General features: G+C 41.7%; 2 protein-coding genes and 1 long non-coding RNA gene across 8 annotated transcripts in view; 2 read left to right on the top strand and 1 right to left on the bottom strand.

The window, feature by feature from the left end:
• Window positions 1–3,897, top strand: part of LOC145878631 (uncharacterized) — an 8,936-nt gene extending 5,039 nt beyond the window's left edge. Inside the window, exon 2 of the long non-coding RNA XR_014392130.1 lies at window positions 3,805–3,897. This is a non-coding gene — a long non-coding RNA (uncharacterized LOC145878631). The remainder of the gene's footprint in view (window positions 1–3,804) is intronic.
• A 23,505-nt stretch (window positions 3,898–27,402) lies between these two features.
• Window positions 27,403–67,742, top strand: cntrob (centrobin, centrosomal BRCA2 interacting protein). Of its 4 annotated transcripts, none has more exons than XM_045716802.2 (21): window positions 27,403–27,850; window positions 28,479–28,746; window positions 28,901–29,090; window positions 29,182–29,269; window positions 41,680–41,746; window positions 41,874–42,003; window positions 42,295–42,411; window positions 45,514–45,630; window positions 45,865–45,963; window positions 46,035–46,238; window positions 46,545–46,712; window positions 46,851–46,957; window positions 49,517–49,621; window positions 49,714–49,855; window positions 50,110–50,284; window positions 50,761–50,961; window positions 57,649–57,845; window positions 63,260–63,314; window positions 65,706–65,816; window positions 65,902–66,001; window positions 67,525–67,742. In XM_045716802.2, the coding sequence occupies exons 2-21, from the start codon at window positions 28,481–28,483 to the stop codon at window positions 67,691–67,693; spliced, it is 2,808 nt and encodes a 935-aa protein (XP_045572758.2). In that variant the 5' UTR covers window positions 27,403–27,850; window positions 28,479–28,480; the 3' UTR covers window positions 67,694–67,742. The 4 variants fall into 4 exon arrangements, with proteins under 4 accessions (XP_045572758.2, XP_045572759.2, XP_045572757.2 ...); XM_045716801.2 differs by having other exon boundaries at window positions 27,405–27,850; window positions 42,298–42,411; window positions 57,646–57,845; XM_045716800.2 differs by having other exon boundaries at window positions 27,405–27,850; window positions 57,646–57,845.
• A 13,237-nt stretch (window positions 67,743–80,979) lies between these two features.
• Window positions 80,980–130,085, bottom strand: LOC106602801 (TBC1 domain family member 2A). 3 transcript variants are annotated; one of them, XR_006769590.2, is made up of 14 exons: window positions 129,945–130,085; window positions 129,259–129,584; window positions 126,176–126,342; window positions 125,582–125,712; window positions 125,095–125,306; window positions 124,484–124,852; window positions 123,988–124,098; window positions 122,021–122,190; window positions 121,264–121,785; window positions 115,693–115,813; window positions 107,977–108,162; window positions 106,355–106,476; window positions 85,052–85,193; window positions 84,492–84,630 (listed from the first exon to the last, which is right to left on the bottom strand). XR_006769590.2 is itself a non-coding variant. In XM_045716798.2 (13 exons), exons 2-13 carry the CDS (start codon window positions 129,568–129,570, stop codon window positions 84,435–84,437), a joined length of 2,619 nt encoding a protein of 872 aa, XP_045572754.1. In that variant the 5' UTR covers window positions 129,571–129,584; window positions 129,945–130,085; the 3' UTR covers window positions 80,980–84,434. The 3 variants fall into 3 exon arrangements, 2 of the variants coding, with proteins under 2 accessions (XP_045572754.1, XP_045572755.1); XM_045716798.2 differs by lacking the exon at window positions 85,052–85,193 and having other exon boundaries at window positions 80,980–84,630; XM_045716799.2 differs by lacking the exon at window positions 85,052–85,193 and having other exon boundaries at window positions 80,980–84,630; window positions 129,259–129,581.
• Between the last annotated feature and the right edge of the window lie 14,094 nt (window positions 130,086–144,179).

The following is a 144,179-nucleotide window of genomic DNA, read 5'->3' as shown; positions in this document are numbered from 1 at the left end:
AAAGAAAGATGGCCCCAGATGATACAGACGCTCACCTTCTCGTACAACTGTACCACACACGAAACGACAGGATTCGCACCGTTCTTCCTAATGTTCGGCCGAATTCCACGGCTGCCAGTGGACATCATGTTTGGAAGTACCCTGAAAAACGAAGACGTGTTGACTCATGACGAGTATGTTGACTCGTTCCAAAAGGACCTGCGAGAGGCTGTCAGGATCGCTCAGGCCAACACCACTGAAGCTCAGAAAAAGCAAGCCAGGCAGTATAACAAGAGAGTGAAGGGTACTGCCCTGGAGATTGGGGACCGAGTTCTCTTGGCAAACCGAAAGGAAAGAGGAAAAGGTAAACTTGCCGACTTGTGGGATTCAACGGTCTATGTGATCACATGGAAAGACCCGTCTGTGCACATCTACAGAGTCGAAGATCCTACTACCAAGAAGAGTAAAGTAGTTCATCGAAACTTCATACTGCCAGTGAACTTCCTGCCGGTGGGACAGACAGACGAGATGTCCACAGTAGCCTCTACTGCTTCAGAGGAGGACATAAACGCAGACAGCGGTGACGAAAGACCGGTATTCGATGTGGATGAGGATTCAGAGGATCGAAGGACTGCTGTCTGGATTCTCGAGGGCCAGAACCCTGAGGGGCCCACGGAAGCTGAAGGTCAAAAATCTTCGGGACCGGAAGATGGCGTGAACATGAGAGAAGCTGCTCCTCAATGCCCAGCGAAGGACATGATCTCAGGACAAGCAGCTAAATCAAGCACAGGAAGCTCCTCAATGATGCCTGGTGATGATTCAAGTGATCCTTCTGAAGATGACACAAGTAGAGAAGCAACGTCAGTGAGCAGTCTAGATGGCATCAGCAGTAGAAGTTCATCAGTCAGCGGCTCTGTATGCATAAGATCTACTAAGAAGAGAATGAGTAACCAGAGAGAGGTAGAGCGCAGAAACAGCCAGACATCTGAGCTCACTGATACAGTCCTGAGACCAAGTGAAGGCACTTTGAGAACTCGAACTGGAAGAGTTGTGAAGCCTGTCAGAAGACTTTTAGAGTCAATGAGTCAAGTGATTGCTGAGCCGGACAAAAGAGAGCATCTAGCCGCCCTGATTCAAGCCTTATCAACTTTTGTTGAAGTGACAGTACCCCAGTGACACAGAAGCCAGAAGATAGATTAAGGAAATGAGAAATACTTTATTAGGGGGTCATAGGTTGTATGTATATGGGCATATTTCTACCTGGCAAAGTCTCTTTGCTGTCCTTCTGGACGACTCTTGGTCAAGGTTACCCCTGTGGAGGAAGAAGTCTTACCTTATGTCTTGAAGTTTGCTGAAATCAAGAAGGGGTGAGTGTAGTAGAGTTAAAATGGTTATTCCAGCAAACTTCAAATTATTAGAATAGTACACAACGCAGAACAGAACAATCAGGTTGAGGGTCAGTGGCCAAAAGCCCGCGAACAGGAATGTTCCAAGTTCAGACAGAAGGGGGGAGTCAGATCGCCAGGAACTTTACTTTTGGTTTCTAATTTTAATTGTTGCGCTACTGGTGATGCCTGTTGATGTTAGGTAGGCAGCTACAGTAGCTGAATGATGTTAACCTCTATGGGACCGGCGGGACGAATTCGTCCCACCTACGTAACAGCCACTGCCAGCCTGTGGCGCGATTTTCAAAACCTTAAAAATCCTATTACTTCAATTTCTCAAACATATGACTATTTTACAGCCATTTAAAGATAAGACTCTCGTTAATCTAACCACACTGTCCGATTTCAAAAAGGCTTTACAACGAAAGCAAAACATTAGATTATGTCAGCAGAGTACCAAGCCAGAAATAATCAGACACCCATTTTTCAAGCCAGCATATAATGTCACCAAAACCCAGAAGACAGCTAAATGCAACACTCACCTTTGATGATCTTCATCAGATGACAACCCTAGGACATTATGTTATACAATACATGCATGTTTTGTTCAATCAAGTTCATATTTATATCAAAAACCAGCTTTTTACATTAGCATGTGACGTTCAGAACTAGCATACCCCCCGCAAACTTCCGGGGAATTCGCTAACATTTTACTAAATTACTCACGATAAACGTTCACAAAAAGCATAACAATTATTTTAAGAATTATAGATACAGACCTCCTCTATGCACTCGATATGTCCGATTTTAAAATAGCTTTTTGGTGAAAGCACATTTTGCAATATTCTAAGTACATAGCCCAGGCATCACGGGCTCGCTATTTAGACACCCGGCAAGTTTAGCACTCACCATAATCATATTTACTATTATAAAAATGTCATTACCTTTTGTTGTCTTCGTCAGAATACACACCCAGGACAGCTACTTCAATAACAAATGTTGGTTTGGTCCAAAATAATCCATCGTTATATCCGAATAGCGGCGTTTTGTTCGTGCGTTCCAGACACTATCCGAAATAGTAAAGAAGTGTCGCGCGCTTGGCGCAATTCCTGACAATAAAATTCAAAGTATTCCATTGCCGTACGTCGAACCATGTCAACCGCTGTTTAAAATCAATTTTTACGTCATTTTTCTCGTAGAAAAGCGATAATATTCCGACAGGGAATCTCCTTTTCGGCAAACAGAGGAAAAAATCCCAAAGGCGGGGGCGGTCGGGGTCACGCGCATAAGCTAGTGTCTCTTGATGGGCCACTTGAGAAAGGCGATAATGTGTTTCAGCCTGGGGCTGGAATGACGACATTCTGTTTTTTCCCGGGCTCTGAGAGCGTATGGAAGACGTGGGAAGTGTCACGTTAAAGCAGAGATCCTTAGTAAATGATAGAGATGGAAAACAAGTTCAACAAATGGTCAGACAGGCCACTTCCTGTAAAGGAATCTCTCAGGTTTTGACCTGCCATTTGAGTTCTGTTATACTCACAGACACCATTCAAACAGTTTTAGAAAATTTAGGGTGTTTTCTATCCATATGTAATAAGTATATGCATATTCTAGTTACTGAGTAGGAGTGGTAACCAGATTAAATCGGGTATGTTTTTTATCCAGCCGTGTCAATGCTGCCCCCTAGCCCTAACAGGTTAACATCTTCAGGTTTTGTTTCATTAAATGTATTTTATTTTATCTGGGTGCTTACATCACCTACTGACACCCTGGTACTACCCATAGATCCCGCTCTCCTCAGTCTGAGAAAACACTGAGAGAGAAAGGTACGGGTTGCAGATTACTCCTTTGTAGAAGTCCGTAACGTGAAATAAATAAACGTCCCAAGGTTAATGCTGTAGATATTGTTATAAGGGGATGTGAGACTATCGAAACACGTAACTTTCAGAGTTTTATTGTTGTTATTAATATAGTTACAGAGTGCTAAAAGTGTTGCTAGCTAGTATGACTTTCTTTCTGTGATGCAGACGGCTAGCTGAGCTGCCGACTAGTGATGGTGTTGCATTATGGGGGATGTAGTTTTGCCCTCTAAGGCGATTTTATGTTGTAACTTGTTTGTGTTGCAGTGGTTTTGTACATGAGTTGTTGTATTTTGCTACTATCAACACTGAAAGCACCTAGCAATGTATTGGGGATGTGAGACAGGATATGTGTTTTACCTTTCTTCATGCTCCTGTGTAGAACAACTTGTCAGGTGGTGCATTGGAGACTGATGTGTTCCTGTCCTGTCTTTTCATAATACTATTGCAGGTATGGTTCTATTGTCTAAGAATTAAGATTATACATTCTTTGTATTAAGGACTGGTTATTATTTTATACTATACATTATGGCTTTATGTATGAGTGTGATTGTGAGAGTCTGAGAAAACACTGAGAGAGAAAGAACAACTTGTCAGGTGGTGCATTGGAGACTGATGTGTTCCTGTCCTGTCTTTTCATAATACTATTGCAGATCGACATAAAAGCCTAAAAGACAGCCGTGGTGTCGCTCTTCATTTCTTGGTTCTCCTGTGGTGCATAAGAAACCCGCTACAATTGCAACTTGCTGAAAAGTGTCAACAATGTTCCTTTCATCGAGTTTAAACAGTACAGCAAAATGGTACTTACAGAGTGACTCAAACAAGATTTAGACCTTGTTTATGAAAAACTGTTTATTTCTGTATTTCATGATTGCAACTTGCTGAAAAGTGTCAGCAATGTTCCTTTCATCGAGTTTAAACAGTACAGCAAAATGGTACTTACAGAGTGACTCAAACATGATTTAGACCTTGTTGATGAAAAACTGTTTATTTCTGTATTATATGATTGCAACTTGCTGAAAAGTGTCAGCAATGTTCCTTTCATCGAGTTTAAACAGTACAGCAAAATGGTACTTACAGAGTGCATCAAACATAATTTAGACCTTGTTTATGAAAAACTGTTTATTTCCTTATTACATGATTGCAACTTGCTGAAAAGTGTCAACATTGTTCCAATCATCTGGATTAAGCAGTACAGCAAAAATTGTACTTACAGAGCGCATCAAACATGATTTAGACCTTGTTTATGAAAAACTGTTTATTTCTGTATTTCATGATTGCAACTTGCTGAAAAGTTTCAACAATGTTCCTTTCATCTGGATTAAGCAGTACAGCAAAAATGGTATTTACAGAGTGCATCAAACATGATTTAGACCTTGTTTATGAAAAACTGTTTATTTCTGTATTTCATGATTGCAACTTGCAGAAAAGTGTCAACATTGTTCCTTTCATCGAGTTTAAACAGTACAGCAAAATGGTACTTACAGAGTGACTCAAACAAGATTTAGACCTTGTTTATGAAAAACTGTTTATTTCTGTATTCCATGATTGCAACTTGCTGAAAAGTGTCAGAAATGTTCCTTTCATCGAGTTTAAACAGTACAGCAAAATGGTACTTACAGAGTGACTCAAACATGATTTAGACCTTGTTGATGAAAAACTGTTTATTACTGTATTATATGATTGCAACTTGCTGCAAAGTGTCAACAGTGTTCCAATCATCTGGATTAAGCAGTACAGCAAAAATGGTACTTACAGAGAGCATCAAACATTATCTGGACCTTGTTTATGAAAAACGGTTTATTTCTGTATTTCATGATTGCAACTTGCTGCAAAGTGTCAACAATGTTCCTTTCATCGAGTTTAAACAGTACAGCAAAATGGTACTTACAGAGTGACTCAAACATGATTTAGACCTTGTTTATGAAAAACGTTTTTTTCTGTATTACATGATTGCAACTTGCTGAAAAGTGTCAACAGTGTTCCAATCATCTGGATTAAGCAGCACAGTAAAAATGGTACTTACAGAGTGGATCAAACATTATTTAGACTTTGTTTATGAAAACTGTTTATTTCTTTATTACATGATTGCAACTTGCTGAAAAGTGTCAACAATGTTCCTTTCATCGAGTTTAAACAGTACAGCAAAATGGTACTTACAGAGTGACTCAAACATGATTTAGACCTTGTTTATGAAAAACAGTTTATTTCTGTATTACATGATTGCAACTTGCTGAAAAGTGTCAACAGTGTTCATATCATCTGGATTAAGCAGTACATCAAAAATTGTACTTACAGAGTGCATCAAACATGATTTAGACCTTGTTTATGAAAAACTGTTTATTTCTTTATTCCATGATTGCAACTTGCTGAAAAGTGTCAACAATGTTCCTTTCATCGAGTTTAAACAGTACAGCAAAATGGTACTTACAGAGTGACTCAAACATGATTTAGACCTTGTTTATGAAAAACAGTTTATTTCTGTATTACATGATTGCAACTTGCTGAAAAGTGTCAACAGTGTTCATATCATCTGGATTAAGCAGTACATCAAAAATTGTACTTACAGAGTGCATCAAACATGATTTAGACCTTGTTTATGAAAAACTGTTTATTTCTGTATTCCATGATTGCAACTTGCTGAAAAGTGTCAACAATGTTCCTTTCATCGAGTTTAAACATTACAGCAAATGGTACTAACAGAGTGCATCAAACATGATTTAGACCTTGTTTATGAAAAACTGTTTATTTCTTTATTCCATGATTGCAACTTGCTGAAAAGTGTCAACAATGTTCCTTTCATCGAGTTTAAACAGTACAGCAAAATGGTACTTACAGAGTGACTCAAACATGATTTAGACCTTGTTTATGAAAAACAGTTTATTTCTGTATTACATGATTGCAACTTGCTGAAAAGTGTCAACAGTGTTCATATCATCTGGATTAAGCAGTACATCAAAAATTGTACTTACAGAGTGCATCAAACATGATTTAGACCTTGTTTATGAAAAACTGTTTATTTCTGTATTCCATGATTGCAACTTGCTGAAAAGTGTCAACAATGTTCCTTTCATCGAGTTTAACCTCTTGGGGCTAGGTGGGACGCTAGCGTGCCACCTGTGGTGCACTCCATCAACAGCAGGTGCATTTCAAGAGCGGCAAATTTGAATCCAAATAAATGTCAAAATTCAAATTTTTCAAAAATACAACTATGTTACACCATTTGAAAGATAAACATCTCCTTAATCTAACCACGTTTTACGATTTCAAAAAGGTTTTACGGCGAAAGCATAAATTTAGAGTATGTTAGGACAGTACATTTACAAGAGTTGTGTGTAATGTTTTGTCAAGTCAAAGACAGGGTCACCAAAACCATAAAACCAGCTAAAATGATACACTAACCTTTTACAATCTCCATCAGATGACACTCCTAGGACATTATGTTAGACAATGCATGCATTTTTAGTTCTATCAAGTTCATATTTATATACAAAAACAGCGTTTTACTATGGCATTGATGTTGAGGAAATCGTTTCCCTCCAATAACCGGCAGTCAAGTCAGCGTCACAAATTAAATAATTAAAATTAGAAAACATTGGTAAAATATTATATTGTCATTTAAAGAATTATAGATTTACATCTTTTGAACGCAATCAACTTGCCAGATTTAAAAATAACCTTACTGGGAAATCACACTTTGCAATAATCTGAGCACTGTGCCCAGAAAAATACGCGTTGCGATACAGACTAGACGTCATGTTGGGGAGATCTAAAATCGAAAATACTATGTAAATAATCCATTACCTTTGATTCTCTTCATCAGATGTCACTTCCAGGTATCACAGGTCCATAACGAATGTAGTTTTGTTCAAAAAAGCTCATCATTTATGTCCAAAAATCTCCGTCTCGTTAGCACATGATGTAAGCCAGCCGGACTTCTCGTCATGAACGAGGGGAAAAAATATATTTCCGTTCGTTCAAACATGTCAAACGTTGTATAGCATAAATCATTAGGGCCTTTTTTAACCAGAACATGAATAATATTCAAGGTGGACGAATGCATAGCCTTTTATAACGTATTGGAACGAGGGTACCCAACATGAAGTAGCGCGCCAGGTGTCTAATGGGACATCACCGTTCCATGGCTCTTGTTCGGTCAGATCTCCCTCCAGAAGACTCAAAACACTTTGTAAAGGCTGGTGACATCTAGTGGAAGCAATAGGAAGTGCCAAAATATTCCTAAACCCCTGTGTTTTTCAATGGGAGAGGTTTAAAGTCAATACAACACATCAGGTATCCACTTCCTGTCAGAAAATGTCTCAGGGTTTTGCCTGCCAAATGAGTTCTGTTATACTCACAGACACCATTCAAACAGTTTTGGAAACTTTAGAGTGTTTTCTATCCATATATAATAAGTATATGCATATTCTAGTTACTGGGTAGGATTAGTAACCAGATTAAATCGGGTACATTTTTTTTATCCAGACGTGCAAATGCTGCCCCCTAGACCCAACAGGTTAAGCAGTACAGCAAAATGGTACTTACAGAGTGACTCAAACATGATTTAGACCTTGTTTATGAAAAACTGTTTATTTCTGTATTACATAATTGCAACTTGATGAAAAGTGTCAACAATGTTCCTTTCATCGAGTTTAAACATTACAGCAAATGGTACTAACAGAGTGCATCAAACATAATTTAGACCTTGTTTATGAAAAACTGTTTATTTCTTTATTACATGATTGCAACTTGCTGAAAAGTGTCAACATTGTTCCAATCATCTGGATTAAGCAGTACAGCAAAAATTGTACTTACAGAGCGCATCAAACATGATTTAGACCTTGTTTATAATTAACGGTTTATTTCTTTAATACATGATTGCAACTTGCTGCAAAGTGTCAACAGAGTTCCAATCATCTGGATTAAGCAGTACAGCAAAAATGGTACTTACAGAGTGCATCAAACATGATTTAGACCTTGTTAATGAAAAACTGTTTATTTCCTTATTACATGATTGCAACTTGCTGAAAAGTGTCAACATTGTTCCAATCATCTGGATTAAGCAGTACAGCAAAAATTGTACTTACAGAGCGCATCAAAGATGATTTAGACCTTGTTTATGAAAAACTGTTTATTTCTGTATTTCATGATTGCAACTTGCTGAAAAGTTTCAACAATGTTCCTTTCATCTGGATTAAGCAGTACAGCAAAAATGGTATTTACAGAGTGCATCAAACATTATCTAGACCTTGTTTATGAAAAACGGTTTATTTCTGTATTTCATGATTGCAACTTGCTGCAAAGTGTCAACAATGTTCCTTTCATCGAGTTTAAACAGTACAGCAAAATGGTACTTACAGAGTGACTCAAACATGATTTAGACCTTGTTTATGAAAAACGTTTTTTTCTGTATTACATGATTGCAACTTGCTGAAAAGTGTCAACAGTGTTCCAATCATCTGGATTAAGCAGCACAGTAAAAATGGTACTTACAGAGTGGATCAAACATTATTTAGACTTTGTTTATGAAAACTGTTTATTTCTTTATTACATGATTGCAACTTGCTGAAAAGTGTCAACAATGTTCCTTTCATCGAGTTTAAACAGTACAGCAAAATGGTACTTACAGAGTGACTCAAACATGATTTAGACCTTGTTTATGAAAAACAGTTTATTTCTGTATTACATGATTGCAACTTGCAGAAAAGTGTCAACAGTGTTCATATCATCTGGATTAAGCAGTACATCAAAAATTGTACTTACAGAGTGCATCAAACATGATTTAGACCTTGTTTATGAAAAACTGTTTATTTCTTTATTCCATGATTGCAACTTGCTGAAAAGTGTCAACAATGTTCCTTTCATCGAGTTTAAACAGTACAGCAAAATGGTACTTACAGAGTGACTCAAACATGATTTAGACCTTGTTTATGAAAAACAGTTTATTTCTGTATTACATGATTGCAACTTGCTGAAAAGTGTCAACAGTGTTCATATCATCTGGATTAAGCAGTACATCAAAAATTGTACTTACAGAGTGCATCAAACATGATTTAGACCTTGTTTATGAAAAACTGTTTATTTCTGTATTCCATGATTGCAACTTGCTGAAAAGTGTCAACAATGTTCCTTTCATCGAGTTTAAACAGTACAGCAAAATGGTACTTACAGAGTGACTCAAACATGATTTAGACCTTGTTTATGAAAAACTGTTTATTTCTGTATTACATAATTGCAACTTGATGAAAAGTGTCAACAATGTTCCTTTCATCGAGTTTAAACATTACAGCAAATGGTACTAACAGAGTGCATCAAACATGATTTAGACCTTGTTTATGAAAAACTGTTTATTTCTTTATTCCATGATTGCAACTTGCTGAAAAGTGTCAACAATGTTCCTTTCATCGAGTTTAAACAGTACAGCAAAATGGTACTTACAGAGTGACTCAAACATGATTTAGACCTTGTTTATGAAAAACAGTTTATTTCTGTATTACATGATTGCAACTTGCTGAAAAGTGTCAACAGTGTTCATATCATCTGGATTAAGCAGTACATCAAAAATTGTACTTACAGAGTGCATCAAACATGATTTAGACCTTGTTTATGAAAAACTGTTTATTTCTGTATTCCATGATTGCAACTTGCTGAAAAGTGTCAACAATGTTCCTTTCATCGAGTTTAAGCAGTACAGCAAAATGGTACTTACAGAGTGACTCAAACATGATTTAGACCTTGTTTATGAAAAACTGTTTATTTCTGTATTACATAATTGCAACTTGATGAAAAGTGTCAACAATGTTCCTTTCATCGAGTTTAAACATTACAGCAAATGGTACTAACAGAGTGCATCAAACATAATTTAGACCTTGTTTATGAAAAACTGTTTATTTCTTTATTACATGATTGCAACTTGCTGAAAAGTGTCAACATTGTTCCAATCATCTGGATTAAGCAGTACAGCAAAAATTGTACTTACAGAGCGCATCAAACATGATTTAGACCTTGTTTATAATTAACGGTTTATTTCTTTAATACATGATTGCAACTTGCTGCAAAGTGTCAACAGAGTTCCAATCATCTGGATTAAGCAGTACAGCAAAAATGGTACTTACAGAGTGCATCAAACATGATTTAGACCTTGTTAATGAAAAACTGTTTATTTCCTTATTACATGATTGCAACTTGCTGAAAAGTGTCAACATTGTTCCAATCATCTGGATTAAGCAGTACAGCAAAAATTGTACTTACAGAGCGCATCAAACATGATTTAGACCTTGTTTATGAAAAACTGTTTATTTCTGTATTTCATGATTGCAACTTGCTGAAAAGTTTCAACAATGTTCCTTTCATCTGGATTAAGCAGTACAGCAAAAATGGTATTTACAGAGTGCATCAAACATGATTTAGACCTTCTTTATGAAAAACTGTTTATTTCTGTATTTCATGATTGCAACTTGCAGAAAAGTGTCAACATTGTTCCTTTCATCGAGTTTAAACAGTACAGCAAAATGGTACTTACAGAGTGACTCAAACATGATTTAGACCTTGTTGATGAAAAACTGTTTATTTCTGTATTATATGATTGCAACTTGCTGAAAAGTGTTAGCAATGTTCCTTTCATCGAGTTTAAACAGTACAGCAAAATGATACTTACAGAGTGCATCAAACATAATTTAGACCTTGTTTATGAAAAACTGTTTATTTCCTTATTACATGATTGCAACTTGCTGAAAAGTGTCAACATTGTTCCAATCATCTGGATTAAGCAGTACAGCAAAAATTGTACTTACAGAGCGCATCAAACATGATTTAGACCTTGTTTATGAAAAACTGTTTATTTCTGAATTTCATGATTGCAACTTGCTAAAAAGTGTCAGCAATGTTCCTTTCATCGAGTTTAAACAGTACAGCAAAATGGTACTTACAGAGTGACTCAAACAAGATTTAGACCTTGTTTATGAAAAACTGTTTATTTCTGTATTTCATGATTGCAACTTGCTGAAAAGTGTCAGCAATGTTCCTTTCATCGAGTTTAAACAGTACAGCAAAATGGTACTTACAGAGTGACTCAAACATGATTTAGACCTTGTTGATGAAAAACTGTTTATTTCTGTATTATATGATTGCAACTTGCTGAAAAGTGTCAGCAATGTTCCTTTCATCGAGTTTAACCTGTTGGGTCTAGGGGGCAGCATTTGCACATCTGGATAAAAAAAATGTACCCGATTTAATCTGGTTACTAATCCTACCCAGTAACTAGAATATGCATATACTTATTATATATGGATAGAAAACACTCTAAAGTTTCCAAAACTGTTTGAATGGTGTCTGTGAGTATAACAGAACTCATTTGGCAGGCAAAACCCTGAGACATTTTCTGACAGGAAGTGGATACCTGATGTGTTGTATTGACTTTAAACCTATCCCATTGAAAAACACAGGGGTTTAGGAATATTTTGGCACTTCCTATTGCTTCCACTAGATGTCACCAGCCTTTACAAAGTGTTTTGAGTCTTCTGGAGGGAGATCTGACCGAACAAGAGCCATGGAACGGTGATGTCCCATTAGACACCTGGCGCGCTAGTTCATGTTGGGTACCCTCGTTCCAATACGTTATAAAAGAGTATGCATTCGTCCACCTTGAATATTATTCATGTTCTGGTTAAAAAAGGCCCTAATGATTTATGCTATACAACGTTTGACATGTTTGAACGAACGGAAATATATTTTTTCCCCTCGTTCATGACGAGAAGTCCGGCTGGCTTACATCATGTGCTAACGAGACGGAGATTTTTGGACATAAATGATGAGCTTTTTTGAACAAAACTACATTCGTTATGGACCTGTGATACCTGGAAGTGACATCTGATGAAGAGAATCAAAGGTAATGGATTATTTACATAGTATTTTCGATTTTAGATCTCCCCAACATGACGTCTAGTCTGTATCGCAACGCGTATTTTTCTGGGCGCAGTGCTCAGATTATTGCAAAGTGTGATTTCCCAGTAAGGTTATTTTTAAATCTGGCAAGTTGATTGCGTTCAAGAGATGTAAATCTATAATTCTTTAAATGACAATATAATATTTTAACAATGTTTTCTAATTTTAATTATTTAATTTCTGACGCTGACTTGACTGCCGGTTATTGGAGGGAAACGATTTCCTCAACATCAATGCCATAGTAAAACGCTGTTTTTGGATATAAAAATGAACTTGATAGAACTAAAAATGCATGCATTGTCTAACATAATGTCCTAGGAGTGTCATCTGATGGAGATTGTAAAAGGTTAGTGCATCATTTTAGCTGGTTTTATGGTTTTGGTGACCCTGTCTTTGACTTGACAAAACATTACACACAACTCTTGTAAATGTACTGTCCTAACATACTCTAAATTTATGCTTTCGCCGTAAAACCTTTTTGAAATCGTAAAACGTGGTTAGATTAAGGAGATGTTTATCTTTCAAATGGTGTAACATAGTTGTATTTTTGAAAAATTTGAATTTTGACATTTATTTGGATTCAAATTTGCCGCTCTTGAAATGCACCTGCTGTTGATGGAGTGCACCACGGGTGGCACGCTAGCGTCCCACCTAGCCCCTAGACACAGTACAGCAAAATGGTACTTACAGAGTGCATCAAACATAATTTAGACCTTGTTTATGAAAAACTGTTTATTTCCTTATTACATGATTGCAACTTGCTGAAAAGGGTCAACATTGTTCCAATCATCTGGATTAAGCAGTACAGCAAATATTGTACTTACAGAGCGCATCAAACATGATTTAGACCTTGTTTATGAAAAACTGTTTATTTCTGTATTTCATGATTGCAACTTGCTGAAAAGTTTCAACAATGTTCCTTTCATCTGGATTAAGCAGTACAGCAAAAATGGTATTTACAGAGTGCATCAAACATGATGTAGACCTTGTTTATGAAAAACTGTTTATTTCTGTATTTCATGATTGCAACTGGCAGAAAAGTGTCAACATTGTTCCTTTCATCGAGTTTAAACAGTACAGCAAAATGGTATTTACAGAGTGACTCAAACATGATTTAGACCTTGTTTATGAAAAATGTTTTTTTTCTGTATTACATGATTGCAACTTGCTGCAAAGTGTCAACAGTGTTCCAATCATCTGGATTAAGCAGTACAGCAAAAATGGTACTTACAGAGTGCATCAAACATGATTTAGACCTTGTTTATGAAAAACTGTTTATTTCTGTATTTCATGATTGCAACTTGCTGCAAAGTGTCAACAATGTTCCTTTCATCGAGTTTAAACAGTACAGCAAAATGGTACTTACAGAGTGACTCAAACATGATTTAGACCTTGTTTATAAAAAACGTTTTTTTCTGTATTACATGATTGCAACTTGCTGAAAAGTGTCAACAGTGTTCCAATCATCTGGATTAAGCAGCACAGCAAAAATGGTACTTACAGAGTGGATCAAACATTATTTAGACCTTGTTTATGAAAACTGTTTATTTCTTTATTACATGATTGCAACTTGCTGAAAAGTGTCAAAAATGTTCCTTTCATCGAGTTTAAACAGTACAGCAAAATGGTACTTACAGAGTGACTCAAACATGATTTAGACCTTGTTTATGAAAAACAGTTCATTTCTGTATTACATGATTGCAACTTGCTTAAAAGTGTCAACAGTGTTCATATCATCTGGATTAAGCAGTACATCAAAAATTGTACTTACAGAGTGCATCAAACATGATTTAGACCTTGTTTATGAAAAACTGTTTATTTCTGTATTCCATGATTGCAACTTGCTGAAAAGTGTCAACAATGTTCCTTTCATCGAGTTTAAACAGTACAGCAAAATGGTACTTACAGAGTGCATCAAACATGATATAGACCTTGTTTATGAAAAACTGTTTATTTCTGTATTCCATGATTGCAACTTGCTGAAAAGTGTCAACAATGTTCCAATCATCTGGATTAAGCAGTACAGCAAAAATGGTACTTACAGAGTGCATCAAATATAATTTAGACCTTGTTTATGAAAAACTGTTTATTTCTTTATTACATGATTGCAACTTGCTGAAAAGTGTCACCATTGTTCCAATCATCTGGATTAAGCAGTACAGCAAAAATTGTACTTACAGAGCGCATCAAACATGATTTAGACCTTGTTTATAAAAAACTGTTTATTTCTGTATTTCATGATTGCAACTTGCTGAAAAGTGTCAGCAATGTTCCTTTCATCGAGTTTAAACAGTAGAGCAAAATGGTACTTACAGTGACTCAAACAAGATTTAGACCTTGTTTATGAAAAACTGTTTATTTCTGTATTACATAATTGCAACTTGATGAAAAGTGTCAACAATGTTCCTTTCATCGAGTTTAAACAGTACAGCAAATGGTACTAACAGAGTGCATCAAACATGATTTAGACCTTGTTTATGAAAAACTGTTTATTTCTGTATTCCATGATTGCAACTTGCTGAAAAGTGTCAACAATGTTCCTTTCATCGAGTTTAAACAGTACAGCAAAATGGTACTTACAGAGTGCATCAAACATGATATAGACCTTGTTTATGAAAAACTGTTTATTTCTGTATTCCATGATTGCAACTTGCTGAAAAGTGTCAACAATGTTCCAATCATCTGGATTAAGCAGTACAGCAAAAATGGTACTTACAGAGTGCATCAAATATAATTTAGACCTTGTTTATGAAAAACTGTTTATTTCTTTATTACATGATTGCAACTTGCTGAAAAGTGTCACCATTGTTCCAATCATCTGGATTAAGCAGTACAGCAAAAATTGTACTTACAGAGCGCATCAAACATGATTTAGACCTTGTTTATAAAAAACTGTTTATTTCTGTATTTCATGATTGCAACTTGCTGAAAAGTGTCAGCAATGTTCCTTTCATCGAGTTTAAACAGTAGAGCAAAATGGTACTTACAGTGACTCAAACAAGATTTAGACCTTGTTTATGAAAAACTGTTTATTTCTGTATTACATAATTGCAACTTGATGAAAAGTGTCAACAATGTTCCTTTCATCGAGTTTAAACAGTACAGCAAATGGTACTAACAGAGTGCATCAAACATGATTTAGACCTTGTTTATGAAAAACTGTTTATTTCTGTATTCCATGATTGCAACTTGCTGAAAAGTGTCAACAATGTTCCTTTCATCGAGTTTAAACAGTACAGCAAAATGGTACTTACAGAGTGCATCAAACATGATATAGACCTTGTTTATGAAAAACTGTTTATTTCTGTATTCCATGATTGCAACTTGCTGAAAAGTGTCAACAATGTTCCAATCATCTGGATTAAGCAGTACAGCAAAAATGGTACTTACAGAGTGCATCAAATATAATTTAGACCTTGTTTATGAAAAACTGTTTATTTCTTTATTACATGATTGCAACTTGCTGAAAAGTGTCAACATTGTTCCAATCATCTGGATTAAGCAGTACAGCAAAAATTGTACTTACAGAGCGCATCAAACATGATTTAGACCTTGTTTATGAAAAACTGTTTATTTCTGTATTTCATGATTGCAACTTGCTGAAAAGTGTCAGCAATGTTCCTTTCATCGAGTTTAAACAGTAGAGCAAAATGGTACTTACAGTGACTCAAACAAGATTTAGACCTTGTTTATGAAAAACTGTTTATTTCTGTATTTCATGATTGCAACTTGCTGAAAAGTGTCAGCAATGTTCCTTTCATCGAGTTTAAACAGTACAGCAAAATGGTACTTACAGAGTGACTCAAACAAGATTTAGACCTTGTTTTTAAAAAACTGGTTATTTCTGTATTTCATGATTGCAACTTGCTGAAAAGTGTCAGCAATGTTCCTTTCATCGAGTTTAAACAGTACAGCAAAATGGTACTTACAGAGTGCATCAAACATAATTTAGACCTTGTTTATGAAAAACTGTTTATTTCCTTATTACATGATTGCAACTTGCTGAAAAGTGTCAACATTGTTCCAATCAACTGGATTAAGCAGTACAGCAAAAATTGTACTTACAGAGCGCATCAAACATGATTTAGACCTTGTTTATGAAAAACTGTTTATTTCTGTATTTCATGATTGCAACTTGCTGAAAAGTGTCAGCAATGTTCCTTTCATCTGGATTAAGCAGTACAGCAAAAAAGGTATTTACAGAGTGCATCAAACATGATGTAGACCTTGTTTATGAAAAACTGTTTATTTCTGTATTTCATGATTGCAACTTGCAGAAAAGTGTCAACATTGTTCCTTTCATCGAGTTTAAACAGAGCAAAATGGTATTTACAGAGTGACTCAAACATGATTTAGACCTTGTTTATGAAAAACATTTTTTTTCTGTATTACATGATTGCAACTTGCTGAAAAGTGTCAACAGTGTTCCAATCATCTGGATTAAGCAGCACAGCAAAAATGGTACTTACAGAGTGGATCAAACATTATTTAGACCTTGTTTATGAAAACTGTTTATTTCTTTATTACATGATTGCAACTTGTAGAAAAGTGTCAACAATGTTCCTTTCATCGAGTTTAAACAGTACAGCAAAATGGTACTTACAGAGTGACTCAAACATGATTTAGACCTTGTTTATGAAAAACTGTTTATTTCTGTATTACATAATTGCAACTTGATGAAAAGTGTCAACAATGTTCCTTTCATCGAGTTTAAACAGTACAGCAAATGGTACTAACAGAGTGCATCAAACATGATTTAGACCTTGTTTATGAAAAACTGTTTATTTCTGTATTCCATGATTGCAACTTGCTGAAAAGTGTCAACAATGTTCCTTTCATCGAGTTTAAACAGTACAGCAAAATGGTACTTACAGAGTGCATCAAACATGATATAGACCTTGTTTATGAAAAACTGTTTATTTCTGTATTCCATGATTGCAACTTGCTGAAAAGTGTCAACAATGTTCCAATCATCTGGATTAAGCAGTACAGCAAAAATGGTACTTACAGAGTGCATCAAATATAATTTAGACCTTGTTTATGAAAAACTGTTTATTTCTTTATTACATGATTGCAACTTGCTGAAAAGTGTCAACATTGTTCCAATCATCTGGATTAAGCAGTACAGCAAAAATTGTACTTACAGAGCGCATCAAAAATGATTTAGACCTTGTTTATGAAAAACTGTTTATTTCTGTATTTCATGATTGCAACTTGCTGAAAAGTGTCAGCAATGTTCCTTTCATCGAGTTTAAACAGTAGAGCAAAATGGTACTTACAGTGACTCAAACAAGATTTAGACCTTGTTTATGAAAAACTGTTTATTTCTGTATTTCATGATTGCAACTTGCTGAAAAGTGTCAGCAATGTTCCTTTCATCGAGTTTAAACAGTACAGCAAAATGATACTTACAGAGTGACTCAAACAAGATTTAGACCTTGTTTTTAAAAAACTGGTTATTTCTGTATTTCATGATTGCAACTTGCTGAAAAGTGTCAGCAATGTTCCTTTCATCGAGTTTAAACAGTACAGCAAAATGGTACTTACAGAGTGACTCAAACATGATTTAGACCTTGTTGATGAAAAACTGTTTATTTCTGTATTATATGATTGCAACTTGCTGAAAAGTGTCAGCAATGTTCCTTTCATCGAGTTTAAACAGTACAGCAAAATGGTACTTACAGAGTGCATCAAACATAATTTAGACCTTGTTTATGAAAAACTGTTTATTTCCTTATTACATGATTGCAACTTGCTGAAAAGTGTCAACATTGTTCCAATCAACTGGATTAAGCAGTACAGCAAAAATTGTACTTACAGAGCGCATCAAACATGATTTAGACCTTGTTTATGAAAAACTGTTTATTTCTGTATTTCATGATTGCAACTTGCTGAAAAGTGTCAGCAATGTTCCTTTCATCTGGATTAAGCAGTACAGCAAAAATGGTATTTACAGAGTGCATCAAACATGATGTAGACCTTGTTTATGAAAAACTGTTTATTTCTGTATTTCATGATTGCAACTTGCAGAAAAGTGTCAACATTGTTCCTTTCATCGAGTTTAAACAGAGCAAAATGGTATTTACAGAGTGACTCAAACATGATTTAGACCTTGTTTATGAAAAACATTTTTTTTCTGTATTACATGATTGCAACTTGCTGAAAAGTGTCAACAGTGTTCCAATCATCTGGATTAAGCAGCACAGCAAAAATGGTACTTACAGAGTGGATCAAACATTATTTAGACCTTGTTTATGAAAACTGTTTATTTCTTTATTACATGATTGCAACTTGTAGAAAAGTGTCAACAATGTTCCTTTCATCGAGTTTAAACAGTACAGCAAAATGGTACTTACAGAGTGACTCAAACATGATTTAGACCTTGTTTATGAAAAACGGTTTATTTCTGTATTACATGATTGCAATTTGCTGAAAAGTGTCAAAAGTGTTCCTATCATCTGGATTAAGCAGTACATCAAAAATTGTACATACTGAGTGCATCAAACATGATTTAGACCTTGTTTATGAAAAACTGTTTATTTCTGTATTCCATGATTGCAACTTGCTGAAAAGTGTCAACAATGTTCCTTTCATCGAGTTTAAACAGTACAGCAAAATGGTACTTACAGAGTGACTCAAACATGATTTAGACCTTGTTTATGAAAAACACTTTATTTCTGTATTACATGATTGCAACTTGCTGAAAAGTGTCAACAGTGTTCCTATCATCTGGATTAAGCAGTACATCAAAAATTGTACTTACAGAGTGCATCAAACATGATTTAGACCTTGTTTATGAAAAACTGTTTATTTCTGTATTCCATGATTGCAACTTGCTGAAAAGTGTCAACAATGTTCCTTTCATCGAGTTTAAACAGTACAGCAAAATTGTACTTACAGAGTGCATCAAACATGATATAGACCTTGTTTATGAAAAACTGTTTATTTCTGTATTCTATGATTGCAACTTGCTGAAAAGTGTCAACAATGTTCCAATCATCTGGATTAAGCAGTACAGCAAAAATGGTACTTACAGAGTGCATCAAATATAATTTAGACCTTGTTTATGAAAAACTGTTTATTTCTTTATTACATGATTGCAACTTGCTGAAAAGTGTCAACATTGTTCCAATCATCTGGATTAAGCAGTACAGCAAAAATTGTACTTACAGAGCGCATCAAACATGATTTAGACCTTGTTTATGAAAAACTGTTTATTTCTGTATTTCATGATTGCAACTTGCTGAAAAGTGTCAGCAATGTTCCTTTCATCGAGTTTAAACAGTACAGCAAAATGGTACTTACAAAGTGACTCAAACATGATTTAGACCTTGTTTATGAAAACTGTTTATTTCTGTATTACATAATTGCAACTTGATGAAAAGTGTCAACAATGTTCCTTTCATCGAGTTTAAACAGTACAGCAAATGGTACTAACAGAGTGCATCAAACATAATTTAGATCTTGTTTATGAAAAACTGTTTATTTCTGTATTTCATGATTGCAACTTGTTGAAAAGTGTCAACAGTGTTCCTATCATCTGGATTAAGCAGTACATCAAAAATGGTACTTACAGAGTGCATCAAACATGATTTAGACCTTGTTTATGAAAAAATGTTTATTTCTGTATTCCATGATTGCAACTTGCTGAAAAATGTCAACAATGTTCCAATCATCTGGATTAAGCAGTACAGCAAAAATGGTATTTACAGAGTGCATCAAACATGATGTAGACCTTGTTTATGAAAAACTGTTTATTTCTGTATTTCATGATTGCAACTTGCAGAAAAGTGTCAACATTGTTCCTTTCATCGAGTTTAAACAGTACAGCAAAATGGTATTTACAGAGTGACTCAAACATGATTTAGACCTTGTTTATGAAAAACGTTTTTTTTTCTGTATTACATGATTGCAACTTGCTGAAAAGTGTCAACAGTGTTCCAATCATCTGGATTAACCTCTATGGGCTAGGTGGGACGCTAGCGTGCCACCCGTGGTGCACTCCATCAACAGCAGGTGCATTTCAAGAGCGGCAAATTTGAATCCAAATAAATGTCAAAATTCAAATTTTTCAAACATACAACTATTTTACACCCTTTGAAAGATAAACATCTCCTTAATCTAACCACGTTTTACGATTTCAAAAAGGTTTTACGGCGAAAGCATAAATTTAGAGTATGTTAGGACAGTACATTTACAAGAGTTGTGTGTAATGTTTTGTCAAGTCAAAGACAGGGTCACCAAAACCATAAAACCAGCTAAAATGATGCACTAACCTTTTACAATCTCCATCAGATGACACTCCTAGGACATTATGTTAGACAATGCATGCATTTTTAGTTCTATCAAGTTCATATTTATATCCAAAAACAGCGTTTTACTATGGCATTGATGTTGAGGAAATCGTTTCCCTCCAATAACCGGCAGTCAAGTCAGCATCACAAATTAAATAATTAAAATTAGAAAACATTGGTAAAATATTATATTGTCATTTAAAGAATTATAGATTTACATCTCTTGAACGCAATCAACTTGCCAGATTTAAAAATAACCTTACTGGGAAATCACACTTTGCAATAATCTGAGCAGTGCGCCCAGAAAAATACTCGTTGCGATACAGACTAGACGTCATGTTGGGGAGATCTAAAATCGAAAATACTATGTAAATAATCCATTACCTTTGATTCTCTTCATCAGATGTCACTTCCAGGTATCACAGGTCCATAACGAATGTAGTTTTGTTCAAAAAAGCTCATCATTTATGTCCAAAAATCTCCGTCTTGTTAGCACATGATCTAAGCCAGCCGGACTTCTCGTCATGAACGAGGGGAAAAAATATATTTACGTTCGTTCAAACATGTCAAACGTTGTATAGCATAAATCATTAGGGCCTTTTTTAACCAGAACATGAATAATATTCAAGGTGGACGAATGCATACTCTTTTATAACGTATTGGAACGAGGGTACCCAACATGAACTCGCGCGCCAGGTGTCTAATGGGACATCATCGTTCCATGGCTCTTGTTCGGTCAGATCTCCCTCCAGAAGACTCAAAACACTTTGTAAAGGCTGGTGACATCTAGTGGAAGCAATAGGAAGTGCCAAAATATTCCTCAGCCCCTGTGTTTTTCAATGGGATAGGTTTAAAGGTAATACAACACATCAGGTATCCACTTCCTGTCAGAAAATGTCTCAGGGTTTTGCCTGCCAAATGAGTTCTGTTATACTCACAGACACCATTCAAACAGTTTTAGAAACTTTAGAGTGTTTTCTATCCATATATAATAAGTATATGCATATTCTAGTTACTGGGTAGGATTAGTAACCAGATTAAATCGGGTACATTTTTTTTATCCAGACGTGCAAATGCTGCCCCCTAGCCCTAACAGGTTAAGCAGCACAGCAAAAATGGTACTTACAGAGTGGATCAAACATTATTTAGACCTTGTTTATGAAAACTGTTTATTTCTGTATTTCATGATTGCAACTTGCTGAAAAGTGTCAACAATGTTCCTTTCATCGAGTTTAAACAGTACAGCAAAATGGTACTTACAAAGTGACTCAAACATGATTTAGACCTTGTTTATGAAAAACTGTTTATTTCTGTATTACATAATTGCAACTTGATGAAAAGTGTCAACAATGTTCCTTTCATCGAGTTTAAACAGTACAGCAAATGGTACTAACAGAGTGCATCAAACATAATTCAGATCTTGTTTATGAAAAACTGTTTATTTCTGTATTTCATGATTGCAACTTGTTGAAAAGTGTCAACAGTGTTCCTATCATCTGGATTAAGCAGTACATCAAAAATGGTACTTACAGAGTGCATCAAACATGATTTAGACCTTGTTTATGAAAAAATGTTTATTTCTGTATTCCATGATTGCAACTTGCTGAAAAATGTCAACAATGTTCCAATCATCTGGATTAAGCAGCACAGCAAAAATGGTACTTACAGAGCGCATCAAACATGATTTAGACCTTGTTTATAATTAACGGTTTATTTCTTTAATACATGATTGCAACTTGCTGCAAAGTGTCAACAGAGATCCAATCATCTGTATTAAGCTGTACAGCAAAAATGGTACTTACAGAGTGCATCAAACATGATTTAGACCTTGTTTATGAAAAACGGTTTATTTCTGTATTCCATGATTGCAACTTGCTGAAAATTGTCAACAATGTTCCAATCATCTGGATTAAGCAGTACAGCAAAAATATTACTTACAGAGTGCATCAATCATAATTTAGACCTTGTTTTTGAAAAACTGTTTATTTCTTTATTACATGATTGCAACTTGCTGCAAAGTGTCAACGGTTTTCCAATCATCTGGATTAAGCAGTACAGCAAGAATGGTACTTACAGAGTGCATCAAACATGATTTAGACCTTGTTTATGAAAAACGGTTTATTTCTGTATTCCATGATTGCAACTTGCTGAAAAGTGTCAACAATGTTCCTTTCATTGAGTTTAAACAGTACAGCAAAAATGGTACTTACAGAGTGCATCAAATATAATTTAGACCTTGTTTATGAAAAACTGTTTATTTCTTTATTACATGATTGCAACTTGCTGAAAAGTGTCAACATTGTTCCAATCATCTGGATTAAGCAGTACAGCAAAAATTGTACTTACAGAGCGCATCAAACATGATTTAGACCTTGTTTATGAAAAACTGTTTATTTCTGTATTTCATGATTGCAACTTGCTGAAAAGTGTCAGCAATGTTCCTTTCATCGAGTTTAAACAGTACAGCAAAATGGTACTTACAAAGTGACTCAAACATGATTTAGACCTTGTTTATGAAAACTGTTTATTTCTGTATTACATAATTGCAACTTGATGAAAAGTGTCAACAATGTTCCTTTCATCGAGTTTAAACAGTACAGCAAATGGTACTAACAGAGTGCATCAAACATAATTTAGATCTTGTTTATGAAAAACTGTTTATTTCTGTATTTCATGATTGCAACTTGTTGAAAAGTGTCAACAGTGTTCCTATCATCTGGATTAAGCAGTACATCAAAAATGGTACTTACAGAGTGCATCAAACATGATTTAGACCTTGTTTATGAAAAACGGTTTATTTCTGTATTCCATGATTGCAACTTGCTGAAAAGTGTCAACAATGTTCCTTTCATTGAGTTTAAACAGTACAGCAAAAATGGTACTTACAGAGTGCATCAAATATAATTTAGACCTTGTTTATGAAAAACTGTTTATTTCTTTATTACATGATTGCAACTTGCTGAAAAGTGTCAACATTGTTCCAATCATCTGGATTAAGCAGTACAGCAAAAATTGTACTTACAGAGCGCATCAAACATGATTTAGACCTTGTTTATGAAAAACTGTTTATTTCTGTATTTCATGATTGCAACTTGCTGAAAAGTGTCAGCAATGTTCCTTTCATCGAGTTTAAACAGTACAGCAAAATGGTACTTACAAAGTGACTCAAACATGATTTAGACCTTGTTTATGAAAACTGTTTATTTCTGTATTACATAATTGCAACTTGATGAAAAGTGTCAACAATGTTCCTTTCATCGAGTTTAAACAGTACAGCAAATGGTACTAACAGAGTGCATCAAACATGATTTAGACCTTGTTTATGAAAAAATGTTTATTTCTGTATTCCATGATTGCAACTTGCTGAAAAATGTCAACAATGTTCCAATCATCTGGATTAAGCAGTACAGCAAAAATGGTATTTACAGAGTGCATCAAACATAATGTAGACCTTGTTTATGAAAAACTGTTTATTTCTGTATTTCATGATTGCAACTTGCAGAAAAGTGTCAACATTGTTCCTTTCATCGAGTTTAAACAGTACAGCAAAATGGTATTTACAGAGTGACTCAAACATGATTTAGACCTTGTTTATGAAAAACGTTTTTTTTCTGTATTACATGATTGCAACTTGCTGAAAAGTGTCAACAGTGTTCCAATCATCTGGATTAACCACACATGGAATTTTAAAAGTTTTATTTTTTGAGTGGCTCTAGGAAACATTCCAAAAATAGACAATGAAATCCCCATTTTCCCAAAGAAAACACAAAACACTTTGTTAGCATTCATTATACTACACCAATTCAGAAACCCAAAAGTTAACTTCAAACAAAACCTAATAATAATGATAATTCCACTGTACTCCCTCAAATCATTAATCATTAGTTTTAATCTACATCAATGTATATGAATACTTAATTGAAAATGCTTAGATACAATTATCCTGGTTTCATTACTAGACCAATGTCCAACAAATATGTGATAGCCTTTTCTCCTTTGGATTGTTCCTGTTAACACACTAAATGAAAAAAAAATTATGTTGCAAATGTAGTACATTTCTCAGTGTAAGGAATCAGTGATATTTAATCCCAGCCATTCAAGAAAAATGTAGACGTGTTTTGCCATGTCTCCTTTAACATACATACTTTAGTTGACTTCCATCTGTCCCGGAAGAAAGAATCCTACTCAAACACAACAGATAATACAATGTTTAATGAAGTGAAATCAACATCCAAAATAAACAGTAAACAATAAACAAACCCATAACCCCTTTCCAGCAATCAAATCATTTCAACCTGTTGCATAAATGTAGTAAAAACACACATTTTGTTTAACAAACTTTCAAAAGTTGGTGCTGTCTCATCAGCCTAAGAATCAAAACAATTTTTTTCCCACTCATAATGTTTTCATTCCCGAAAGGTCAATACATTTGACATTTTAGTCATTTAGCAGACGCTCTTATCCAGAGCGACTTACAGTAGTGAATGCATACATTTCATTTCATACAATTTTTTTCTTCTTCGTACTTGGCCCCCCGTGGGAATCGAACCCACAACCCTGGCGTTGCAAACACCATGCTCTACCAACTGAGCTACGGGGAAGGCATACTGTTCAGCTCGTACATTAATGATCTTCCTTCTGTCTGTACAGGGTCTGAAGTTCCAATGTATGCAGATGATACAGTGATAAATGCATGCAAATAACAAACAACAAGCTACACAAGAACTCACTACTGTAATGGTTCAGATGACAAAGTTGCTCAGGGACTCATGTTTGTATCTCAATAAAAACAAAACACAGTCTGCATGTTCCTCACAAAGAAAACAACTGATGCCCCTGAGACAGATGTCTATGTATCAGGGGAAAAGCTCCAATGTGATATCTGATTTTAAGTTCCATGGCATCATACTTGATTCCAACCTCTCTTTTAAAAAGCAAATTAAAAATGTAATTCAAATAACCAAATTCAACCAAGCTAATTTCCAAAACATATGAAATTGTTTAACCATAGAGGTAAGAAAACTATACTTCAAATCTATGATACTCCCCCACTTAACATACTACTTTACTAGTATGGCCCAAGCTTGCTGTACAACATTAAAACCCATTCAGTCTATCTGCAAACAGGCTCTCAAAGTGCTTGATAGGAAGCCCAATAGCTATAAAAAGCATAAGCTCCTGAGTTGGAAAAATATCTTGTGCAATACATTGACGCCTATCTTGTATTCAAGATCCAGGCTCCAGACACACACACACACACACACACACACACACACACACACACACACACACACACACACACAACTGTGATTAATGTGCACTGTCCCTGTGAAAATAAAAATAAACTCAAACTGCAATCCACTTTAATGACCTGACATTGTTCCACGTAATGGAAACAGATTATAATGTTAGAATACATGAACTTCCTGCTCAAATTCACTGGTGTTACCTAAACAATAAACTAAGAAACAATAATCAGAATACATTATCACAAAATGTTTCCTTATTCACACCTGAATTCCTTACAGCCAAACAGCCCAACATAGCCCTGCGCACACAACTCTCCTATCCTTACCAGTACGCCAAAATATAACCCCTACTCAAACAACGTTCTGCCTTACCTCTATCGTAAGATTAAAACCAAACTTTACAACTTAATCAATTTTTATGCGATTTTTCTTGTAAAATAGCAATAATATTCCAACCGGGCGACGACGTATTCGTTCAAACACTGAAAGAAAAAAATGGAGCTGTCTCATGCACGAGTGCCTCAGTGTCATTGTTCCCAGAAAGACCACTCACCAAAACCCCTGCTGTTTTTCGCCCAGAGACTGCAGAGCTATCATTCAACTTTCTGGCGCCTTCCTAGAGCCAATGAAAGCCTTAGAAAATGTCACGTTACAGCAGAGATGCTGTATTTTTGTTAGAGATGCCCTAGAAGGACAAGAAATGGTCAGACATGGCACTTCCTGTATAGAATCTTCTCAGGTTTTGGCCTGCCATATGAGTTCTGTTATACTCACAGACACCATTCAAACAGTTTTAGAAACTTTAGAGTGTTTTCTATCAAAATCTACTAATTATATGCATATTCTAGTTTCTGGGCAGGAGTAGTAACCAGATTAAATCGGGTACGTTTTTTATCCGGCCGTGAAAATACTGCCCCCTATCCCAAACAGGTTAAATCTACCTAGGATAATTTGGCACTTAGGCGGTCCCTCTGGTCACGATTAAAACCTGCACTGTGTACTAACTAGTACACTGACAATCTAAAATGATAAATCCAAAGGGTATCATGTCACACAGATTTAATTTGGTCTTGATTGGGCCAATTCCAAAACGTTTCTTTGTTATTAGTTAATAACATAATATATATGAGCATAAATATGATACAGTAAGTTTGTAAAACTGATGGGCATCAAAATTATTTTAATTTTTCAAGTCCATTTCTGTTTGATACCTGGTATGTCAAATTGCAGTGTGTTTTTTGTCAATATAATTTTTTGTAAATAAACTGTGCAATTTATGTAACACACAAATGCTATCTTATCTGGATATCATAAGGTGAATGCACCATTTTGTAAGTCGCTCTGGATAAGAGCGTCTGCTAAATGACTTAAATGTAATGTAATGTAAATGTAAGTGAATTATCACTTCTACCTCTAATCAGCAATCATAAGATGTATTCATGCGATCTCCCCCTATCTGCATGCGGGGCTAATCACAACACGCCTTATTGTCATCAGAGTTGAACCAACCAATAAGAATGCTTGAACATTGAATACACCTTTCTTTTGAGGCAAGTGGAAACATAACCAACCCTGTTACATATGGACCCCTGAAGTAGCCTTGGACACCCCCTAGCCACCCCATGTATAAAACTCTAGTTCCGCCACTGTTAAGTAGTACTTTAAATCATTTTTACTTGAGTACTTTACACAGCTGTTTGTATGAAGGTTCCCCAACCTCCACAAATATTTTCCGGTTTTGGGATATACTTTCAACATGCACAGTAGGTGGCGGCATGCACATTCGAACGCCATTATTCCAGAGAAGAAGAAGGAAACTACTGGTGTGTGGACTTTAATACCAGACGTGTCGTATCTTAAACAAGCGAAGTGCCGCTAGTTAACACAGCCAAGCGCGGTTTTTTTAATGATTTTTTTTTTAAATCAGGCCCCGGGAGTTTTTATTTTTTTCCCCGTTAACTAACGTTAGTACTGTACCAAAGAGCATCTATATACGGACTAGATGTTGATAGCCTTCTGGTAACGTTAGCTAGAAGCTACCACTGAAGAATAGCTTGGTACTGTAGTTAGCTATCCACTACCTTTTCGCGCCCGGGAGTTTTCCGGTGGTAGCGGGAACGTACACAGCCACTCTCAACCGAAAGGTAGGGTGGGATTGTGTTCTTGTTAGCCTAACCAGAGTCATACTAAACTAATGACGCTTGTTAGCTAGCTGAGTTTGTTTTACCGTTATGCGTCACTATGATCTACAGTACGCTAGCTTGATTTGAAGATGTATAGCTAGTTAGCTATTTGCTAGCAATATCTCACTTGTTGGTCTCCCATATATTGCTAGCTGTCGTCATAACTTTATACAGCCATTTCTTAGGATTAGTCACTTTCCTGTTGCTGGACTAACGACATTGCCACAACAAACAAACGGCATCAAAATTGCCTATTTAACGTTAGTTGGCTAACATTACCTCAGTCTTATTTGCTCACTAAGTTGGCTAACGTTAATTATTTGGTTTATTTTGTTGCTATTTAACTTGCGAATTAAATAGGAACTTTTTTTAGAGCAATCAAATGTACTGCAACAGTTAACGTTAGTTAGTTTGCTAGCTAAGTAACGTTAGCTGACGAATGAGTTCACTGCGAAAGCTATTGTTTGTGAACATAAGCAACTAACATTAGTTAGCTATGAACCGTAACTAGCTCATGTGGTTGGTGATTGTACAGAATCTCTTTGACTGATTTAGTGTTTTCTACACTGACTGTGTTTACTCTGTTTAGGGATGGCATCAACCAGGTGTGAAGAACTACTAAGTGACAAAGAACCTTTGCCTATATCAGCCCCCACCTCTCCTCCCCCCATTTCCCTCCTCACTGCTTCCCTTTCTAAACTAGCCCCCCCCTCCCCCTCTCTGATCCGCTCCTGGCCTTCCTCGCACCGTTCCCCGTGGGATGAATCTTGTGAGGTCAAAGCTCGCCTCTACTCCTCGCTGCAACTCACCCGAGACCTCCATGCCAAAGGTCAACCATCACCAGGCCACACTCACAGGTAACCCTGGCCCTGTCCAGAAACAATCCCTATGCTCCCAGAAACAACCTCACCCCCCTCTTGCCCAGAAATAAGACTGGGTTTTCAAAATGCAAATAGACAGACTGGTTGACGGCCAGTGTCATGTTTCGCTCTTAACTATCTCTGTCTCCAGACAGGTGTCATTTCAGTTTTCTTCTCCTCGGCTGGGGGGGGAGGGAGGGGGTAAGGCTAGACCCCCCCTGAATCTCCACACCCCCTCCCCCGGGGGGAGACAGGAGGAGGAGGGAGAGGAAGATAGGGTGTTGGTAGAGGAGATGGGTGTTAATCTCCAGACCAGTGTGGACTACAGCAACAGACTCACTGTAACTAACCCCTTACATCCGACACATGTTTGTTGTATGTGTGCGACTGTGTGTGTGTGTGTGTGACTTCATGTTGGTATGTTGGTTGCAGAATGGCAGGAGACATATCCAGGACATGGAGAATGTCAGAGCTCACCTTCAAACCATGCTGAGAAGCACACCCAAATTGGAGACAGAGGGTGAGACCCTGGAGACTCTCCTTCTATCCCAAATCAACCCATAGCCCATAGCCTGTACCCCCATAGGCACAGATCGTAGAGGAATGGATGGATATCCACAATATGGCAAAAAAATCCGCCTGACTTGTCAGAGGGCAAGATGGAGGTGAAACTAGGGTTGGGCGATATGATGGCATTATCTATTGACGATGATTGACAGCCATCGTCTACGGTGACGACATGTGACAGACGATGGTTTAGCGTATTTGAACTTGACTAGTGCCGTGTAGTAAAAAAAGTATTGCAGGACAAGTGACATTCTAATTTGCCTATTCCTATTTGCTATAGCCCAGTGGTCACCAACCTTTTCAAGCCTAGGATCACATCCCAAGTCCAAATGTAAACGAAGATCTACCAAACAAGGCCACAATGTAGTTCCACTTTGACATTCTTTATTTTGTTATCTGTCAGTCACAAGCAAAGTATTCATTTATGTAAATAGAATAATCAGAAGTGCAACTATCATTGGTAAGTCATATTACATTTTTCAATATTTCCACAGGCCTATTACTCATTAACCATTCATATACAGTTGAAGTTATTTTTCAACCACTCCACAAATTTCTTGTTAAACTATAGTTTTGGCATGTCGGTTAGGACATCTACTTTGTGCATGACAATTGTTTACAAAAATATTATTTCACTTATAATTCACTGTATCAAAATTCCAGTGGGTGAGAAGTTTACGTACACTAAGTTGACTGTGCCTTTAACCTCTTACATCTAGATGTTCCGCTAGCGGAACACCTGCTCCAATATCCAATGATAGGCGTGGCGCGAATTACAAATTCCTCAAAAATGCAAAAACTTCAATTTTTCAAACATATGACTATTTCACAGCATTTTAAAGACAAGACTCTCCTTTATCTAACCACACTGTCCGATTTCAAAAAGGCTTTACAGCGAAAGCAAAACATTAGATTATGTCAGCAGAGCACCAAGCCAGAAATAATCAGACACCCATTTTTCAAGCTAGCATATAATGTCACAAAAACCCAGAAGACAGCTAAATGCAGCACTAACCTTTGATGATCTTCATCAGATGACACACCTAGGACATTATGTTATACAATACATGCATGTTTTGTTCAATCAAGTTCATATTTATATCAAAAAACAGCTTTTTACATTAGCATGTGACGTTCAGAACTAGCATACCCCCCCGCAAACTTCCGGGGAATTTGCTAACAATTTACAAAATTACTCACGATAAACGTTCACAAAAAGCATAACAATTTTTTAAAGAATTATAGATACAGAACTCCTCTATGCACTCTATGTCCGATTTTAAAATAGCTTTTTGGTGAAAGCACATTTTGCAATATTCTAAGTACATAGCCCAGGCATCACGGGCTAGCTATTTAGACACCCGGCAAGTTTAGCACTCACCAATATCAGATTTACTATTATAAAAGTTTGATTACCTTTTGTTGTCTTCGTCAGAATGCACTCCCAGGACTGCTACTTCAATGACAAATGTTGGTTTGGTCCAAAATAATCCATCGTTATATCCGAATAGCGGCGTTTTGTTCGTGCGTCCCAGACACTATCCGAAATGGTAAATCAGGGTCGTGCGCATGGCGCAATTCGTGACAAAAAAATTCTAAATATTCCATTACCGTACTTCGAAGCATGTCAACCGCTGTTTAAAATCAATTTTTATGCAATTTATCTCGTAGAAAAGCGATAATATTCCGACAGGGAATCTCCTTTTCTGCAAACAGAGGAAGAATCACAAAGACGGGGGCGGCCAGGGCACGCGCCTAAGCCCACAGTCCCTTGATCGGCCACTTGAGAAAGGCGATAATGTGTTTCAGCCTGGGGCTGGGATGACGACATTCATGTTTTTCCCGGGCTCTGAGCGCCCATGGAAGACGTAGGAAGTGTCACGTTAGAGCAGAGATCCTTTGTAAAAAATAGAGATGGCAAAGAAGTTCAAGAAATGGTCAGACAGGCCACTTCCTGTAAAGGAATCTCTCAGGTTTTGACCTGCCATTTGAGTTCTGTTATACTCACAGACACCATTCAAACAGTTTTAGAAACATTGGAGTGTTTTCTATCCAAAGCCAATAATTATATGCATATTCTAGTTACTGGGCAGGAGTAGTAACCAGATTAAATCGGGTACGTTTTTTATCCAGCCGTGAAAATACTGCCCCCTAGCCATAACAGGTTGGAAAATTCCAGAAAATGATGTGATGGCTTTAGAAGCTTCTAATTGACATCATTTGAGTCAATTGGAGGTGTACCTGTGGATGTATTTCAAGGCCTACCTTCAAACTCAGTGCCTCTTTTCTTGACATCATGGGAAAATCAAAAGAAATCAACCAAGACCTCAGAAAAAAAATTGTTGACCTCCACAAGTCTGGTTCATCATTGGGAGCAATTTACAAACACCTGAAGGTACCGCGTTCATCTGTGCAAACATTAGTACGCAAGTATAAACACCATGGGATCACGCAGCCGTCATACCGCTCAGGAAGGTGATGCGCTCTGTCTCCTAGAGATGAACGTACTTTGGTGCGAAAAGTGCAAATCAATCCCAGAACAACAGCAAAGGACCTTGTGAAGATGCTGGAGGAAATGGGTACAAAAGTTCTACACCTGCATTGCTTGCTGTTTGGGGTTTTAGGCTGGGTTTCTGTACAGCACTTTGAGATATCAGCTGATGTAAGAAGGGCTTTATAAATAAATTGGATTTGATGTATCCACAGTAAAACGAGTCCTATATCGACATAACCTGAAAGGCCGCTCAGCAAGGAAGAAGCCACTGCTCCAAATCCGCCATAAAAAAGCCAGACTATGGTTTGCAATTGCAAATGGGGACAAAGATCATACTTTTTGGAGAAATGTCCTCTGCTCTGATGAAACAAAAATAGAACTGTTTGGCCATAATGACCATCGTTATGTTTGGAGGAAAAAAGGTTATGCTTGCAAGCCGAAGAACACCATCACAACCGTGAAGCACGGGGGTGGCAGCATCATGTTGCGGGGGTGCTTTGCTGCAGGAGGGACTGGTTTACTTCACAAAATAGATGGCATCATGAGGCAGGAAAATTGTGGATATATTGGAAGCAACATCTCAAGACATCAGTCAGGAAGTTATAGCTTGGTCGCAAATGGGTCTTCCAAATGGACAATGACCCCAAGCATACTTCATAAGTTGTGGCAAAATGGCTTAAGGACAACAAAGTCAAGGTATTGGAGTGGCCATCACAAAGGCTTGACCTCAATCTTATAGAAAATTTGTGGGCAGAACTGAAAAAGCGTGTGTGAGTAAGGAGGCCTACAGGCCTGACTCAGTTACACCAGCTCTGTCAGGAGGAATGGGCCAAAATTCACCCAACTGATTGTGGGAAGCTTGTGGAAGGCTACCGGAAACGTTTGACCCAAGTTAAACAATTGAAAGGCAATGCTACCAAATACTTATTGAGTGTATTTAAACTTCTGACCCACTGGGAATGTGATGAAATAAATAAAATCTGAAATAAATCATTCTCTCTACTAATATTCTGACATTTCATATTCTTAAAATAAAGTGGTGATCCTAACTGACCTATGACAGGGAATTTTTACTAGGATTAATTGTATTTCCTCGTCCCTGGGCCTGCTGTTTCAACAGGTTCTTGGTGCTGTCTGTCTTCTGCTTTTCTCACACTCTTTACCTTTTTGTAGTGTGTGAGACTACACAATGTCTTGTGGGAACCTGCACAATGTTATTACAATACTGAATTTTTCACAATGTATCAAAATAAAGTATTTTCCCACACTACCTCAACCAGGTGCAAATTAGGGGAGGAACACAAAAAGTAAATAGCTTTGCATGTGTGACTCCTTACCACAATCAATCAGTATGGCAAAAATAATCTCTACTCAGAGGCCCTTAAAAATACTTTTTGCAGAGAGAGGAGTGTCTTCCACTTTGGAAGATTAACAATTTTCCAAATGTGAGGATCATGTGTCTGTCAATTCGTACTCTGACAGTGAGTTGGAAGAAGAGGATGAGATTGACCCTCAGCCAGTCCCATGACCAGCCCGTCAGCAACACGGACTCCATGGCCACATCACATGCAATAACTTTTTTACTTTCGCACAAGCTGGGACAGGAGCTCCTCAAGAGGAAGCTGAAGATTGTAGGAACAGTACAAAAAAACAAGCCAAACTGCCACCTCAGCTGTTGAATACACAGAACAGGTCTATCAATTCCTATAAATTTGTGTTCACGGCCGACGTGTCCCTAGTGTCCTACGTGCCAAAGAAAGGGAAAATGTGGTACTCATGAGTGCCCTGAATTAAAAAAAAAAAAAAAAAAAAAAAAGAATAATGGATTATAATGCCACAAAAGGAGGGGTGGACCATTTAGACAAGCTGGTGACTGGCTACAGCTGCGAACATTGGGTGAATAACAGCATGAACACCACACAAGGGGTAAGCTTATTAACCTGTCTGGGAACGTGGGACGCTTGCGTCCCACCCTAGTCAACAGCCAGTGGAACTGCGTCGCGCGAAATACAAAACCTCATAAATGCTATAACTTCAATTTCTCAAACATATGACTATTTTACACCATTTTATAGATGCACCTCTCCTGAATTGAACCACGTTGTCCGATTTTCAAAAAGGCTTTACAGCAAAAGCAAAACATTAGATTATGTTAGGAGAGTACCCTGCCAAAAAAAATCACACTGCCATTTTCAAAGCAACTAGCATGCATCACAAATACCCAAAACACAGCTAAATGCAGCACTAACCTTTGACAATCAGATGACACTCCTAGGACATCATGTTACACAATACATGCATTTTTTTGTTCGATAAAGTTGATATTTATATATAAAAACAGCATTTTACATCGGCGCGTGACGTTCCGAAAATATTTTCCCTCAAATGCTTCCGGTGAAACAGCGCTACAATTTACAAAATTACTATTTGAAAACATTGTTAAAATGTAATATTGTCATTCAAAGAATTATAGATTAACATCTCGTGAATGCAACCGCATTGCCAGATTTAAAAATAACTTTACTGGGAAATCACACTTTGCAATAAACGACGTGGTATGCTCAGAAAAATAGGCTAGACGATACATGTTAGGGCCATCTTGGAACCATCTAAAATCAAATATACTATTGTAAATATTCCCTTACCTTTGATTATCTTCATCAGAAGGCACTTCCAGGGTTCCCAGGTCCACAACAAATGTAGTTTTGTTCGAAAAACGTAATAATTTATGTCCCAATAGTTCCTTCTTGTTAGCGCGTTCCGAAGGCTACTCATAATGTACTGAAGCGCGCGGGACTTGTCGTCACGAATGTGCAAAAAATATATATTTACGTTCGTTCAAACGTGTCAAACATTGTATAACATAAATCTTTAGGGCCTTTTTCAACCAGAGCTTCAATAATATTCAAGGCGGACGATTGCATTGTCTTACTAAACGTTTCGGAACAAAAGGGTTCCCATGGGCGCCCGCGTAATAGTAGTAATGGCCCTCCCCCTGTGACCAACTTCCCAAGCCTCTCTTTGGGTCAGTTTCTACCATAGAAGACTCAAACCACTTTGTAAAGACTGTTGACATCTAGTGGAAGCCTTAGGAAGTGCTAAATGATTAATAAGTCCCTGTGTGTTTCCATGGCAAAGGCTTTGAAGTGATTCCACACATCAGATTTCCACTTCCTGTTAGGATTTGTCTCAGGGTTTTGACTGCCATATGAGTTCTGTTATACTCACAGACACCATTCAAACAGTTTTAGAAACTTTAGTGTTTTCTATCCAAAGCCAATAATTATATGCATATTCTAGTTACTGGGCAGGAGTAGTAACCAGATTAAAGTAGGCCTACCAGAGTTCTGTGACTTTGACAACCTTGGCTTATTAGTGCAAGCTAGTTTTCTAGTTGACTGTTAACCTCCCTCGGAGTCTGGATTGCGCTGCTGTGATCATTTGCCTGTATTCTTCCTCTGATCGCAGGCCTCCTGGTTCTCTGACCCACCTTTGGATTATTGCCTAGGGAATTTATCTATTTTGGATGTGCCTCGCCATACCTCCCTCTGGAATACTTATCGGGTTTCCCTCTGACTCTCCTGCGGCCCGGTGTAGCTCCTGCCGCTACCTGCTTTTTCTCTGGCTAGTTATAGGGCCTCTCCACTGAAGCGCTTCCCTACCTGGCTCCACTCTTCTACCTACCTGGCTCCACTCTTCTCCACCTGCTTTTTCTCTGGCTAGTTATAGGGCCTCCACTGAAGCGCTTCCCTACCCAGTCTCCACTCTTCTGCCATCGCATGGACTCCTGCCGTCAATCTCATTTAGGTTTCCGCTCTCTCTTTCTTTTGCTCTGCTGGCGAGGATTGTGTTTGACGTGTTTTTGACTGTGGGTTCTAGTGCTAGCTTGTTTAGAGTAGGCTAGTTGGGCTCTGGCTTGCTGATCTAAATCGCTGTCATGCACCTGCCCATGGGCTCCTCTGTTCCTCCTGTTTGCTCTCTGCCCTGGAATAGTATGGATTCCCACTCCCTGTTTTATTCCAACCAAATTTCTACTCCCCCCTGATTTTTGCCGCATGAATAATAACTATCGGCTCCGGCTCTCCTATGACGTCCTTATTCCTCCCACTCATCGGGCATCCTATGTAGACGCTGCTACCTGCATCGTGGCTCACGTCGACACTGGTGTCAACTATACTACTGGTAGCAACATTAACTCTCTCTCGTCTCACTCACGCCCTACTTCCAATCCATCTTGTACAGTAAACCATGACTACCTACGTCCCCTTCAACCTACTGTTCCATTATCCATAAACTCACCTCTGTCTCACAATACTAACTTTGCTCGCCTCAACACTCGATCAATGAACAAAGCCCCCTTGCTCCATGAACTAATATCTGACAACAAGCTAGACTTCCTCCTCCTAACTGAAACTTGGCAACAACCAAGTGATTTATTTTCTCTTAACCTGTTGGGGCTAGGGGGCAGTATTTGCACGGCCGGATAAAAAAACGTACCCGATTTAATCTGGTTACTACTCCTGCCCAGTAACTAGAATATGCATATAATTATTGGCTTTGGATAGAAAACACCCTAAAGTTTCTAAAACTGTTTGAATGGTGTCTGTGAGTATAACAGAACTCATTTGGCAGGCCAAAACCTGAGAAGATTCCTTACAGGAAGTGGCCTGTCTGACCATTTCTTGCCCTCCTTGATCATCTCTAACAAATACAGGGGATCTCTGGCATGACGTGACACTTCCTACGGCTCCCATGGGCTCTCAGAAGGCGGGAAAAAGCTGAACGATGTAATTCCATCCCCAGGCTGAAACACATTAGCGCGTTTGGCAAGTGCTCTATCAGAGGGCCATTAGACTGAGGATCGTGCATGAGGGGATTGCATACTTTTACTTTCACTCTCTTTGTAATAAAAAACAATTTCCCGGTCGGAATATTATCGCTTTTTTACGAGAAAAATGGCATAAAAATTGATTTTAAACAGCGGTTGACATGTTTCGAAGTACGGTAATGGAATATTTAGAATTTTTTTGGTCACGAAATGCGCCGTGCTCATAACCCTTATTTACCCTTTCGGATAGTGTCTTGAACGCACGAACAAAACGCCGCTATTTGGATATAACAATGGATTATTTGGGACCAAACCAACATTTGTTATTGAATTAGAAGTCCTGGGAGTGCATTCTGACGAAGAACAGCAAAGGTAATAAAATGTTTCTTATAGTAAATCTGACTTTGGTGAGTGCTAAACTTGGTGGGTGTCTAAATAGCTAGCCCTGTGATGCCGGGCTATCTACTTAGAATATTGCAAAATGTGCTTTCACCGAAAAGCTATTTTAAAATCGGACATATCGAGTGCATAGAGGAGTTCTGTATCTATAATTCTTAAAATAATTTATGTTTTTTGTGAACGTTTATCGTGAGTAATTTAGTAAATTCACCGGCAGTGTTCGGTCGGAATGCTAGTCACATGCTAGTCACATGCTAATGTAAAAAGCTGGTTTTTGATATAAATATGAACTTGATTGAACAAAACATGCATGTATTGTATAACATAATGTCCTAGGGTTGTCATCTGATGAAGATCATCAAAGGTTAGTGCTGCATTTAGCTGTGGTTTGGGTTTATGTGACATTATATGCTAGCTTGAAAAATGGGTGTCTGATTATTTCTGGCTGGGTACTCTGCTGACATAATCTAATGTTTTGCTTTCGTTGTAAAGCCTTTTTGAAATCGGACAGTGTGGTTAGATTAACGAGAGTCTTGTCTTTTAAAATGGTGTAAAATAGTCATATGTTTGAAAAATTGAAGTTTTTGCATTTTTGAGGTATTTGAATATCGCGCCACGGGATTACACTGGCTGTTGACTAGGTGGGACGCTTGCTCCTGCTGGTTATGGCTACTTGTGTCACCTCCACTCCACCAGCCGTGGTGGTGGCCTTGCAGTACTGTATACTGTAACTCCAAATCAAAATAACTAAACGCTGTCCCTACTGTCTCATTTGAATACATTGCTTACAAATCATCCAGCTCTATTACCACTATCCTTGTGTACCGTCTTCCTAAAGCTAATGAATCATTCTTGTCTGGACTACTCACCATTGCTGTCCCACTCTCCCCCTACTTGGAGATTGTGAATATTTACGTGGACTCATCAAACTCAAAACCTGCCTCTTTCATTGCTGTTCTGGACTTCAGTTTCAATACTGCCCAACATGTACATTTTCCCACTCACATCAAGGGACACACACCAGATCTCATCTGTTCTGTTGGCCTCAACTTAACTAATATTTTCCCCTCTCTGTTCCCACTATCTGACCACAAGATACTTAATTTCTCCCCTCATACTCACCCTACAACACTGACAAATGCCTTATCTCCTTCCATAACATCAAAGCTGTTGACCTCCTCCAACTCTGATGCCAATTGTGATTCCCTGCCCCTTGACCACACCCCAACACACCTGGTGAACTAGCTGCTCAATTCAAACAATGCTCTGTCTCCCTCAACTCTCTGGACCCAATCCAAACTAAACCCGTTTCCTTCTCCTCCCCCTGGTTTATCCCTGAGCTCCGCGCCCTGAAGCAAGCTGGCTGCCAACTGGAGCGCCTGAGCTGGAAGTCTGGGCTCACTGCCCACGCTGAGGCCTATTGTGGAGTAACTACAATGTTGTTAACCTCAGTTTTCTCCTATCACAGCCATTAAACTCTGTAACTGTTTTAAAGTCACCATTGGTCTCATGGCGAAATCCTTGAGCGGGATATTCAATGCTGCTTTTTTCATTTATTTTTACCCATCTACCAATAGGTGCCAAGGAGGCATTGGAAAACCTTGGGCTTTGTAGTTGAATCTGTGTTTAAAATGCACTGCTTGTCTGAGAGACCTTAAAGATAAATGGGGATTTCAGCTTTTTAATTTTTAATTAATTAGTATATTAAAAAAAAGAAAAACATTCTACTTTGGCCTACCCCATAATGTAAATGGCAAAATAATCTCAATCCATTTTAAACTCAGGCTGTAACACAAAAACATTTGGAAAAAGTAAAGGGAATACTTTCTGAAGGCACTGTAGTGGTTTTATGAGTTCCCACTTATTCAGGTGGTAAATTATGTAGCATATATGCAAAGCCTAGGCCAATATAAAAAACTAAATGCAGGCAAACGAATCTAAAGAGCCCAAAAATATATTATTCTGGATCCTATTTTGACATGTTGCAAATCAAAATATTGGTCATGCTTTCCCTGAAGATGTTAGATGAAATAGCTAACTACTTCCATGTCTTACTTGGCACTGGAAAAAGTCATTCTAGAGTCCTCACGCTTAGCTACTTGGCTTCAAAGTATAGCCATTGATACCAGATTCACTGAATGAGGGAATTCTTTTTTTACTTTTTGGTTGTAGGCCAATGTTCTAATGTTATAGCATAATACCTCCAAGAGTTACTGGTTGTGTAGACTTTTGTTCCAGCCCTACTCTTTTATACACCTGCTTCAACAAATAAACTGCACAACAGGAACTTGTTGAGCTGACTCAGGTGTGTTTGAGCAGTGCTGGATCAAAAGGCTGCTAGCTCTCCGGATTTAGAGTTGACCACGTTTTATACAGTAACAGTGCTGTATATTTGACTTTAAGGCATTTTTTTCATAGTGGTATCATTATGGTATTATCATTCTAAGCTGATATTGGTATCAAAGGAAACATTTTGACCACTTAGTTTATCTAGTGAATGATTAGCCCATTGGGAAACCCCATGCTTCAGCCATCTATAGTCTAGCCAGTATGCTACAACATCCGTTAGGCTACAGGAGAATGCTCATTGCTAAAATAGCACACCTGCCTGATATGAGCCATGTAGGCTGTAGCCTTTGGTGAAAGAGCCAACCCTAAAAATACAACTTTTTGCCAACATGGGCTCCTTTCTAGAAAGGAATATAGGCAGTTGTGTGGCGCATGCAGGCCTCAACATTTTTATTAAATTGCATTCTAAGTGGCATTAAAAAGGTGTTAAGTCTTAACCTCCCTGGGCAAGGTGGGACGTTTGCGTCCCACCTAGTCAACAGCCAGTGGAATCGTGTGGCGTGAAATACAAATACCTCATAAATGCTATAACTTCAATTTCTCAAACATATGACTATTTTACACCATTTTAAAGACAAGACTCTCGTTAATCTAACCACACTGTCCGATTTCAAAAAGGCTTTACAGCGAAAGCAAAACATTAGATTATGTCAGGAGGGTACCCTGCCAAAAATAATCACACAGCCATTTTCAAAGCATGCATATATGTCACAAAAACCAAAACCACAGCTAAATGCAGCACTAACCTTTGATCTTCATCAGATGACACTCCTAGGACATTATGTTATACAGTACATGCATGTTTTGTTCAATCAAGTTCATATTTATATCAAAAACCAGCTTTTTACATTAGCATGTGATGTTCAGAACTAGCATACCCACCGCAAACTTCCGGTGAATTTACTTAATTACTCACGATTAACGTTCACAAAATACATAACAATTATTTTAAGAATTATAGATACAGAACTCCTTTATGCAATCGCGGTGTCAGATTTTAAAATAGCTTTTCGGCAAAAGCACATTTTGCAATATTCTGTGTAGATAGCCCGGCCATCACGGCTAGCTAATTTGACACCCACCAAGTTTGGCCCTCACCAAACTCAGATTTACTATTAGAAAAATTGGATTACCTTTGCTGTTCTTCGTCAGAATGCACTCCCTGGACTTCTACTTCAACAACAAATGTTGTTTTGGTTCGAAATAATCCATAGTTATATTGAAATAGCTCCGTTTTGTTCGTGCGTTGAGGTCACTATCCGAGGTCACTTTCGAAATATTCCATTACCGTACTTCGAAGCATGTCAAACGCTGTTTAAAATAAATTTTTATGCGATTTTTCTCGTAAAATAGCGATAATATTCCAACCGGGCGACGTTGTATTCGTTCAAAGAGAGAAAGAAAAAAATGGATTCCTCTCGTGCACGCTCCAGTGTCAGTGTTCCCTGCCTGACCACTCACAAAAACTCCCTAGCCCCAACAGGTTAAATTCAATTTCATGGGACCTGCAGATATCCTGAACCTATTCTCCAACTATCATAAAAGCTTTAAGATAACTTTAACTTATCAATACTAGCTTATTTCCCAAATATTCTAACCTACGAAGGTGTTGTCCTAAAGTTGTGGCTTTCAAAAATAACAAGAATTAAAGTCCATAGACTAGGCTATTCTCAATCACAGCTTTATGAAAGATCAAACAAAGCTTTATGAAAGGTGGAACAAACAATGTTATTATCCAGTTCTGACTACTATAGACCGCTTCTATCCAGCCTGTAGCCTATAACCTAGCTCACTACGGTAAGACAGCCTGTTCCTCATCGGTCACTGCTGCATCATGTGTGCGCCACACACAAACCTTTTCTGCTCCTCCACAAGAAAGGAATATTAGAAAAGATTTGCCGTTGCCTTCATTTAGCCTCTGCTCAGGCTTTCAACAACATTATCTTTCGCCATGATTCGTCCAGTTGCATTTTATTTTGCGCTGTAGCACAACTGTAGTTTTAGCACACTTTTAGGGGGGTGATCGCATCGTATATAACAATGTTTTATGGGAACATATTCACGATAGGACAAAGGTTGACATCGCCCAACCCTAGGTGGAACCACCACCATATTGCTTACACCTATCCAATCCTCTTAGATCTGTGCCAAGGGGGTAGGGGCTGATTTTGTATTTGGGATTCAGGGAATGGATTACACACACTGAAGAAAAAGGAGACAGACAGACACGCCACTCTCACAAACACACACACACAAACTTTGCCAATATGGTATTCCCTGTATTGTCCTGCAGGAGGCAGCAGTGTTACAGAGAGTCCCAACCAGTCATTTAACAGTGACAGCACCTCACAGCTACTCGGGTAACACTACACATCTTCTCTATTTTAGTTTTTCAATACCTTTTTGTGTTCTATATAATAGCTATGTTGTCGGTACATATTTCACTAAATGTAAAACAAATTGCACTTTTCTTATTTTCTTCTCCAGTGGTGGGGTAGGAGGTTTAGAGGAGTTGTTCCCGCGGTATTCTTTTCATCTGCGTTCTGACGGTGTCTTCTCCTCCTCGGAAGCCACTGTCCTTAGGGAGAACCTAGACAGGGAGAGGACCAGCCGCAAGGTAAACACACACACACTGATCCTGATATATTCTTTGGCCTCAATACCTTCCAATTCCTGATGATCAGCCCTGCTTTAGCCTGCTCTAGCCTGGTCAGTGTCTAGCCCCTCTATGTGCCAGTATGAGGGGCAGATGTGTGTGTGAGGGGCAGGTGCTGCCTGGTGTGTAACTGTGCGTCTGTAGTAGGGTTGTCATGGTACCACTATCCCAATACTGGTATCGGGACAACCCTAGTCTGGAGCAGTGTGAGGGGCAGGGGCTGCAGGTTTGTGACGTTATGTGTGTCTCTAGCAGTGTGAGGGGCAGGTGCTGGTGTTGCAGAGTAAGGCTCTGGAGCTGCAGCAACGATTGGCTCTCGCTATATCAGCTGACCGGAAGAAGGACATCATGATCGAGCAGCTTGATAAGGTGTGGACACACCTTACACTCATACACACTCTTGCGCTCTCTCTGTTTATTTCTCTCTCTCTAGCTCTCTTTTTCCCACACACATGCAAATCTTTAGGATGGGTGTTATCTACAGTGCCAGTCAAAGGTTTGGACACACCTTCAACTGGAATGTTTTTCCAACAGTCTTGAAGGAGTTCCCACATATGCTGAGCACTTGTTGGCTGCTTTTCCTTCACTCTGCGGTCCAACTCATCCCAAATCATTTCAATTGGGTTGAGGTCGGGTGATTGTGAAGGCCAGGTCATCTGATGCAGCACTCCATCACTCCCCTTACACAGCCTGGAGGTGTGTTTTGGGTCATTGTCCTGTTGAAAAACAAATGATAGTCCCAGTAAGTGCACACCAGATGGGATGGTGTATCGCTGTGGTAGCCATGCTGGTTAAGTCTGCCTTGAATTCTAAATTGTATTTATTTATTTCACCTTTATTTAACCAGGTAGGCAAGTTGAGAACAAGTTCTCATTTACAATTGCGACCTGGCCAAGATAAAGCAAAGCAGTTTGACACATACAACAACACAGAGTTACACATGGAGCAAAACAAACATACAGTCAATAATATAGTAGAAAAATAAGTCTATATACAAAGTGAGCAAATGAGGTGAGATAAGGGAGGTAAAGGCAAAAAAGGTCATGGTGGCGAAGTAAATACAATATAGCAAGTAAAACACTGGAATAGTAGATTTGCAGTGGAAGAAAGTACAAAGTAGAAATAGAAATAATGGGGTGCAAAGGAGCAAAGTAAATAAATACAGTAGGGGAAGTGGTAGTTGTTTGGGCTAAATTATAGATGGGCTATGTACAGGTGCAGTAATCTCTGAGCTCCTCTGACAGCTGGTGCTTAAAGCTAGTGAGGGAGGTAAGTGTTTCCAGTTTTAGAGATTTTTGTAGTTTGTTCCAGTCATTGGCAGCAGAGAACTGGAAGAAGAGGCGGCCGAAGGAGGAATTGGCTTTGGGGGTGACCAAAGAGATACAGTGAGGGGGGGAAAAGTATTTGATCCCCTGCTGATTTTGTACGTTTGCCCACTGACAAAGAAATGATCAGTCTATAATTTTAATGGTAGGTTTATTTGAACAGGGAGAGACAGAATAACAACAACAAAAAATCCAGAAAAACACATATATAAATTGATTTGCATTTTAATGAGGGAAATAAGTATTTGACCCCCTCTCAATCAGAAAGATTTCTGGCTCCCAGGTGTCTTTTATACAGGTAACGAGCTGAGATTAGGAGCACACTCTTGAAGGGAGACCAAAGGACAGATTTTCACCTGTTTAATATCCATTGATTCTCGCAGTCTCCTCTGAACAGTCGATGTTGAGATGTGTCTGTTACTTGAACTCTGAAGCATTTATTTGGGCTGCAATCTGAGGTGCAGTTAACTCTAATGAACTTATCCTCTACTGCAGAGGTAAGTATGGGTCTTTCTTTCCTGTGGTGGTCTTCATGAGAACCAGTTTAATCCTAGCGCTTGATGGTTTTTGCATCTGCACTTGAATAAACTTTAAAGTTATTGACATTTTCCGTTTTGACTGACCTTCACGTCTTAAAGTAATGATGGACTGTCGTTTGTCTTTGCTTATTTGAGCTGTTCTTGCCATAATATGGACTTGGTCTTTTACCAAATAGGGCTATCTTCTATGTACCAACCCTCCCTTGTCACAACACAACTGATGGCTCAAACGCATTAAGGAAAGAAATTCCACAAATTAACTTTTGACATATTTTGATTTGTTTAACACTTTTCTGGTTGCTACATGATTCCATATGTGTTATTTAATAGTTTTTATGTTTTCTCTATTATTCTACAATGTACAAAGTAGTACAATTAAAGAAACCCTTGAATGAGAGACACAGGTACAAACACATGCTTACGCACACATTGTGATGTTGTATGGTGGTATTGAAAATGTTGTGTAGTGGATATGCGGTGGTGTAGGGTTTTATCTTTAGCTCATTCATTACAAACATACCGTCATTTCCGGACTATTGAGCGCACCTGAATATAAGCCGCACCCACTGAATTTAAATGTTTTATTTATTTTGAACATAAATAAGCCGCACATGTCTATAAGCCGCAGGTGCCTACCGGTACATTGAAACAAATTAACTTTACACAGGCTTTAACGAAACACGGCTTGTAACAAAAATAAATAGGCTTTAACGAAACACGGCTTGTAACAAAAATGAATAGGCTTTAACAAAACACGGCTTGTAACAAAAATAAATAGGCTTTAACGAAACACTGCTTGTAACAAAAAATAAAGCTCCCGTGCAGCAGCTCTATTTCCTTTTCCAACAGCCAGATCAATCGCCTTCAACTTGAAAGCTGCATCATATGCATTTCTCCATGTCTTTGCCATGATGTTGGTGACAAAATGACTACCGTAATCAGAATGATGGGAAGTTTGAGAGCGCTCGATTTAATCTAAACAGTAAACAAAAAAGTTGTTTGACCTTAACCCGTTCGGCAATTTCATTGGTCTAATGAAAGCTTCATGCTGCCAAAAAACTGAGCACGTTACAGAATGTGTTTTTTTGGAGAAAATCATTTTGAAAGCGGGAAAAATCCATATATTAGCCGCGTCATTGTTTAAGCCGCGAGGTTCAAAGCATGGGAAAAAAGTTGCGGCTTATAGTCCGGAAATTACGGTAGTTCACTGTTTTATATTTTGTTTTACACTGTGGAAATAATTGCATTTAAGAAGCATTGCTAACTGCTGATCTTTGTCTTTCTGCCGATGTTAGCATTTTGTAATATGACACTCAGACGTGATTATTGCCAATCCTGGGGAACCTGGGTGTTTTCATGTTTAAAACAGCTTGCACAAGAAATTAAATCAAGCAGCACTACCCTTTTTTTACTTTCTACATGACTTTGTTGATAGAGGAACATCACCATAGCCAAGGAGTTAGAGTATTGAATAAAAATGTTTATTTTTTATATAATGTGGGTGCTTTGGTGTGTTTGGACCCCAGGAAGAGCAGCTGCTGCCTTGGCAGAGGCCAAGGTGGAGCAGTCACCATATATTACTAATAACCTGTGTGTGTATCTATCAGACCCTGGCTAAGGTGGTTGAAGGCTGGAGGAAACATGAGCAGGAGAAGAGTGAGGGAGTGAAGAGACTACAGCAAGAGAAGGAGCTGGCGGAGAGACGACATACAAAGCAGCAAGAGGTAGCACAAACACAGTATTTATGTGCCAACAAAGATTTAACATGTTGCTGCCTTGCATCCATACCTCTGTTTGAATTTGACAGTGGTTACATTTCCACACCACCATCCCACATCTTTATACCAAACCAAGTGGCGGGACTGTCATTGGCTTTTGTTATCATCACATATACATAGGACTGTATATAGTGTGTGTGTGTGTGCGTGCGTGTGCGTGCGTGCATGTGTATTTTCCAGACCCTTGGTCAATTAGAGCAGTCTCTGGCTCAGGTTGCCGAGGCCTTGGAGCAAGAGCAGAAACACACTGAGGAACTACAGAGAACCAACAGACAGCTGGTGAGTAACACACACACAGTCACATTCTCTCGCACTATAATTTACACCTATCTGACTGTGTGTGTGTGTAGGAGCTGCGGCTGGTGGAGTTGGAAGGGTCTCTGTGTGATTGTAGGCGTGAGTATGAGCTCTTGTGTGTGGAGCGAGACAGGCTGCATCTACAGGCCCAGGAAGCCCAGGCTGCTCTGACCTGCCTCCAGGAGCAAACAGCCAATGAGAGAAGATTGCTGGAGGACCAGACAGTCCAGCTAGCCAATCAACTGCAAGAGGAGAGGGTGGGTTTGTCTCATGTCCAACATTTTGGAATGTCTGTTTAAATCACTCAACTGAAATTGTTACTAAGAAACATGTTTTCCGCAAACGGAAGCCTTGAAAGCAGCTCTGGTCTGTTATTTAGCAACTAACAGCAGTCTCTAACTAGTATTTCCATGTATGAAGCGTTTTTTTAATTGCGTATGAAGCGTACCTAATGGAATCAATGTCCTTTAAAAAACTCAAAGCATCTTGAATTGGAGTTAATTCCAAAATTCTAAATTGACCCCATCCTGTGTGTGTGTGCGCATGCATGCGTTTGTTTGTAGGAGTGCAAGCAGCGAGAGGAGCAGCATTTGTTGGAGGTAAGACAGGTGTTGGAGGAGGTGAGAGGAGAGTTGGCCAAAGTGAGGGGGAGACTGCTACAGCTGGAGGAGGAGAAACTGGAGGCTCGGAGAGAGGGGGACACAGAGCGCATGGACTGGGCTTTGGAACAGGTACACATCTATTTGTCTGTGTTTACAAGATCTTATGACTCTGGGGGTTTGTTAACAAAGTTGGGGGTTTGTTTACAAAATTGTGTGTGTGTGTGTGTGTGTGTGTGTGTGTGTGTGTGTGTGTGTGTGTGTGTGTAGGCCCGATTTGAAGCCCAGCGTTCTCAGTTGGAAGTTAAACTGAAACAGGAGACTGAGACACTGTCAGCTTTACAGCAGGAACACATTGCCCTGAAAGAACAGCACAGGTACACACAAACGCCACTAGGGGTGGTAAAGTCCTAGACCACAGTTATTTTACCCACAAGCAAGGCCCTCCCTCGTCCACCATTTGGCAAATCAGATCATGACTCTGTACTCCTGCTAACTGTTTACAAGCAGAAACTAAAACAGGAAGTACCCGTGACTTGCTCCATTGAGAAATGGTCACCAGAAACAGAGATTATGCTACAGGACTGCTTTGCTAACGCTGATTGGAATATGTTTTGAGACTGTGCCGATAACATTGATAAGCTAACCACCTCTGTTACAGGCTTTATTAGAAAATGCATCACGGTGAGGGTTCGCTGCTTCCCCAATCAAAAACCTTGGATTAACACCGATGTTGGTGCTAAACTAAAGGACGGGGCTACCACACACAGCTATCATAGACACCCCTAAAGCTACGGCCATGGACAGGAATAAGTACAAGAAGTCCTGCTATGACCTCTGCAGAGTCATCAAATGAGCAAGACAATATAGGAATAAAGTGGAATCATATTACACAGCCTCCGACGTCCGCCGCATGTGGCAGGCGGACGTCCTTTATGGATTAAAAAGGAAGACCCAACCGTGATCTGCCCAACGATGCCTCTTTACCAGACAAACTCAATGCATTTTATGCATGCTTTGACAACAACAACTTTGTGACGGGTGTGAGGGCCTTCCCCGACCAAGAGGATTGGGTGATCTCGCTCTCCGAGGCCGACATGAGAAAGGTCTTCAATCAGGGCAACATCTGCAATTCCGTGGAGGCGGGCGGTATTCCAGGGCGTGTTCTCAGAGCATCCGCAGGACAGTTGGCAGGCATATTCAGTCATTTTCAACCTCTCCTTGTCCCAGTCTGTGATCACCATCATGTAGCACTCACTTCTGTAATCATGAAGTGCTTTGAGAGGCTGGTTATGGCACACATTAACTCCACTTTCCCAGACACCCTAGACCCACTCCAATTTGCATAGCCTTCCCTGTAGCTCAGTTGGTAGAGCATGGTGTTTGCAACGCGTGGTGTTTGCAACGCCAGGGTTGTGGGTTCGATTCCCACGGGGGGCCAGCACAGAAAAAAAAATATAATAATAATAAAATGTATGAAATGAAATGTATGCATTCACTACTGTAAGTCGCTCTGGATAAGAGCGTCTGCTAAATGACTAAAATGTCAAATGTAAGTGATACCGCTCCAACAGATCCTCTACACACTGCCCTCACCCACCTAGATAAGTGGAATACCTATGTGAGAATGCTGTTCATTCTCACATTTGGCCCAGCGTCGTCCGGGTTTGGCCTGTGTAGGCCGTCATTGTAAATAAGCTCACCAAGCTTAGGACTCTGGGTCTGAACACCTCCCTCAGGAACTGGATCCTGGACTTCCTGACGGGCCGACCCGTGGTGGTGAGGGTAGGCTACATCACCTCTGCCATGCTGACCCTCAAAACAGAGTTCCCTCCTGTACTCCCACGTACGACTCCAACACCATCAACTTTGCTGACGACACGACGGTGGTAGCCCTAATCACCGTCAACAAGTCAGCCTACAGGGAGGAGGTCAGTGACCTGGCAGTGTGGTGCCAGAGCAACAACCTCTCCCTTAAGACCAAGGAGCTGATCGTGGACTACAGGAAACGAAGTACTCCACATCGACAGTGGAGCAGGTCGAGAACTTCAAGTTCCTCATTGTCCAAAGCACTAAAGAATTAAAACATGTCATGAAGAAGGCCCGGCAGCGCCTCTTCCCCCTCAGGAGGTTGAAAAAGTTTGGCTTGGGCCCTCATCCTCAAAACGTTCTACAGCTGTACCATTGAGAGCATCTTGACTGGCTGTATCACTGCTTGGTATGGCAACAGCACCGCCGTCGATCACATGGCGCTACAGAGGGTTGTGCGGACAGCCCAGTACATCACTGGGGCCTAGCTCCCTGCTATCCAAGACATCTATATCAGTCAGTGTGGAAGGAAGGCCCGGAAAATTGCTAAAGACTCTATCCACCCAAACCATAGACTACTCTCTCTGCTTCTGCATAGCAAGCGGCACCGGTGCAACATGTCTGACACCAACAGGCTCTTGAACAGCTTCTATCTAAGCAATAAGACTTATAAATAGCTATCAAAATAGCTACATGGACTATCTGAGTTAACTTTATTTTTGCACTGTCTGTGCACACTCACTCCATCTGTTCACTCACACATAATATGCACATACATGTATAGTGACTACGCACACCCACTCACATACAAGCTGCTGCTACTCTGTTGTCTTATATCCTGTTGCCTAGTCACCTTACCCCTATACATATCTACCTCCATCACTCCAGTATCCCTGCACATTGTAAATATGCTATTGGAACTGTCCCTTTATATAGTACGCTTATTTACTTACTTATTGTGTTCTTCATACTTCTTATTTCTCGTGTGTTTTATATAGTATCACATTGTTATTGATTGTTGGGTTTTGAGTTTGCAAGAAACGCATTTCACTGTACTTGTGCATGTGACATTGAAACTTGAAAACACATACACACACACTTCCACAGTGTTTGACGTGTGTTTTCAGGAATCAGCTGCTGGATCTGAGTGCTCGCCATGAGAGAGAACTTTCCTCCCAGTTACAGCAGCAACAGCAGCACACACTGACACTCACCCAGGACTACCAGACCAGGTAACACAGACACACACACACACGGAAAGTTTATCACATCAGGTTGGTTTTTGCATTTGTAGTGGTTTCTGCCCATTTTGTGTGTGTGTCAGGCTGGCCCACTCCAAGCAGCAGTCTGCTTTGTTGGAGGAGAGCAGGAGGAGGCTCGAAGGGCAGAGAGAGGAGCTTGTGAGCAGACTGCAGAGTTTACTACGCTCCCATTGGACAGAAGCACTGAGACTGCTCAGCACACAGGTACACATACTCACACTCAAACAGTGTTTCCACACAGATTATTTCTGTCACCTCCTGTTAAGAGAGATACTGACTTACACTTTTGCTTTCTGCCTCTGCTAATGTTGGTTCGGTGTAGCATGCCAAAAACTATGCTTATGGGACTCTTGAATTAGGCTTGTGGTGTAGTTGATTTGCTATCATCCGTTTTTTCAATGGTCAAGGCACAGCCTTCTGAGCCAGCCAGTAGAGGTACCTGTGTGTTTGTTTTGCAGGCAGAAGGGTCTTCTCTTCCTTCGCTGTGGTACGAGCCCAAAGACTGGATGAACCAACATCCACTACAGGAACCATCATCTAGTTCACACATTACAGTGCAGTACAGAGCTGCAGCTGACACGCACATGGTGCAGAGAGAGCAGGAGGGGGAGAAAGTTGCTCGCTTGGCACAAGGTAATCAATAGGAACATTTTAATGTTTTAAACCACTCTGCTTAAACTCACTGATTGGACCACTCAATCCTGAAAGTGCTAGCTTCTTAAACCTTCAAACGGTGCCAGAGATCAAGCACGGATTCTCTATTCCCAAGAATACGGTGTTGATGTCTGACTTGTGAGACTACATTCAAATCAAACATTGCATGCTGAGAAAAACACACATAAACAACACTTTCAAGGTAAATGGTGGCAAATCCACAAGCCCCCATTGCCATATTTTTTGTCAGTCACTTTTATTTAGCGATTTCAAAGCTCAATAATAATTTTGAAAATGTGCTCATGAAACATTAATATGGTTTGCACCGGCCCAAGAGTGTGTGTAATGGTTGCACTGTAGAGTCCTGCAGTGTCTCAGTTGAGAGAAGTGCTTTCTCTATTGTTATTGTTGTTATTATATTTTTGTTAGTATAATTATTATATTTGTTTCACCAGACGCTCAAGCAGTGGTCCTCCGACTCTCCAGAGAGAGAGGGGAATTAAGTGGAGAGGGTGAAGCAAGAGCGATAACAGAGGGAAGAGAGAGAAGATGGGAGAGAGGGGCAGGTAGAGAAGAGAGTGGAAACCTCAGCGTGCTGAACCACACTCTCTCCTTCAACCTTCTGGAGCCACAACTAGACACCACCAACATCACAGGTACCCACACACACACACGTCCAGCTAGAAACCACCAACATGACGGTAGGGCTGGGAATTGCCAGGGACCTCACGATACGATATTATCACGATACTTTGGTGCCGATACTGTGATTTTATTGCGATTTGTTGTTCCAATCATATTGCTCATCATATGTCTGCTGCTGAGGGACAAAAGAGAGCTATGAGAAAACAAGTTTTGATCAGTCATTGAAATAAAAGTGCTGAAAACAAATTGTCTCCCTATTTAAAAAGATGGAGAACAGGCTATGAAGGAAAAATACTGGAGTTTTGGTCCAAGTACAGCGAACTACCGCAAAAATAATATTGCGATTATAGTCCAAACAATACGATATATATCGTCAAAAATAGTATCCTTTTATTTTAACTGTCACATTTCCCCCCCCCCCAATCACAACATGATGGGTACACACGTGTTCGCAGGCACAAACACACACGTGCACGTTTTGTTCTTCTATCCTCGTGGGGACCTAAAATGAATTTATATTCAAAATCCTTTTTACCCTAACCTGTAACCCAAACCCTAAACCTCTTACCCCTAACCCTCATTGTAATCCTAACCCTAATTTTAACCCTAAACCTAACCACTGACTTTAAAATAGCATTTGTCCTCATGGGGATGTGGGAAATGTCCCCACGAGGGAGAATTTTCCATGCGGGAACCTTTGGGGATTTTTGGTCCCCACAAGGATAGAAGAACCAACCACACACACACACACACAGCCAGAAACCACCAACCTGACAAGAACTCAGGTGTGTGTGTTGTGTAGGTATCACAGGAGGTTGGTGGCACCTTAATTGGGAAGGACAGGGTCGTGGTAATAGCTGCAGCGGAATAGGTGGAATGGTATTCAACACATCAAACACATGATTTCTACGTGTTTGATGCCATTCCATTAGCTCCGTTCCAGCCATTATTATGAGCAGTCCTCCCCTCAGCAGCCTCCACTGGTAGGTATTACACTCACACATTCGGGTGTGTGTGACATGACTGTGCAGTAGCCTAATAGTCATCTCACCTCTAATCCGTTAATGTCAGAATTGGATTTATGCAGTCTCCCTGAATCCTTCTGCCACAAGGGGCCAAAAAATGTACAGTAATGCCAACACACTCTTACACACACTAATACACACTTAACACACTATCACAATTTTGTCTGCCCTCATCTATCTGCTACCAGAGCCAAATATACACTCACACTAACACACAATGACACACACTAACACAATTGTCTCTTCTGCAACCTAAGCTAAATATACGATAATGCTGCCCTGGGTGTGACCAGGGTGAAATCTAATTTTATTAGCCTCATGCGCCGAATACAACAGGTGTAGTAGACCTTACAGTGAAATGCTTACTTACGAGCCCCTAACCAGAAATGCTGTTTTAAAAAAATACAGATAAGAATAAGAAATAAAAGTTACAAGTAATTAAAGAGCAGTAGTAAAATAACAATAGCGAGACTATATACAGGGGGGTACCGGTACAGAGTCAATGTGCGGGGGCACCGGTGTCGAGGTAATTGAGGTAAAATGTACATGTAGGTAGAGTTATTAAAGTGACTATGCATAGATAACAGAGAGAAGCAGCAGCGTTCCAGAGGGGGGGAGGCAATGCAAATAGTCTGGGTAGCCTAGGTGTCCAGGAGTCTTATGGCTTGGGGGTAAAAGCTGTTTAGAAGCCTCTTGGACCTGGACTTGGCGCTCCGGTACCGCTTGCCATGCCGTAGCAGAGAGAACAGTCTAAGACTAGGGTGGCTGGAGTCTTTGACAATTTTTAGGGCCTTCCTCTGACACCACCTTGTGTAGAGGTCCTGGATGTCAGGAAACTTGTCCCCAGTGATGTACTGATTCATTAGCACTACCCTCTGTTAGTGCCTTGCGGTCGGAGGCCAAGCAGTTGCAGCCAGTCAGGATGCTGTCGATGGTGCAGCTATAGAACTTTTTGAGGATCTGAGGACCCATGCCAAATCTTTTCAGTCTCCTGAGGGTGAATAGGTTTTGTCGTGCCCTCTTCACGACTGTCTTGGTGTGCTTGGACCATGTTAGCCTGGCCGTGCAGTCATGAGTGAACAGGGAGTACAGGAGGGGACTGAGCACGCACCCCTGAGGGGCCCCTGTGTTGAGGATCTGCATGGCGGATTTGTTATTAGCTACCCTTACCACCTGGTGGTGTACCGTCAGGAAGTCCAGGATCCAGTTGCAGAGGGAAGTGTTTAGTCCCAGGGTCCTTAGCTTATTGATGAGCTTTGAGGGCACCATGGTGTTGAACACTGAGCTGTAGTCAATGAATAGCATTCTCACGTGGGTGTTCCTTTTGTCCAGGTTGGAAAGGGCAGTGTGGGATGCACTGATTGCATCATCTGTGGATCTGTTGGGGTGGTATGCAAATTGGAGTGGGTCTAGGGTTTCTGGGATAACGGTGTTGTTGTGAGACATGACCAGCCTTTTGAAGCACTTCATGGCTACAGATGTGAGTGTTACGGGTCGGTAGTCATTTAGGCAGGTTACCTTAGTGTTTTTGGGCACAGGCACTATGGTGGTCTGCTTAAAAGATGTTGATATTACAGACTTGGACAGGGAGAGGTTGAATTTGTCAGTGAAGACACTTGCCAGTTGGTCAGCGCATGCTCGCAGTACACGTCCTGATAATCCGTCTGGCCCTGCTGCCTTGTGAATGCTGACCTGTCTAAAGGTCTTACATCGGCTGCGGAGAGCGTGATCACACAGTCTTCCGGAACAGCTGATGCTCTCATGCATGTTTCAGTGTTATTTGCCTCGAAGCGAGCATAGAAGTAGTTTAGCTCGTCTGGTAGGTTTGTGTCACTGAGCAGCTCTCGGCTGTGCTTCCCTTTTGTAGTCTGTAATGGTTTGAAAGCCCTGCCACATCCGACGAGCGTCAGAACCGGTGTAGTACGATTCGATCTTAGTATTGTATTGACAGTTCGTCGGAGGGCATAGCGGGATTTCTTATAAGCTTCCGGGTTAGAGTCCCGCTCCTTGAAAGTGGCAGCTCTAGCCTTTAGCTCTGTGTGAATGTTGCCTGTAATCCATGGCTTCTGTTTGGGGTGTGTACGTACGGGCACAGTGGGGACGACGTCATCGATGCACTTATTGATGAAGCCAATGACTGATGTGGTGTACTCCTCAATGCCATCGAAGGAATCCCAGAACATATTGCAGGCTGAGTTCATCTCAGCCTATGCTACCCTCCAGTCCCTAGACTTCCTGGCGCTGACGGAAACATGGATTACCACAGATAACACTGCTACTCCTACTGCTCTCTCTTCGTCTGCCCACGTGTTCTCGCATACCCCTAGAGCATCGAGCCAGCGGGGTGGTGGCACTGGAATCCTCATCTCTCCCAAGTGGACATTCTCTCTTTCTCCTCTGACCCATCTGTCTATCTCCTCATTTGAATTCCATGCTGTCACAGTTACCAGCCCTTTCAAGCTTAACATCTATATCATTTATCGCCCTCCAGGTTCCCTTGGAGAGTTCATCAATGAGCTTGACGCCTTGATAAGTTCCTTTCCTGAGGATGGCTCACCTCTCACAGTTCTGGGTGACTTTAACCTCCCCACGTCTACCTTTGACTCATTCCTCTCTGCCTCCTTCTTTCCACTCCTCTCCTCTTTTGACCTCACCCTCTCACCTTCCCCCCCTACTCACAAGGCAGGCAATACGCTTGACCTCATCTTTACTAGATGCTGTTCTTCCACTAATCTCATTGCAACTCCCCTCCAAATCTCCGACCACTACCTTGTATCCTTTTCCCTCTTGCTCTCATCCAACACTTCTCACTCTGCCCCTACTCGGATGGTATTGCGCCGTCCCAACCTTCGCTCTCTCTCTCCCGCTACTCTCTCCTCTTCCATCCTATCATCTCTTCCCTCTGCTCAAACCTTCTCCAACCTATCTCCTGATTCTGCCTCCTCAACCCTCCTCTCCTCCCTTTCTGCATCCTTTGATTTTCTCTGTCCCCTATCCTCCAGGCCGGCTCGGTCCTCCCCTCCTGCTCCGTGGCTCGACGACTCACTACGAGCTCACAGAACAGGGCTCCGGGCAGCCGAGCGGAAATGGAGGAAAACTCGCCTCCCTGCGGACCTGGCATCCTTTCACTCCCTCCTCTCTACATTCTCCTCTTCTGTCTCTGCTGCTAAAGCCACTTTCTACCACTCTAAATTCCAAGCATCTGCCTCTAACCCTAGGAAGCTCTTTGCTACCTTCTCCTCCCTCCTGAATCCTCCTCCCCCTCCCCCCCCCCCCCCTCCTCCCTCTCTGCGGATGACTTCGTCAACCATTTTGAAAAGAAGGTTGACGATATCCGATCCTCGTTTGCTAAGTCAAACGACACCGCTGGTCCTGCTCACACTGCCCTACCCTGTGCTTTGACCTCTTTCTCCCCTCTCTCTCCAGATGAAATCTCGCGTCTTGTGACGGCCGGCCGCCCAACAACCTGCCCACTTGACCCTATCCCCTCCTCTCTTCTCCAGACCATTTCCGGAGACCTTCTCCCCTTCCTCACCTCGCTCATCAACTCATCCTTGACCGCTGGCTACGTCCCTTCCGTCTTCAAGAGAGCGAGAGTTGCACCCCTTCTGAAAAAACCTACACTCGATCCCTCCGATGTCAACAACTACAGACCAGTATCCCTTCTTTCTTTTCTCTCCAAAACTCTTGAACGTGCCGTCCTTGGCCAGCTCTCCTGCTATCTCTCTCAGAATGACCTTCTTGATCCTAATCAGTCAGGTTTCAAGACTGGGCATTCAACTGAGACTGCTCTTCTCTGTGTCACGGAGGCTCTCCGCACTGCTAAAGCTAACTCTCTCTCCTCTGCTCTCATCCTTCTAGACCTATCTGCTGCCTTTGATACTGTGAACCATCAGACCCTCCTCTCCACCCTCTCCGAGTTGGGCATCTCCGGCGCGGCCCACGCTTGGATTGCGTCCTACCTGACAGGTCGCTCCTACCAGGTGGCGTGGCGAGAATCTGTCTCCGCACCATGCGCTCTAACCAATGGTGTCCCCCAGGGCTCTGTTCTAGGCCCTCTCCTATTCTCGCTATACACCAAGTCACTTGGCTCTGTCATATCCTCACATGGTCTCTCCTATCATTGCTATGCAGACGACACACAATTAATCTTCTCCTTTCCCCCTTCTGATAACCAGGCGGCGAATCGCATCTCTGCATGTCTGTCAGACATATCAGTGTGGATGACGGATCACCAGCTCAAGCTGAACCTCGGCAAGACGGAGCTGCTCTTCCTCCCGGGGAAGGACTGCCCGTTCCATGATTTCGCCATCACGGTTGACAACTCCCTTGTGTCCTCCTCCCAGAGTGCTAAGAACCTTGGCGTGATCCTGGACAACACCCTGTCGTTCTCCACTGACATCAAGGCGGTGACCCGATCCTGTAGGTTCATGCTCTACAACATTCGCAGATTACGACCCTGCCTCACACAGGAAGCGGCGCAGGTCCTAATCCAGGCACTTGTCATCTCCCGTCTGGATTACTGCAACTCGCTGTTGGCTGGGCTCCCTGCCTGTGCCATTAAACCCCTACAACTCATCCAGAACGCCGCAGCCCGTCTGGTGTTCAACCTTCCCAAGTTCTCTCACGTCACCCCGCTCCTCCGCTCTCTCCACTGGCTTCCAGTTGAAGCTCGCATCCGCTACAAGACCATGGCGATTGCCTACGGAGCTGTGAAGGGAACGGCACCTCCATACCTTCAGGCTCTGATCAGGCCCTACACCCAAACAAGGGCACTGCGTTCATCCACCTCTGGCCTGCTGGCCCCCCTACCTCTGAGGAAGCACAGTTCCCGCTCAGCCCAGTCAAAATTGTTCGCTGCTCTGACACCCCAATGGTGGAACAAGCTCCCTCACGACGCCAGGACAGCGGAGTCAATCACCACCTTCCGGAGACACCTGAAACCCCACCTCTTTAAGGAATACCTAGGATAGGATAAAGTAATCCTTCTGACCCCCCCCCCCCCCCCAAAAGATTTAGATGCACTATTGTAAAGTGGTTGTTCCACTGGATATCATAAGGTGAATGCACCAATTTGTAAGTCGCTCTGGATAAGAGCGTCTGCTAAATGACTTAAATGTAATGTAATGTAAATGTTCAGCCACGTCGCTGTGAAGCATAAGGTATTACAGTTTTGAATGTCCCATTGGTAGTTTAATCTTCCGCTTAGGTCATCTATTTTTATTGTCCAAAGATTGCAAGTTTGCTAGCAGAATGGAAGGAAGTGGGGGTTTTTTCCGATCACATACGAATTCTCAGAAGGCAGCCCGCCCTCCAGCCCCTTTTTCTCTGCCTCATCTTCACGCAAATCACGGGGATCTGGCCTGTTCACGAGAAAGCAGTATATCGTTCGCGTCGGCCTCGTCAGACTCGTTAAAGGAAAAAAAGGATTCTGCCAGTCCGTGGTGAGTAATCAAAGTCCTGATCGCCAGAAGTTATTTTTGGTCATAAGAGAAGGTAGCAGCAACATTATGTACAAAATAAGTAAAAAAAAATAAATAAAGTTACAAACAACGCAAATAAACGAACAAAAAAACACAATCGTACACATCCTGGGTTAATCTCTCTACACAGCTAAATATACTCTATGCTTGTGTCTACATCGCCACTTTTCTGTGTGTGTTTGTGTAGCAGGACTTGAGGAGCTGTGTGACAGAGGGGGAGATCTGAGGGGATGTGTGGCGGAGGAAGAGGAGCATAAGGGAGAAAGACAGAGAGCTGAGAGTGGAGAGAGGCAACAGTGGACGGAGAGGGGTCCCAGCCTCACCTCTGGCCCCAGCCCTAGCTTTGACCCCGGAAGGAGGAGTGAACTACAGTACTATGTCTCCATGGTGAGTACCTCTCACTTGCTCTCTGTGACACACACACTCTGTCTATGTTCTCTTTACTTTCACTTACACACAGTTCTCTAAAACTATGAACTAGGTTTGAATATTTCCCAGTTATTTTACAAAAGTTCCATCCCGAGAATTAATCACTTTTCTCCCTGTATTTTCTGCCAAAACTGTAAGTGTATTTCGGAAGCATATGCAGTGCATTCGGAAAGTATTCAGACCCCTTGACTTTTTCCACATTTTGTTACGTTACAGCCTTATTTTAAAGTTGATAAATAGTTTTTTTCCCTCATCAATCTACCCATAATGACAAAGAAAAAACAGGTTTACATTTTTTTTGTGCAAATTTATACAAAGAAAGCCCAGGAAATATCACCTTTACGTAAGTATTTAGACACTTTACTCTGAAGCAGCTTTTGCAGCAATTACAAGCTTTGCACACCTGTATTTGGGGAGTTTCTCCCATTCTTCTCTGCAGATCCTCAAGTTCTGTCAGGTTGGATGGGGAGCGTTACTGCACAGCTATTTTCGGGTCTCTCCAGAGATGTTCGATCGGGTTCAAGTCCGGGCTCTGGCTGGGCCACTCAAGGACATTCGGAGACTTGTCCCGAAGCCACTCCTGCTTTGTCTTGGCTGTGTGCTTAGGGTCGTTGTCCTGTTAAAAGAGGAACCTTCGTCCCAGTCTGAGGTCCCGAGCGCTTTGAAGCTGGTTTTCATCAAGGATCTCTTTGTACTTTGCTCTGTTCATCTTTCCCTTGATCCTGACTAGTCTTCCAGTCCCTGCCACTGAAATCATCCCAGAGAATCTTATTTCTCATGGTTTGAAAGTCTTTAGGTGCCTTTTGGCAAACTCCAAGCGGGCTGGCATGTGCTTTTTACTGAGGAGTGGCTTCTGTCTGGCCACTCTACCATAAAGGCCTGATTGGTGGAGTGCTGCAGAGATTCCTTCTGGAAGGTTCTCCACAGATGAACTCTGGAGCTCTGTCAGAGTGACCATCGGGTTGTTTGTCACCTCCCTGTGCAAGGCCATTCTCCCCTGATTGCTCAGTTTGGCCAGGCAGCCAGCTCTAGGAAGAGTCTTGGTGGTTCCAAACTTCTTCCATTTAAGAATGATGGAGGCCACTGTGTTCTTGGGGACCTTTAATGCTGCAGAAATGTTTTGGTACCCTTCCCCAGATCTGTGACTCAACACAATCCTGTCTTGGAGCTCTATTCCTTTGACCTCCTGGCTTGGTTTTGGCTCTGAAATGCACTGTCAACTGTTACATAAAGTTTTACATATACTGATTTTACTGTAATTTTTACTGTGACATTTGCAAAAATTTCTAGACTTGTTTTCACTTTGTCAGTATGGGATGTTTATTTGTTATTTAACCTCTCTAGGGGAGGTGGGACGAAATCGTCCCACACTTTTCAACAACCAGTGACAAATCAGAGCGCCAAATTTAAAACCACAAAATGTCATAATTCAAAGTTCTCAAACATAGGACTATTTTACACCATTTTATAGATACACTTCTCCTGAATCGAACCACTTTTCCCGATTTTCCGAAAGGTTTTACAGCGAAAACAAAACATTAGATTATGTTAGGAGAGTACATAGACACAAAAAAACCACACAGCCATTTCCAAGCAACTAGCATGCATCACAAATACCCAAAACACAGCTAAATGCAGCACTAACCTTTGATCTTCATCAGATGACACTCCTAGGACATTATGTTATACAATACATGCATGTTTTGTTCAATCAAGTTCATATTTATATCAAAAACCAGCTTTTTACATTAGCATGTGATGTTCAGAACTAGCATACCCACCGCAAACTTCCGGTGAATTTACTAAATGACTCACGATAAACGTTCCCAAAAAACATAATTATTTTAAGAATTATAGATACAGAACTCCTTTATGCAATTGCGGTGTCAGATTTTAAAAGAGCTTTTTGGCAAAAGCACATTTTGCAATATTCTGAGTACATAGCTCGGCCATCACAGGCTAGCTAATTTGACACCCACCAAGTTTGGTGCTCACTAAACTCGTAATTACTATTAGAAAAATTGGATTACCTTTGCTGTTCTTCGTCAGAATGCACTCCCAGGACTTCTACTTCAACACCGTTTTGTTCATGCATTCAGGTAACTATCCAAACGGTGACGCACGAGCACATTTCGTGTCAAAAAAAATTCAAAATATTCCATGTCAAACGCTGTTTAAAATCAATTTTTATGCTACTTTTCTCGTAAAATAGCGATAATATTCCAACCGGGCGACGTTGTATTCATTCAAAGGCTGAAAGAATAAAATTGAGAATTCTCATGAACACGCATCTCCAGCGTCACTGTCCCCAGCCTGACCACTCACAAAATCTCCTGCTGTTCTTCGCCCAGAGACAGGAGACACGTCATTCCACTTCTGGCGCCTTCTGAGAGCCAATGGAAGCCTTAGAAAATGTCACGTCACAGCAGAGATGCTGTATTTTTGATAGAGATGCAACAGAAGGATAACAAATTGTCAGACAGGGCACTTCCTGTATGGAATGTTCTCAGGTTTTGGCCTGCCATATGAGTTTTGTTATACTCACAGACACCATTAAAACAGTTTTAGAAACTTTAAGGTTTTCAATCCAAATCTACTATTTATATGCATATTCTCGTTTCTGGGCAAGAGTAGTAACCAGTTTAAATCGGGTACGTTTTTTATCCGGCCGTGCAAATACTGCCCCCTAGCCCCAACAGGTTAAGGTAATGATGGACTGTCGTTTCTCTTTGCCTATTTGAGCTGTTCTTGCCATAATATGGTATTTTACCAAATAGGGTTATCATCTGTATACAAACCCTACCTTGTCACAAAAAAAATTAATAATAATTGACCCATGGTCACTCTGACAGAGCTCTAGAGTTCCTCTGTGGAGATGGGAGAACCTTCCAGAAGGACAACCATCTCTGTAGCACACCACCAATCAGGCCTTTATGGTAGAGTGGCTAGACTGAAGCCACTCTTCAGTAAAAGGCACATGACATCCCTCTTGGAGTTTGCCAAAAGGCACCTAAAGACTTTGACCATGAAAAACAAGATTATCTGGTCTGATGAAACGAAGATTGAACTCTTTAGCCTGAATACCTAAGCGCACAGCCAAGACAATGTGGGAGTGGCTTCGGGACAAGTCTCAATGTCCTTGAGTGGACCCGCCAGAGCCCGTACTTGAACCCAATTGAACATCTCTGGAAAGACCTGAAAAAAGCTGTGCAGCAATGCTCTCCATCCAACCTGACAGAGCTTGAGAGGATCTGCAGAGGATAATGGGAGAAACTCCCCAAATACAGGTGTGCCAAGCTTGTAGCGTCATACCCAAGAAGACTCGAGGCTGTAATCGCTGCCAAAGGTGCTTCAACAAAGTACTGAGTAAATGGTCTGAATACGTATGTAAATTATATTTCCATTATTTTTTTTTATACATTTGCAAACATTTCTAAAAACCTGTTTTTGCTTTTGGGTATATTGTGTTGAGGGAAAAAATGATTTAATCAATGTTATAATAAAGCTGTAACGTAACAAAATGTGGAATAAGTCAAGGGGTCTGAATACTTTCCGAATGCACTGTATCTTGATTAGATAAGTATTCAACCCCCTGAGTCAATACATATTGATACAACTGTAGCTAATATGGGGAGAAGTCTGTCCATAATAAAGTGTTGTTCTACCTTCTTAACAGCACTATCAACAAGGCTCTACAGGCTCTAGTTTTGTCACACCTGGACTACTGTTCAGTCAATTGGTCAGGTACCACAAATAGGGACTTAGGACAATTGCAATTGTCTCAGAACAGGGCAGCACAGCTGGCCCTTGGATGTACACAGCAAACATGAATAATATCTCTCCTGGCTCAAAATAGAGAGATTGACTTCACAAATTTTATTTGTGAGAGGTATTGACATGTTGAAAGCACCGAGCTGTCTGTTTAAACGACTAACACAGCTCAGGCACCCATGCATACCCCACAACACATTTCACAGTCCCTAAGTCCAGAACAGACTTTGGGAGGCGCACAGTACTACATAGAGCCATGACTACATGGAACTCTATTCTACGTCAGGTAACTGATGCAAGCACAAATATAGGCACAGACACATGCATACACACACGCTAACATACGCACTATACACATACATGCACATGGATTTTGTGTTGTAGATATGTGGTAGTGGAGTATGGGCCTGAGGGCACACACTTAGTGTGTTGTGAATTCTGTAATGAATGTATTGTAATATTTTTTTTAAATTGTTTAACTGCCTTAATTTTGCCGGACCCCAGGAAGAATAGCTAGGCGGCAACTAATGGGGATCCATAGTAAATAGATGTTAGACACACCTTTGGCTGCGATTACAACTTAGTCGTTCTGGGCAGGTTTCTAAGAGCTTTCCACACCTGGATTGTGCAACATTCCCAAAATTATTTTCAAAATTCTTCAAGCTCTGTCAAATTGGTTGTTAATCATTGATGGACAACCATTTTTCAGGTCTTGCCATAGATTTCCAAGTCGATTTAATTCAAAACTGAAACTTGGCCACTCAGGAGCATTCACTTTCTTCTTGGTGAGCAAATCCAGTGTAGATAATGCCTTGTGTTTTAGGTTATTGTCCTCCAGTGTCTGCTGATGAGCAGACTGAACCAGGTTTTCCTCTAGGATTTTGCCTGTGCTTTTATCCTAAAAAAAACTCCCCTATCCTTAACGATTACAAGTATACCCATAACATGATATGTAGATATGCCCCAAACATAACTTTTGTATTACTTTCCCACATTTTTTGCAGTATTACGTTAGTGCCTTGTTGCAAACAGGATGCAAGTTCTGGAATATTTTTATTCTGTTCAATTCTGTCAATTGGGTTAGTATTGTGGAGTAACTAATATGTTGTTGATCCATCCTCAGTTTTCTCCTGTCACAGCCATTAAACTCTAACTGTTTTAAAGTCACCATTGGCCTCATGGTAAAATCCCTGAGTGGTTTCCTTCCTCTCCGGCAAGGAAGTTGGGAATGCGCCTGTATCTTTGTAGTGTTGGGAAACCGCCCTGGTCTTTGTAGTTGAATCTGTATTTGAAATTCACTGCTCGACTGAGGGATCTTACAGATAATTAATTGTATGTGTGTGGTACAGAGATGAGGTAGTCATTCAAAAATCATATTGAACACTATTATTGCACACAGAGTGAGTCCATGCAACTTATTATGTGACTTGTTAAGCTTATAATTTACCTGCTCTTCAGTTATTTATTCATAGAAAGAGAGTGGGTTTGGGTGTTAAATCTTAGTAAGCCTCGGTAACACGGTTCCCACTTTTTAACCCTGCTATGAACTGCCTAGTAAGGGAAACCAATGAGACCCCTCTCTCCATCTGTCTTTCTATCAGTTGTTAGATCGTTCTCCAGGAGAGCCCGTGGAGAGTCCAGCTCAGGACAACACAGGTAACCATGGCAACTAATATTACAAGGTTTAATTACATTTACATTACATTACATTTAAGTCATTTAGTCGCTCTTATCCAGAGCGACTTACAAAATGGTGCATTCACCTTATGATATCCAGTGGAACAACCACTTTACAATAGTGCATCTAAATATTTTAAGGGGGGGGGGGGGGGGTTAGAAGGATTACTTTATCCTATCCTAGGTATTCCTTAAAGAGGTGGGGTTTCAGGTGTCTCCGGAAGGTGGTGATTGACTCCGCTGTCCTGGCGTCGTGAGGGAGCTTGTTCCACCATTGGGGTGCCAGAGCAGCGAACAGTTTTGACTGGGCTGAGCGGGAACTGTGCTTCCTCAGAGGTAGGGGAGCCAGCAGGCCAGTGGTGGATGAACGCAGTGCCCTTGTTTGGGTGTAGGGCCTGATCAGAGCCTGAAGGTATGGAGGTGCCGTTCCCTTCACAGCTCCGTAGGCAATCACCATGGTCTTGTAGCGGATGCGAGCTTCAACTGGAAGCCAGCGGAGGAGCGGGGTGACGTGAGAGAACTTGGGAAGGTTGAACACCAGACGGGCTGCGGCGTTCTGGATGAGTTGTAGGGGTTTAATGGCACAGGCAGGGAGCCCAGCCAACAGCGAGTTGCAGTAATCCAGACGGGAAATGACAAGTGCCTGGATTAGGACCTGCGCCGCTTCCTGTGTGAGGCAGGGTCGTAATCTGCGAATGTTGTAGAGCATGAACCTACAGGATCGGGTCACCGCCTTGATGTTAGTGGAGAACGACAGGGTGTTGTCCAGGATCACGCCAAGGTTCTTAGCACTCTGGGAGGAGGACACAAGGGAGTTGTCAACCGTGATGGCGAGATCATGGAACGGGCAGTCCTTCCCCGGGAGGAAGAGCAGCTCCGTCTTGCTGAGGTTCAGCTTGAGCTGGTGATCCGTCATCCACACTGATATGTCTGACAGACATGCAGAGATGCGATTCGCCGCCTGGTTATCAGAAGGGGGAAAGGAGAAGATTAATTGTGTGTCGTCTGCATAGCAATGATAGGAGAGACCATGTGAGGATATGACAGAGCCAAGTGACTTGGTGTATAGCGAGAATAGGAGAGGGCCTAGAACAGAGCCCTGGGGGACACCAGTGGTGAGAGCGCATGGTGCGGAGACAGATTCTCGCCACGCCACCTGGTAGGAGCGACCTGTCAGGTAGGACGCAATCCAAGCGTGGGCCGCGCCGGAGATGCCCAACTCGGAGAGGGTGGAGAGGAGGATCTGATGGTTCACAGTATCAAAGGCAGCAGATAGGTCTAGAAGTATGAGAGCAGAGGAGAGAGAGTTAGCTTTAGCAGTGCGGAGAGCCTCCGTGACACAGAGAAGAGCAGTCTCCGTTGAATGCCCAGTCTTGAAACCTGACTGATTAGGATCAAGAAGGTCATTCTGAGAGAGATAGCAGGAGAGCTGGCCAAGGACGGCACGTTCAAGAGTTTTGGAGAGAAAAGAAAGAAGGTATACTGGTCTGTAGTTGTTGACATCGGAGGGATCGAGTGTAGGTTTTTTCAGAAGGGGTGCAACTCTCGCTCTCTTGAAGACGGAAGGGACGTAGCCAGTGGTCAAGGATGAGTTGATGAGCGAGGTGAGGAAGGGGAGAAGGTCTCCGGAAATGGTCTGGAGAAGAGAGGAGGGGATAGGGTCAAGTGGGCAGGTTGTTGGGCGGCCGGCCGTCACAAGACGCGAGATTTCATCTGGAGAGAGAGGGGAGAAAGAGGTCAAAGCACAGGGTAGGGCAGTGTGAGCAGGACCAGCGGTGTCGTTTGACTTAGCAAACGAGGATCGGATATCGTCAACCTTCTTTTCAAAATGGTTGACGAAGTCATCCGCAGAGAGGGAGGAGGGGGGGGGGGGGGGGGGGAGGAGGATTCAGGAGGGAGGAGAAGGTAGCAAAGAGCTTCCTAGGGTTAGAGGCAGATGCTTGGAATTTAGAGTGGTAGAAAGTGGCTTTAGCAGCAGAGACAGAAGATGAGAATGTAGAGAGGAGTGAGTGAAAGGATGCCAGGTCCGCAGGGAGGCGAGTTTTCCTCCATTTCCGCTCGGCTGCCCGGAGCCCTGTTCTGTGAGCTCGTAGTGAGTCGTCGAGCCACGGAGCAGGAGGGGAGGACCGAGCCGGCCTGGAGGATAGGGGACAGAGAAAATCAAAGGATGCAGAAACGGAGGAGAGGAGGGTTGAGGAGGCAGAATCAGGAGATAGGTTGGAGAAGGTTTGAGCAGAGGGAAGAGATGATAGGATGGAAGAGGAGAGAGTAGCGGGAGAGAGAATTACCTCAAGGGTGGTGAAGCATTATGTGTTTGATTTACCTGGAGGGGGTGTGTGTGTGTGTGTGTGTGTGTGTGTGTGTGTTTAGGTCTGGGGTCATCGTGGGACAGTGTGAAGTTTCAGCTTCATGCCCCTCTGGACTCTACCTCCTCCCCTGGAGACCAAACCAGACACCCCACACGCAATCCAACTAACACAGGTGTGCTGCATACACACAAATATAGCCTGGGGATATATATCTAATTTCAGTTTATAAACCCACCTCCGCCCCTGTGTGTTTGCAGGTCAGGTGTCAGCCCAGCTCAGGTCTCTCCTGGCGCAGTTCCCCTCCCAGCCTGACAGGGTGTCGCACTCTCTGCAGTTGCTGGCTATGCTGACCCATGGGTAAACCACAGACGCACACCCCTTATGAACCGACCTGTCCACAACTAACATTTAACAAGCTGTATTTCAGAATGTTATTGGAGCTCTGAGCATTCAGACTGCGGTTTATTGTGGCTGTGTATTGTGTGTGTATTAAGGTTTGTGTTTCATATCGTTTACTTTTTTATTTACCTTAATTGAATCAAGGAGTCACCATTGAGATCAGTGTCTCTTTGGAGGGAGCCCTGCATATACATTACCGGTCAAAAGTTTTAGAACGCCTACTCATTCAAGGGTTTTTCTTTATTTTTACTATTTTCTACATTGTAGAATAATAGTGAAGACATCAAAACTATGAAATAACACATATGTAGTAACCAGAAGTGTGAAACAGATCCAAATATATTTTATATTTGAGATTCTTCAAATAGCCACCCTATTATGGCAAGAACAGCTCAAATAAGCAAAGAGAAACAACAGTCCATTACTTTAAGACATGAAGATCAGTCAATACGGAACATTTCAAGAACTTTGAAAGTTTCTTCAAGTGCAGTCGCAAAAACCATCAAGCGCTATGATGAAACTGGCTCTCATGAGGACCGCCACAGGAGTGGAAGACCCAGAGTTACCTGTGCTGGAGAGGATAAGTTCATTAGAGTTACCAGCCTCAGAAATTGCAGCCCAAATAAATGCTTCAGAGTTCAAGTAACAGACACGTCTCAACATCAACTGTTCAGAGGAGACTGCATGAATCAGGCCTTCATGGTCGAATTTCTGCAAAGAAACCACTACTAAAGGACACCAATAAGAATATACTTGCTTGGACCAAGAAACAAGAGCAATGGACATTAGACCGGTGGAAATGTGTCCTTTGGTCGGGTGTCCAAATTGGAGATTTTTGGTTCCACCCGCAGTGTCTTTGTGAGACGCTGTGTGGGTGAACGGATGATCTCTGAATGTGTATTTCCCACCGTAACGCATGGAGGTGGTGGTCTTATGGTGTGGGATTGCTTTGCTGGTGACACTGTATGTGATTTATTTAGAATTCAAGGCACACTTAACCAGCATGGCTACCACAGCATTATGCAGCGATACGTCATCCCATCTGGGTTGGGCTTAGTGGGACTAACATTTGTTTTTCAACAGGACAATGACCAAAAACACACCTCCGCAGTGTTTAAGGGCTATTTTACAAAGAAGGAGAGTGGTGGAGTGCTGCATCAGATAACCTTGATTTGTTTAACACTTAATTTGGTTTCTATATGATTCCATATGTGTCATTTCATAGTTTTGATGTCTTCACTATTATTCTACAATGTTGAAAATAGTGCAAATAAAGAAAAACCCTTGAATGAGTAGGTGTCCTAAAACTTTTGACCGGTATTGTCCAATTTCATGAAATACATAAAAAGTAAAATACAATATCAAACAAATAAAATACAGCACACTACCTATTGAACCGAGAAACATAAATGTACACAATATTTACAAAACAAAGTGAACACATTCTTCATTTATAAAAATCCTCTGTCCGGTCTGTATAGGTCTGATGGTGAGTGTGAGGAGAAGCCGAGCTGCCTGAAGAAGAGCGACCCACTCCTCCGGAACTCTGGAGTGTCCCGGGTAACTAGTCAGGGGTCCGGGGTGAGGGGTCAGATGCTGGGTATGAAGGGCAGAAGGGGATGGCAGGGAAGGGGGGGAGCGTGGAGATGATGTTTTTGTTAAAAAGCTGTTTGACTTATTAAAATCTACTTTTTCTATTCATGAGGTTCTGTGTGTATTCTTCACATATTTTTAATAAATGTTTTTTTTTTTAATTAGGACAAATTATTATTTTACAATGATGGCCTACCCCTCCCCTAACCAGGACGACAATTGTGTGCCGCCTTATGGGACTCCCGATCATGGCCGGTTGTGATACAGCCTGGGATCGAACCGGGGTCTGTAGTGATGCCTCTAGCACTGAGATGCAGTTCCTTAGACCACTGCGCAACTCTGAAGCCCGTGAGAATAGAAATATATAATCTCCCTCGTCCCTCTTACTCACATTAGGGATTGTGTGAGGCCACTTGGAACCGAGTACGGTCTAGTTTAGATCACTTAAATGTCTGACAATCTCCACTCACCATTCACTCACTGATCCCTGGCACGCTTTCTCGCACACACTTATCCTCTGATCCCACAACATAGGAAAAATAAGGTAGAGAAGCACCCTCTTTCTGTCCCTCTCATTCTATCTGATGATCATAGAGATGGGGCTGTGGTCTGGTGTATTTGTATTTATTATGGATCCCCATTAGCCAAAGCTAATGGGGATCCAGCAAAATTGGGGATCCAGCAAAATTAAGACAGCTTTATACAATTTGAAAACATTACAATCCATTCAGATTTCACAGCACACTGTGTGCCCTCAAGGCCCCTACTCCACCACTACCACATATCTACAGCTAATGGATATCCATTAAACAAAAATACAAAGCCTTGCGTGACACGTTTGTTTAACAGGTACGGAAGACAGCTTAGACTGACCCCTGTAATCTTAGAATGCATGTTGACTACCCTAGCTGCAGTTTAGTTCAGATCATAGAAAACATTAAGATGGACACAACTTGTTTGCCATATATTAAAGATACAAATTGTCTGAAAATAATTGGCATAAATAGAAAAATATACCAGTTACATTTGAGGACAAAAAGGTTGACAGTTGTGCCATACAGGTTGCAAAATACATGGGAAAGGATTTTCAATGTACTGATTCCATGGCACATGGTTTATGAACTGATATAAAAAACAAGTTTATCAATTTAAATTTTATAGAAAATTCTGTTATTTCCTCTGTGTAGCTTGTTTCTGATCACAGGTTCAGGAATGGTTAGAAAATCACAACATTCCCTTAAAATGAACCTTACAAATAGCAGTGCTGGGCAATTTGGAAAGCCATAGTCAGTAAATAATAATACTCGTAGGAAAGGTTTTCATTTTTAGCTCACATTCTGTGGATACTATGCAATTAGAATGGTTCAAAATGTATGTAAAACATTTACAGCACAATTAAAAAGTATATGGCACATGGAAACCAACCGAGGGGTGGTCTATGGTGATAGGTGGGACTAAAGCGTTTATGTTAGGTAATATAATTGCTGTATATAAAAGTACTATGTATGTCAAATGTATATGTATGATGTACAGTACCAGTCAAAAGTTTGGACACCTACTCATTCAAGGGTTTTTCTTTATTTTTACTATTTTCTATATTGTAGAATAATAATCAAGGCATCAAACCTATTAAATAAAACATATGGAATCATGTAGTAACCAAAAAAGTGTTAAACAAATCAAAATATATTTCATATTTGAGATTCTTCAATGTAGCCCCCCTTTGCCTTGACAGCTTTGCACACAATTGGCATTCTCTCAACCAGCTTCATGAGGTAGTCACCTGGAATGCATTTCAATAACAGGTGTGCCTTGTTAAAAGTTAATTTGTGGAATTTCATTCCTTCTTAATGAGTTTGAGCCAATCAGTGTGTCTCGCTTCCAGACAGTAGTCAGGACGGCTCAGGGGAGCCTTCACTTGCCTGCTCCAGGGACAGATGTTATGCTGTAATTCCCACATTTGGGGATCTTATCAGCTGCTAATGACGAGTTACTCTGGAATTCCACTGAAGTAGTTAACTTTTATTAAAACTTCTACATCATTTGAGGTAGTCCGAATGACAAAATAAAATAGTGGGCTAATGGAGCAAAAAGAGCGTGGCTCACAGTTCAGCTACATCCCTGTCACACACAATTGCATCACAATCGAAATTTACCTTACTACGTTACCCATAATGCACTTCAGTGTTTTAAAGCTATTCCCCTACTTTACCAACACTACCCCACTCTGGATGGTGATTAGATCTAACACCACTCCACCACTCATACAAAGGCACAACACCCAATGGTTTTTATTTCAGTTACATGAACATTAGATATGTTACCCCTTTGGGTTCTTGAAAGTTACATTTTTCTCTTCTTTTCAGTCCACAAAGCCCTCTGAACTTGTCCTGTTAAGTAATAACTCCACTTGAAGGAGCAAATCAGTCTATACAGTCCGTATTCCCTAATTTCCCGAAAGCACATGGAGCGGTGGGTAGCACCATACAAGGGCTGTTGGTTTAAGAGGACGCCTAGAGAAAAGGAAGGCAAGTCAGTGGTTCCAGTACCTAGCAGTACATTATGTAGTTCCAGTATCACTTCTGAAAAAGTAAGAAGGTTAACACTGTTCTATTTCAAGAATGTTACTTTCCATTTACAGAAATACCTGGCTTTCTTCCCATACAAAATAACACAGTGCCCAAAACATAAATGGCCCACGTCTCAATGCATAGAATATAAAACTCACAATTTACAGTCCCAACTACTTCAGTGTGTTTTGTTCTTTTTTGATTTTATATATAACTCCAGTCATTGCTCTGGGTAGGGTCCTGTATTGTGCAGGGGCAAGTCTGGCGGCAGGGCCTCCTGGACAGGACGTCAGCATTTTCGTGGTGGCGTTCTAGACGATGCATGACCTTGAAGCAAGACCAAGCTTCTCGAGCCACCTCGCCAGTTGACCTTCTGGTTCCTTCATCCTTATGAGCCACCGAAAGCTGCTGTGGTCGGTGCGCATGATGAAGGGTCTTCCGAGCAGGTATTGATGGAAGTGTGTAGTGAACTCCACTACTGCCAGTAGCTCCCTCCATGTTGTACAATAGTTTTGCTCAGTGGAGGACAACCGCCGGCTCCCATACGCTAATACGCGTTCCTCACTGTCCTACATTTGGGACAAGACGGCTCCAATGCCGAAGTTGCTGGCATCTGTATCGAGTATGAGGTCGCCGCTGTTGAGTGGATAGCCCAAGACGGGCGTGGTGGTGAGTAGCTTCTTTAATTCTTTGAACACCTCCTGGCACTCGCGTCCACCGGAAACAATAATGTCTCTTTGTAAGCTCATGAAGGGGCTTGTCTACAGCAGCAAAGTTTTTGACAAATCGTCGGCAGTACGAGGCCAGGCAACGAACTGACGGACTACTGAAACACAGGTAGGCTGGGGGCATTCTTGGACTTTCAGAATTTTCTGGTGATCTGTGGCGATGCCATGTTCGGAAACGATGTGTCCAAGGTAGGTTACCTGTCGGGAACCCACTTGGAGGGTTTCAATTTCAGGTTGGCTTGGCGTCGCCGATCAACCACTTGTGCCAGGCATTGGAGCATCTCTGTGACATCCCTTCCCAGGATGATGACGTCATCTAGATATACAAGGCAGGTCTCCCATTGCATTCTAGCCAGGACGCCCTCAATTAGACGTTGAAACGTCGCTGGTGCGTTGCAGAGCCCAAAAGGCATCACGTTCCACTCAAAGAGGCACTTCCTGCTGCAGAAAGCGGCCGCCTTATGAGCCCTGGGGGTAAGCTCTACCTCCCAGTAGTCTGACGCTAGGTCCAATGTGCTAAACCATTTGGCCGTTGACAGGGTATCGAGGATACGCATCAACAGTACGCTCATTTAGAGCCCTGTAGTCCACACATAGACAGTATGTCTGGTCCTTTTGTGGCTTGGAGAGGCTACTCCAGTTTCAAGACTTTGCTGGGTCTACTGGTCTGCATTGAGCTGCTTTTCTAATGCCATGCGCCGCAGTTACTGCATCACAGGGGGCCCAGGAAATGTCTAAATGTCATGCTGTACAAGACTAGTGCGACCAAGATCAGTGGGTCCAGTAGAGAAGACATCCCCGTAGGTACTAAGGAGTGGAGCCAGCCCACAACTTCGTCTGCACTTAGCGCAGTAGAGCTTTCTGTATACACTGGATTGTAAGTGATCAGGAACCGCTGGGGAGACGAGACTAGTTTGTGGTGACATGGAAGAAGTATCAGTGGGCTGAACAACATCTGCTGCCTGGAGGAATCCGGCAGAATGACGCCGACCGAGACGGTCGCCTCGTTTCGCGTTCTTAGGAAACGATGGAGTATTTCGTTTTTTTTATGTATTATTTCTTACACTGTTACCCCAGGAAATCTTAAGTCTTATTACATACAGCCGGGAAGAACTATTGGATATAAGAGCAATGTAAACTTACCAACATTACGACCATGAATACGACTTTCCCGAAGCAGATTCTCTGTTTGGACCACCACCCAGGACAATGGATCGGATCCCAGTAGGCGACCCAAAACAACGGCGCCACAGAAGGGGCAGACGGAGCGGTCTTCTGGTCAGGCTCCATAGACGGGCACATTGCTCACCGCTTCCGAGTATACTACTCGCCAATGTCCAGTCTCTTGACAACAAGGTAGATGAAATTCGAGAAGGGGTTGCCTTCCAGAGAGGCATCAGAGATTGTAACATTCTCTGTTTCCCGGAAACATGGCTCACTCGGAACACGTTATCAGAATCGGTACAGCCACCCAGTTTCTTCACGCATCGTGCCGACAGAAACAATCATCTCTCTGGTAAGAAGAAGGGCGGGGGTGTATGCCTTATGATTAATGAGTCGTAGTGTGATCATAACAACATACAGGAACTCAAGTCCTTTTGTTCAACTGACCTAGAATTCCTTACAATCAAATGCCGGCCTCATTATGTACCAAGAGAATTCTCGTCGATTATAATCACAGCCGTGTATATCCCCCCCCAAGTAGACACCTCGACGGCCCTGAAAGAACTTCATTGGACTCTATGTAAACTGGAAACCACATATCCTGAGACTGCATTTATTGTAGCTGGGGATTTTAACCTGTTATGGATAGGGGGCAGTATTTTCACGGCCGGATAAAAAACGTACCCAATTTAATCTGATTATTACTCCTGCCCAGAAACTAGAATATGCATATAATTGTTTGATTTGGATAGAAAACACCCTACAGTTTCTAAAACTGTTTGAATGGTGTCTGTGAGTATAACAGAACTCATTTGGCAGGCCAAAACCTGAGAAGATTCCTTAACAGGAAGTGCCGTCTCTGACCATTTCTTGGCCTTCTACACTCTCTTTATTTAAAACTGAGGATCTCTGCTGTAACATGACACTTCCTACGGCTCCCATAGGCTCTCAGAAGGCGGCAAAAAGCTGAATGATGTCTTTGCAGGCCCTGGCTGAAAAACATTAGCGCATTTGGATGGTGGTCGATCAGAGAACAGAGACTGGAGGCGCGTGCACGAGGCGACACCTTGTTTTTATCTTTTCGTCTTTGAACGAAAACAACGACTCACGGTCGGAATATTATCGTTTTTTTACGAGAAAAATAGCATAAAAATTGATTTTAAACAGCGGTTGACATGCTTCGAAGTACGGTAATGGAATATTTAGAATTTTTTTGTCACAAAACGCATCGGGCCCGTAACCCTTCGTCACCCTTCGGATAGTGTCTTGAACGCACGAACAAAACGCCGCTATTTGGATATAACTATGGATTATTTTGAACCAAACCAACATTTGTTATTGAAGTAGAAGTCCTGGGAGTGCATTTTGACGAAGAACAGCAAAGGTAATCCAATTTTTCTTATAGTAAATCTGAGTTTGGTGAGGGTCAAACTTGGTGGGTGTCAAAATAGCTAGCCTGTGATGGCAAGCTATCTACTCAGAATATTGCAAAATGTGCTTTCACCGAAAAGCTATTTTAAAATCGGACACCTCGATTGCATAAAGGAGTTCTGTATCTATAATTCTTAAAATAATTATGTTTTTTGGGAACGTTTATCGTGAGTAATTTAGTAAATTCACCGGAAGTGTTCAGTGGGAATGCTAGTTCTGAACGTCACATGCTAATGTAAAAAGCTGGTTTTTGATATAAATATGAACTTGATTGAATAAAACATGCATGTATTGTATAACATAATGTCCTAGGCGTGTCATCTGATGAAGATCATCAAAGGTTAGTGCTGCATTTATCTGTGGTGTTGTTTTTTTGTGACATTATATGCTAGCTTGAAAGATGGGTGTCTTGATTATTTCTGGCTGGGTACTCTGCTGACATAATCTAATGTTTTGCTTTCGCTGTAAAGCCTTTTTGAAATCGGACAGTGTGGTTAGATAAAGGAGAGTCTTGTCTTTAAAATGGTGTAAAATAGTCATATGTTTGAGAAATTGAAGTTATAGCATTTTAAATCGGGTACGTTTTTTTATCCGGCTGTGCAAATAGTGCCCCCTAGCCCCAACAGGTTAAACAGCCATCACTAACATTGAGTGGCTGCTGCCAACATACTGACTCAAATCTCTAGCCACTTTAATAATAAAACATTGGATGTAATAAATGTGTCACTAGTCACTTTAAACAATGCCACTTTATATAATGTATACATACCCTACATGACTCATCTCACATGTATATACTGTACTCTATACCATCTACTGCATCTTGCCTATGCCGCACGGCCATCGCTCATCCATGTATTTATATGTACATATTCTTATTCATTCCTTTACACTTGTGTGTGTGTATAAGGTAGTTGTTGTGAAATTGTTAGATGACTTGTTAGATATTACTGCACAGTCGGAACTAGAAGCACAAGCATTTCGCTACACTCGCATTAACATCTGCTAACCATGTGTATGTGACCAATAAAATTTGATTTGATTTGATACTGCCCTTTTTTTACTTTCACTGACTCAGTTCCTGGTGGGCCTGATTGGGGATTTGATTATTGGTTTGTTCGTCAACCACAACCCGTGCCACCAGTAAACAATGTTTTTCAATTAATCCTTTAGTTGGGCTTAGCATCACGTCGCCTCTGACACGTTCACGGAAGTGTGCATTCCCCGGCACAATGTACTCCCACCCTGATTCGAGAATAGCTGTGCGTGCTATTCTTATGACATGCACCTTCGGTTTGTTCTTTGGGTTGAAGTAGGGCACCTGTTCACCAAACAGCACAGTCCTCTGGCTCCCGAAATCAAGGCATGCCCGTGACTGCTCCTTCTGAGTAGCTTATTTGTCCTCACTGTCAGATGAGATATCATAATGTACATGCCGGGGCTGCCTACCACGTGAACTGTATCTTGCTCACTTGGGGCGAGACTGTTTTCATAACAGTACATTGCATTACCTTCAGTGGGTAGAGCATCACTACGGATACATCCATGGCTGTCCTGCGACTTTGAGCGGTGGTTTTCCACAGGAGGCATGACTGGAGAGGAGGGCAGAGCTGCTGGCATCCTGTGTGGGTAATGGGAGAAAACAGCATCTACACGGGTACTCGCTGCATAGAGTATGTGGTTGGCAGAGTTGAAAGGGTTAGTGCATGGAGTATACAGCATTTCAGTAGTTGGCTGAAACACATTTCCAGAGAGAGCATTTTTAGGTGAGCATCTGTCATGCCAGCTGGCATAGTTTTGGTTGTGACTTAGCTGTGATTCGATTCCACTGTCACCCCCAATTCCGTTTTTTTGCATGAGACTTGAATGGATTCGTTTCTCTCCTTGGCTGTTGAGATGTCTTTGACTCACTGCATGAGTCAGCCATATTAGCTGCGGTGGGCTGCATATTAGCTACATCTGAACTTGGCATACATGGATTGCAGTTACTGTTAGCATTTGCAACATCAAATTCGTTCATCCAGTCGGCAAATGAGATTTGTGATTGCCTTTCTTCAGTCAATGTATTTAGCGACATGAATGGATTTTAGTAGCACATTGAATCCTCAGGCCATTTATCTCTCGTAATAACAGATTTCCTGTGTGAAGCCACCATTTCACAGCTTTAGCTAGAACATCAGCCACTACTCAGACAATGATGATTAACTTCGTTAGCCGTTGTCTCGTGAAAGTCAAATTCTATTTATTTTGTGATTTTTTTTTCATGTTTATTTTTCTTTGATATTCCGGAAGAATGTGAATAACTCACCGATGCAGGCAGGATAAATCCCGGACGAGCCCCCAATGTTACCTTTCCTGGCTGTCCTCCAGACCGTAGTCAGGGCGGCTCAGGGGAGACTTCACTTGCTAGCTCCATGGCCAGAGCAATTTATGGATGTTCTGGGGTAATTCCCACATTTGGGGATCTTATCTGCTGCTAATGACGAGTTAGTCTGGAATTTCACTGAAGTAGTTAACTTTTATTAAAACTTCTACGTCATTTGAGGTAGTCCGAATGACAAAATTAAATAGTGGGCTAACAGAGCAAAAAGAGCGTGGCCCATAGTTCAGCTATATCCCCGTCACACACAATTGCATCAAAACCGAAAGTTACCTTACTATGTTACCCATAATGCACTTCAGTGTTTTAAAGCTATTCCCCTACTTTACCAACATAAGGTAGGGTTGGTATACAGAAGATAGCCCTATTTGGTAAAAGACCAAGTCCATATTATGGCAAGAACAGCTCAAATAAGCAAAGAGAAACGACAGTCCATCATTACTTTAAGACATGAAGGTCAGTCAATCCGTAAAATGTCAAGAACTTTGAACATTTCTTCAAGTGCAGTCGCAAAAACCATCAAGCACTATGATGAAACTGGCTCTCATGAGGACTGCCGCAGGAAAGGAAGACCCAGAGTTACCTCAGCTGCAGAGGTTAAGTTCATTAGAGTTACCAGCCTCAGAAATTGCAGCCCAAAATAAATGCTTCACAGAGTTCAAGTAACAGACACATCTCAACATCAACTGTTCAACGGAGACTGCGTGAATCAGGCCTTCATGGTCGAATTTCTGCAAAGAAACCACTACTAAAGGACACCAATAAGAAGAGACTTGCTTGGGCCAAGAAACAAGAGCGAAGGACATTAGACCGGTGGAAATTTGTCCTTTGGTCTGGAGTCCAAATTGGAGATTTTCGGGCACACCCGCCATGTCTTCGCGAGACGCGGTGTGGGTGAACGGATAATCTCTGCATGTGTATTTCCCACCGTAACGCATGGAGGTGGTGGTGTTATGATATGGGGTTGCTTTGCTGGTGACACTGTATGTGATTTATTTAGAATTCAAGGCACACTTAACCAGCATGTCTACCACAGCATTATGCAGCGATACGCCATCCCACCTGGTTTGGGCTTAGTGGGACTAACATTTGTTTTTCAAAAGGACAATGACCCAAAACACACCTCCAGGCGGCGTGTAAAGGCTATTTTACAAAGAAGGAGAGTGGTGGAGTGCTGCATCAGATAACCTTGATTTGTTTAACACTTAATTTGGTTTCTACATGATTCCATATGTGTCATTTCATAGTTTTGATGTCTTCACTATTATTCTACATTGTAGAAAATAGTAAAAATAAAGAAAAACCCTTGAATGAGTAGATGTTTTAAAACTTTTGACCTGTATTGTCCAATTTCATGAAATACATTAAAAATAAATGAAAGATGCTCAACAATAAAGGATCTGTAAAATGTAGTCTGGATGAACTTGTCCACCTCAAAAGTGCTCTATCCGTTCTCCCCAATTAAGGTGCCACCAACCTCCTTTAATTGAGACACAGACCATGCAAATATCTCTAGCTTAAACAGATGCTTTTTGATGGGGATTTTTTTAAGGCCAATTAGATTTCCGCAGGGGGGCGGACATTGACTCTAGGGGTATCAGACCGTGATACAGTGCCTTCGGGAAGTTTTCAGACCCCTTGACTTTTTCCACATTTTGTTAGTTTACAGACTTATTCTAAAATTGATTAAATCGTTTTTTTCCTCCAGTCTATACACAATACCCAATATATACAAAAATGTATTTAACCTTTATTTAACTAGGCATGTCAGTTTAGAACAAATTCTTATTTACAATGATTTGGCCTACTCCGGCCAATTGTGTGCCGCCCTATGGGACTCCCAATCACGGCCGGTTGTTTTTCACATTAAAGGAGACTCCACCCCCAATTGGGGTATATATACCACAACTGGTAGAACCATGTCTTTGTCTGTTCAGCTTTTTGATCCTTTGGGATGAATAAACTTGGTTTAAGCTTTCATAATGTCTGTCGAGTTCTTACTCTGATATTTAGAACCATCCAGCCCTGGAGTTTTCCCTGGCCTAAAGGCTTTAATTGCATCAAGAAGTTCATTCTCTGTAATTTGGCCTTCACATGCATCTTTCTGTACAGCTGTTAATTTTACATTATTAATATAAAAGAATCCTTAGAGTTAACTTCGGAGATTGAGGAGACTGAACGAAAACAAATTCTTAAAGTACTTTGCTTCCTCTTTTCAAAATTTTGTTTGGTGAATCATAGGTAACAAGTTTCAGTAAAAAGAAAAATGGTAGTCTGTTTTTTTCCCATATTCCATACAGTTCTCTTTATTTAATATATTACACTTAATCTTTGAATAAGTTTCTCCATTTCTTTTTGTTTTTCCTCTAATGTATCCTGTGCCTCTATGGCACATGTAAAATTACTTTCTATCTGTACCATTAGTCCCTCTATTTACTTTGTTAATATGAACTATTTTGATCTAAAAATGTGTACTGAATTGCATGGCCTCTAAAGGCACATTTAAAAGTGTCCCATACCACAAGGGGATCTATGTTATGTCGGAAAAAGTCAGGTATAAATTATTCTATCCTGGTTAAAAACAAGTAAAATGTTCAATATCCTCGCCCACGTGGAAATTCTGTAAGAGTAATGTATATGCCAATTATTTGATGGTCAGACCGCATTCTGTCCCCTATCAACAGTTTATTTTACTTTTGGTGCCAGCGAGAATGACAAAGTAGTCAAGACGACTAGCTTGACTGAGCATCCGCCATGTATATCTTACTAGGTCAGGATATTTAAGTCTCCGTATATCGCTAGTTCCAATATATCCATGATATTTGTGATTACATTAAGTGCATAAGGGTGATAGTTCGTAGTGTGATTTCCTTTACGGTCCATTTAATAAAAATACGAAAATAATTATTTAACCAGGCAAGTCAGTTAAGAGCAAATTCTTATTTACAATGACAGCCTACTGGGGAACAGTGAGTTAACTGCCTTGTTCAGGGGAAGAATGACAGATTTTTACCTTGTCAGCTCGGGGATTCGATCCATCAAGTTTTTGGCCCAACGCTCTGACCACTAGGCTACCTGTTGCCCCAAATTAAGGTATGTAAAACCGTATTATAATCTCCCACCATAAAAATTGTGTGTTGTTGTAGGCCTGAAACATTATTATATATACTGTAGTTTCAAAGAGGCGTGGATCATCATTATTTGGACCGTATAGATTAATTAGCCAAATATGTTTATGGTCCAATAACATATTTAAAATAATCCATCTACGTTGCGGATCTGTTTGAACAGTTTGAACATTCGGGAAAAAAATATTGTTAATTAATATCAACACCCTTTTTGAGTTTCTTTTCCCATCAGAGAAGTTTATTTCCCCCCCCCCCAGTCCTTTTTCCACACAACTACATCTAAAATTGTTGAATATGTTTCCTGTAAACAATAGTTAACCTCCTACATCTAGGCGTTCCGCTAGCGGAACCCCATTCCGCCAGCGGAACCCCTAGCCAACAGCCAATGGGATCGCATGGCGCGAAATACAAAAACAACTAAAATACCACAATTCAATTTTCTGAAACATACGACTATTTTACACCATATTAAAGATAAACCTCTCCTGAATCCAACCACATTGTCCGATTTCAAAAAGGCTTTACAGCGAAAGCAAAACATTAGATTATGTTAGGATACCACCACAGCAAAAAAACAACAACACAGCCATTTTCCTAGCAAGGACAGCCATTTTCCAAGCAAGGGTAGCCGTCCAAAAGCACAAAACCAGTTAAAATTATGCACTAACCTTTGATGATTTTCATCAGATGACACTCCTAGGACATGATGTTAGACAATACATGCATTTTTTGTTCCATCAAGTTCATATTTATAAACAAAAAAAAACATTTTACATTGGCGCGTGACGTTCAGAAAATGTATTCCCACCAAAATCTTCCGGTGAATTTACAAAAATACTCATCATAAATGTTGACAAAATACAGAACAATTATTTTAAGAATTATAGATACAGTACTCTTTTATGCACCTGCTGTGTCAGATTTCAAAATAACTTTACGTAGAAAGCACATTGTTCAATAGTACTGAGCTCCAAGCTATTCAGTTAGCCGTCCAGCCACGGCATCTACAAAACGCTGAAATATGTTAAAAATATTATCTTACCTTTGCTGATCTTCGGCTGAATGCACTCGGAAGGTCTCCCACTTCCACAAGAAATGTTCATTTGTTCGATAAAGTCCATAATTTATGTCAAAATAAATCTGTTTGATGGCGCGTCCAGATCCCCATTCCAAAATGCCTCTATCCATCGTCGACAAAAAGTTATAAAGTTCCCTCCGCGTTTGTAGAAACACGTCAAACCATGTTCACAACCAATCTTTAGGGTGTTTTTACCGTAGAATTTCCATAATATTCCAACCGGACAATAGCAGATTCATTACAGAATAAAAATAAAATGGCTAGCCCTGCATGAGCGCACACGAGGTTCAAACAAGGTTCTAATGACTGTTGACATCTAGTGGAAGCCTTAGGAAGTGCAATATGACATCACAGACACTGTAGTTTAGACAGAACATCATTTGAAATGACTACAACCATGTGAGGTGAAACTTCCTGGTTGGATTTTTCTTAGGTTTTTGCCTGCCATATGAGTTCTGTTATACTCAAAGACATCATTCAAACAGTTTTAGAAACTTCAGAGTGTTTTCTATCCACATCTACTAATAATATACATATCCTACCTTCTCAGTCTGAGTAGGAGGCAGTTTAATTTGGGTACGTTTTTCATCCGGCCGTGAAAATACTGCCCCCTATAGTGAAGAGGATATTATATTCCTTCTCTTTAGCCAGGTAAATACTGATTGTCTTTTCTTATTATCTGCTAAGCCATTACAATTATAACTGGCTATACTTATTTCACCATTAACCATAATGAGATGCAAGTTTCAATTCTATTTATCATAATATGTTTTTAAACTTGCCATTAAAAAGTACCATAATGACTGAGTGTCCATTTAGCTGTACCATGGTATTTGCACTGCTACTGAGTAAACCCAATTCCAATTGTTCTCCAAATCTAATTTTATTTGTCACATGCGCCAAACACAATAGTTTACAATTACCGTGAAATGCTTACTTACAAGCCCTTAACAAACAATGCAGTTCAAGAAAGAGTTTGAAAGAAAATAGACTAAATAAACTAAAGTAAAAAAATAATAAAAAGTAACACAATAAAATAACAATAACGAGGCTATATACAGGGGTACCAGTACAGAGTCATTGTGCGGGGGTACAGGTTAGTCGAGGTAATTTGTACATGTAGGTATGGGTAAAGTGACTATGCATAGACAGTAGACAGCATGAAGAAGCAGTGTAAAAACAAATGGAGGGGGGATGTCAATGTAAATATTCCGGGTGGCCATGTGATTAATTGTTCATCAGTCTTATGGCTTGGGGGTAGAAGCTGTTAAGGACCCTTTTGGTCCTCGACTTTGCGCTCCGGTACCGCTTGCCATGCGGTAGCAGAAAGAACAGACTTGGGTGACTGGAGTCTTTGACAATTTTTTGGGCCTTCCTCTGACACCGCCTAGTATATAGGTTCTGGATGGCAGGAAACTTGGCCCCAGTGATGTACTGGGCCGTACGCACTACCCTCTGTAGTGCCTTACGGTCAGATGCCGAGCAGTTGCCATATCAGGCGGTGATGCAACCGGTCAGGATGCTCTCGGTGGTGCAGCTGTTGAACTTTTTGAGGATCTGGAGACCCATGCCAAATCTTTTCAGTCTCCCGAGGGGGAAAAGGTGTTGTTGTGCCCTCTAGATGTCTTGGTGTCGATGTGTTTGGACCATGATAGTTCGTTGGTGATGTGGACACCAAGGAACTTGAAACTTTTGACCCGCTCCACTTCAGCTCCGTCGATGTTAATGGGGCCTGTTCAGCCTGCCTTTTCCTGTGGTCCACGATCAACTCCTTTGTCTTGCTCACATTGAGGGACAGGTTGTTGTCCTGGCACCACAGGTCTCTGACCTCCTCTCATCGTTGTTGGTGACCAGGCCTACCACTGTTGTGTCATCAGCAAACTTAATGTTGGTGTTGGAGTCGTGTTTGGCCATGCTGTCGTGGGTGAACTAGGAGTACAGGAGGGGACTAAGCACACACCCCTGAGGCGCCCCCGTGTTGAGGATCAGCGTGGCAGATGTGTTGTTGCGTACCCTTAACACCTGGGGGTGGCCCTTCAGGAAGTCCAGGATCCAGTTGCAGAGGGAGGTGTTTAGTCCCAGGGTCCTTTGCTTAGTGATGAGCTTTGTGTGCACTATGGTGTTGAACGCTGAGCTGGATTCAATAAACAGCATTCTCACATAGGTGTTCCTTTTGTCCAGGTGGGAAAGGGCAGAGTGGAGTGCAATTGTGGATCTGTTGGGGCGGCATGCGAATCGGAGTGGGTCTAGGGTTTCCGGAATGATGGTGTTGTGAGCCATGGCCAGCCTTTCAAAGCACTTCATGGCTACCGACGTGAGTGCTACGGGCGGTAATCATTTAGGCAGGTTACCTTTTCTTCCTTGGGCACTATTTCACCCGCTAAAACCTACCCCCATCCCAAGTTGGATTGTCATCCCAGTGACTAGCAGACCACCCCTGTCCACCTGGATCCTAGGGCCTTTGAGAGATTGGGACCTATCCTTTCAAAAGAGCACAGTGCCATCCACAGAATAGAAGCAGATTTACTGGCAAAAGCATTTCCAATGCCCTCACCTTGATTGTATTGTATACAGTTATTGAAAAATATATATACAGTGCATTCTGGAATTATTCAGACCCCTTCACTTTTTTCACATGTTATGTTACAGCCTTATTCTGTTAAATAAATAATAATACAGATTTACAAAGCATGTTTCTAGCACTCAAGCACACTTTGCAATGGTACAACAGCACAGTATTTTTGCATTATTTATTAACTGATTATGCACACTCACACTTCATTTGCTCACACACACACACACACACACACACACACACACACACACACACACACAGAGAGAGAGACTACACACACTCACATACAATCATCTGTGGCGTACAGCAAGTCAGCCACCAGGGAGAGACTCGTCGAGGTCTGGTGACAGACGGCGTATACATCACGAGGCGATGGCTCCATCTGCTGGACATGCCAAGTCTCGACGGGTTCTCCGGCTAGGACTAATTGGGGCTGATTGGGAGTTGGTGAGTAATCAAGGGCTGATTGCTCACCAGCTGTGCAAGGCCCATAAAGCTGCCAGAAGGGCAGCACACAGGAAGAGAGTGGGGGAAGAAAGGACTCCTGTATAGTTGGGGACAGTTACAGAGGTAACAGGAGTGAGTGCAGTTTTGATCCTGGCTGGATATAGCAAGACCCGGAGCCCAGAAGACGGTATCCCGGAGAGGGTCTCATGGGGGAGACCTATCCTTTTCTTTTTGATTTATTATTTAAATAAGCACCCTTGAAACCGAGCTAATCCTACTTTGTCCGTGTCTGATCTGTGTAAAAGTCTTGACCAAACCCCCTGGTCTGCCACACATCATATATCCTGATGCCTAGTCACCTTACCCCTATACATACAGTGAGTTTCAAAAGTATTGGGACAGTTACAAAGTCCTGAATGAATCATGAATAATGATGAGTGAGAAAGATATTTATGCCTCTAACTTTCTCACTCATTATACAGGATTCATTCAGGATTATCCATAAATATGGTAGCGCCCACAATAATGTAGAAGTGTTTTGAAACATTCGATTCTTATTTACAGTACAAGTGACCATGCATTTTTTTGGGACACAAAATAATCTGAAACACAACCAAAACAAACAGCAAATGCATCCAACAGAGTCGCAAGCTTGATATAGTCATTGCGTGCTATTAAAATGGGACCAAATGCTTAACATTTTACTACACGTAAGTGAATTTGTCCCAATACTTTTGGTCTCCTAAAATGGGGGGGGGGGGACTATGTACAAAAAAGGCTGTAATTTCTAAACAGTTCACCTGATATGGGTGAAAATACCCTACAATTTAAACTGACAGTCTGCACTTTAACCTCAGTCAGTCATTGATTGTATCATTTCAAATGCAAAGTGCTGGAGTACGGAGCCAAAACAACAACAAATGTGTCACTGTCCCAATACTTTTGGAGCTTGATGTATCTACCCCTACCACTCCCTGCACATTGTAAATATGGCATTGTAGATATGGTACTGGCACTGACCCTGTATATAGCTTACTTGCTTACTCGTGTTCTAATTTCTATTTTTCGTCTTTTTTTATTCTACTTTATACATTTTTATAGTACTGCATTGTTGGGAAAGAGCTGGCAAGAAAGGCATTTCACTGTATTTATGCACGTGGACTATAAAACATGAACCTTGAAAACATCAAACAAGAAATGACAAACCGACAATATCTACTGGGATAAGTGAGTAAGGAGGCAGGGGGTAGAAGTTCTGATTGGAATCTGGCCAGAGCCTTTTATCCAGAGCTCATGTTTATCCAGAGCTCTCGCTGGAAACGAGCCCAACCTCCCTGTCCTTGTGCTGGCGTTGCTCTCTACCCAGCTCCCTCTGGACACGCTCTAACTCACTCAACTGTACATGCACACACTGAAGGTGCAGGGCCCGTCTCTGACGGAGCAGCCTGAAAGGAAACGGGTTCATGTCGCTGAATGCAATGGTCGTCAGTCTCCTGTGGAGGGAAGGAAAAAGCAGTGTGTGATGTGTATATCGGTATATTTTTACGCTTATGTTGTCCAGTCACACACTATAAGTATATAGTATATATATATATATATATAAGTATATAGAAGTATTTTCAGTCCTGTTGACAAGTTTTGACAAATTGGTGGGAATTGTATTAAATGGTTTTGGGGAGAAGAACAGTCTCTATAACCAGGTTTCCATCCAACCATTTAATGCGGATTAATTACCTGAGACATACTTGAGAGAATGGCGCCGAAGGAGATGGCTGCTGTTTCACGATCCCGTATCCAATTGTGCTACTGTGTATGTTTTTTTGCTTTATTCGTAACTTATTTGTACGTAATGTTTCTGCCACCGTTTCTTATGACCGAAAAGAGCTTCTAGATATCAGGACAGCTATTACTCACCAGTACTGGAGGAATACTTTTTCTTCAACGAGTCGAACGGGAAGGATTTACTTCAGATGCCTGACAAGGCCCTCATCCCCATCATTCGCAGGAGAAAGAGACAGCGGTATCGAGGACGAAGTTCCGGGTGTCTTGTAAGGATCTGTCGCCAAGAGGGTAATCTACCTTTACCATCAGTCCTATTAGCCAACGTACAATCAATCGATAATAAAATAGACAAACTACAATCATGTATATCCTACCAACGGGACTTTTAAAAACTGTAATATATTATGTTTCACCGAGTCGTGGCTTAACGACGACATGAATAACATACAACCGGTGGGTTTTAAGCTTATTCGACAGGATAGAACAGCGGCCTCTGGTAAGACAAGGGGTGGCGGTTTATGTATATTTGTAAACAACAGCTGGTGCACAAAATCTAAGGAAGTCTCAAGGTTTTGCTCACCTGAGGTAGAGTATCTCATGATAAGCTGAAGCAAGAGCGTATGTACATACCCCAACCAGAAGCCATGGATTACAGGCAACATCCGCACTGAGCAAAAGGGTAGAGCTGCCGCTTTCAAGTAGCGGGACTCTAACCCTGAAGTTCATAATCCCTCTATGCCCTCCGACGAACCATTAAACAGGCAAAGCGCCAATACAGGACTAAGATTTTATTGTACTACACTGGCTCTGATGCTCATCGGATGTGGCAGGACTTGAAAACTACTACAGACTACAAAGGGAAGCACAGCCACGAACTGCAAAGTGACACGAGCCTACCAGACGAGCTAAATTACTTCTATGCTCGCTTCGAGGCAAGTAACACTGAAGCATGCATGAGAGCATCAGCTGTTCCGGACGACTGTGTGATCACACTCGCTGTAGCCCATTTGAGTAAGACCTTAAAAAAGGTCAACATTCACAAGGCCGCAGGGCCAGACGGATTACCAGGACATGTACACCGAGCTTACGCTGACCAACTGGCAAGTGTCTTCACTGACATTTTCAACCTGTCCCTGACTGAGTCTGTAATACCAACATGTTTCAAGCAGACCACCATAGTCCCTGTGCCCAAGAACACTAAGGTAACCTGTCTAAATGACTACCGACCTGTAGCACTCACATCTGCAACCATGAAGTGCTTTGAAAGGCTGGTCATGGCTCACATCAACACCATTATCCCGAAAACCCTAGACCCACCCCAATTTGCATACCGCCCTAACAGATACACAGATGATGCAATCTCTATTGCACTCCACACTGCCCTTTCCCACCTGGACAAAAGAAACACATATGTGAGAATGCTTTTCATTGACTACAGCTCAGCTTTCAACACCATGGTGCCCTCAAAGCTCATCACTAAGCAAAGGACCCTGGAACTAAACACCTCCCTCTGCAACTGGATCCTGGACTTCCTGACGGGCCAGCTCCAGGTGGTAAGGGTAGGTGACAACACATCCACCATGCTGATCCTCAACACGGGGGCCCCTCAGAGGTGCGTGCCCAGTCCCCGCCTGTACTCCCTGTTCACTCATGACTGCATTGCCAGGCACGACTCCAACACCATCATCAAGTTTGCCAATGACACAACAGTGTAAAGCCTGATCACCAACAACGATGAGACAGCCTACAGGGAGGAGGTCAGAGACCTGGCCATGTGGTGCCAGGACAACAACCTCTCCCTCAACGTGATCAAGACAAAAGGAGAGGATTGTGGATTACAGGAAAAGGAGGACCGAGCACGCCCCCGTTCTCATCGACGGGGCTGCAGTGGAGCAGGTTGAGAGCTTCAAGTTCCTTGGTGTCCACATCACCAACAAACTATCATGGTCCAAACACACTAAGGCAGTCATGAAGAGGGCACAACAAGATTTGTCATGAGACTGAAAAGATTTGGCATGGGTCCTCAGATCCTCAAAAGGTTCTACAGCTGCACCATCGAGAGCATCCTGACTGTTTGCTTCACTGCCTGGTATGGCAACTGCTTGGCCCCTGACCACAAGGCACTACACAGGGTAGTGCGTATGGCCCAGTACATCATGGGCCAAGCTTCCTGCCATCCAGGACCTCTATACCAGGCGGTGTCAGAGGAAGGCCCTAAAAATTGTCAAAGACTCCAGCCACCCTAATCATGGACTGTTCTCTCTGCTACCACACGGCAAGCGGTACCGGAATGCCAAGTCGAGCTCCAAAAGGCTTCTTAACAGCTTTTACCACCAAACCATCAGACTGCTGAACAGCTAATCAAAGGGCTACCCAAACCCCTCTTTTACATTGCTGCTACTCTCTGTTTATTATTTATGCATAGTCACTTTAACTCTACCTACATGTACATATTACCTCAATTACCTCGACTAACCGGTGCCCCCGCACATTGACTCTGTAAACGTAGGTAGAGTGACCCTGTATATATCCTCACTATTGTTATTTTACTTCTGCTGTTAAATATTTGTTACTTTTATTTTCTATTTTTTACTTAACACTTTTTTTTCTTAACTTCTTAAAGTGTTGTTGGTTAAGGACTTGTAAGTAAGCATTTCACTGTAAGGTCTACACCTGTTTTATTTGGAACATGTGGCAAATACAATTTAATTTGATTTGAAAAGAAGTCATGACAGGCCTGATGGAATTAGTACATTTGTGGGTAAAATGTTCTAACGTTGACAAAACAAAATATGCTACACAAGGGTGGATCATTTTTTGGTCTGTGAAATTTGTGACAATTGCTGTGGAAACACCTTTATGCGCAAATATTGATATAATAACCATCATTCGAAGTAAGCGTAGAATCAAGGGTTAATATGTAATGTTGTAGACCTACCACCACCACGTGGAAAAGCATCAAGAGTATATAGGCAGATTAAATAAATTATGAACTTCACATGGTGGTTAAGTGCATGTAATCATGCACATGTCCAATAAATAGACAGTTTATTTTTTTTATGCTGAGGACATGATCGTTGCTTGGCTGCCAATTATTAAATAAAATGATCTTGCTCTTTCATATATTGTACTGTTCTAACTCTAAGCTGTAGGAGTGTATGTTGAGTTAAACAGTCAGCTACACTCTTATCAGCACTTAGCCCTTCAAGGAACAGGCAGGTGTTGTCTTTTGACAGGTTTAATGCTGAAAAGTGTGAAACTGCAAATCCATATATAACAATCTATGCAAATCACTTTTAAGCTAAGCTAGATGGAGCTAATGAAACTAAACACAATGCTAATACCTGTAATGGCTATGCTAGATGACCATGCAATTATTTTGAATGAGGGCCATGCTACAATTGCTAGCGATTTTCAAACGCATACAAAAGTTGTATGAAGTTACATATTTCTCAAAATAATGATACACATGTAAAGATAACATTAGAATTATGTTTACCTGCTGATAGTGCCACTATAAGGGCCAAAAACAAAGGGATGGAAATTGATAAATAGCAGTTAGCCTGAACACTGCAAGGTATTGTGTACAACTGAGTTCACTGTCACATTTTTCTTCTATGGTAAAAACAGGAAGTGAAATGATGACAATCACCACTAGGTGGGGACAAACTGAAATTAATATATTAAAAGGTTGCAATACATTCCCCACCTGGCATCTTTTAAGATGCCACTTCTAACATATTTACATAAACTTATCTTCAGGGGACAAGAGAAGGACGATATCTGAGATGGGTGTTGAGAAGGTCTTGGAGACATTGTGTCGGGTTACTTTAATTTCCACCTTCCTGACCATTCCATCTTTACTCAGAAGAGCCTTCACAATGACTCCCATTGGCCATTCATTTCTTCTTGCCTGAATGTCCATCATCAGAACAATGTCTCCTTCCTTGAGGTTGGGTCACTTGCTTTCTGATGGCTTTGCAGCGTGTTGTGGTATTCATTGCACCATCTGGCCCAGAATATGTCCACCAGTACCTGAACACTTCCACAGTTGCTGAAACAGGTTTCTATTTATAAAAAATAAAAAATAAATGTACACATACATTCTACAGTGCAGACTGTTGGTCACAGATACCTTGTTGGTCACAGATACCTGTATCTGTTGGTCACAGATACCTTGAAAAAATACCTTTAAAAAAGTAGGGGGCGTGGATCAGAAAACCAGTCAGTATCTCGTGAGCAGCCCGACATCTCCTTTGCATAGAATTGATCAGGCTGTTGATTGTGGCCTGTGGAATGTTGTCCCACTCCTCTTCAAAGTGCAAAGTTGCAGGATATTGGAGGGAACTGGAACACACTGTCGTACATGTTGATCCAGAGTATCCCAAACATGCTCAATGGGTGACTGTCTGGTGAGTATGTAGGCCATGGAAGAATTCTGACATTTTTTGCTTCCAGGAATTGTGTACAAATCCTTGCGACATGATGCCGTGCATTATCATGATGAAACATGAGATGATGGTGGCCGATGAAGGGCACAACAATGATCTTGTCAGGATCTTGTCACGATATCTCTGCGCATTCAAATTGCCATCGATAAAATGCAGACAATATTGCCACTCATATTTGCCACATCTTTACTTTGAGCCTACTAGAAAGTGTGTGCCCTCAGGCCTGGAGGGAAGCTAAAGTCATTCCACTTCCCAAGAATAGTAAAGGCCCCTTTACTGTCTCAAATAGCCGACCAATCAGCCTGTTACCAACCTTTAGTAAACTTCTGGAAAAATAGTTTTTGACCAGATACAATGCTATTTCACTGTAAACAAATTGACAACAGACTTTCAACACACTTATAGGGAAGGACATTCAACAAGCAAAGCACTTACACAAATGACTGATGATTGGCTGAGAGAAATTCATTATAAAATGACTGTGGGGGCTGTCTTGTTAGACTTCAGTGCAGCTTTTGAAAATATCGATCATAGTCTGCTGCTGGAAAAACTTATGTGTTATGGCTTTACACCCCCGGGTATAATGTGGATAAAGAGACGCTTGTCTAACAGAACAGAGGGTGTTCTTTAATGGAAGCCTCTCAAACATAATTCAGGTAGAATTAGGAAATCCCCAGGGTAGCTGCTTAGGCTCCTTGCTTTTAAAATGTTTACTAACACATACCACTGACTGAGAAAATCAGTGTCTATGTATGTGAAAGACTCAACACTATACACGTCAGCTACTACAGCGAATGAAAAGACTAACACTTAACCTGTTAGGGCTAGGGGGCAGCATTTGCACGTCTGGATAAAAAAAATGTACCCGATTTAATCTGGTTACTAATCCTACCCAGTAACTAGAATATGCATATACTTATTATATATGGATAGAAAACACTCTAAAGTTTCCAAAACTGTTTGAATGGTGTCTGTGAGTATAACAGAACTCATTTGGCAGGCAAAACCCTGAGACATTTTCTGACAGGAAGTGGATACCTGATGTGTTGTATTGACTTTAAACCTATCCCATTGAAAAACACAGGGGCTGAGGAATATTTTGGCACTTCCTATTGCTTCCACTAGATGTCACCAGCCTTTACAAAGTGTTTTGAGTCTTCTGGAGGGAGATCTGACCGAACAAGAGCCATGGAACGATGATGTCCCATTAGACACCTGGCGCGCGAGTTCATGTTGGGTACCCTCGTTCCAATACGTTATAAAAGAGTATGCATTCGTCCACCTTGAATATTATTCATGTTCTGGTTAAAAAAGGCCCTAATGATTTATGCTATACAACGTTTGACATGTTTGAACGAACGGAAATATATTTTTTCCCCTCGTTCATGACGAGAAGTCCGGCTGGCTTAGATCATGTGCTAACAAGACGGAGATTTTTGGACATAAATGATGAGCTTTTTTGAACAAAACTACATTCGTTATGGACCTGTGATACCTGGAAGTGACATCTGATGAAGAGAATCAAAGGTAATGGATTATTTACATAGTATTTTCGATTTTAGATCTCCCCAACATGACGTCTAGTCTGTATCGCAACGCGTATTTTTCTGGGCGCAGTGCTCAGATTATTGCAAAGTGTGATTTCCCAGTAAGGTTATTTTTAAATCTGGCAAGTTGATTGCGTTCAAGAGATGTAAATCTATAATTCTTTAAATGACAATATAATATTTTACCAATGTTTTCTAATTTTAATTATTTAATTTGTGACGCTGACTTGACTGCCGGTTATTGGAGGGAAACGATTTCCTCAACATAAGTGCCATAGTAAAACGCTGTTTTTGGATATAAATATGAACTTGATAGAACTAAAAATGCATGCATTGTCTAACATAATGTCCTAGGAGTGTCATCTGATGGAGATTGTAAAAGGTTAGTGCATAATTTTAGCTGGTTTTATGGTTTTGGTGACCCTGTCTTTGACTTGACAAAACATTACACACAACTCTTGTAAATGTACTGTCCTAACATACTCTAAATTTATGCTTTCGCCGTAAAACCTTTTTGAAATCGTAAAACGTGGTTAGATTAAGGAGATGTTTATCTTTCAAATGGTGTAAAATAGTTGTATTTTTGAAAAATTTAAATTTTGACATTTATTTGGATTCAAATTTGCCGCTCTTGAAATGCACCTGCTGTTGATGGAGTGCACCACGGGTGGCACGCTAGCGTCCCACCTAGCCCATAGAGGTTAACAAAGAGTTGCAGTTAGTTTCAGAGTGGGTGGCAAGGAATAAGTTAGCCATAAATATTTCTAAAGCTAAAAGCATTGTATTTGGGACAAAAACATTCACTAAACTCTAAACCTCAACTAAATCTTGTAATAAATAATGTGGAAATTGAGCAAGTTGAGATGACTAAACTGCTTGGAGTAACCCTGGATTGGCCACGCAGTCATGGGTGAACAGGGAGTACAGGAGAGGGCTGAGAACACACCCTTGTGGGGCCCCAGTGTTGACGATCAGCGGGGTGGCGATGTTGTTTCCTTACCCTCACCACCTGGGGCATCCCGTCAGAAAGTCCAGGTCCCAGTTGCACAGGCGGGGCCGAGACCCAGGGTCTCGAGCTTAATGACGAGTTTGGAGGTAGCTGATAAATTACCATTTTTATAGGAGTGATTAAAACATGATAAAAGTAGATCTTTGAGTAGATAAATAATTGTTTAACATTCAACTGGTATGCCATCCAGCCCTGGAGAGTTCCCTGGCCTAAAGGCTTTAATTGCATCAAGTTCCTCCTCTGAAATTTACCCCTCAAAAAAGTGTTTCTGTACAACTGTTCATTTTACACTACTATTCAGGAAATCCTTACTTACAGTTAAAACCTCTTCAGCGTCTGATCCCGTTCGTGGGATCAAAATCCAGCGAAAAATCATATCGCCAATTAGCATTAAAAAAAATCATATATATATTTTTTTTTATTAATATATATATTATTTTTTTTATAGATACACCTCTCCTGAATCGACCCACGTCGTCCGATTTCAAAAAGGTTTTACAGGAAAAGCAAATCATTAGATTATGTTAGATGAGTCCATCGTAAAAAGCAGCAACATAGCCATTTTCCGACCAACCACTTGCATCACAAATAACCAAAAACAGCTAAATGCAGCACTAACCTTTTACAAACTTCATCAGATGACACACCTAGGACATCATGTTATACAATGCATGCATTCTTTTGTTCAATAAAGGTCATATTTATATATAAAAACAGCATTTTACATCGGCGCGTAACGTTGACTATTTTCCCCTCAAATGTGTCCCGGGAAACAGCGCATAATTCCATTTATTACTATTCGAAAACGATTTTTTAATTTATATTGTCAATCTAACATTTATAGATGAATATCTCTTGAGAACACCTGTCATACCAGATTTTAAATTAACTTTACTGGGTAATCACACTTTGCGATAAAAGGAGATGCGATACACAGAAAATGAGCTAATAAACCGAGCTCGGCGCCATCTTGGAACAATCGCATGTCACATCTCATCTTGTATAATATTGTCAATAATCGCCTACCTTTAGTTGTCTTCATCAGAAAGCACTTCCAGGAATCCCAGGTCCACAACAGATGTATTTTCGGTCTAAAAAGTCCATCATTTATGTTCCATTAGCTTTCTGTTGTTAGCGCGTCTGAATGCTGTATCCAAATACTCTGCCGGGCGCGGCACAGCCGTTTCGAAATGAAACGTTTTTTTCCCATTTAGGTTCGTTCAAACATGTCAAACGTTGTAAAACATTAATCTTCAGGGCCTGTAACACCAAGAGAGCCAATAAGATTTGAGGGGGATGATTTCATTGTGTTTCAAACCGTTTACAAAGGTGGGGGTAGACATGGCCGCCGGCGTCATAATGGTGATGGCCCATCCCCTGTGACCAATTTCCAACGCGTCTCATTCACTGAGTTTCGACTGTATAAGGCTCAAACCACTGTGAAAAGACTGGCGACATCTAGTGGAAGCAATAGGAAGTGCTCACTGAACCATTGTTAACGGTGTGATTAATAGGGAAAGATGAGAAGTCGAGTCCACAATTCTGAATTCCACTTCCTGTTTCAATCGGTCTCAGGGTTTTGAATGCCATATGAGTTCTGTTATACTCACAGACACCATTCAAACAGTTTTAGAAACTTTAGGGTGTTTTCTATCCACAAGTATGAATTATATGCATATCCTAGCTTCTGAGTTTGAGTAGGAGGCCGTTTAAAATGGGCACAAATCTTTTTTTTAAATCGCTGTAGCGCCCCCTATCCTAGGCGACCGTCAAGAGGTTAATGGCACAGTCAACTTAGTGTATGTAAACTTCTGACCCACTGGAATTGTGATACAGTGAAATAATCTGTCTGTAAACAATTGTTGGAAAAATGACTTGTGTCCTAACCGACTTGCAAAAACTATAGTTTGTTAACAAGAAATGTGTGGAATGGTGGAGAAATTAGTATTATTGACTCCAACCTGAATGTAAATTTCTGACTTAAACTGTTAATAAAGTTTTTAGATAAGTATTCAGACCCTTTGCTATGAGATTCGAAATTGAGCTCAGGTGCATCCTGTTTCCATAGATCATCCTTCTACAACTTGATTGGAGTCCACTTGTGGTAAATTCAAGTGCATGTCATAGCAAAAATCAAGCCATGAGGTGGATGGAATTGCCCGTAGAGCTCCAAGACAGGATTGTGTCAAGGCACAGATCTGAGGAAGGGTACCAAAATATTTATGCAGCATTGATGGTCCCCAAGAACACAGTGGCATCCATAATTCTTAAATGGAAGAAGTTTGGCACCACCAAGAATCTTTCTAGAGCTGGCCGCTCGGCCAAACGGAACAAGTCTTAATGTCCTTGAGTGGCCCAGCCAGAGCCCAGACTTGAACCCGATCGAACATCTCTGGAGAGACCTGAAAATAGCTGTGCAGCGACACTCCCCATCCAACCTGACAGAGCTCGAGAGGATTTGCATGGGAGAAGAATGGGAGAAACTCCCTAAATACAGGTGTGCCAAGCCTGTAGTGTCATACCCAAGAAGACTGTAATTGCTGCCAAAGGTGCTTCAACAATGTACTGAGTAAAGGGTCTGAATACTTACGTAAATGTGATATTTCAGTTAATTTTTTTTGCAACAATGTCTAAAAACTTGTTTCTGCTTTGTCATTATGGGGTATTGTTTGTAGATTGATGAGGGGAAAAAACATAATACATTTTAGAATAAGGTCTGAATACTTTTTTAATGCACTGTATATTATTCTTAGGGCTAGCTGGACAACATCCGCTGAAACTGGAGGGGGCGCAATTCAAATAAATAATCATAGAAATTATGGATATTAAACACTTAGGTACATACATGTGTCTTACATCGGTTGAAAGCTTAAATTATTGTTAATCTAACTGCACTGTCCGATTTAGCTATTACATCAAAAGCATGCTATGCGATTGATTGAGGACGGCGCCCTTCATCAAAATATTTTTACACCGGCACAGGTTTCACAAATTCACAAATAGTGATTAAATATTCACTTACTTTTTGAAAATCTTCCTCTGATTTGTCATCCAAAGGGTCCCAGCTATAACACGTAGTGTTGTTTTGTTAGATAAAATCCTTCTTTATATCCCAAAAAGTCAGTTTAGTTGGCGCCATCGATTTGAGTAATCCACTCATTCAACATGCAGAGAAAAGAATCCGAAAATCTACCCCTAAATTTTGTTTCAACAAGTCAAAATATGTTTCCATTTACTCCTCAGATACCCTAAAATGTAATCAAACTATAATATTTCTTACAGAAAGAAGTATGTTCAATAGGAAACCGATTTCGTTTTGGAAGTTACAAGCCTGAAACCTTGAACATAGACTACTGACACCCTGTGGAAGCCAAAGGAATTGCATCCTGTGAGCTAGAATTCAGTGTGCCCCTATACTTTCCATTGTAAGAGCATAGTCACTCTCCAAAAAAAAATATTACGCTTGGTTTTTCTTTGGATTTTCTCCTGCCATATCTATTGTGTTATAGTCTCCTACATTATTTGAACATTTCAACTCATCCCAAAACAAAGAAAACCCCTTGAATAAGTAGGTGTTTCCAAACTTTTGACTGGTACTGTAGACTAATTAGCCAAATCATGGGTTGACAAGCTCAACTGAAGCTCAATCGTACTTCCAAGATGGCCTGCTTGGACAGATCATGAACCATGGTCAGCTGGGTTGTGTTCCGTCGGGACATACTTCCAATGCTCTGGTTGCGTTGACTGTCTGATGAGTTGTACTCGGTTGTTCACATACACATAAAATCTTTGAGTTTGATTATATAAGTATCCTAACACCACTTTGATGCCGATGTGGAATGTGATCCTATCTAGTTTCAGGTCCATTTCTTCCACAATGAGTTTGGCGTTCTCTACAGCCAAGACGGCAGCACACAGGTCCAGTCTGGGAACGGTGAGCTCAGGTAGAGGAACCAGCTTGGCTTTGCCAAAGACGTCTTTTCTGTCTTCGCCTGTGGTATTCAGGTAAGCAACTGCCACTATTGCCTTAAGACATCTGAGAAGACAGATAGTTCTGTGCTTTAAGCTTTTGAAGTGGAGAAAGATGCATAGGTTAGTGGAACATGTAACACCTTGAGTTCCAGCAGCAGCAAATCTTGGGATTTTTTCCCAGTCTTCGTACTTGACCTCGGGGAGGGGGTTATCCTACTCTGTGTCTTGAGAGGAGAGTTCTCTTAGAAACAGTTTTCCTTGAATCGTCTGGGGTAAGGAATCCTAGCTGTTCACTGTTGAAAAGCACACCTTAAGATCTTCTGCCTCTCAGGAACTTGGATTGTAAATGTATCTGACATGATGTTCCAGCTCACTTCCAGGCTGTGCTGGACAGGAAGATCATCCAAAGAGCGATCCAGGTCTTTGAGGTCTTTGGCCCGATTTTCTCAGGGGAAGGAATTCATCACTTCTGTTTTGTTTGAGGCCATCTTGTGAAGCCTGAGGTTGGAGAGTTTGAGCATGTTCTGGGCTCTTTGTAGAACATCAATGGCCTCAGCCTCTGTGGGAAAGAACTTAACCTGTTGGGGATAGGGGGCAGTATTTGCATGGCCGGATAAAAAACGTACCCGATTTAATCTGGTTACTACTCCTGCCCAGTAACTAGAACATGCATATAATTGATTTGGATAGAAAACACCCTAAAGTTTCTAAAACTGTTTGAATGGTGTCTGTGAGTATAACAGAACTCATATGGCAGGCAAAAACCTGAGAAGATTCCTTACAGGAAGTGCCCTCTCTGACCATTTCTTGGCCTTCTACACTCTCTTTATTGAAAACTGAGGATCTCTGCTGTAACGTGACACTTCCTACGGCTCCCATAGGCTCTCAGAAGGCTGCAGAACGGTGAATGATGACTTTGTAGCCCATGGCTGAAAAACAGTAGCGCATTTGGATAGTGGTCGATCAGAGAACAATGAGACTGGGGGCGCGTGCACGAGCCGACACCATGTTTTTATTTTTTCGTCTTTGAACGAAAACAGGGTTTCCCGGTCGGAATATTATCGCTTTTTTACGAGAAAAATCGCATAAAAATTGATTTTAAACAGCGGTTGACATGCTTCGAAGTACGGTAATGGAATATTTAGAATTTTTTTGTCACGAAACGCGTCGGACCCTTCGTCACCCTTCGGATAGTGTCTTGAACGCACGAACAAAACAGAGGATATTTGAACATAACTATGGATTATTTTGAACCAAACCAACATTTGTTATTGAAGTAGAAGTCCTGGGAGTGCATTCTGACGAAGAACAGCAAAGGTAATCCAATTTTTCTTATAGTAAATCGGAGTTTAGTGAGGGCCAAACTTGGTGGGTGTCAAAACAGCTAGCCCGTGATGGCGAGCTATCTACTCAGAATATTGCAAAATGTGCTTTTGCCGAAAAGCTATTTTAAAATCGGCCATAGCGATTGCATAAAGGAATTCTGTATCTATAATTCTTAAAATAATTGTTCTGTTTTTTGTGAACGTTTATCGTGAGTAATTTAGTAAATTCACCGGAAGTTTGCGGGGGGTATGCTAGTTCTGAACGTCACATGCTAATGTAAAAAGCTGGTTTTTGATATAAATATGAACTTGATTGAACAAAACATGCATGTATTGTATAACATAATGTCCTAGGATTGTCATCTGATGAAGATCAAAGATTAGTGCTGCATTTAGCTGTGGTTTGGGTTTATGTGACATTATATGCTAGCTTGAAAAATGGGTGTCTGATTATTTCTGGCTGGGTACTCTGCTGACATAATCTAATGTTTTGCTTTCGTTGTAAAGCCTTTTTGAAATCGGACAGTGTGGTTAGATTAACGAGAGTCTTGTCTTTAAAATGGTGTAAAAGAGTCATATGTTTGAGAAATTGAAGTAATAGCATTTCTAAGGTATTTGAATATCGCGCCACGGGATTCCACTGGCTGTTGAGTAGGTGGGACGATTTCGTCCCACATACCCTAGAGAGGTTTTAAGAGCGTCATCCACATAGAAGTCTCTCTCTATGAAGTGTCACGCACCTCCTATTCCTTCGCTGCCTTCTTCAATCCAAAGATTACCGGAGACATGGACTCTCATGCGGTATTCAACCACTTCTTTGTTGAGATCAGTGTTACGGTACCATAAGAAACGCAATACATCTCAGTGGTCTTCATGAACCACAAAACAGTGGAACATCTGTTCTTTGTCTGTTGTGATGGCGACAGATTCCTTCCTGAACCTGAGGAGGACCCCTAAGAGGCTGTTGTTGAGGTCCGACCCAGACAGCAACATATCATTCAGGGACACTCCATCAAACTATGCACTTGAATCAAACACCACATGGATCTGTCTGGGCTTTTGGGGGTGGTACACACTAAAGTTGGGGATATACCAGCATTCTTTACCCTCTTCAAGTGGTGGCGCCAACTCTCTTCTGCATAAACTCAATGAAATGAGCTCTCATGTTGAGTTTCTTTTCAAAAGTGTGTCGAAGTGACATGGGTTGTTTGTTGGAGTACGCTCTGTTGTTTGGGAGGAGTATTCTGGAATGGCACAGGGGCAACCCAACTGTTGGTGTCATCTTTGAAGAATTATTCTTCCATCATCTGCAGGAAGGTCATATCCTCGACAGATGGTGCTTGCTGGTTGTCGTCCTCAGTTCGGCAGAAGATGGTATCTCCTAGGCTTTCTTCAGTGAGTATAACTGGTGAGCTTGGCATGTGAATCTGTGGAGACTAATCTTTTTGCTGGCTTCTCAGGCCGAAGTTCTCCTTCACTCTAACATGATATCCAATTGGTAGTTACGATCTTGTCTCATCGCTGCAACGGGCTCGGGAGAGGCAAAGGTCGAGTCATGCGTTCTCCAAAACATGACCCGCCAAGCCACGCTGCTTCATAACACCTGCTCGCTTAACCCAGAAGCACCAATGTGTCAGAGAAAACACTGTTCAACTGACAATTGAAGTCAGCTTGCAGGATTCTGGCCCACCACAAGGAGTTGCTAGAGCACGATGAGCCAAGGAAAGCACCCCTGCCAAACCCTCCCCTAACCCGAATGACACTGGGCCAATTGTGCGCCACCCTATTGGAACCCCGGTCACGGCCGGCTGTGACACAGCCTGGGATCGAACCCCAGTTTGAAGTGATGCCTCAGTGATGTGGTGCCTTAGACCACTGCGCCACTCGGGAGGCCCAGAGCACTAACTTCTGTTGGCTTGTGAGCACTGCCGAGGCACACATGGCCTATGATGACCATTCCCAAATCTAGATTATTGGCATAGGGGGCACTGTGGGGTCCATTAGACTGTTTGCGGACCTGCAGGATGTCTCTTCCCAATAGGAGCAGAATGTCAGCAACTGGGTCGATGGTGGGGGGGAGGATCTCGTCAGCTATTGAGTTTAACTGACAATGATGGTATGCAGCCCTGTTGTCCATAATCTAAATGCACTTTATCAGGGTAGGGAGCGGGAGACTGGTCTTTCCATCTGCAGACTCCATAACGTAGCCATAGGCTCTTTTCCAAGCTGTCTTGGCTACTCCTGCACAGGTTTTCAAGGTGTAAGGAGCTGTAGTTCCCTGAATGTTAAACATTTCAAAGAACTTTATCCTGGCAAGTGACATGCTACTTTGGTCATCCAAGATCGCATACATCTTCTTGAGTTCTTTGCAATGGCCATTGGGATACACACTCACCAGGCAGATATTTGAGCTGGATTTGCCATCTATGTCTGCACTGCATACTTCAGTGCACTTGGATGTGACAGATGGATGGTGACCAGGTAACTTTCACTGGGGCCTCACAGTCCTTTGCCTGATAAGAGGTGGATACACAGCAGTGGACATATATGAGATTCTCCTTGAGGAACTTCTTGTGGTCATTTAAAACCATGTTTCTGAAGCCTCTACAATTCTTCAGTAGGTGATGCTTGTCATGGAGATACTATCTGGTCCATCTGACTTGTTTGCCTTGTTTGCTTTCGGGGAAGCATCTGATGATGTCACATTCATTTTATGTACAGAGAGAGCCGTTCTTAAATTGGAGAAACCTGCCTTCTCATTCTTGTGAATAGCCTCAGGGAGGGGGAGGGATACACTCAAAGTCCTTGAAGAAAGTGAAAGGGGGAAGGATACACCATACTCTCTCTTGGACTTCGACCCTTGAGACATCATTTGTCCTGAAGGTAGAAGGGCAGCTTCTTCACAATGGGCTGCACTCCTTTTGCAGTGTCAAGGTAAGCTAAGCCTGGTAGGTATCCATCTAGCTTTGCTGCAATCAGCTCAAGTAGAATGTCAGCGATCTCTTGAAGCTTTTCTATCTTTAAGTATCTTGGAAAAGTGTTCTACTTTCAGTAAGAGAGCTCTCTCTATGGCCTCTGTTGAACCATATGTTTTCTCCAGCCTTTCCCAGAACATTGTAATCCCAAGTGTAGGATTCCTAATGTTCACTGATTTGATCCTGAGTGTGTGCTCATTTGTTCCTTTCCTTAGCCACTTAATAAGAAGGTCCATCCCTTCACTTGCTGTGAGCTCAAGACCGTTGATTGCGTTGAGGTCGGTGGACTTCCAGGCGTGGAAGTGCTCAGGGAGTTCATCAAACATAATAAGTCCTGAGGAAACCAATAGATTTTTATTGAGAAACCTGGCAAGATCAGTGATAGCACTGTTAGGGTCATCCGTAGTATGGGCTCTGTGTGATGATCTGGTGGGGAGAGAGCTGTACTGTTGTGTGTAGCATCTCTGGTGTGGTGATGCTCCATTGAGGATGGGCGTGCTGTTCTCTTCTCTGGTAAAATGCAACAGACTCATGGCTCGGTTGCTGGGTGCTGGGACATATCAGTGCTTAGGTTGACTGGTCGAGGTGTGCTGTCTGGTTGAGGGTGTGGCAAACTTCTTCCTTTGTCTCAGAAAGTTTGCTGAAGGCGACTTGGAATGACTGGTAACATATTCCTCTGTTCTTTGGAGAACACTGGCTTGGAGGGAAAGGTACTCTATCTATTTATTATGTTTGACGACTCCTAGATCTGCTGCCACTGCCTCCAAGACAGCAGCCTTGGCTATAGCAACCTCAGCTTCTTTTTCCTGCTTTACAAGTGTAACTTCAAGATGGCGTCTCTCTATTTTGAAATCTATTTCTCTTTGGGAGTAGGCTAATCTGGCTTTAGCTGCCTCAGCTCTTGCTCTAGCATTGGCTGCGGCAGTACTTGCATGTGAGTTCAGATGAGCAGGATTACTTGCTGGAGTGAGAGGAGATGGACCCAGGGTCGATACCCTCTTGCGAAATTGTTGTCAGACGGAACATCTCTATTGCTAGCAGGATCCATTGAAGTAGTGAGGACAATAGGAAGTGTCTGGCTACTGTAGTCATTTTGGCACTCTTGCAGGTACAGGTCAGTTGAGGTAATTTGTACATGTAGGTAGGGGTAAAGTGACTAAACAGGGTGTAGCAGCAGTGTAAAAACAAAGTGGGGGGTTGTCAATGTAAATAGTCTGGGTGGCCATTTGATTAATTGTTCAGCAGTCTTATGGCTTGGGGGTAGAAGCTGTTAAGGAGATTTTTGGACCTAGACAATACTGCTTGCCATGCGGTAGCAGAGAGAACAGTCTGACTTGGGTGACTGGAGTCTTTGACAATTCTTTGGGCCTTCCTCTGACACTGCCTAGTAAATAGGTCCTGGATGGCAGGAAGCTTGGCCCCAGTGATGTACTGGGCCGTACACACTACCCTCTGTAGCGTCTTACGGTCAGATGCCAAGCAGTTGTCAGGCAGGGATGCAGCCGGTCAGGATGCTCTTGATGGTACAGCTGTAGAACTTTGAGGATCTGGGGACCCAACCCAAATTGTTTCAGTCTCCTGAGGAGAAAAGCTGTTGTCGTGCCCGCTTTATGACTGTCTTGTTGTGTTTGGACCATGATAGTTTATTGGTGATGTGGACACCAAGGAACTTGAAACTCTCCACCCGCTCCACTACAGCGACTGAGGTGATATAATCCACAATGCCATTAGATGAATCCCTGAACATATTCCAGTCAGTGCTAGTAAAACAGTCCTGTAGCGTAGCATCTGCGTCATCTGACCACTTCTTTATTGACCGAGTCACTGGTGCTTCCTGCTTTAGTTTTTGCTTATAAGCAGGAATCAGCAGGATAGAATTACGGTCATATTTTCCAAATGGAGGGTGAGGTAGAGCTTTGTACTCATCTCTGTGTGTGGAATAAAGGTGGTCTAGATTTTTTTTCTCTGGTTGCACGTGACGTGCTGGTAGAAATGAGGTAAAACGGATTTAAGTTTGTCTGCATTACCGTCCCCGTCAACTATCAGTACCACTTCTGTATGAGCATTTTCTTGTTTTCTAATGGCCTTATACAGCTCGTTGAGTGTGGTCAAAGTGCCAGTGTCAGTTTGTGGTGGTAAATCGACAGCTACGAAAAATATAGATGAAAACTCTTGGTAGATAGAGTGGTCTACAGCTTATCATGAGGTACTCTACCTCAGGCGAGCAATACCTCGATACTACCTTAAACTCTTACATCTAGACGTTCCGCTAGCGGAACACCTGCTCCAATATCCAATGATAGGCGTGGTGCAAATTACAAATTCCTCAAAAATCCCAAAACTTCAATTTTTCAAACATATGACTATTTTACACCATTTTAAAGACAAGACTCTCCTTTATCTAACCACACTGTCCGATTTCAAAAAGGCTTTACAGCGGAAGCAAAACATTAGATTATGTCAGCAGAGTACCCAGCCAGAAATAATCAGACACCCATTTTTCAAGCTAGCATATAATGTCACAAAAAACAAAACCACAGCTAAATGCAGCACTAACCTTTGATGATCTTCATCAGATGACACGCCTAGGACATTATGTTATACAATACATGCATGTTTTGTTCAATCAAGTTCATATTTATATCAAAAAACAGCTTCTTACATTAGCATGTGACGTTCAGAACTAGCATTCCCACCGAACACTTCCGGTAAATTTACTAAATTACTCAAGATAAACGTTCACAAAAAAACATAACAATTATTTTAAGAATTAGAGATACAGAACTTCTTTATGCAATCGAGGTGTCCGATTTTAAAATAGCTTTTCGGTGAAAGCACATTTTGCAATATTCTGAGTAGTGAGTAGCTATTTTGACACCCACCAAGTTTGACACTCACCAAACTCCGATTTACTATAAGAAAAGTTTGCTTACCTTTGCTGTTCTTCGTCAGAATGCACTCCCAGGACTTCTACTTCAATAACAAATGTTGGTTTGGTTCAAAATAATCCATAGTTATATCCAAATAGCGGCGTTTTGTTCGTGCGTTCAAGACACTATCCAAGGGTGACGAAGGGTTAAGTGCCCGATGCGTTTCGTGACAAAAAATGTCTAAATATTCCATTACCATACTTCGAAGCATGTCAACCGCTGTTTAAAATAAATTTTTATGCTATTTTTCTCGTAAATAAGCGATAATATTCCGACCGGGAGTCGTTGTTTTCGTTCAAAGACGAAAGAATAAAAACATGGGGTCGCCTCGTGCACGCGCCTCCAGTCTCTGTTCTCTGATCGACCACTATCAAAATGCGCTAATGTTTTTCAGCCAGGGCCTGCAAAGCCACCATTCAGCTTTTTGCCGCCTTCTGAGAGCCTATGGGAGCCGTAGGAAGTGTCACGTAACAGCAGAGATCCCCTGTTTTGGATAGAGATGATCAAGAAGGCCAAGAAATGGTCAGACAGGGTACTTCCTGTACAGAATCTTCTCAGGTTTTGGCCTGCCAAATGAGTTCTGTTATACTCACAGACACCATTCAAACTGTTTTAGAAACTTTGGAGTGTTTTCTATCCAAAGCTAATAATTATACGCATATTGTAGTTTCTGGGCAGGAGTAATAATCAGATTAAATCGGGTACGTTTTTTATCCGGCCGTGAAAATACTGCCCCCTATCCATAACAGGTTAATATTAGACGTCGCGCACCAGCTGTTATTGACAAATAGATACACACCCCCACCCCTCGTCTTATCGGACGTAGCTGTTCTGTCCTGCCAATGCACGGAAAACCCAGCCAACTGTATGTTATCCGTTAATGCCACCATAAGGGACAAAAACGAAGGAATGGACGTGTATAGATAGCAGTTAGCCTAGACACTGCAAGATATTGTGTACAACTAAGTAACTTCCTGTCACATTCTTCTTCTATGTTAAAAACAGGAAGTGCAATGACAATGGTAATTACAACAATTACCACTAGTTGGGGACAAACTGAAATAAATATATTTAAAGGTTCCAGTACATATATCGTCATATTGTAATAACCTACCCTGTCCACTTTATCAGCGAACTCTTGTCTATAGAGACAATGCGCCAAAACCAGAGTGGGCAAGTTTACTAATTAGGTAGAGGTGAAAATGCGGTGGAAACACATTGAACTACTGTTTTTTTATTTGGTACATGGCAATTAAAGCTGGAATCCGTAATGGTGAAACTGCCATCTCCGTTTGCGATATTACAATGAAGAAATTTCTACAAAACAACAAACACAGTTTTTCCCTCTTGGAAATTATTACACGCGCGATAGCTCAGTTTGTATTGCGTTTTTTTTTACCACGATGAAATAATAACAAATGTGCTTGGACGAACAGTGGTGCCATTTCCCCTTATGTGGATTTCAGCTTTAAGCGCTAAAGTGCTTTTAACCTGTTGGGTCTAGGGGGCAGCATTTGCACGTCTGGATAAAAAAAATGTACCCGATTTAATCTGGTTACTAATCCTACCCAGTAACTAGAATATGCATATACTTATTATATATGGATAGAAAACACTCTAAAGTTTCCAAAACTGTTTGAATGGTGTCTGTGAGTATAACAGAACTCATTTGGCAGGCAAAACCCTGAGACATTTTCTGACAGGAAGTGGATACCTGATGTGTTGTATTGACTTTAAACCTATCCCATTGAAAAACACAGGGGTTTAGGAATATTTTGGCACTTCCTATTGCTTCCACTAGATGTCACCAGCCTTTACAAAGTGTTTTGAGTCTTCTGGAGGGAGATCTGACCGAACAAGAGCCATGGAACGTTGATGTCCCATTAGACACCTGGCGCGCTAGTTCATGTTGGGTACCCTCGTTCCAATACGTTATAAAAGAGTATGCATTCGTCCACCTTGAATATTATTCATGTTCTGGTTAAAAAAGGCCCTAATGATTTATGGTATACAACGTTTGACATGTTTGAACGAACGGAAATATATTTTTTCCCCTCGTTCATGACGAGAAGTCCGGCTGGCTTACATCATGTGCTAACGAGACGGAGATTTTTGGACATAAATGATGAGCTTTTTTGAACAAAACTACATTCGTTATGGACCTGTGATACCTGGAAGTGACATCTGATGAAGAGAATCAAAGGTAATGGATTATTTACATAGTATTTTCGATTTTAGATCTCCCCAACATGACGTCTAGTCTGTATCGCAACGCGTATTTTTCTGGGCGCAGTGCTCAGATTGTTGCAAAGTGTGATTTCCCAGTAAGGTTATTTTTAAATCTGGCAAGTTGATTGCGTTCAAAAGATGTAAATCTATAATTCTTTAAATGACAATATAATATTTTACCAATGTTTTCTAATTTTAATTATTTAATTTGTGACGCTGACTTGACTGCCGGTTATTGGAGGGAAACGATTTCCTCAACATCAATGCCATAGTAAAACGCTGTTTTTGGATATAAATATGAACTTGATAGAACTAAAAATGCATGCATTGTCTAACATAATGTCCTAGGAGTGTCATCTGATGGAGATTGTAAAAGGTTAGTGCATCATTTTAGCTGGTTTTATGGTTTTGGTGACCCTGTCTTTGACTTGACAAAACATTACACACAACTCTTGTAAATGTACTGTCCTAACATACTCTAAATTTATGCTTTCGCCGTAAAACCTTTTTGAAATCGTAAAACGTGGTTAGATTAAGGAGATGTTTATCTTTCAAATGGTGTAACATAGTTGTATTTTTGAAAAATTTGAATTTTGACATTTATTTGGATTCAAATTTGCCGCTCTTGAAATGCACCTGCTGTTGATGGAGTGCACCACGGGTGGCACGCTAGCGTCCCACCTAGCCCCAAGAGGTTAATGTGCACTAATGTCATCACGTAGAGCTTTTTATCTGTACCAATTCAGTTTGATGGAAACACACCTCTGGTGGGAAAATGTGCATATTATTTTTAGAATAGTCGCACGGAAATCTGCCACCAAATGGATGGAAACCTAGCTACTGAGATCACAAATAAAAGAAAAATGACTGACAAATTAATTTATCACAAGGAAATTAACATTGTATTTTGTTGCACTACTGCAGTTGGTTAAATTGCCAATCAATCAAATTGTCCTTCATTAGATCTATAGAAGAGCTTAGGGGATAACGTATCTACCTGCTGTCTGTGATGGTTCTGGTGATGAAACGGAGGTACTGGTAGATATCCACACTATGATGAATCTTCAGAATGTCCTCTTCTGTGTATTTGAAGAGCGCCAATGCATAGCGAAATATCACCTGTAAAAATATGTGATAAAATATGATGTCCATTAAGTAGTATTATTTCTTGCTACTATGACAATAGTGAATAGAAATCAAATCAAATTGTATTTGTCACATGCGCCTTGAAATGCTTACTTACAAGCCCTTATCCAACAATGCAGTTCAAGAAATAGAGTTGATAAAATATTTACTAAATAAACTAAAGTAAAACAAAATCTAAATCAATCAAAAAGTAACAAACATTTACATAACAATAACGAGGCTATATTCAGGGGGTATAACGGTACTGAGTCAATGTGCGGGGGTACAGGATAGTCAAGGTAACTTGTAATGTGACTATGCATAGATAATAAACAGTGAGTAGCAGCAGTGTAAAAACAAAGGAGGGGGGAGGGGTTCAATGTAAATAGTCTGGATGGCCATTTTATTAATTGTTCAGCAGTCTTATGGCTTGGGGGTAGAAGCTGGAGTCTATTGGACCTAGCCTTGGTCGCTCCGGTACCGCTTGCTGTGCGTTAGCAGAGAGAACAGTCTATGACTTGGGTGACAGGAGTCTTTGACAATTGTTTGGGCCTTCCTCTGACACCGCCTAGTATATAAGTCCTGGATGTCAGGAAGCTTGACCCCAGTGAATTACATAATCCTGTTTGTTTTTTGGATATAAGTGCTTCCTTTATTACTGATAAATAAACGAAATACTTGTGTAAATGAGGGATACAAAGTATATTGAAAGCAGGTGTGGTTCCAAAGTTAATTAAGCAATTAAAACATCCCATCATGTATAGAAATGCCCAGTTGCCCATTATTTTTGCCTACCATAGCTAGAAGAGATCTCAGTGACTTTGAAAGAGGGGTCTCAAAGGAGCATAGTGGGTTTAAAGGATGTGTGTGTGTGTGTGTGTGTGTGTGTGTGTGTGTGTGTGTGTGTGTGTGTGTGTGTGTGTGTGTGTGTGTGTGTGTGTGTGTGTGTGTGTGTGTGTGTGTGTGTGTGTGTGTGTGTGTCTCAGTCACCAGATCTCAACCCAATTAAACACATGGGACATTTTGGAGCAGCACCTGAGACAGCGGTTTCCACCATTATCAACAAAACACCAAATTATGGAATTTATCGTGGAAGAACGGTGTCGCATCCCTCAAATAGAGTTCCAGTTGTAGAATCTATGCCAAGACACATTGAAACGGTTCTGGCGGCTTGTGGTGACCCAATGCCATATTAAGACACTTGATGTTGGTGTTTCCTTTTGTTTGGCAGTTGCCTGTATATTTAAATAACTTATTGTCATTTCTCAGTACTACCATAGAGACCCATTCTGGACATATGTCGAAAACACCAAACAACCGCTCCATCTGACTAATATTGCAATGGTATACCTCTCTGAAGAATTTTTAAATTACCTTTATGACAAGTCACTTTAATATGGTACAATATCAAAACATCAATATCACTGAAATATACGTCCAAAACCTGTAACCTGTAACCTAAAAACCCTAACCCCTTCCTCAAGCCCCATTGACCTTGGTGCCCTCGTACAGGAAGGCGTCCCAAATTCTGAGCAGGACGTCACTGGTCAGCCTCTCCACAAACGCAGCTAGGAACCAGTCGGAGGTGACCAGGGACACGTCCACTCCGTGACAGTGGAAATGGGCTGTTAGTCTCGGCATCTTCTCTGCCATGAAGTCCTTGAGCACGCGCTGCTCCACCTGGGATTAAGACACAAGATGGGTAAAACAAACCTTTCTGTCCCACCACAGTCTAAACCCAGTCCACACTTCCTATTAGTGGGTAAACAACCAACACAGGGTTCTACACTAACTTTTTACACTGGTGGCACCAGAACATTATTTGCTCACACCAATTTTTGCTATATATTTTTGTCGTCCTGCATTCCATACAGAACCAGGCTAATAATGACAAGCCATCTTTTAAATGAGCATGCCCTTGTGTTCTTACATTGATTTGGATAGATTTACTGTAACAGCAAAGAAAATAGTTAAAATAAAGTGCAAAATGTATTTTTTGCACAATTCAAAATGCCATGTTCTTTTCTGCAAAATCCTTCACAGGGCAGAATAAAAAAATTTAAAAAACGATACCATGACAATATATATATATATATATATATATATATATATATAATGCGGAGGACTGATTTTCATTTTCTCTCTCTCAAAATCTCACTTTTTAAAATAGGAAACAACAAAATTGGATGTTCTAAGTCCACCACAATGCTTAAACCACATATGGAGACCATTTTTTAGGTCTGGGAAAAATCTGAGAATATATTTTTTTTTGTGTGCATTTACCCTTTAATTCAGGTGAGAACCAGCCAGACAGTTTGGTTTTCTGTGTTTCTGTAGCCCACTTGTGATGGAGTTTTCAAAACAAAATGGCACTGGATTGGTGCAAATAATCATGATTCTGGTACTTTGCTATTTCCTTTTAATTGCCTTTCCATCTACCCAGTGGTAGTGGTAGAAGAATAATTCATTTTGAATGGCATTATGCATTGACATTCACATTATTTTTTACATTCTAAAATATGTCAGAATAATGTGGGCATTAACTGACTAAATAGACAGCATGCTCCCGACACAAACACACTAATGAAGTCTGTCCATGTGGTAGCTACTCAGTCTCGACATTTGAGATGCTGAAGAGTTAAGCCGGGTGTACATTACACGACTACTTATTCCAAGATGACGTAGCAGTAGGACGTCTGTTTGTCTTGTCCTGTCCCGTCTCATGTATATATATTTTTTATATTTCCGTCTACGGACTGAACCTTCTCTCCTGCAACCCGCCTCATCCAATGTGGTACGGATCTGCTATCTTTTACACTTTAGAACCGGAGCCCCATCAGAAGCTAGCCAGCTAACTAGCTATTTGCCAGTTAGCCACTGCTAGCGGTCATCACCATTAACTCGGACATCAGCCAGCCTTAGCCCGGTCAATTCCTGCCAGTCTGCACAGCGTGATATCAACCCAGAGCATATCGGACTGCTTTTTCTTTACCACATCTCCGGATTCCTACCGCAAGCTCTGAACCTTTACACCGGATCATCACAGCTAGCTAGCTGCTATCCGAGTGGCTACTCCTGGCTAACGTCTCTGTCCTGAAGAAAGCACCAGTTAGCCTGGAGCTAGCCTCGAGCTAGGCCCATCTCCCGGCTAGCTGAATAGGTCCATCAGCCAATTCTTGGGGTACAATACCTATTTTGCCAATTGGCCTGGACCCTTTTACTGCCGACACGGAGCCCCGCCGATCCATCATGACTGGTGTGCCGACATAACCGTCCGAGGGGGTTTCAACAGGCTCTCCCGTTGTAACGTCCCCCAAAGGCCCATCTGCTAGCCTGCTAGCTGTCTGAATCGCCGTGTCTCCAGCTCGCCTAGCTACTCACTGGACACTACGATCACTCGACTACACATGCCTCTCCCTAATGTCAATATGCCTTGTCTATTGCTGTTTTGGTTAGTGATTATTGTCTTATTTCACTGTGGAGCCTCCAGCCCTACTCAATATGCCTTAGCTAGCCCTTTTGTTCCACCGCCCACACATGTGGTTACCTCACCTGGCTTAAATGGTGCCTCTAGAGACAAAACCTCTCTCATCGTCACTCAATGCCTAGGTTTACCTCCACTCTATTCACATCCTACCATACCCTTGTCTGTACATTATGCCTTGAATCTATTCTTCCGCACCCAGAAATCTGCTCCTTTTACTCTCTGCTCCGAACTTACTAGACAACCAGTTCTTATAGCCTTTAGCCGTACCCTTATCCTACTCCTCCTCTGTTCCTCTGGTGATGTAGTGGTTAACCCTGGCCCTGCAGTGCCTAGCTCCACTCCCATTCCCCAGGCACTCTAATTTGTTGACTTCTGTAACCGTAAAAGCCTTGGTTTCATGTGTGTTAACATTAGAAGCCTCCTCCCTAAGTTTGTTTTATTCACTGCTTTAGCACACTCCATCAACCTGGATGTCCTAGCCGTGTCTGAATCCTGGCTTAGGAAGGCCAACAAAAATCCTGAAATTTCCATCCCTAACTATAATATTTTCCAACAAGATAGAACTGCCAAAGGGGGCGGAGTTGCAATCTACTGCAGAGATAGCCTGCAGAGTTCTTTCATACTATCCAGGTCTGTCCCCAAACAATTCAAGGTTCTACTTTTAAAAATCCACCTTTCCAGAAACAAGTCTCTCACCATTGCTACTTGCTATAGAGTCCCTTCAGCCCCCAGCTGTGCCCTGGACACCAAATGTGAATTGATTACCGCCATCTATCTTCAGAGTTCATACTGTTAGGTGACCTAAACTGGGACATGCTTAACACCCCAGCCGTCCTACAATCTAAGCTAGATGCCCTCAATCTCACACAAATTATCAGGGAACCTGCCAGGTACAACCCTAAATCCATAACCATGTGCATCGTTTTAGATATCATCCTGACCAACTTGCCCTCTAAATACACCTCTACTGTTTACAACCAGGATCTCAGCGATCATTGCCTAATTTTCTGTGTGCAAAATAGGGCCGCAATCAAACGACCACCCCTCATCACTGTCAAACGCTCCCTAAAACACTTCAGCGAGCAGGCTTTTCTAATCGACCTGGCCCGGGTATCCTGGCAGGATATTGACCTCATCCCGTCAGTAGAGGATGCCTGGTTGCTCTTTCAAAGTGCTTTCCTCACCATCATCTTACATCTAGATGTTCCGCTAGCGGAACACCGCTCCAATATCCAATGATAGGGCGTGGCGCGAATTACAAACACCTCAGAAATCCCAAAACTTCAATTTTTCAAACATATGACTATTTTACATCATTTTAAAGACAAGACTCTCCTTTATCTAACCACATTGTCCGATTTCAAAAAGGCTTTATAACGAAAGCAAAACATTAGATTATGTCAGGAGAGTACCCAGTCAGAAATAATCACACACCCATTTTTCAAGCTAACATATAATGTCACAAAAACCAAAACCACAGCTAAATGCAGCACTAACCTTTGATGATCTTCATCAGATGACACTCCTAGGACATTATGTTGTACAATACATGCATGTTTTGTTCAATCAAGTTCATATTTATATAAAAAAACAGCTTTTTACATACATGTGACGTTCAGAACTAGCATACCCACCGAAACTTCCGATGAATTTACTAAATTACTCACGATAAACGTTCACAAAAAACATAACAATTATTTTAAGAATTATAGATACAGAACTCCTTTATGCAATCGCGGTGTCAGATTTTAAAATAACTTTTCGGTGAAAGCACATTTTGCAATATTCTGAGTAGATAGCCCGGCCATCAATGGCTAGCTATTTTGACACCCACCAAGTTTGGCACTCACCAAACTCAGATTTACTATAAGAAAAATTGGATTACCTTTGCTGTTCTTCGTATATCGAAGCATGTCATACGCTGTTTAAAATAAATTTGTATGCGATTTTTCTCGTAAAATAGCGATAATATTCCGACCGGGAGACGTCGTTTTTGTTCAAAGACTGAAAATGTAAAATGGACTCTTCACGTGCATGCGCGCGCCCGTTTCATTGTTCTCAAATCGACCACTATCCAAATGCGCTACTGTTTTTCAGCCAGGGACTGCAGAGTCATCATTCCCCGTTCTGGCGCCTTCTGAGAGCCTATGGGAGCCTTAGAAAATGTCACGTTACAGCAGAGATCCTCTATTTTCCATAAAGAGGCTATAGAAGGCCAAGAAATGGTCAGAGAGGGCACTTCCTGTATGCAATCTTCTCAGGTTTTGGCCTGCCATATGAGTTCTGTTACACTCACAGACACCATTCAAACAGTTTTAGAAACTGTAGGGTGTTTTCTATCCAAATCAAACAATTATATGCATATTCTAGTTTCTGGGCAGGAGTAATAACCAGATTAAATCGGGTACGTTTTTTATCTGGCTGTGAAAATACTGCCCCCTATCCTAAACAGGTTAAATAAGTGTGCCCATTACAAAAATGTAGAACTAAAAACAGATATAGCCCTTGGTTCACCCCAGACTTGACTGCCCTTGACCAGCACAAAAACATCCTGTGGCGTTCTGCATTAACATCGAAAAGCCCCCACGATATGCACATTTTCAGGGAAGTCAGGAACCAATATACTCAGTCAGTTAGGAAAGCTAAGCTTTTTCAAAATAGAAATTTTTATCCTGTAGCACTAATTGCAAAAAGTTTTGGGACACTGTAAAGTCCATGGAAAATAAGAGCACCTCCTCCCAGCTGCCCACTGCCCTGAGGATAGGAAACATTGTCACCACCGATAAATCTACGATAATCGATCATTTCAATAAGCATTTTTCTATGGCTGGCCATGCTTTCCACCTGGCTACCCCTACCCCGGCCAACATCTCAGCACCCCCTGCAGAAACTTGCCAAAGCCCCCCTCCCCCCCCGCTTCTCCTTCACCCAAATCCAGACAGCTGATGTTCTGAAAGAGCTGGATCCCTACAAAATCAGCTGGGCTTGACAATCTGAACCCTCTCTTTCTAAAATGATCAGCTAAAATTGTTGCAACCCATATTACTAGCCTATTCAACCTCTCTTTCGTATCATCTGAGATCCCCAAAGTTTGGAAAGCTGCCGCGGTCATCCCCCTTTTCAAAGGGGAGACACTCTAGACCTAAACTATTATAGACCTATATCCATCCTGCCCTGCCTTTCTAAAATATTCAAAAGTCAAGTTAACAAACAGATCACCAACCATTTCGAACCCCACCGTACCTTCTCCAATATGCAATCTGGTTTCCGAGCTGGTCATGGGTGCACCTCAGCCACGCTCAAGGTTCTAAACTATATCATAACCGCCATCGATAAAAGACAGTACTGTGCAGCCGTCTTCATTGACCTGGTCAAGGCTTTCGACTCTGTCAATCACTGCATTCTTATCGGCAGACTCAATAGCCTTGGCTTCTCAAATGACTGCCTGGTTCACCAACTACTTCTCAGATAGAGTTCAGTGTGTCAAATCGGAGGGCCTGTTGTCCGGACCTCTGGCAGTTTCTATGGGGGTGCCACAGGGTTCAATTCTCGGGCCAAGTCTTTTCTCTATATATATCAATGATGTCTCTCTTGCTGCTGGTGATTCTCTGATCCACCTTTTTGCAGATGACAAAATTCTGTATACATCTGGCCCTTCTTTGGACACTGTGCTAACAAACCTCCAAACGAGCTTCAATGCCATACAACACTCCTTCCGAGGCCTCCAACTGCTCTTAAATGCAGGTAAAACTAAATGCATGCTCTTCAACCGATTGCTGCTTGCACTCTCCCGCCCGACTAGCATCACTACTCTGGACGGTTCTGACTTAGAGTACGTGGACAGCTACAAATACCTAGGTGTCTGGTTAGACTGTAAACTCTCCTTCCAGACTCACATTAAGCATCTCCAATCCAAAATGAAATCTAGAATCGGCTTCCTATTTCGCAACAAAGCCTCCTTCCCTCATGCTGCCAAACATACCCTCGTAAAACTGACTATCCTACCGATCCTTGACTTCGGCGATGTAATTTACAAAATAGCTTCCAACGTTCTACTCAGCAAACTGGATGTAGTCTATCACAGAGCCATCTGTTTTGTCACCAAAGCCCCATATATTACCCACCAATGGGACCCGTATGCTCTCGTCGGCTGACCCTCACTACATATTCGTTGCCAAACCCACTGGCTCCAGGTCATCTATAAGTCTATGCTAGGCAAAGCCCCGTCTTATCTCAGCTCACTGGTCACATAGCAACACACACCCATAGCACGCGCTCCAGCAGGTATATTTCACTGGTCACCCCCTAAGCCAACACTTTCTTTGGCCGCCTTTCCTTCCAGTTCTCAGCTGCCAATGACTGGAACGAATTGTAAAAACAGAACTCATATGGCAGGCCAAAACCTGAGAAGATTCCATACAGGAAGTGCCCTGTATGACAATTTGTTGTCCTTCTGTTGCATCTCTATTGACATTACAGCATCTGTGCTGTAATGTGACACTTTCTAAGGCTTCCATTGGCTCTCTAAAGCCACCAGAAAGTGGAATGGGGTGTCTGCTGTCTCTGGGCAAAGTACAGCAGCAGAGTTTGTAAGTGGGGACAGTGAGACTGAGATGAGCGTTCACGAGACTTCTCAATTTTTTTCTTTCAGCCTTTGAATGAATACAACGTTGCCTGGTTGGAATATTATCGCTATTTTACGAGAAAAATAGCATAAAATTGATTTTAAACAGCGTTTGACATGCCTCTAAGTAGGGTAATGGAATATTTTGAATTTCTTTGTCACGAAATGCGCTCGCGCGTTACCCTTCGGAACGCACGAACAAAACGGAGGTATTTGGATATAACTATGGATTATTTGGAACCAAAACAACATTTGTTGTTGAAGTAGAAGTCTTGGGAGTGCATTCTGATGAAGAACAGCAAAGGTAATCCAATTTTTCTAATAGTAATTCTGAGTTTAGGTGACCCCGAAGTTGGCGGATGTCAAAATAGCTAGCTTGTGATGGCCGAGCTATGCACTCAGAATATTGGAAAATGTGCTTTCGCCGAAAAGCTATTTTAAAATCGGACATAGCGATTGCATAAAGGAGTTCTGTATCTATAATTCTTAAAATAATTGTTATGTATTTTGTGAACGTTCATCATGAGTAATTTAGTAAATTCACCGGAAGTTTTCGGTGGGTATGCTAGTTCTGAACATCACATGCTAATGTAAAAAGCTGGTTTTTGATATAAATATGAACTTGATTGAACAAAACATGCATGTATTGTATAACATAATGTCCTAGGATTGTCATCTGATGAAGATCATCAAAGGTTAGTGCTGCATTTAGCTGTCTTCTGGGTTTTTGTGACATTATATGCTAGCTTGAAAAATGGGTGTCTGATTATTTCTGGCTGGGTACTCTGCTGACATAATCTAATGTTTTGCTTTCGTTGTAAAGCCTTTTTGAAATCGGACAGTGTGGTTAGATTAACGAGAGTCTTGTCTTTAAAATGGTGTAAAATAGTAATATGTTTGAGAAATTGAAGTAATAGCATTTCTAAGGTATTTGAATAACGCGCCACGGATTTCCACTGGCTGTTACGTAGGTGGGACGAAATCGTCCCACTGGCCCTAGAGAGGTTAATGGATATCCACCCACATTTTTTTTATCAGAAGTAATTGCAACTTCAGCAAAACATACATTAAAAACTACCAAAGGAATCGTTTCACATACCTGAGATGCTGTTAGAGTCTTGCCATAGAAGTCCTTAGGCATGATGGTCTCGACAATGGCCACCAGACACCAGAAAGAATCTTCCTCGCTTTGCAACACTAGCAAGGCCATTGCAGCCAATCTGATCAAAAAAATAAGACAGATAAAGCAATGACAAGACTAATACAGTTGCTGTGTCCGAATACACATTCTAGCATACGACATACTTAAACTGCATGTTATGTACTCATCGTTGCATACTATTTAGCACGTACTGTTTAGTAAAAAGTATGCAGTATGCCAAGGCCGCAACGCACTAACGGCTCCTGACTGGCTGAGTTGGTGGGGTGGGGCCGAGTGCGGGTGGCTTTTCCAAATTCAACAGACATGCATTACACTAACCAGCCTGATAATAGCTCATTTCCAATTCTAATGATTTCTCTATCCTCGGAATAGAATAGGAATGTAGTTATAGGCCTACTCAGGTTGGTTATAAACAGACTACCAGACTACCACATTCGAGCTATAGCCTACCGTAGCCTACTATCTATCCTATTTAAAAAGCAGTGAAGATTGAAACAGATCATTTGGTTCCATTTTAACATACAGTATTTATTAGTGAAACAAAAGTGCTGTAACATAAATACATTAAATTAAATAGCCTAGTACACACACCAAAACTTATCAAAATGTTCAAATCAAAAGGGTATTGCGCAGCAAAACATGGACAGCATCGCAAATTCAGAACCACTGTACAGCAACATAATAAACAAAGCACTGATCATTGGGAACAAGATCAGAATGACTGCTAAGGCTTGATCCATAAACTAAATAATTCAATAGGTAGCTTACAAAACTAGAACAATCCATATGTTCAAATCAAAAGGCATGGCTAACATGACATCAACAATGCAGCCACATCCCGAGTCCCGGTGCCGACACACTCACAAATCGAAAGATGTTCAGTATTTTGTTTAAAAGCTCTGATGAAGGCCAAGACAACAAGAAACACTTTTCAATGAGAAAACAGAAATCCACTTTGGGTAAAAATACTTCTGATTTCAAAGATGTAGCTTACAATAAAATACTTGTGATCATTTTAAGGAGGACAGAAACTACTTAGCTAACATTTGAACACCACCGCAGAAGCTTCGCTTCCCAATGAAGTAAACTAGTTTTGTTGTTTGTTTCCTTGAAAAGAACTAGGGCCTATCACTTGCCGCCCATCTATTCCAATGCATTGTGGAAAAGTGTGCTTCAAATTCAACTAAATAAAGAGCCATTCTCGATTTTCAAAAATTCACATACTATAAAACATTATATTTTCGCATACTGAGAATGCATCATGCGCAATTTTCATTGTTTCTAGGTATTGGTTGATTTCGGTGTGAAATTAGCCGAAATTAGTATGACATCTGGGCATTTAAACTATACTTGATTTTCTAAATGTTGCATACCCAAAAGGCCTACTATTTAGGATGGAAGTATGGGTATTCGGACACAGTCAATGCCTCCTCAAAGTGATTACAAACCCAAAATTGTACCCCATACATTAAGTTTCCATCCACAGTTTTTATGGGAGTAAAGTCATGCCAAATATTTTTTTTTAAAATCACGGTACAATTTTCTGAATACAGACATCATTTGTTTGTTTGACATGGTAGGATCTTTTTGGAACTGGAAGTGCCTTTATGCGTAAATATTGATATGATAACCATCATATCAAAGTTAACTTGGAGTCACGTGAGGATACTTCAGTATGATGAACTTCACAGGGTGGTGAAAGTGCATGGTGATGATTCTGATAAATATTGAGGGTCTTATTCTGCTGACATGATGATCAATGCTTGACTGCCGTTTGACAAAAATATTCTCGCTCTTATCCATAATCTCATCATGTAGACTAGCCTACCCGCACTGTGTCTGCAAGCTGTTGGCTAGACTGCACATGCCAAGACCAGAGTAGGCACATTTGCTATTCAACGCAACAGTTTGTGACAAAACTATGTGATGGAAAATGTGATGGAAACACATTGAACGTCACCACCCATTGAGTTATATCCGCAACAAGTCCATTTGATCGAAACACACAACTGATGGGAAAATGCGCATATTTTCTTTAAGCAGATTTTTATAATACAGTGGATTTGGAAAGCATTCAGACCCCTTGACTTTCTCCACATTTTGTTACGTTACAGCCTTATTCTAAAGTGAATTAAATCGTTCCCCCCCCCCCCCCCCCCCCATCAATGTACACACAATACCCCATAATGACAAAGCAAAAACTGGTTTATATACATTTTTGCTAATTTATTACAAATGAAAAACTGAAATATCACATTTACATAAGTATTCAGACCCTTTACTCAGTACTTTGTTGAAGCTCCTTTGGCAGTGATTACAGCCTCGAGTCTTCTTGGGTATGACGCTACAAGCTTTGCACACCTGATTTGGGGAGTTTCTCACATTCTTCTCTGCAGATCATCTCAAGTTCTGTCAGGTTGAATGGGGAGCGTCGCTAAACAGCTATTTTCAGGTCTCTCCAGAGATGTTCAATCGGGTTCAAACCCGGGCTCTGGCTGGGCCACTCAAGGACATTCAGAAACTTGTCCCGAAGCCACTCTTACTTTGTTTTGGCTGTGTGCTTAGGGTTGTTGTCCTGTTGGAAGATGAACCTTCGCCCCAGTCCGAGGTCCTGAGCACTCTGGAGCTGGTTTTCATCAAGGATATCTCTGTACTTTGCTCTGTTCATATTTCCCTGGATCCGGAGTAGTTTCCCAGTCCCTGCCACTGAAAAACATCCCCACAGCATGATGCCACCACCATGCTTCACCGTAGGGATGGTGCCAGGTTTCCTCCAAACATGACGCTTGGCATTCAGGCCAAAGAGTTCAATCTTGGTTTCATCAGACCAGATAATCTTGTTTTTCATGGTCTGATATCTTTAGGTGCCTTTTGGCAAACTCCAAGCGGGCTGTCATGTGCCTTTTACTGAGGTGTGGCTTCAGTGTGGCCACTCTACTATAAAGGCCTGATTTGTGGAGTGCTGCAGAGATGGTTGTCCTTCTGGAAGGTTCTCCCATCTCCACAGAGGAATGCTGGAGCTCTGTTAGAGTGATCATCGGGTTCTTGGTCCTTCCCTGACCAAGGCCCTTCTCCCCCGATTGCTCAGTTTGACCAGGCAGACGGCTCCAGAAAAGAGACTTGGTGGTTCCAAACTTCTTCCATTTAAGAATGATGGAGGCCACTGTGTTCTTGGAGACCTCCAATGCTGCAGAAATGTTTTGGTACCCTTCCCCAGATCTGTGCCTTGACACAATCCTGTCTTGGAGCTCTACGGACAATTCCTTTGTCCTCATGTCAACTGTGGGACCTTATATAGACAGGTGTGTGCCTTTCCAAATCATGACCAATCAATTGAATTTACCACAGGTGGACTCCAATCAAGTTGTAGAAACATCTCAAGGATGATCAATGGAAACAGGATATACCTGACCTCATAGCAAAGGGTCTGAATACTTATGTAAATAAGGTATCTGTTTTTTAACATTTCTAAAAACCTGTTTTGGCTTTGTCATTATCGGGTATTGTGTGTAGATTGCTGAAAAAAAAATGTTTTAATATATTTTAGAATAAGGCTTTAACTTTAAGTCAAGTGGTCTGAATACTTTCCAAAGGCACTGTGAATCTATAATGAACGCAACATGTAAAGTGTTGGTCCCATGTTTCATGAGCTGAAATGAAAGATTCCAGAAATGTTCCTTATACACAAAAATGTATTTCTCTAAAATGTTGTGCAGACATTTGTTTACATCCCTGTTAGTGAGCATTTCTCCTTTACCAAGGTAATCTATCCACCTGACAGGTGTGGCATATCAAGAAGATGATTAAACAGCATGACCATTACACAGGTGCACCTTGTGCTGGGGACAATAAAAGGCCACTAAAATGTGCAGTTTTGTCACACAACATAATCTCACAGATGTCTCAAGTTTTGAGGGAGAGTGCAATTGGCATGTTGACTGCAGGAGTGTCCACCAATGCTATTGACAGAGAATTGAATGTTAATTTCTCTACCATAAGCCATCTTCAACGAATTTTAGAGAATTTGGCACCCCCCTTTCCACATCGACGGGACAGTAGTGGAGAAGGTGGAAAGTTTTAAGTTCCTTGGCGTGTACATCACGGACAAACTGAAATGGTCCACCCCCACAGACAGCGTGGTGAAGAAGGCGCAACAGCGCCTCTTCAACCTCAGGAGGCTGAAGAAATGTGTCTTGTCACCAAAAACACTCACAAACTTTTACAGATGCACAATCGAGAGCATCCTGTCGGGCTGTATCACTGCCTGGTATGGCAACTGTTCCGCCCACAACCGTAAGGCTCTCCAGAGGGTGGTGAGGTCTGCACAACGCATCACCTGGGGCAAACTACCTGCCCTCCAGGACACCTACACCACCCGATGTCACAGGAAGGCCAAAAAGATCATCAAGGACAACAACCACCTGAGCCACTGCCTGTTCACCCCGCTATCATCCAGAAGGCGAGGTCAGTACAGGTGCATCAAAGCTGGGACCGAGAGACTGAAAAAGAGCTTCTATCTCAAGGCCATCAGACTGTTAAACAACCATCACTAACATTGAGTGGCTGCTGCCAACATACTGACTCAAATCTCTAGCCAGTTTAATAATAAAAAAATGGATGTAATATATGTATCACTAAACACTTTAAACAATGCGACTTTATATAATGTTTACATACCCTACATTACTCATCTCATATGTATATACTGTACTCTATACCATTTACTGCATCTTGCCTATGCCGTTCGGCCATCGCTCATCCATGTATTTATATGTACATATTCTTATTCATTACTTTACACTTGTGTGTAAAAGGTAGTTGTTGTGAAACTGTTAGATTACTTGTTAGATATTACTGCATGGTCGGACCTAGAAGCACAAGCATTTCGCTACACTCGCATTAACATCTGTTAACCATGTGTATGTGACCAAAAAAAATGTGATTTCATTTGATACATCCAACCGGCCTCAACTGGAGACCATGTGTATGGCGTTGTGTGGGCAAGCAGTTTGCTGATGTCAACGTTGTGAACAGAGTGCCCTATGGTGGCGGTGGGATTATGGTATGGGCAGGCTTAAGCTACGGACAACAAACACAATTGCATTTTATCAATGGCAATTTGAATGCACAAAAGTACTGTGACGAGATCCTGAGGCCCATTCTTAGGCCCATTTTTTTAAAGTCTTCTGTGACCAACAGATGCATATCTGTCTTCCCAGTTATGTGAAATCCATAGATTAAGCCTAATGAATTTATTTCAATTGACAGATTTCCTCATATGGAACTCAGTAAAATCTTTGAGATTGCTGCATGTAGCGTTTATATTTTTGTTTAGTATAGTTACTGACACAGTACTGAAGTGTACAATTGTTTTACAAATATTACAAACCAAATAAATGTTTTACTCCACTAAGTTAGTTAAACAATGGAAGGTTTCTATATTTTTTCTGTATTACAGAAGATATCAACAAATAAAATAGGTATTTTTTTTAAAGTCTGTGAATGTACCTGTTGAGGCCCTGGCAGTAGCCGACAGACGGGTTATGACAAGAAAAGGCCAGGAGGATACGGTGTAGCTGCCGGACGGCATGCTTTGCGGGGAAGGAGAAGTGGCGGTTCCCCCTCAGAGTGGTCTCCAGGTCCAACCAGATCTGCCGCGAGACCCGGTGGGCCGACGCAACCTGGCTCCTAAGGCATATCTGTTGGTACCAGTGGGGGTGGCGCTCTCTCAGGAAGTGGGTGCGGCTCCACACTATCCAGCGCCACACACCGCGCCTGTAGTGGTGCGGCACGCCCTTTCTCAGAAGCCCCTTCAGCTTCTGAGAGGCCACCGCCTTGTCTGATCGTCTGCCATCAAAGTGCTGTGCCCAGCGGCCCCAAAGACGCTCGCTGTCCCCCTCCTCTTCCCCGTCCTTCTTTTGTTGTGGGTGATCGTGGGAACGAATCCCTAATGCTTGCAGTTTGGCCAGCAGCTTCATATCATCCCTTTGGATGTCAGTGGAGATTCTGAACCCATACTCATCATATTCCCTACACAACACACAAATGACGACAGCTCATTAACTCTGCTAGGAAGTTCTTTGTCTTTCTCATGATTAGCATCACTTACTGTAACTTTACCAACAAGTACTCACAAGAAATAATAGGAATCATAAGTGTGATTACAATGAACACCCTTAGTGAGGTTGACTTACCTGAAAATGTTTCAATTAATGCTACACACACACACACACACACACACACACACACACACACACACACACACCTGACAGGGTTCAGTTCCAGAATGTCCCTCCCGCCCTCCCGAAGAGTGTCGGAGATCAGGGTCTTTATGGCTTCCCTGTGTCTCTCCAAACCTCTGCTTTCCTGTAGCTTGAAGAGGACTGTCAAAGACCTGCTCTCCATCCGGAACACCTTGGCCTCCAGATGGGCACACTGACACATACACATACACAAAGCACAAGAGCGAGAAGGAATGTAACAATTTACAAGGTACACTGCTACTCATCTGGAATTAAGCATACTACAAATTCATACAGTACTTAATGTCTCAAAAAAAGCCATGCTTTTGGGGATTTTTTGGAGACAATGCTTTTACCATTATTTCCAGCATGATCCACTAGGTTTGCTGCATGTAAAAAATCCTAGGATTCAATCAATCAATGTCTGGTTGTGCGTGTGTGTTTGGTGGGGGGTGGGGGGGTGGGGGGGGGGGGGGGGGGGGGGTAGAATCACTGATCTACACATAGTATTCAATGCCAAATACGCTTAGTGCGATTATGATTAGCAGACCTACACCGAAGATAAATGAAGTTCACTCAGGCTGTTTACCATTGGAAAAAAATGCCAGTTCCGCTTCAAATTATGTAGACAACGCCACACACATTTACATAGAAAAATCCTAAACGTTTCTTGTCTGTCACGAATGTTGAATAAAATAAAATGTAAACTTTGCCGGTTGTCCGTGGTGTTGGTAGAAACTTGAGACAAAATATCCCCAGGAAATTATTATTAAACCAACTTCAAAACGCAGGTCTATGTGAGTGGCAATCAATATGTGCTTTGCTCATTACTGAAGGTACATGTTAGTATACATGCGAACCATGCATACTAACCAAAGTCTTGCAGGTGTTTACATAGTTTTGCGCATGTGTCAGGTGAAATGTTAACTTCAGTACGGTGATGTAAAAAGTTGGGTAAACAATTACTTTCCTGTGGAATTTTTTTCTCAAATGACGAGCAGCTGAAGGACCAACACCATTGACAATTGGCAGAGTAAGTATTTAGAAATTCACCGTCTGGTCCCCAGGCAAAGTTCCAGTCTACTTAACTGGGTTTGTCTCCCATAGACACCAGTGCAATAGGGTTTTCCACTAGTTACCACAGCCGCAAAGTCAAAATTGGCAATATTGTATATATTCATGAAAACAAAAATGTTTAGTCATAATTTAAGGTTAAGGCATAAGGTTAGCAGTGTGGTTAGGGTTAGGTATATAATCCGATTTTAAGAAGAGAAATTGTAGAAATAGGCAGGGTTTATGACTTTGTGGCTGTGGTAACTAGTGACGACAATGCAATAGCAGCTGGGTCTGGTCTAATCGCTTCCTCTTCCGTCTCTGCCTACACCTCCCCTGGCTTAAAGACGCTGCAGGGTCAAGCTGATGTCTGCATTGGCTGTGCAGCATTTACTGTGATACAGTCTTTGCAGAAGTCAGGACATTCATACCTCTTGCGCTTCACGGAGCAGCACAGTGCTTCTGAGCAGAGCCGTTAAAAAGGAAGAGTGTGTGTTTATACAGGACCTACCGTCAATCAATCATGTCAATGCGGAGCTAATCAAAGCCCTCCGCATTGTTACAAAATTTGGGAGGCACACAGCAATGTTGTACCGAGCTCAATTTAGCCTCTGCATGCCTCCAGAGGTTCCGCAATTGCATCACACTCTCAATACGGAGCCTCGGACCACAATTCCGGATCAAGTATAAATTCGCTTTTAGGTGATCCCCCACCAAAGACACACACAACCAGACATTGATTAATTGATTCATTGGAAATGGCTTGCATCAAATAAAGAACATTTCTTTGGATTTTCTACCTGCAGCAAACCTAGTGAATCATGCTGGAAATACCAGTAAAAGCAAAGTGCCTCAATAAAAGCCACAAAATAATACTACACAATCTACAATGCAACATCAAAGTCAGGTCTTGTAAATGTCATGCAGCAGCAGGTACCTTTATCATCAAGCACTTCTCTTGTTCTGTACTCTGCCTCCATACTTTGGTTAGCTTGTAGATCTCTGCATTCAAGTAAGTATTCTGAGTCTTGTAGGCCTCAATGTTGTCCTTGGGGAGGGGAGAGAGCATTTTAACTTAATGCCTTCAGTACATTTATAAAGTGTATTTCAAGTTTACAGAGGTTGCTCCTGAATTATTGTTTGATATACTGTTATTGTTGTAGGAACTATTTCACAACTGAAAAAACAGCAGAGACTCCCCTCCATCTTCCAGAATGTGAGTTAGTGAGTGTGTGTGTGTGCTTGCAATAGTTCTTTGATGCTGCATAAACGTTGCAACGGCAGGTTTGATTGAATACGGGCTTCATTCTACTAAGTGATGTCCATCTTGATCCTCCCGATACTGATCATTTAAGTGGAAGCCTTCAACTAAAGTGACTTACAGCCCCATGCTCTAGCTCGCTAGTCCACTAAGCCATTGAAACCTTCCCCACCTTAAGATTCCTAATCTCCTGTCTCAGCTGCTCCTGCGTTTCAAGGACAGTCCAACCGCGGACGAGGCTTCGCTGGGGGTCGGCCAAACTCTCAGCCACTTGTTGGGACAGATGGAGGACCAACTCTCTCTCAGCCTGGTTCCTCTCAGCCAGTAGCCGGAGGTGATCCTGAGATTCAGCCACACAGTCGTGCCGCAGCAGTGGCGCAACCTGCAGGCCATACGAATGATCTGTGTTGCACTCGCCTTGATTCCATGGTTGTGAGTTGGAACTCTTCCATTCACACTCCGACCTCAGGGACTCTACTGCAGGAGTCAATTTCTCCTGCTGGGCCAACTCCAGGGCCTTCTGCAACAGGGATACTAGATCCTAAAAAGTAAGTGACATCAGAGATTACAGGGACAGGCTTAGACGTGACACCCAGCAGGTGGTCGCTATAGTACAATGTGTCCACAGTTGTCTAATTAACATGATCTTGTGTAAAATGTTTGACATGGACCTCAGAGAAATATAGGGCTATATAGACACTTTCGATTTATAGCTGAGTTTAGCTTTTTTTACTGATACAGAAATATTACAGGACTGAGTCGTTATGTTATTCCAGACCTCACCTTCTGGGCCTTGACCTGGCCTGTCAGACTGAGCACTTCCTGTTGAAGATGGGCGGTGTCTGCAGGCTCTTCCTGCTGTGGACTAGAGGTCTTGTCTGCGGGGGTAGAAGAGGAGCCCTCACTGCTTAGGGAGCTCTGGCGTTTCTTTGGTGCCTCTATCTCCTGGACCCACTGTGTTGCTGGCCCAGAGGGCTCAATATTTGTTTTTGGAGCTGTGCAAAGAGAAAAAAATGGTTTTCAATTACTTTAAAAAGTCACTGTTAATTACAAAGGTGGCATTGGTGGTTATATAATAGTGACAATCTTTCCCACAGGCACCAACCACTCAGCATTCACAGGTCTAAAAGGACTGGGTTGATGGCAGCAAGACAGCCATTACTCAGTCTTGCGCTCAATGAAGCCTCTGTCATATTGCTTTCAACTATCCAGCCCTTTCATATCCGTGAACATCCAAAAAGGTGGATCAGGTGTTCTAGGAGAGACCTACGGGATTTGTCCTGGTCAAAATATGGAGGGGCCTGGATGTTTTTGAGTGGCAGGAATGGGTCCCAGAGTTCCTCCCAGCTGAGGCTGTGGCTGAGCTCCTGGGAGGAGCGGCTCCGGAGTAAGTTTTCCTTACTAAAACCACAGATAGACATAAACATACAGTAAATAAGCACACACTAACTCTGTTTATGTAAAACATTTAAACTATACATTTATTTACAAAGACTCAAATGACAGTAAAGCAAGCTAATATTTTGGTTTATGATAGGGTAAAACAGTTGTACTTTGCTCATTAGGTATTTCTAAGTTATATTCTTCAAGAATCAATGAGTAGATATCATTACTTTTATGTAGTTCTGTCCATGAGCTGTTCTAGTCTATTAATGTTCTGTATTATGCCATGTTTTATGTTTTGTGTGGATCCCTGCTGCATTAGCAACAGCTAATGGGGATCTTAATAAAATACAACATTCTGATATTTCCTCCCAATCTAAAAAGCTATGTCAAATTTCTAGAGTGAACCAAGACCAATTCTGTTTAATGTGTGTGTGTGTTTGCAGATGTATGAAAAGGGTTCATATTTGTGTATACTGACGGAATTCCTGTCGGAGTGTGTCTGAGGAGGACGTCACTCAGCGTGGTGTATCGTCGTAGTGCATGGTGACTGGTGACCATTCCCAGCTTTACAGAAATGTTCCCATGATGCCACCTCTTCAACTGGAGCTGCTTCAGCCAGTATATCATAGACTCGCAATTCACAGCCTGAAATTCAAGACAGGTTTTGAGAATGACCTGAAGTAGGACCTCAGGGCAACATTTTACTTTCAAATAAATAACTTTTCTAAGCACATTTGGAGTGAGAAAAAAACACAAATAACCACAAAACTGTATACCACAGGATGTCTGCCTAATACAGCATTAAAGGTTTAATGGAGTTGAGGTCCTTTGATTCTCTTTATTGTTTCAGAGCATGCTTCTTTGCAGTGTCTGTATAGAATCTATTGAAAAATGTATACTTTAAAGAGGTTGGGGGAATGATGCCTATGTAAGGTGCAAATTTAACTCCTTTGTCCTGCTGTGGGTGATTTGCATTAAACTTGGTCAGGACATTGAATTATGCATTTCATAGAAAGGTGGTAGGAAGGTTGTGGGTGTGTCCACTTTCTTCTTGTCATTGGTTGTACATACGTAGACAGCTGTGACCTTAGACATCTTCGAGGCACTTCCCTCTTTCCCACAGATGAAACACTACTCGTCTAAGATTTCAGCACCAACAGCCATAACCACAACCCTACTTACTGTACACTGTACTCCGCCAGACCTACTTCATGGGACTGCTGAGCTGCACTTCATCAGACTTTGCACACTCCTTATTTATTTCTATGTATGTCTATATGTCACTATATATTGAAATGTGCAAAAGCCTGTTGTGTTGTTATTTCTTTGTAATCAACATTAAACCGTTCACAAAAATGTCTGCTTTTAGTTTTAATGCACCGTATTGCTGGAAATACACACAATACCCCATAATGTCAAAGTGGAATTATGTTGTTAGAAATGTTTACAAACTAATTCAAAATGTAAAAAATGTGCTTAACAAATGTGCTTAACAAGTCACATAAAAAGATGCATGGATTCACTCTGTGTACAATAATAGTGTTTAACATTTTTTTTTATGACTACCTCATCTCTGTACCACATAGAATTATCTGTAAGGTCCCTCAGTCGAGCAGTGGATTTCAAACACAGATTCAACCACAAAGACCAGGGATGTTTTCTAATGCCTCGCAAAGAAGGCCATGGGTAAAACAAAAAAAACTCAGACATTGAATATCCCTTTGAGCATGATGAAGTTATGCATTACACTTTGGATAGTGTATCAACATACCCAGTAGTGCATCAATACACACAAAGATACAGGCACCCTTCCAAACTCAGTTGCCGTAGAGGAAGAAAACGCTCAGGGATATCACCATGAGGCCAATGGTAACTTTAAAACAGTTACAGAGTTTAATGGCTGTGATAGGAGAAAACTGAGGATGGATCAACAACATTGTAGTAATACACAATACCAACCTAAATGGCAAAGTGAAAAGAAGGAAGCCTGTACAGAATACAAATATTCTAAAACATGCATCCTGTTTGCAATAAGGCACTAAAGTAAAACCACAAAAACATTTATTTTTTATTTTTATACGAGTACATGTTCATTAAGGCCAGATTGCTCTTCATGTCACAACGTCCACAGAAGGTGGCGCCTCTCCCCGGTCGGGCGGTGCTCGGCAGTCGTCGTCGCCGGCCTACTAGCTGCCACCGATCTATGTTTCAGTGTCTGTTAGTTATGTCTGTTTTAGGTTGCACCTGTTTCTTGTTTGTCATTAGTGGTGGGGTATTTAGTTTGTCTGTGTTTAGTTAGGATTCTTGCGGGATTGTGTTATGTTACGTGTGGTAGGGGTAGAATTTATGTACGTAGTTTATTTTTGCTACGTGTTGTATAGGCCTTAGGGTTGCCGGGCTGCGCCCCGTCTGACTTTGAGAGTGGAGCTGTTCTCATCGTTTATCTTTTGTGCACCCTGCCTTGTATTTGGATTTTGCCCCTTGGCAGTATTAAATATGTTTTTGTTCAACGGACCTCAGTCTCCTGCGCCTGACTCATCCCTCCTGTTATTTATCTGCCCGTGACACTTCAAAATGTTCATAAATGACCAGCAGGGTCAAATATAATCACAGTGGTTGTAGAGGGTGCAACAGGTCAGTACCTAAGGTGTAAATGTCAGTTGGCTTTTCATAGCAGAGCATTCAGGTTGAGTGTCACGTCCTGACCAGTAAAGGGCCTATTTGTTATTGTAGTTTGGTCAGGACGTGGCAGAGGGTATTTGTTGTACATGTTTTTGGTTATGTGTTTATATAGAGGGTTATTTTGTGTAGATTGTTTCTGGGTTTAGTGGTGTATCCATGTAGAAAGGGTATTTGATTTAAGTGGATCCGGGTTTATGAGATATGTATTTATGTAAGATGGGGTGTTTGATTTAGGTATTCCGGGTTGTTGGGTATGTTCTTGTTTTGTATTTCTAGGGGGCTGGTCTAGTGTTGTATTTCTGTGTTGGCCTGGTGTGGCTCTCAATCAAGAACAGCTGTACATCGTTGTTGCTGATTGAGTGTCATACTTAGGTCGCCTGTTTTCACCTGTTAGTTTGTGGGAGATTGTGCTTGTTTAGCTGTGTGCCTGACAAGACTGTCCAGTTCGTTTGTGTTTTTGTATACATTTGTGTTTCCCTTCTTCACCTAATAAAAAGAAGATGAGTATATATTTTCCCGCTGCGTCTTGGTCTTTACCCTACGACACCCTTGACATCGAGACAGCAGATTCGGTAGAGTGAGAGAGAGATGATTACAAAAACTTGGGCAGCCAGGCCCTTCTAAAGAGGTTAATTCTATCTGTACGATTTATTGGAAGATTATTCCATTTAATTAGATCTGCTTTCATATTGTTGAGTAATGGAATAAAGTTATATTTATATATTTGTTTGTTGTAACTTATTAAGCATCCTAAGTATTTCATATTTTTTGTGGTCCACTTAAAGGATTGCTGTAGATCATGAGTAAGTTATTTTTAATTTTCCTATTGTCATATATGAATACTTTCTGAAAGCACATGTTGCGCTTGGGCAAGTTTACCTTGAGGGTGAAGGTGCGCTCAGGTGTTTGAATGTAGAAGGTCCCCTGGTCTGCCTGCGGTAGGTCTCCCAGTATGGCGTTGGACAGGTCAATCCATCCCAGTGGATTCATATCCTGGGCACACTTGTAGTAGACCAGCTGACACTTCTTCTCCTCGTATATGAACCAGAGGGACCTCCAGACCTTCAGTGGCCCGCTCAGCTTGTCCAGATACCCGCATAATGTGGCGGCAGCAGATACCACTGGGCTCTGCTTTCTGGGCTCAGTGGGAAAACTGTCCCCGTCTTTGTTTCGAAAGGCAATGTCATTCATTCCATCTCTGCCTGCTTTCTCCAACGCAAATCAAATCAAATGATATTTGTCACATGAGCGGAATACAACAGGTGTAGACCTTACCGTGAAATAAATGCTTACTTACAAAGCCCTTAAGAAAAGTAAGAGTTAAGACAATATTTACTAAATAAACCAAAGTAATACATTTTAAAAAGTAACACAATAAAATAACGGCACAATGGCACCGATGTCCAATCAATGTTCAAGTTTCATAGATTTGTTCAAGTTTAAGCTGCCCCTATGCACAAAAGGTGCCTAGATCTGAAGGAAACTTTTCAATAGTAACTTCAATTAAACACAAAAATACATAAGGGAATGTACAAATTTGTTACAATTTATACATTACTACTCACTTGATCAAAGAAGACAAATGAACACTTCCACAGTTAATAAACATACAGTATCATACTTGACAAAGGTTACCAAAACCTTTTTTAAACTGCTAGTGGAGTCCAACTGAAGTCTTCGTGTATAGAAACTCTTCCTAGTCAAGTCTCTTGTAAGAAGCTACAGGGTGTGAGGTTATTTTTAAAAGGTTGCATCCAGAGTTTTAGGTTACGAAACTGTAGTGCACATGTACAAATCTAAACGTTGCTACTATATATACACACCATTCCATCACTGCCATATACCTACTACCAATATGTTGTTACTGTGAAAAGTACATTTCTAGTAGGGTTAATTAAATAAAGTAAAATACTTTCTCAATTATTTTTGGCACTAGACATTGAAAAATCTTCTCATACTTCTGGGGGGAAACCAAGTTGACCCCAAATGTGGACAAAGCAAGCATACTACTGCATCTGATGCACATACAGTGTGTTCCATAACTATTGTCACCCTTGATAAAGATGAGCATAAAAAAACTTCATACAATAAATAAAACAAGTTTATGATTTATTCATATTGTATGCAAAAAAAGGGGACATTATATTATTTTATACTAATACAATTGCTCAGAGGAAGAGTGTAACGCTAGGGTGTAGTGGGTGCAGAGTCAGGAGCAGGAGGCAGAGAATGCAGGGTAGTGTTATTTATTTACGTCCCCCACCGGTACCCAGCACCTCTCCTCCGGGCCGTACCCCTCCCAGTCCACGAGGTATTGCAGGCCACTCACCCGGCGTCTCGAGTCCAGAATGGCCCGTATGGTGTACGCCGGGGATCCCCCGATGTCCAGGGGGGGTGGAGGGACCTCCGGCACCTCACCTTCCTGCAGGGGACCTGCTACCACCAGCCTGAGGAGAGACACATGAAACGAGGGGTTAATACGGTAATAGGAAGGAAGTTGTAACCTATAACACACCTCGTTTATCCTCCTCAGGACTTTGAAGGGCCCTACACACTGCGGCCCCAGCTTCCGGCAGGGCAAGCGGAGGGGCAGGTTCCGGGTCGAGAGCCAGACCCTGTCCCCCGGTACGAACACGGGGGCCTCACTGCGGTGGCGGTCAGCGCTCCTCTTCTGCCATCCACTGGCTTGTTTCAGGGATTCCTGGACGGCTCTCCAGGTCTCCTTGGAGCGCTTCACCCACTCCTCCACCGCAGGAGCCTCGGTCTGACTCTGGTTCCATGGTGCCAGGACCGGTTGGTAACCCAAAACACACTGGAAGGGTGATAGGTTAGTAGAGGAGTAGCGGAGTGAGTTCTGGGCCAACTCTGCCCATGGGATGTACCTAGCCCACTCCCCTGGCCAGTCCTGGCAATACGACCGCAGAAACCTGCCCACCTCCTGGTTCACCCTCTCCGCCTGCCCATTACTCTCAGGGTGATAACCGGAGGTCAAGCTGACCGAGACCCCCAGACGTTCCATAAACGCCTTCCATACCCTGGATGTGAACTGGGACCCTCGATCAGAGACAATGTCCTCCGGCACCCCGTAGTGCTGGAAGACGTGGGTAAATAGGGCCTCCGCAGTCTGTAGGGCCGTAGGGAAACCGGGCAACGGGAGGAGACGGCAGGACTTTGAAAACCGATCCACAACAACCAGGACCGTAGTGTTCCCCTGAGACGGGGGGAGATCGGTCAGGAAGTCCACTGACAGGTGCGACCATGGCCGTTGTGGAACGGGGAGGGGCTGTAACTTCCCTCTCGGAAGGTACCTAGGAGCCCTACTCTGGACGCATACCGAACAGGAAGAGATGTAGACCCTAACGTCCTTAGCCAAGGTGGGCCACCAGTACTTCCCCCTGAGACCCCGCACTGTCCTCGCCACACCCGGATGACCCGAAGAGGGTAGAGTGTGGGCCCACCGAATCAATTGATCCCGAACACCAAGCGGCACGTACAAGCGACCCGTGGGACACTGTGAAGGTGCAGGTTCCACCCTTAACGCCCGCCCGCTCGATGTCCGAGTCCACCTCCCATACCACCGGTGCCACCAGCCTAGACGCCGGAATGATGGGAGTTGGATCGATGGGCCGGTCCTCTGTGTCATAGAGACGGGACAGCGCATCGGCCTTCGTGTTCAGGGAGCCCGGTCTGTAGGAAATAGTAAACCTGAACCGGGTGAAGAACATGGCCCACCTTGCCTGACGCAGATTCAGTCTCCGGGCTGCACGGATATACTCCAGGTTCCGATGGTCAGTCCAGATGAGAAAGGGGTGCTTAGCCCAGATGAGAAAGGGGTGCTTAGCCCCCCAAGCCAGTGTCTCCACACCCTCAGGGCTTTTACCACCGCTAACAACTCCCGGTCCCCCACATCATAGCTCCGCCGGACCAAGCTTCTTCGAAAAGAAAGCGCAGGGGCGGAGTTTAGGTGGCGTACCCGAGCGCTGTGACAGCACGGCACCCACCCCAGCCTCGGATGCGTCCACCTCCACTATGAAGGCTAGAGAGGGGTCCGGGTGCGCCAACACGGGTGCATCGGTGAACAGCGCCTTCAACCTCTTGAAGGCTCTGTCCGCCTCAGTCGACCACCGCAAACGCACCGGCCCCCCCTTCAGCAGTGAGGTAATGGGAGCCGCTACCTGGCCAAAACCCCGAATAAATCTCCGGTAGTAATTGGCAAACCCTAAGAACCGCTGCATCTCCTTCACCGTGGTTGGAGTCGGCCAATTACGCACGGCATTAACGCGGTCACACTCCATCACCACCCCCGTGGTGGAAATGCGATAACCCAGAAAGGAGACGGCTCGTTTGGAGAACACACACTTCTCAGCCTTGACGTATAGGTCATGCTCCAGCAGTCTCCCAAGCACCTTGCGCACCAGAGATACATGCGCGGCGCGGGTGGCGGAATATACCAGAATATCATCGATATAGACAATCACGCCCTGCCCGTGCAGGTCCCTGAGAATCTCGTCTACAAAGGATTGAAAGACGGCTGGAGCATTCTTTAACCCATACGGCATGACGAGGTACTCATAATGGCCTGATGTGGTACTAAATGCAGTTTTCCACTCGTCTCCCTTCTTGATATGCACCAGGTTATACGCACTCCTGAGGTCCAGTTTTGTGAAGAACCTTGCACCGTGAAATGATTCCACCGCCGTAGCGATCAGAGGTAGCGGGTAACTAAACCCCACCGTAATAGAATTTAGACCTCTGTAATCAATGCACGGACGCAGACCTCCCTCCTTTTTCTTCACAAAAAAGAAACTCGAGGAGGCGGGTGAAATGGAGGGCCGAATGTACCCCTGTCCCAGAGATTCCCTGACATATGGCTCCATAGCCAACGTCTCCTCCTGTGACAAAGGGTACACATGACTCTTGGGAAGTACAGCGTTTACCTGGAGATCTATTGCACAATCCCCCTGTCGATGAGGTGGTAATTTGGTCGCCCTCTTCTTACAGAAAGCGATCGCCAAATCGGCGTATTCAGGGGGGATGCGCACAGTGGAAACCTGGTCTGGACTCTCCACCGACGTGGCACCGATGGAAACTCCTATACACCTTCCTGAACACTCCTCTGACCACCCCTGGAGAACCCCGTCTCCATGAAAACCGGGGATTTTGACTAGCCAGCCAGGGAACCCCCAGCACCACCGGAAACCCAGGTGAGTCGATAAGGTAGAGACTAATCCGTTCCTTATGATTCCCCTGCGTTACCATGTCCAGTGGAACCGTGGCCTCCCTGACCAACCCTGACCCTAATGGCCGGCTATCTAGGGAGTGCACGGGGAAGGGGGGGATCTATCGGCACTAGCGGAATACCCAGCTTAATGGCGAGTCCGCGATCCATAAAGTTCCCAGCTGTGCCTGAATCGACTAGCGCCCTATGCTGGGAAGAGGGAAAAAAATTAGAAAAAACAATTTCAACGAACATGTGACTGACAGGGGGTTCTGGGTGAGTTTGATGCTGACTCACCTGGGGTGACCGAGAAGTGTTCTGCCTGCCCTCTCGACTCCCAGACTGACTCCTCCAGCACCGGTCGGCCGTGTGTCCTCTCCGACCACAGCTGGTGCAGGAGGAGCCACCTCCTCCGGTACCCCTCGGCACAGCCCCCCCCCCCCCCTCCCAACTCCATAGGAATAGGGGCGGGAGTGCACGGAGGTGGAACAGACAGGACCCTTTCAGAACGCCCTCGGGCAGCCAGCAGATTGTCCAGTCAAATCGACATGTCAAATCGACATGTCGATGAGCTCGTCGAGAGAGAGAGTGTTGTCTCGACACGCTAGCTCCCTGCGGACGTCCTCCCTGAGACTACACCGGTAATGGTCCATCAGAGCCCTGTCGTTCCACCCCACCCCAGCAGCCAAGGTCCGGAACTCCAGGGCGAAGTCCTGCGCACTCCTCGTCTCCTGCCTGAGGTGGAATAGCCGCTCACCCGCCGCTCTTCCCTCTGGAGGGTGATCGAATACAGCCCTAAAGCGGTGGGTGAACTCTGGGTAGTGATCCCTCGCCGAGTCCGGACTGTTCCAGACCGCGTTGGCCCACTCCAGAGCTCGGCCCTTCAGGCAGGAAACGAGGGCACTCACACTCTCCTCCCCCGAGGGAGTAGGTCTCACGGTGGCCAGGTACAGCTCGAGCTGGAGCAGAAATCCCTGGCACCCAGCCGCCGCTCCATCATACTCCCTCGGGAGCGCAAGACGAAGTGCGCCGGAGCCGGATGAAGGAGGCGGATTAGTCGGAGGAGCCGGAGGTGGGGAGAGGAGGCCACTCCTCTCCCAACGGTCCATCCTCTCCATCATCTGATCCATCGCCGATCCGATCCGATGGAGAACTCATGTGTGATGCAGAACACGTTCCTCCATCGAGGGTAGGGGGTTGGCAGCTGCTCCTGCTGACTAAATTCAGGATAATGGTGCGAGATTCTGTAACGCTAGGGTGTAGTGGGTGCAGAGTCAGGAGCAGGAGGCAGAGAATGCAGGGTAGTGTTATTTATTTAACACACAACGGCAAAACACAAGCCGCCCCAACAGCGAACTAGAGCGCACACCAAAACCAACGTGCCCAAACACATGGGACAAAAACAGGTCTGCGCAAAATACGCACTCGCACTTCAAAAATACAAATGAGCGTGCATACACAAGCAATACAGTACCAAACAATCCCGCACACAGAGCAGGCGGGCCTCCTGGCTAAAATAGCCCAGCTAATCAGCCCAAACCAAAAACAGGTGCACACAATCAACAAAAAGGGGGAAAAGGAAATCAAAATTGCACCTGTTTTTGGTTTGGGCTGATTAGCTGGGCCATTTTAGCCAGGAGGCCCGCCTGCTCTGTGTTAGCTAGCTTGAACATTGAACACACTAAGGTTAGTAATTAAAAACACAATCCAACACTTACCTACCAGTCCTTGAGAACAGTGGCCATTTCGTCATCACTCTTCTAGCTTGAACATTGAACACACTAAGGTTAGTAATTAAAAACACAATCCAACACTTACCTACCAGTCCTTGAGAACAGTGGCCATTTCGTCCTCACTCTTCCAACCTTTCAATGCTCGCCACCTTTCAGTGGCCTAGCTAACACTTAGCAAGATAACATTGTCTGTATTCACACTGCTTTGTACTCAAAGGAATCTAATGATAGCTACATCATGTAGCTACACTACATAAACTCCACAAGAGACCCAATGCCTTTGTTTTAACTACCTAACATTACCTAGCTAGCTAGCTAAAGCTAGATATGCAAATTGCTGACACAGTAATGTTTGGCTTGTAGATTACAACTTTAGCTAGCTAGGTGGTCAATAGCATTTTCGGCCCAGTACCCCATCGGTCTCACTCACATAGGCCGCTTTGTCACGCGGCAGCAGTGCTCCTTTTCCTCACACAGGCCAGCCACCCTTCAACCACCCTTCTCCCAACAGGTGACACTACAGCTGCAAGTCAGAAGCAAAACGCTTTTTCAGTGTCACGACTTCTGCCAAAGTCGATGCCCCTCCTTGCTCGGGTGGTGCTCGGCGGTCGACGTCACCGGTCTTCTAGCCATCATTGATCAGTTTTTCATTTTCCATTGGTTTTGTCGTCTTCCTACACACCTGGTTCCAATCCCATGAATTACATGTTGTGTATTTAACCCTCTGTTTTCCCTCATGTCCTTGTCGGTGATTGTTTGTGTGTTATGTACGCGTGTATTTTTGAATCGGTGTGCGACGGGTTATTTTTACCCATGTTATTTGTGTACTTTGGTTTTGGAGTTTGTTTTGTGTTTATTAAAATACTCCAGTTTAACCAAGTTAGTTTCTCCTGCGCCTGACTTCCCTGCCACCTACAAACCCGATTATGACATTCAGCTTCAAGCCAGCAGATTGCCTACTCCCTCTCGCCATTTATTTGTATATATTTATTGATTTTATTATTTAAAGGTCGACTTTGGGGAAAACCTAAAAAAAACAGCTTTTCTTTCCCTTTCCCTTTAAACTGTATAACTGATCGACTTTGGGGAAAACCTAAAAAAACAGCTTTTCTTTCCCTTTCCCTTTAAACTGTAAAACTGATCAATGCACCAACATACCAGGTAATTTAAAGGGAAACTTCACTGCTAGACACTATTTGGGGTGTTTTTCCAGTCTCCCTACATAATTATGAGCATAGCCGCAGGAAGTAGGGGTGTAGGGCTGAAGCACCCCTTTTACAATTATTGTGTCCTTTGTGTTTTGCAGATTGCACCATCACGCAATCACGGGAGTAGATATGGTTATCCTTGTTCAATAGGGCCTTTGGACTTGTCTCAACAATGTTCCTAGCTGCCAGGATATTGTAGGATATCTAGGTTGAATCATTTCCCCTGGCTTTGTAAAGACTACAGCCTGATGGAAGCCATACTTCCTTGTTCCCACACTCAAAGGCAGGATTTTCAAAACTAGGGCAGTACTAGTTTACAGGTTCGTGGGAACTATGTTACAGTGCACTGTCTATCTGAGACTGCTAAATAATAAGCTACAATGGCTGCTTCTGATGATTCCTTTTTCCAAGAAGATTTGTTTTACATAAGAACATACAGTCCTATTTATTTGTGCTGGAGTACACTGAAGATAATTGCGAGACCAGAACATTATATACAAGCCAAAAATTATTGTGTCAACAATTTGCATATCTAGCTTTAGCTAGCTAGCTAGGTAACGTTAGGTAGTTAAAACAAATGTCATAAGCGTCGTTGAAGGGGGACCAAAACGCAGTGGGTAAAGTGCTCATCTTCTTCATTTATTTAAATAAAGTGAACACTTAAACAAAAATACTAACAAATGACAAAAACAGTCCAGTAAGGTACACAGACTATACTAGAAACAACCACCCACAAACACAAGATAAAACAAACCCAACTAAATATGGCCTCCAATTAAAGACAATGACAACCAGCTGTCTCTAATTGGAGGTTATTGCCAAAAACCCAACATAGAAATAGAAAACCAGATAAACACATAGAAATAGAAAATATAGAACATAAACCAAAAACCCTGAATCAAATCAAATCAAATGTATTTATATAGCCCTTCTTACATCAGCTGATATCTCATATATGATAAGTGCTGTACAGAAACCCAGCCTAAAACCCCAAACAGCAAGCAATGCAGGTGTAGAAGCACGGTGGCTAGGAAAAACTCCCTAGAAAGGACAAAACCTAGGAAGAAACCTAGAGAGGAACAGCCTAAAACCCCAAACAGCAAGCAATGCGGGTGTAGAAGCACGGTGGCTAGGAAAAACTCCCTAGAAAGGCCAGAACCTAGGAAGAAACCTAGAGAGGAACCTATGAGGGGTGGCCAGTCCTCTTCTGGCTGTGCCGGGTGGAGATTATAACAGAACATGGCCATGATGTTCAAATGTTCATAAATGACCAGCATGGTCAAATAATAATAATCACAGTTGCCGAGGGTGCAACAAGTCAGGACCTCAAGAGTAAATGTCAGTTGGCTTTTCATAGCCGATCATTGAGAGTATCTCTACTGCTCCTGCTGTCTCTAGAGAGTTGAAAACAGCAGGTCTGGGACAGGTAGCACGTCCGGTGAACAGGTCAGGGTTCCATAGCCGCAGGCAGAATAGTTGAAACTGGAGCAGCAGCACGGCCAGGTGGACTGGGGACAGCAAGGAGTTATCATGTCAGGTAGTCCTGAGGCATGGTCCTAGGGCTCAGGTCCTCCGAGAGAGAGAAAGAAAAAAGAGAGAAAGAGAGAATTAGAGAGAGCATACTTAAATTCACACAGGACACCGGATAAGACAGGAGAAATACTCCAGATATAACAGATTGAATACTTCCCTATCCACCGGATGTGTACCAAACTCACTAAAAGTGGCAGTAATAAAGCCTCGCTTGAAAAAGCCCAACCTTGACCCAGAAAATATAAAAATCTATCGGCCTATATTGAATCTCCCATTCCTCTCAAAAATTTTAGAAAAAGCTGTTGCACTGCAACTTACTGCCTTCCTGAAGACAAACAATTTATATGAAACACCTCAGTCTGGTTTTAGACCCCATCATAGCACTGAGACTGCACGTGTGAAGGTGGTAAATAACCCTTTTAACCTGTTGGGGGTAGGGGGCAGTATTTACATGGCCGGATAAAAAACGTACCCGATTTAATCTGGTTATTAATACTGCCCAGAAACTAGAATATGCATATAATTATTGGCTTTGGATAGAAAACACCCTAAAGTTTCTAAAACTGTTTGAATGGTGTCTGTGAGTATAACAGAACTCATTTGGCAGGCCAAAACCTGAGAAGATTCTGTACAGGAAGTGCCCTCTCTGACCATTCCTTGTTCTTCTTGGCTCTGTTTATTGAAAACTGAGGATCTTTGCTGTAACGTGACACTTCCTACGGCTCCCATAGGCTCTCAGAACCCGGGAAAAAGCTGAATGATGTAATTCCAGCCCCAGGCTGAAACACATTAGCGCCTTTGGTAAGTGCTCTATCAGAGGACCATCAGACTGAGGCTCGTGCACGAGGGGATCCCATGTTTTTATTTTCTTTCGTCTTTGAACGTAAACACGCTTTCCCGGTCGGAATATTATCGCTTTTTTACGAGAAAAATGGCATAAAAATTGATTTTAAACAGCGGTTGACATGCTTCGAAGTACGGTAATGGAATATTTAGACATTTTTTGTCACGAAATGCGTCGTGCGCGTCACCCTCTTTACACTTCGGATAGTGTCTTGAACACACGAACAAAACAGAGGATATTTGAACATAACTATGGATTATTTTGAACCAAACCAACATTTGTTATTGAAGTAGAAGACCTGGGAGTGCATTCTGATGAAGAACAGCAAAGGTAATAAAATGTTTCTTATAGTAAATCTGACTTTGGTGAGGGCTAAACTTGGTGGGTGTCTAAATAGCTAGCCCTGTGATGCCGGGCTATCTACTTAGAATATTGCAAAATGTGCTTTCACCGAAGAGCTATTTTAAAATCGGACATAGCGAGTGCATAGAGGAGTTCTGTATCTATAATTCTTAAAATAATTGTTATGTTTTTTGTGAACGTTTATCGTGAGTAATTTAGTAAATTCACCGGAAGTTTGCGGGGGGTATGCTAGTTCTGAACGTCACATGCTAATGTAAAAAGCTGGTTTTTGATATAAATATGAACTTGATTGAACAAAACATGCATGTATTGTATAACATAATGTCCTAGGTGTGTCATCTGATGAAGCTCATCAAAGGTTAGTGCTGCATTTAGCTGTGGTTTGGGTTTATGTGACATTATATGCTAGCTTGAAAAATGGGTGTCTGATTATTTCTGGCTGGGTACTCTGCTGACATAATCTAATGTTTTGCTTTCGTTGTAAAGCCTTTTTGAAATCGGACAGTGTGGTTAGATTAACGGGAGTCTTGTCTTTAAAATGGTGTAAAATAGTCATATGTTTGAGAAATTGAAGTAATAGCATTTCTAAGGTATTTGAATAACACGCCCCCCGGGTTCGTGCTGTGGGGGAGATCTTCGTGGGCTATACTCGGCCTTGTCTCAGGGTAGTAAGTTGGGGGTTGAAGATAAGATATCCCTCTAGTGGTGTGGGGGCTGTGCTTTGGCAAAGTGGGTGGGGTTATATCCTACCTGGTTGGCCCTGTCCGGGGGTATCGTCGGACGGGGCCACAGTGTCTCCCGACCCCTCCTGTCTCAGCCTCCAGTATTTATGCTGCAATAGTTTGTGTCGGGGGGCTAGGATCAGTCTGTTATATCTGGAGTATTTATCCTGTTTTATCCGGTGTCCTGTGGGAATTTAAGTATGCTCCCTCTAACTCTCTCCCTAGGACCATGCCTCAGGACTACCTGGCCTGATGACTCCTTGCTGTCCCCAGTCCACCTGGTCGTGCTGCTGCTCCAGTTTCAACTGTTCTGCCCATCGGCTATGGAACCTTGACCTGTTCACCGGACGTGCTACCTTGTTCCGGACCTGCTGTTTTCGACTCTTTCTCTCTACCGTACCTGCTGTCTCTAACTCTGAATGATCGGCTATGAAAAGCCAACTGAAATTTACTCCTGAGGTGCTGACCTGTTGCACCCTCTACAACCACTGTGATTCTTATTATTTGACCCTGCTGGTTATCTATGAACGTTTGAACATCTTGGCCATGTACTGTTATAATCTCCACCCGGCACAGCCAGAAGAGGACTGGCCACCCCTCAGAGCCTGGTTCCTCTCTTGGTTTCTTCCTAGGTTCCTTTCTAGGGAGTTTTTCCTAGCCACCGTGCTTCTACATCTGCATTGCTTGTTGTTTGGGGTTTTAGGCTGGGTTTCTGTATAGCACTTTGTGACATCGGCTGATGTAAAAATGGCTTTATAAATACATTTGATTTCACAGACATATGAAGAACCATCAGGAAGCTAGGCACATTGGGTGCACCCTATCAACCAACAGAGGAGACAGCAGGGAGATTACTACCACCTGGTTGCTGAACTTCGTCTAGATGGAGCACGCCATCACCAGTACTTTAGAATGAGCCAAGAGCAAATTAACAACATTCAGTCTACAATTGGGCCAGAGCTCAGAAGGCAGATTACAAGCTACAAGGCGGCTATTGAGCCGTCTGTTTTTCTTTTTTTTGTCGGGTTAAAGTTATTTTGTGAGGTGGTCGGATCTTTCCATGAAGGAGTTTGCTGTTCCTTCATAGTGTAAAGCTGTTGGTACTCGTCGGTTTCTCTCAGGATCTCCTTAGTATCCAGATTGGCTCTTTACTCCAACCAGTTGTTTTACGAAAATGAGTCTTTCAGGTGGCTGTAGTACAGCCAGCAAGCACTCGCGGAATCCACGCAAAAAAGGAACACAAACTTGCAGTCCCAGCCGTAAAGGCTAACCACGTCGTGGAATCCTTAGCAACAAAACTTTAGTTCGGATTAAAATCGATTTAATGGAAATGTTTTAATGTTAACAACAACCCGAGTGTAGACAGTACAATGTCCTGTTGCGCGCTCTGATGACGTATCTCTGTGACGTGTCTCTGTATAAAAACAATATTAACTTATTCAATATATACTTACTATCTATACTTGGTATAAATACTTAGTATCTATATGATGTTTAATCTTCAACACTCAAAGTTTTTGCATCACTGTTTTACTTTACATTACAAATTGAAATATAAAAACAACATTCATGGGTGCCTGACTTTGTCTGAAATTGGGGTGCAAAAAAACAATGAATGAATTAAACATTTAAAAATATGGGTTTGTTTTTAATAACTATTTCCTGCAATTCTACACTTTCTTCACAGGGGGAATCCATATTTTATGAACAGAACACAACAGTTTTTCTTAGCTACTGCCACAATAAATTATATTGAACTCAAGTACTTGAATGAAAAGAAATGTGATCTTTTTAGAACACAAGACCTTAAGAAAATATGTGCACATTTATCTAGGCCTACATTACAACAGTTCGCAATAATGTCTAATTTATGATTACCATTACAGGTAACAATTCCTAACTGCTAAATTGCCCCATATATATTCAGTCAGTATAAATGGCACTAGCAGATCGCAAAGTAGCCTGTGGAAAATGGAAAATAGACTGGACGCAATTATTCGAAAACTGCAGGTCGTTGGTGGAACACATATTTTCATACTTCAATCAACCAGTCCATTTAGAATGTTATTAAACTGTCTTAATTTGGCAAGGAATGTAGCTTGTGTATACCACCAGTTAGATATGTTTTTATTTGTGACCCGTTTCAGGAAACTAGGCATATGTCACAGGAGAGGCATTTTAACATAAAACATTTTGGGGGGCAGAAATGCCTTCTGGAATATGTGTTCTTTCATGTGCCTTAATAACAAACTTGTATGGAATCCGTGAATACAATTGTTACGAGGCCAGCTGGTTTAGTCACAGAAAAAGACAGGAACCTTCCCGCTAGCCATGATTGGCTGAGATACTGGATGGGCTAGACATGCTGGGAGATGAGTTTGGATTGGTCTGCCATACAGCATGCTTCTGTCTATAAATGTGAACTGCTCAGTATGTGTTGATAAACCATTCTACCGCGCCATTTTTAAAAGATATAACCTTAGCCGTCGAGAACTACAAAAGTTTTGTACTTTTCTCAACAACATTGACGCTATCGACAAGCGCTATCGACAGATCAGTTGGAAAAAGTGATGGGCTACTTTTTGCACATGCCTCGGTCAGTTAAATGGTTCCAGTCTGCAGTGGAACATTCATCCATGTATACGGGTAAGAGTCTAGCAACATTTTCAGATATTATGCGTTTCAAATTCATTTTTATTGCAAGTTAAAGCATACTGTTCGGTAGCTAGCAATGATTTGTGTAATAATATTATTCGAATCCGAAATACATTTGCATTGATAGTTATAGCCTATTGTTAGCTAGCTAACATTGGACCTAGTTGTTAGCTTTAGCGACCTGCAGATTCATACTACAGCTATGACAATGTTTGTATTGGTAGCTAATTTTCCCCTAACTTCGGACACTCTCTAGTGGTTAGAGGATAAAATCACCTCGAGTTCAACATTTAAATGGCCTGGAAAATAACGGTACATTTGCGACTAAAGACACCCTTCTAGCTATCTGACTACCGATTTTTATTGCAGTTTAAGTAAGTTAAGTTAGGCTTTGAGAGTTTTCAAAAAAGTAATATTTATATACACTGTATATTGTAAAATTCAAAAAGTTGACAGGCAAGTCATTTTTTTTACTGGAAGGTTAGCCAACTAGTCAACTATCTAGTAAACACTTCGGATACGAGGTTGGTGTCTCTTTTTTGAACAAAATTAAACGGATATACCTTGTAATTGAACAAAATAGTAAGGTGGCCAATAACTGGGGACCGTATGCCGATAATACGGGACATATTTATTTTGCGAAACCGCTTATCAAAAAGCTGATAGTAGTAGTATTTCCACTGAAATGTCAAACATGCTAATTGCTAACCCGTTAGCTAACATTTTTACGACACCAATAATCACAAAACATTGATGGCTTGATCACAAGATAACACTGTTGAAGGTAATATATTTTTTAAACACTGTTGAATATGCCAATAATACGGGTGCTACGCTAGATTATCCGGGATTATCCCGGTTCATTGTTTAGCTAGCTAGCTACTGTACACGTCTAAACAAAAGACTCAACTTTGCCAGATGATTACATGATCCATCAAGTTAGCCAGGTGTTTCTGGGGGTGATTACGGCCATCTATTGTATTTCATGAACATGTGTACACTACCGGTCAAAAGTTTTAGAACACCTACTCATTCAAGGATTTTTCTTTATTTTTACTCTTTTCTAAATTGTAAAATAATAGTGAAGACATCAAAACTATGAAATAACACATATGGAATCATGTAGTAACCAAAAAAGTGTTCAACAAATAAAAATACATTTTATATTTGAGATTCTTCAAATAGCCACCCTTTGCCTTGATGATAGCTTTGCACACTCTTGGTATTCTCTCAAACGGCTTCACCTGGACTTCAATCTGCAATCCAACTCATCCCAAACCATCTCAATTTGGTTGAGGTCGGGGGATTGTGGAGGCCAGGTCATCTGATGCAGCACTTCATCACTCTAATTATTGGTAAAATAGCCCTTACACAGCCTGGAGGTGTGTTGGGTTATTGTCCTGTTGAAAAACAAATGATAGTCCCACCAAGCCCAAACCAGATGGAATGGCATATTGCTGCAGAATGCTGTGGTAGCCATGCTGGTTAAGTGTGCCTTGAATTCTAAACAAATACACAGACAGT

This window comes from Salmo salar, chromosome 04 (assembly GCF_965601325.2).
Source record: "Salmo salar chromosome 04, fSalSal1, whole genome shotgun sequence".
NCBI lineage: Eukaryota > Metazoa > Chordata > Actinopteri > Salmoniformes > Salmonidae > Salmo > Salmo salar.
Note: the sequence above shows the minus strand (reverse complement) of the source record. Positions and strands in the feature narration are given on the sequence as shown.

Coding starts and splice junctions, on each gene's coding strand:
- cntrob (XM_045716800.2), top strand. CDS start 28,481: ATGGCATCAACCAGGTGTGAAGAACTACTAAGTGACAAAGAACCTTTG. Junction 49,856..50,109: donor TGAGACTGCTCAGCACACAG/GTACACATACTC, acceptor TTTGTTTTGCAG/GCAGAAGGGTCTTCTCTTCC. Junction 50,285..50,760: donor AGTTGCTCGCTTGGCACAAG/GTAATCAATAGG, acceptor TTGTTTCACCAG/ACGCTCAAGCAGTGGTCCTC.
- LOC106602801 (XM_045716798.2), bottom strand. CDS start 129,570: ATGAATGACATTGCCTTTCGAAACAAAGACGGGGACAGTTTTCCCACT. Junction 124,853..125,094: donor GCCAGGTCAAGGCCCAGAAG/GTGAGGTCTGGA, acceptor CTTACTTTTTAG/GATCTAGTATCCCTGTTGCA. Junction 84,631..106,354: donor AGAACCATCACAGACAGCAG/GTAGATACGTTA, acceptor TTCCCTCCACAG/GAGACTGACGACCATTGCAT.